Consider the following 135,000-nt stretch of genomic DNA (forward strand, 5'->3'; position numbering starts at 1 on the left):
GTAAATCAGTTTAATTTTGCCAACAAAAAACAAAAGCTCAACAAAAACATATATTGATACGAAAAGTGCATTACTTCGCACGCCAGTGTCGTTTCTTCCTAAGCTCTACCATTGGATATGACGTATCCATGAACCGAACTGTAAATAGTAGAACCTAGGGTCATTTGATTGATTTCATTTAGAAAAAATCATTTCCTTACCATTCATATCTTTTCCCTGTAGTCGTAAACCAAAATATCAACATTTAAAGATAATTTAGGCTTTACCGTACGTCAAAAGAGCAGATAGAAATAACCGACGACTGTATCGGACCTACGAATATACACATAAGTACAGTGTTGTTCGCATCGCATCTAAAAGCCAGCTTACAGTTTGTGTTCAATCATGTATGCAAGAGATTCATAGAACAGCCGTCAATGACAAGATGAAAGCAAGGAGAACGTTCTTTATGGATCGCAATTCGTTTCGGGCGGAGTTATAGCCTGCGCGCGAAAGAATAGAGGGTGTTAACCGCTCACCAGTGGTTTAGTTAATGGTTAGAACGAACGATGAAAGCAACAATAAGAAAAGCCATCGCTGCCGTGTAAAAGAGTATCCGTTGAGGATCGAATGAATGACGAGAAGAATGAGGAGCGTCAATGCCCAAATGTATGCAACGACGAATCAAATATGTGTCAGTAAGATCTCATTATTAATGTTTTTTTCTCTTCTTTTACTTTTAAAACGCCTTCCACAGCGCAAAGGCGTAATAGACTAATTTTACCCGGCACACAATAGATCTTGTGTAACCCAATTAATTTAAGTCTTATGCTTTCTGTGTAGAAAATTATTTTAGGTGCAAAAGGTTTTAGAAAGTTTTAAATGCAACACGTGCATTTCACTACCAGACAGTGAGTTTGAAAGGGAACTGCAGACAATGACAAATCTGTTTTCTGGTGAAAATGCGTTGGTTTGGTGTGCTCATTGGAAGATAGGCGCAAAAGTTGGCTAGAGAAGAACACTTGGAATGTAGTACGTGCAGACGCATCGTTTCGAAACAATAAAAACAAATTCAATTTTGCCAAAAAATATAAGATACCAGCAGCCAGCAGAAAATAACCTTTCAACTAAAGGCGCCTGAACAGTTTGAATCGTTAGAACCCATAGAATTCTAAAGCATTAGCAACAGCTGGCTACGTAAGCAGATGGCTGCGTATGTATTTGAACAATTTTGAGCAATTGTAGCTATGATTAGCTTTAATGGCTAGAAATGTGTGTCGGCTCCCTTACCAAGAGTTTTTCGTTTCCTACAGTGTACTGAATCATTTCGGACTTTTCTTTTTAGTAAATTTTTCGTAACATTACTTATATTGCATCCATTCACCGCGCCAGCCAACCAACGGCCATTCCATCGGCATGTTTCCAACTGGCTCCGCCGAGGTGTAACAAAAAGATGTTACTGAGTAGCTTTAGTTAGAGAAGAGAACAGTGTAAGAACTGAACAGAACTGAAACGAACCACATATGAAGTTGTCCCCTGATGAGGAAATTACGTCTCGATCCAATAACACTATGTGTTCTTCTGTTTAGTTTTTGGTAAGCTTCGCCACGAGTGTTATAAGGCTGAGAATGACAGTGTCGCGTGTTTTAAATCAAACAATAAGAGTTTATTAAAATGACTCTTGATCGCCGGCAGCTCTCTCTCTCTCTCTTTTTCTGGCTCTCGTTGGGGAACTTTTCAATGTCAGCGACACAAGGCGAAGGATTGAGCACCCGCGAAACAGGTGTCCTGAGCGTCTTTTCCGCTCAGATAGGAGCATCCCTTGGCAAAGACAAATACCCCGACACTGCAGGCGAAAAGTTTAAGCACTGATTTAAATGTAAAAGGCAATGTGTGAAAGAAGGAAACTCGCACTCTTGCATGCGATAACTTAGTGGTTAAGGACTGTGTATATTTGATAAGAAAACGGATGTAGTAGGTGTAGTAGTCGCAGGTAGAAGGAGAAATTCTATGAAGGTGGTAACGAGGAGAGAGAGAACGCAAGACACATACACAAATAGAAAAACAAGAAACACATTTCGGTTTTGTTCTTTTATTTTGCTTGATGAAATATTTTCCAAATTAATGTTATGTTCGGTACGCTACAGCTTCGATTCGATCTTCATGTTTTGTGCCAGATTCTTTTTACAATTTTGGATTGTTACTATGTAAGTATATTATCTGTTGGCTCTTCAACCACTATGCTTTATTGTTTATTTTCTTTCTTCACGCTTTTTTCTTCTCATGGCGTCCAATTCTATTCCTTTTTGTCCGCACACGTACACTAAGCATCAAATTTGAAAGAAATGAACAGTGGATGACGCAGGCGCGTGCAGTTAAGGAACCTCGAATGAGATTTGCAGTAAATGGCAGAGAATGAAGTATTAAATGGTCGAAATGATGCTCTTAAGGTCGCGGCAAAGAGATGGATTCATCCGCTATATACCAGCAAACAGACGCTCACACACAATTGTTATTCCATGTTGCTACTAATCCAACCGCAAACGAAGCATCGCGAACACTGCAGATAAAGTCAAGGGTGAGTTCGAGATTGTACAGAGTGTACCCGTGTTTGGCTGTTCAAGCGTGTGTGTTCGAATATTGCACTGGAAATACTCATACGGAAACACTAGACACAAAACAAATCTGTATTTCGTGCATTGTTAGTAACGTTCCTAAGCTCCTTCACTGCAAAAGTAAGATGGTAAAACAACTACACCATTAACACGGAAATCGCTGTAACCATCGATTGATATTGTTATACGCGGGATTATGGGAAAAAGGAAGGAAATCGACAGAAGAATTAGTCCTTGCCACAAACGCACTTAGCTTAAATTGAACTCTTGGTCATTGGCATTAAAGGGATAGTCATTTCTGTGTGCTTATCGATGTCTGTTATTGGCAACCAATGTAAAGCTGGTTAAATTGTACCGCTGCTGGGTTCGGCTCATCGGTGGTTCTAAATTATAGAAATGCGGGTCATTTTCGAACCAACCGTAAGCCACGAATCAAATAGTGATCGGTCGCTTTACTGCAGGAATCTATCCAGCCAGTGGATGTTTCGGTAGGGTAGCAGAACCAATAGCGGATCAAGTGTACTCATAAATGCATACTATACTAACGTTAACGTTGCGTTTTGAGTAAGCAAAATGTGCGTTCTTTGGCAGTTTGTCATCCACGAGTACCAGCGACATGCATTTAGAATTTTTGGCTAATTTGAGGGAAGTAAAGCTACCACAAATCAACCAAAAGACATACACAAACACACAATAATGATCGTTAAATTTGAGGACTGCATTGATTGTTGCAAGTGTTGCTGGAATTATACGACGTGATAGACCACGGCTATTAAAACACTTGCTATAAAGCAGTCTGGGAAAAGGTGTAGTGATAAATCATTGGCAAACATCATATTCTGCTTGTGTGATATTGTAGCAAACCAGTTGACTAGGTGTTTTTGATGGTGAAGGCACATCCTCATTATTGGAACAGCAACAGTGGCAACATCGTATACTCATTGCTACCAGTTGCAACTAAGAATAGTTGTAAGGAACGCATATAACAGATTGAAGCGACGAAATTCTTTAAACTTTGCTTCGCTTCATGAGTAAGCAGATTAGGAGTTCTTCATGCGTTTAGAACAGTCAAACACCATAACTATCTGTTTCCTTGTCTGATTACTTTTGGGAGAAAAAAGGGTCTCACTCGTATCCGATCATCCACATCCGATCACACATGCTCGTGACCAAACGGAACAATCTTCCCACATTTTTACTGCCCATGTACTATCCAATTTACACCAGATTGTACTCTGTATACTATCGAGCGATGGTTCTCACGAGCACTTTACACCGAACTAGAGAGGCTTTACAGCGTAGACCCTCTTGCGTTTGGCCCTACTTCTTAATGTAACTCATCCAAAACGCACACCACAATAGATCACAGTGAGAAAAACTTTCGGTTTCAGCCACAACCAAAGCAGAAAAACGAAATGGCAGATACAACTAGTGATAAGTTGATACCCCTCGGAAGGGGGAATCGCGCCAACGGTTCATAGGTCAGAAACAATGGAACAAATTTTTAGAACATATTAACCATCCATACTGTACGATAAAGCAGCCCGACAACTAAACAGCAATCCATTTTTTACAACAAAAACCTGACAATAGCACGAGTGCGTCGGCTTGATTGAACAAAATGGAAAATTAAATGGATAATTTGACGTCATCGAATACAGTGTGGGATTATCGGTTTGAAAAGAGGCATCTTTTGATTCGATCATTCCATCGAGAAATGCTTAACAAAATAAAAAAATCACTGCGTCATTATCAAGCTGTTCGTTGTGCAAACGTTTGTAAAGTTGTACCATGTAGCTAAGTTTGCGCATCGCAGTTAGTGTGTGGCTCCATAAAAGCGAAGCAGCATCAGTAAAAGAACATTTAATCTAAATGAGATCCAAGAAAAACTGTTTGGAAATTAATGGGTTAAATGGGTCGTTTAAGGTCGTTTGGCTTTCTTTCACAAGATTGCCCTCGTATGTTCAGGGAATATTATGAAACAAAACATAACAATTTGTATATCTTAACGGTTAGCACGGGCGCAAAGAGGCGAAAGAATAAGATCTCTGGTGCGGAGGAAACACATCAACATCCGATAACACTTCAAAGTGTGCAGAATGGAAGGAGTGTGAAGATGAAATTCGTATATTGTTAAACCTTTGACGAAACCAATGTGAAAGAATAGTAAAGGGATCGTATTGTGAAAAATGAAACTGTATGACAAACCTGACCACGATCGACACAAACGGCCAACGAATTTGGGTAATACCATGAACTTGCGAGCAGTAGATGGTGCAGGAGCGGCTAGTCCACTCCAAACCGTGTATATATTTGTATAGTCACACACACACACACACACACACACACACACACACAACGCGCGAATGCGAGTGTGAAGAGGTCATAGGCAAGTGAGAAAATGAAAAAAATGAGAACGGGAAAATTAAAATGATCCGGGAAAAGGGGAACGAAACAAGCAAAAACCCTATTAAAAACACAGAAACACACACCTGCATGCATATGTATAATTGGTATATACACATGAAAATATATGCATAAACATATGAAGTGATTGTACAAAATGTAGAAACACGTGTAGTTTGTCTTTCAATTTAGTAACCGATTTGATGACCCTTATTCTACGCTGGAACAATAATTGGTGGAGAGCAAGGCAGATGTTTGTAAGGTTGCTTTTCTTGGAGTTCTATCCCATGCTCTTAGCAACTGCTTTGGAAGGGTGGTGGGTTGCCATCGTGATTACATTTATTTCTACGGATTATTAAAAAGGAAAATCCTTCCCACACCGGGAATCGAACCCGGGCCTTCTGGGTGAAAGCCAGATATCCTAGCCACTAGACGATATGGGAGGTATGGATATTCTTTTACGGGTTCAAAACATAAAATGCATCTTCCTACTGTTAACGTGTGTCAAAAATGTCAAAGAAACGCAGCTCTTTAGCTACTCAAAGTGTGAATTTAAACTCCGCATGATCACACACACACACAAAACAAGTTCTGTCCATTGACGCCACGGTGCGAAGTTTGTTTTGCATGGAGCATTCCAGATATGACTGGATTTGGAGAACGGAACGCGAACCCCCCACCAAAGCAGTGGATAAACAAGAAACCCACCGCGGTGTCTCTCTGTTGTGGCATACACACACGCACACACTCACACCTATTGTACCGTAAACATACTTCCTCGGAGTAAATTTAGCAAACCGGAAAAAAGGGTCAAAACAAACGTCACCCAGTGTCGGGTTGTTGTGTGCGGCGGGTAGGGTTCGAGGGCACTGATTGAGGGAATTTATTGGAGCGACTTTTTGCAGCCATCCACCATCGCGCGACTTTGTTCCCTTAACTTTGACCCAAATTGATGGGCCTTGGCGCCTTCCCACCTTCCTGATAGAGTGGACCCCGTTTTGCTTGCCGAACACCACGGCACGGATCGTCGTGTGTTCTTTTTCGAAAAGTGTGTGCAAAACAAATGCCAAACTGAAGAGGGGCCCCGAAACGCATACAAAGCACAGGGTTAATACAGGCGGACGGGATAGGGTGTCACGCCACGGATGTTGCGTTAAAGTTGTCAAAGACACTGAGAACTTCTCAGGATGCTGAGTGAAATTGCTTATCTATTATTGCTCCGTTGTGTGGTATGCAAAGTCACAGTTTAACCTTCTTCTCTTCCTTCGCGGCAGTGCGAGAGAAGATTGCTATGGAACTCGTTCACCTCCCGTTTGATCTCGGCAATTCAAAGCAATTATCTCTCGATACATAGCCTTTGGTGTCAATCGAATTGGCAGCTAAACGCACCCCCGCCTCCTCTACCTGAATACTCTATGACAACCCGCGAGCAAACAGAGTAAACCGTCATTAGACCATTAATCCCTCAACACTTTACCGCCTTTAGAGGAAGCCAGCTACCGTCCGGTCATCAGGCTCCAGGACATCGGGCGTGCGATCGTGATGACCTTAGAGCCCACCGGTGGTACGGTGCCCCCAAAAGGCGTGGCGCTTTGCATTGGGAAAATTAATAATTCCTTTCCACCGGACCCGGACCCGAACCGCCACCCGAAGGCGACAATTAAAATGCAAATCGCGCTCAGAACGCAAACGTATGTAGCGCCGCGCTCTCGGAGACAGTGCCAATGAAAGTGGCCGCAAACAGTAATTATCAATTCGTCCCGGGTTTGATGATGATGTTCGCTTGGTGTTGTACGACCAATAACGTAATGCTCCACTCCGATCCGATCCGGCTGTTCTCGAGTTGGTGTTCATGTTTATCGGTTTATGCGACGCATGAAATCCGGTGCGCGTACCATGTGGTGCCGACAATGTTGGGTTATAGGCCGATCTTCTGGCTGATCCCCGCGCGTCGAGCATGCGGCGGCATGCGTTAGTAATTTAAACAAATTGCTCCGTACGATCCCGTTCACTATCACTTTTGCTAGCAGATCGTTTTTATTATAGCTGCGTATACGCAGCTGTGGGGCGGACCTATGTTGATGTGGATGCTAGCAAGAAAAATAGGGATTTAATTGGCATCAATTGCAGAAGCCTCTTTTTTGCCGGGCTGTCATCTACCCCACACCATTTAAATGCCAGAGATCACCTCAAGCAAGAGATCGTCTTGATAAAAGCATAAAGTAACATTCAATTCATTGATTCGACTGAATGGTAAACGGAGCATCGCCGCTGTTAACATTTAGTTGAAATGTAGAACGTTCCACTTCCATCACCATTTCCAGCTGTCCATTGCATTGTCTAGCGCTAGGTGGTGGTGGTGGTGGTGGTGGTGCAAATGTTGCACCATAAAATATTGCCGCTATCGCAGTGCACTGTCGCGATGACAAATGGCTTTGACATTGAACGTTTGCAACTATCCAAACCCAAATTGAATCAATAAAAGTGCGAGCGATATGATCGAATAACTAGCGCAACAAGCGAATGCTAATTTATCGCTTCAATTTAGCACAACCCGTCGGCTCGATAAATCATCCTGACCAACGACGATCACCGGTTCGTCGTGGCTCGTTTGATGTCGAGCGGAGGAATGCCGCGCTCATCTACGGATACTTTCTTGCGAATGAGATGTGCCCCCCAAAAAGTGGTGGCTCTGTCTGTTTCCATCGGTTCCTAGTGCCGCCGGTTGCCAGGTATGTTAAATTATAAAAAACATTCTAGCACCTCGCATGCAGGTTGACGATCGTTTGACGGCTGCCGTGAAAACCGATTCGTGAAACCGTCGGAAAACGCGCTGACCTCCCCTGATCATCATCATCATGAACGCCGTGGTCGTCATCAGCAGCAGCAGTAGTGCGCCTTGATCGATACACGATCTCGCGTCGCGTAGTTCGTGGATTTTTGATTCGCAGCGACGACGACGTTCGGCGATCCGCTCGACATGTGGGCCCGTCATCGTCAGTGCCATCGTGGCTGGGCGCCATTTCGACGGCATCGATGAACGCGTGTGGACGCGAGCGAGCGCGCGTTCCTCGACACTCGGTATCGCGATCGCGCCTCTAACTCGTCGGGCCTTTAACGCGCTGTGTACGCGCAGTGTTCGGTTTCGTGATCGCGTACAAAGTGACAACATACCTCGGATAGTGTGTTCCGTGGGTGTTATCGTTCTCATCGATAGTGATCTGTGTGTGCATTTCTTTCTAAGCTTTGGTCTAAAGCCAAATAAGTCCTTGAGTGAGTGCAGATGACGATGCAACGGCACGGTGCTGGTACTGGGAGGCCCGGCAGTGAGCATAGACAAGCAAAGGTGTGCTCTGCAACGCATGACATGTGACAGCAGCATCACACGCAGCAGCACCAGCACCAATGTGTGCGCGCGCGCGCGAGAGTAAGAGAGAGACCCCAAAAGCAAAAGCCCCACCGAAGGTCAAGTCCCGTTGTTGCGTCGCCTTGCGCGCCACCTTCTTTATGCCGTCCACCATTCGCGTGCGTCTCGCGTGCTGTGTGCTGTGCGTGTGTGCTAAGGTGCGCGATCGTCGCACGCTGTCACCCCGTTTTTGTCTTTGGACGTTTCACGTGCAGCTCCACGTACTGCTACTGGTGCTGCTGCGACTGTTGCTGCGGCTACTGACCGCTCCAGCGCACCGTTCCGTTCGTCCGTTGTCGCTGGTGGTCCGGTCCGGCTGCAGGTGACCGTGAATGTGATCGGATTGCGGTGGGCGCGCGTGTGTATGTGGCGCAAGCAATATAGCAAAAGGGCAACTGTGGGATCGGCGGGCGTGGTTGCTCGACGATTTCGACGACGAAATCCTCCGTTTTTAGGGTCCAGCCGCCTCCCACATACTTCCGGTGCATCCGGTGGTGTGCCCGCCTTTTCTCACTTCAGGTTTCGAGATCTTCGAGGTGGTTTAGCGTCACTGCGCTAGCGATTGGAGTGTAAAATGGAGTGTATTCGCTGGTTTAAAGCGATTCCTGTTTGTGGCAGGCTTTAAGCTCTTCAATTCCGCACCGGCACCGAACCAACATTCACGTTCGTTAACAACGCATTAAACCCGTTCGCTCTCTCAAAGAACTAAAGTCCCAAAAACCCAACCCATCCATCTTCCAATTAAACGCAATGAAACTTGTCACTTTAGCAGGCGACGTCCAATCGGATCGGATTCCGTGACAAGCGAAGGTCTCTGTGGTCTGCATGTGTTTTTGGCTCACAATAATAATATGCAGATTCGCGAATATTATGGCCGATTGGAACACCGTTTTTTTTTTGCTTTTTACTGCCCTCATCGAGCGACTCGTCGTCGTCGTCGTCGTCTGCATCGACCCTTAGATCGCTTTGTACAGACCATGGGCGTGTGTAAAGGAAGGGCAGAGCGCCGTTGGGCATTGTGGCCGGCAGTAATTTTCCCGGTGCTATTTTTAGCGCCAAACGATTTTTCTGCCCAACGAGGTTAAATGGAGAGTAAGCAAAACAAGCAAACGGAAAGGCAAATCCGTCGAAAGGGAGTGGGTCGGGGTACGGCTCTTACGAGGAAAAGGGTAGTGAAGGTCACATGGGCGTGCTCGCTCCCCTTGCCTGGGACTGGTGGTTTCGGTTTCTGGTGAACCCCTGGGATCATGGTTGTTCCGTTTGTTTTATTTTTTTTATCCATTAAGCTTCCATGATGATCAGCATCAAGCCACGGGGATTAGAATATGTTGATCGTCGTCGTCGTCGAGCGGCCATAAACAATGCGCTGCGACGTGATAGTGATGTCTGGCATCAGAGAGAAAAAAAAATGGATCTCAGGCGAGGAGATCACGGCGCGCAAAAAAATAAAATAAATGCCGGCGCGTTCTGGGAACCAAATCTGCAGGAGGACCGCCCGACCGTTTCGGATGCTCGCCTGTCAATCCGTCGTTCGTGGAGGTTAAGGTTAAGCTCGATCAAACACTAAACTGCCCCCCAAAAATTCCGACTGCGCGGTGGGCGCGCGCACCGTCGCACCTCTTTTATGCCCTCGCCCGCCGTCTGTTTTGACAAGCAGTTAGGGAAAGATTGTGACCAACGGACCAACGGTTGGGTCAACTTTCGTGTAAATTTTGATGAAACACATTAACGGGCTGCTGCTGGTCGCAGCCGCAGACGTCATCCGGTTGTCTGCGCGAAAGGTATAATTAGAAATTGACAACCTTTCGGCACTCTCCCGGTGATCGCTCCGGTGCTCGCTTTATTAATGATCCGGACATGGGCGCAGAATGGGCGGAAAAGCGTGCTACCGATGCTGCTGCTTAAGGGATTCGCCAAAAATCACAATCCTCGAGTTCGATTTCGTGAGGAGATTGGAGCGAGAATGCGGGGCCGCATAAACGCCGCGTGAGATCGCGTTCTTGACCGGCGACCAGGCGAGGGGGCGAGTCTTGTAAACACTTTGGCCTTTTGTTTATTTTCTTCAAATTCAGCACGCATCCGCACCCGCACCCCCTCTGGCTGCCACTCGAACCCAAAAATGGTGCCCAGCGCTTGCTGAAAGGTTGGTCCTGATGTTTACCGGTTGAAACCGCAATCCGAAAATTTGGAATAAACGAACGAACCTTCGAATGAGAGATATTCGCCTCCTCCGTGAACTGACCCCCCTGCGCTGTGCTGTGTGTGTGTGTGTGTGTGTGTGTGTATGAACTTGCCCTGAACTTGAAGCGTGTACGGTGAATGAAAGTGAAATTATGGCGTCCAGTCCATTTGCGAACCTGCGGATGCCCACGCTTGCTTCTGCTGCTGGCGTTCAGCCAGATACCCCGGTTGACCCGGGTACGCCCGGCCCGGAGGATACCGGGCTACTACACCCTCCGAACCCACCAAACCCGGCATCGGGACGCCGCAACTCCGAGTTACCAGCAACCGGCAGTAAGCGACAGGCCGCGACCACCCTGAAGCTCTCCATACCGTCGCCCCGGGCCTCGTTCAGTGGACTAACCTCACCGGAACTGGCAACACGCCAGTCACAGCAGGCGGTGACGGCTCCGGTTGGCGGCGGCGGCGGCGGTTGTGGACAACCGCCAATGTTTGGCAACGCCACCAACAGTCCACTGTTGAACGATTTCCATCTTCATCCGCATCATCCGCTTGTTCACCATCACCATCATCACCATCATCTTAATCCTGGCCATCAGCATCACCCCGGGACGTTTCCGGATTTTGAACCGATGGAATCGCCGATGATGCAGCTCACCAGTCCCGGTAAGTTAGTGTTCGCGTGGTGGTTTAATTGCTTCTGATTGATCCGCTTTTATGTGCGCGCCCTCCCACTTGGTGGACCACTTTCATTGTATTGCTTCTCGTTAAGCGCTTTGAAAATCCACCGAAGGAATGTATTCAAGGTGAATAGTTATAAAGTACCATTCTATAACGTTTTATGCCAATCAAAAGGCGGCGAATAGAGAAGAGAATATTAAACACAAAAAGGAATAGATGAGAGGAATGCTGAATTTCGTTCTAAAATTAACAAATATTCATTGGCAATGGATTGAAGCTTTCAAGAAAGATCAATATTCAATTGATCAAAATAAATTAACAAATTGAATGATCAACTTCAATTAGAATCTTATATTATCTTGTATTGACATCTTCTACTTCATCAACTGCGACTTCTAATTTAAATCATGGTTTGTTTTAATTAAGGATCATGTTTCGTTTCCAAAATGGACGAAAAGGAGCATGATCCGTATACAAAAACACATCACCATTAAACATTCAATAATTATCGTTATGGAAGAAAAGTTGTCCTAAATCGAAGGTATATTTGACACTGTTACATTAGTAATGGCTCTGATTTTATGCCTAATTGCTGAGATTTTTCAAACGATTGTTCATTCCAAGCCATTTCAGTTTGGTATACTATTTCTTATAATGTGCTTTAGCGTTTAATGTTGAGTGATTGTGGTATTTAATTCAAAGAGATACCTCGATCGCTTACACAAATAGGTTAAACACAATTTGATAGGTAATCAATATACAGGATCTTGCGCTCCTTAAAAAATCAAATGAATGATCAACAAGTTTTACATTTACAAACTGAAAACAGCTTTTGTCCAAGAAATCATATCGAACATTTGCGCCAGAGATCGTTATTTTATATAAAAGATCGCTCTTTTGTATAATACTTCGTTGATCCTTCTACATCCTAATGCAATGCCGTTACCTTCAGTTAGTTTGCTGCTAAACAAATGCTTCCTCTCCGCAGATCACTCGCCCATCATGGCGCAACTGATGGAAGTTACCAGCCCGGGGACGCCGGCCAGCCAGGGTAGCAACTGTAGCAACGGAAGCAACGCATCCTCCATCTCGCGCATGATGCGCCTTAGCCCCGCACTGTACCATCACGCCGGCAGCATATCACCCTTCCCCTCCGAGGTAGGTGTAGCTTCTATTGATTTAGAACATTTCGGAACCCAGACCCACCCAGCAGTCAACAGCATCGCTACAGCGGCAGCATCCGCAACTCCATCAACAACTCGCAGTCGGTCCAGTCTCGCGACGCGACGCGAGGCGACGTGCCAGAATGTTGACATTAATTTGAATTTAATTACCATTTACATAATTTCTCAATTACCCCCCACCAGAGGGGGTGGACTAATGGGCAAATAATGGTACGGTGTGACCATCGGCCGATTGGCAATCGGCGGGAGGGTGGTTGGACAACCTTCTCCATCGATCTGCGTCCGTCCACACGTCGTCGATGGCGTTGCGATTTGCGGACGATCTTGAAATGATTCCTTCCGTTCGATTCCCCCGGCACCGCACGCACCGTGAGGCCACCGGGAGTCGGGCGACACACAAATACGCCCTGGCCTCCGAGGGACGAACCTCCTCGACCGACCGACCGACGGGCCGGGCGTCAGTTTGTCTCACGATCAATCACGCGGACACGCGGTCACGGTCGCAGGATAATTGTTTGCGGGCAGTCTGCGGGCTGTCCGTTCGTGCCGGCTGTCCGTGCACGCACTACTGCACTACTACTGGAATTAAGACTAATTTCGTTAGAAAATTCCATATCATTTGCTCGCGAACGCACCTTCTCTCTATATCTCTCCTCTGATAACTGGTAGTGGCTGTTTGTGCGGCGATGGCGTTGGCGATGAATGTTTGCTTAATACCGGCAAATGATACTAATAAAGTAGCGAAGGGCCCAGCGAGCACACTAGCTTGGCCTTCAGGGAAATGGCCAAATAAAATGTAATTGGCAGCCCGCTGGCTGTTGAGTGGAGTTGCTTTAGTGCTAGTTGTGTTTGTTTTTTTTTTTTCTATAATGATCGCTCGGGGTTGCAAATCCTTGAGCAGGATAACAACGTAATCATACTAATATTAGGTAAATTTATGGTACTTTGTTGATTGTAAGTACTCGCAACGTTTCATTTCGAGTGGCGTTATGGTAGTGTGTTATTTCAGAAGTTTGTAGAAGTGTTTTGGATTGGTAGCTATTATAAAGTAAAACCAAGGTTTTAATCAGTGTAATTTCGTCCGATGATTGTCAGTAGCAGCAATCGGGAAACGTGTGCTTCTAAGATACCGATTGTCAATGATATTTGACGATCTTTGTTGCCTCTCGATATTCTGTTGGTGTTGAACAGAATATCAAAAGGGAACTGTTGAAAATTAGAAGATAACCAGCTATCAACTCTGCAGTTGATAGATGATCTCGAGCTGGTAAGCTTCTAATGTTAGTTAAAAACATTACAACAAGAATTCATTACATTCTTCATCGTTCTTGTAATAATAATTTTAAATGCACATCATCACAACATGTGCCATTTTTTGCTTGGAATTTTCATGCATTTCACATGAGGTACATGGCAAAAAATGGTCGAAATAAAAGTGAAATGCCGGCTACTACATTTTTGCGGCATTAAAAATCCTTCGCTCAACGTTTTCCTGCTGTCGAACATGCAATAATCGATTGTTTCGATGGCATCTCGCACTCGCAGCAGCAACACTTTCGATTGCAATTCGGAGTGAAGGTGCCACATAAATCACCAGATCGTAAATCGTTAACGAGCTGCACGACGCACATTGCCTTTGTAATGAGGAGCGTTTGTGCCATGTGCCATGGCCACCTGTCTGTCTGCCTGTCTCGCAAGCAAAAGCAACAGCAGCAGCAGAAGAAGAAGCACCCTTCACTATGCACCACCGGCCAGAGATCGGCCAGCAGCATTGCCGATTGCCGCTCCGTCGAGAGTGATAAAAAACCGAACAATCAAGCGGCATCATAAAACATCGGTTTATGCACATGATGCCGTCGCTCCGGGCGCACTGGACTTCATAATTCACTACCCCGATCTTCGCCACGCCATACAACACAATCCACCGATCACGAGCTGCATGTTACCGCGTGAGAGTATGCACTTCATTTCCGTTCAGCGAGTACTCCTCGCGACTCGCTACTCCGCTTTTCGCGCTTCTCGTGTCCACTTCTGTTTGCTGCATCCCAGCAGCAACAGCAGCAGCGACAAGCGCAACGTGATCGACGTGGGACTATTTTTAGTGTCGTCGCTTTTGTTGCTGCTGGTCGCGAAGCGATTATTGCTACTCTGTCGTCCGTAAGCCATTGGCGGGGGGCTGGTTTGGGGGGGCTGGTTGGGAAACTGGATGTCAATACAATGGCTTGAATGGGCTTGAAGTAGGAGTGATTGATGGGACGGACTCCAACGGACTCCAACAGGGCCAAAAAGTGCCTGATGGCTATAAGAACAGTCGTTTGAGTTTTATTCATTTTTATGGTTGTTATTTAAGTAAGTTATTTGCACTTTTGCTCATCCAAAATATGGCCTGTAATGGGAGCTGCAACATCATAAACATCGCTGCCTGCGAACCTGCGAGTACGTAATTGCTCAATTGCGACGACGCGAGGCGCGATCATCGTTGGTTTTTTGCCCACAAACCGATCAACGCACGCACCACGGAAAGGAAATACCGAACCGGATGGCTGGCTGGCTGGCTGGCTGGATGGTGGGCGATGCAGTGCGATGCAACGCTGGCAAAAGGGCGCATAGACAGTCTTTTTGTTTGTGCTGCTTGGTGGCCTGGATTGAGGACAAGCTCGCACCCCGTCGCTCGCCCCGCAGCATGTGAAGCGTAATGTGTCGAGTGTCGTGGTACCGGCGCCATGCTTCAAATGCGTCTGGCAGAATGAGGTTGCTCTGCAGCTCAGCCACACACTCCTGAGGTGGTTGTCGGTTGGTAGTAATTGGCCAAAGTCACAGCCACAGCCGCCTACGCAACCGTAGCGCACTGCGGGGGATCGAATGCAAGCTTCACGAGGTAAAGGGACTGGCGAAGGTGGGTGAATGGAGAGGAATATATTCAAACAGATGCAAGTATGAGTGCGAGTACAACATCTTGCGAGTGATGCGAGGTTCGTTCTCGAGTTTGAATATTTTAAGCCAACTAGATGAACACGTGAGCTGATGGATACAATATTTGTACCTCTTACTGCAACGGAAACGCAGAATCGAATGGTGTCAGAAAGATTTGTTTGAATGATTTTGAGTTACAATAAATAATTGAAGGGATATAAACACTATTGCATATTAAGTTATCGATATTTGTGTCCAAAACCAAACAAGAAAATATTACCACTAGCCATTAGGGAAACGTAAAGTGTTGCTAACAATAAGTGGGATCAAAGAGATTTCAGTGGAAACTGCGTTGCTCCAGAAAGTTTACTTCCCCATCCTTTTTAGTTGACTGATTTTATGGTATGGCTAGAGGATGTTGGGCGCCTGTGTTGGTCGAAATGCAGTTGAAAACCAAAACATCACGTTTTCTAAGTTCGTTCTTTAGTTCACAATATATCGCACGAGTTACGACCTTGCTCATGTTGATATTGCTGAAGCAAAAGCGAGAGAGTTGCGGTAGTTGTTCTCGAACAAGATTCTCAAACTTGGTTGCAGCAATAGCTACAGTTTTCTTACATAACAGTTATTCAGTTATAGTAGTTTTCATGAGTGAAACTAAGCAAAACCTTGAACCTTGAACCATGAACGAACAAAATTTCATATGAGGAAGCAGCAGACGAAACTGATTTTTGTTACACGTTTCATCTAAAGTGCTTTTAATCGTCACAAAGACGCTGGCACTATCTTTGTTCAGGTGAAATCAACGGGGGAATGATCTGTACACACTTTAAGAGTAGTTCAACCTTTCGATTGTAACCCAGAACTGGAAAAATCTCGTTCTTTCCGGAAGAAAATGATGCGTACCTTGGTTATGTCTATAAAGCCTTGGTCCTTAAAAAAAATCCTTGGTTATGTTTGTAAAGCACTTGTTGTTCAGGAAGAATAACATTGCCTTCAGATTTGAACCCAACGGTATTCACTATCAGGATGTCGTCGCTGGCGGTATATAATGTTTTTCAAAATCAATATCATGATGTTTTCAATGCACAAACATGTCCAACGACCCTTTTTAATTGCATGAATTAAATGAAGTGTCACTTACGCGGCGCCAGTCGCAGGATATTCACTACCTCTATACCTTTTATTTACTATAAAAAATCAAATAATTTATATTGTATAAGTAATGGTATTTTTTCAAAGAAACTATTCCTTCAAATCATAAAAATGAAACAATTGATTGACCGATTTAGATCTCGGTTTAGAAACTATGCTCTATTGGAAGCAATTGTTTATGACAAACCCAGATTCTTATGTGCATTCCAGTCAATCGCTCAACAGAGTCTCCTTTAACTCCCACGGTAGCAATCCATCGGTGTCCACTTACGATTGGACAATTAGCTGGCCTCTATATAAGGCCAACCGCGTAGATAAGATACCGCCGTTGTTCCGTGCAACGTCTGACAGCCCGCCCCAAAAAAGTCACGGAGTTAATCACCTCCCAAAAACGAACCCAAACCATTTGCGGTCTCATCCGTCGGTTGTTGCTCGTCGACAGTGCCTCGTCGGCGCTTCGCAGTCCACAAATTAAATCATTTTTTCAACACTTCCATCTATGATGGGCTCGACGGGTGTGTGCGATGCGAAGTCGCAGTCGAATGGCCACATCCTGCACGGTCCTTTTACAGCGTCGCGTAGATTGGGTGTGAAAGTTGCCCAAAACCACACCGGGGATGCGAAAAAAACACGCGAAAGAGAGGATCCCATTATACCTCGAGCTCGCTGCTTAAACGGATGCAACAATAATCGAATCGGCGAGGAACACGGACACGGATCCCCCCCTCCCAGCTGACACTCTCTTTTCGTTCGCTGGCCAATGGCTCGATCGAGCGAACGGACCGTGGTGGCAAAAGGAGATGTTTCCTTTTCCGTTCGCAGCAACGCCATCGCCCAAGTGGCCGTCGTGACGTTCGGGTTTTTTTTTAATTTTTATTTCTGCCCCGTTTTTATGGCCTCCTTCGGCCAGATCTCCGGTCTTCCACCTTCCACTCCGAGCCACTTGCCACCCCGTAAACCACTTTTTTTTTGTTGGTACGATCCTTCCCCTTTCCCCTCTTGGCGGTGATTGTTGTTTACTCTGTGCGCTCCCGGGAGGGATGCGGGATTGCGTGCTCCACGGGGGCAACCCCGGTCTTCATCTTCTTCTCACCGGGGACTACCACTATAAACGGCAGCAGACTAACCAAACTAAACACCGCAACTCCACACAAACAACAGCCCAGCAGCAGCAGCAGCAACGAAGACGTGAATCCAGGATCGACGACGACTACGCCTTCGCCTGCTACTACTGCGTCGTGTCGGTTTTGTGGTCGTCCGCAGTCACGCTTTGAGCGTCCCGGACGGAACAACTACCATCGCCACCGTCGTCGTCGTCGTCGTCGTCTTGGTGGTCGCAGTAGGCCGCCAAGCGAAAGCAAATCGCGATCTGTTTTTATCTCGTTCGATTAGCGCGTGTTCAATTGATCGATTCGTCGTTCTGTGAATGGTTCTGTATTGGCGGTGGCCACTTCCCTGCACCAGATAAGCACAAAACGCAGAGGAAGGTATTCCAAAACCGGGCACCATTGTCGATCAATCATTACTTGGATCGCAAACCGTACAGAAGCTGCGGTGGTTTGGATTTATCCAGAGTGTTCTCGGTTCCAGTTGCAGTGGTGCTTCTGTCGTCCACCCTGACAACACCGATTTGTTGTCAAACGGTTCAATCATTACACAACCTGGTGCGTGTGAGTGTCTGTGTTTTTAGTGTTTGGGTGCGTGAAGTAAAGCAGACGAGTAGCTCTCTCTCTCTCGGGTATACTAGGATCGCAACCGACGCTTCTCAGCCGCGCGTGCTGCGTCCTACCAGAAGGGTTAAAAAGTGGCCAACAACGACAGCGCGCGAGAAAGAGAGAAAGAGCGCGCAAACAAGGCGGCGTGTGTAGCAGCCACTGTGGTGTGCTCAAGGTCCGGTGTTCAAGCAGCACCTTGGTAACCTTGAAATACGCGGGTGCTGCTGGTCGCGATCACTCGATCGTGGCGGTGCGCACGTTGCCCGCGGAGTGCGCGGAAACGCGAGTGCCTCCCGAAGGTGTGCGTGTGTGTCTCAGGTTTTGTAGCTACCTATAGAGAAAGAGAGAGAGAGAGAGAGCGGGTGCCTAGTATACAGAGTGATCGTGGTGCCACGATCACGATTACGATCACTCATACCACACCGGTGTGTGCGGGTGCGCGCGCCCGCGATCGCGCTTTAAAGTATGGAGGGATCCGCGATGGCGGCACGGTTTAAGCTGAGGCGCGCCTCCGACGGAGCGTTTCTCGATGGACCGAAGATGTCGCTGCCCAGAAAGGTATGTAATAGATTCGTCTTTACCGCTGCACAGTGACTTCTGCGGTATATAGCTTTCGTAAGATGAACAATTGGGTGCTTCCGCGGAGTATCATACCACCTCCCACCCATGCGCTCCGTTTCCTATCTTGATCAACATTGCGAAATGTGGTCCCTTATGTTTGTCAACCTTTTCTCATCAATCAAAAAACATTCCACGAGCCACCATTGTTTTTGAATGATGATAAAGAGAGGTAAGAGAGGGGGTGTAATACAGTTTGGCACAACGCGGCTATCGACCTGTGTTGTTGAGCAATTCCATTGATATCGAACGTGTATGACTTGGTTCCTCTCCGACCGTCAGACGAAACGGTCCGATCTCACCTTTATCGGTAAACAGGTGATCAGTATCTTGTGCGCACGTTCCGGAATCGTTACAATCGGTCTTTGCCCAGGATATGGGAAACTTTGGCACGCCGGCGCCGGGAATTACCCTGCTGCGCTCAGACAGCCGGCCGACAATAGTCTCGTACTTGCGAACCCATGTGTGGCGAGTGACTAAGAGATGGATTTAGTATGCAAAACGAACCATCTCTCCTATGAGTGCGGAGAGGGTATAGGACGAGGGGGCCGCGGAACGTGACCATTGTGTCACCCCCTTGGTACACCAGCTAATAATGCTTCAATTTATTTGGCCCCAGGTTGAACAGACGCGGGGGAAAACCCCGAGCTCCGAAGTTGATTCAATTAAGTTAAACATTTAGCTGCAGGTTCGGTCTCTGTCATCGGTATGCTGGTGGTAGAAGATCGCAACAGAACCACGAGGAATGGTACAGGCAGAGGGCACGGCAGAAGCCCCGCAATATCTGGGGTTTTCCATTTAAACGTGAGCACTAACCATTGCAAGTTTTGGTGGCAGCCCGATCCTTGTCAGGTTTCTGTTTCTTGAATCTAATTCTATCTTCTTGCTTCGCTACGTATCTCTCACTATCGTGGGTTGAATGTGGCGATATGATTTGTTATGCAGACACTTGAAAATGCAAATTTCATAATTTATTACAATCCAACAGCCGAAGCAGCAGCAGCAGCATAAAAAGGAAAGCTGTTAACAAAGCACGACATGTTCCGAGACCGTTTCGCCTTCGATTGAGATGTCACCGAGAAACCGTGTTGGAGTTACCTTAAATGGTGAGAGGAGACATTTAAATATTCTCCACCATGTGCCATACTACGATAAGCCAATAAGTCGCAGAGCGGTTCTCTTCACTAACACGATTGTTGAACGCACACTACAATAGCAACGCAATCCCCAACGATAGGCAAACTTTCGTCAACCAACCTTAAACCTGTTTGAAAGCGAACGAAACCAAAGTGACCGAAAATTCGCTTAAGCATGATAAATTAATTGATCTGACCCGCTACCGCTAAACATGGTAGGCTGGTTGGACTGCTCACGGTAGCAACAGACCTTTCCATTTCTCGCCAGTCCAGCAGCAGGTGTAATAGAAAAAGGGGTTACGGCATGGCCGGTCGTGACCAGACACTTGAAAGTGGATCCGTTTGTCCAGCTATTATTAGCCCGGACAACAGACACACAAAACGGCGACACAAATCCCTTTCGAGAGTGCGAACTTAGGAGGTTTCGCTCGAGTGGCCTACGTTCGAGACCCCGAGCATGATTCATGCGCGTCCCCTTCCACCGTCTCAGGCGGTAACCGGGGTAACGTTTTTATCAATGAATTGTCGCTGGCGGCGGCGTGTGGGCTACAAGGTTTGCGACGATAGTTTGCCACCGGAAGCGAGGCTGTAAAGTGCGACCCGTTAAAGCGTGCGGCTTACAGTTTGCGTTGCTCTGAGATAACCCCAGAGCCGGTGACTGAAATGGAAACACACTCCTGTCCTGCGATATTGTTGTTGAACGTAATCTTTCATAACATTACTATTCTGTAACAACACTCCAGACCGATTGCTCATTTTCGCTTCTCCATTATGTCATTGGCACGACATCAACATCGCAAATCGAAAGTACGCATTTTACGCAGCATAAATCGCTCCATTTAGCACACCACACGAGAACCGTTTGAAGTTCGGTTAACTGTTTCGATTGTCCACAAACATTCCCTCGCAAAAAAAAAACCAATGGTCAATCCTCTCTGTCGGTTGTGTTTTGGTTCGACGAAGCGAGTCCGATGCTCCCACGGTGTGACGACTGCCGCGCGTGACTCAGCGCAAGCCGGAGCTGCCGGAATTGGAACACGCCGGGCTGTATCGGTCAACCTTCCTTCGCTCCAGAACGCACGACGGTTTCGCGTGTCATCCTCTCCAGTTGGTCAGGGTGACCTAGAGGGCGTACTCAGCTCCACCGAGCGCCCGTTGAGTAATCGCGTCCCGGGGGCCACACTTGGACCCGCGTGGAAGTCTTAAGCGGAAGGACGCGTTCGGGTGAGGGTTCCGAGAAATCGAAACGCATAGCATTATGCATCGGTCCCAACGCAGCTTTTAGTCACGCGGCTCCAGCGCAGGAGCTTGCTGGACATTAGCGGACACAATGCGATCGAATCGCCCTATCGGTTGTGTGTGTGTGTGTGCGTTTTTTTTTAAACAAAGAAAATGAACACATCTTCATATGGTTATAGTAAGTATGAAAAAAATGTTGGAACGACAATGTTACTTTATTGTTTCCCGTTGATGCTCTATTGATGTTAGATAATAATTCTCGATTGAGTCATCGTATGAAAGAGAAAATATAATAATGAAAAGATGATATCATTTCTAGCTGAAAAGCTAGAAGTTAGGACGAATTAGAAGGTTAAGGCTCCATGTTGCTGTTAAGTCTATGACCACGATCTCACACTTTGCATCGGGTAGAGTCTTCGGAGTGTACACGACGACGATCTATATTAAATAATTTCGAGCGAAACAGATTAGTATCTTCTGCGCTCTACCGTGAACTACCAGGCACAGTCATTCATTATCTTTGATTTAGTGCGTCATCAGCATTATCTAACTATCAGTTTATTTCTCTGGAAGCTCTTATGAAAGATAATAAAATGATTGCTCATCAAAGAATCGCCGTTTTCTATTAAAACAACGAAAGATTTGACCGAACTATTAGATTTAAGGGGGGGCTTTGGTTATTTCGGGTTAAAACAAGGCTCATTTTTGACAATTTTTAGTGAAGAAACTATCCAACTTTATGTTTTCCAAATAATGTCATATTCAACTACAACTGTTCAAGAATATTTGGTTACATTTTGGGGAAAATTTGATAAAAACTACGTTCATGGCATCCAATCTAGAAAGGCAAGTTTGTAAAAATGTACTTTTTGCGATCCCCATCGTAGCCACGTGGCGGGTCATCATAAATACACAAATCAATATTCTTTTGATAGATTATAAGTTTATCCAGGTAGCCCCGTCGAGTTTTTAAAGAATTTCCCATTTTAAGATTTTTGGCAGATTTCAAAAGATGAAAAAGTGAAGCTTTTTTTAGATATTGCCTCAAACAATGAGCTTTACATAATTAAAAAATTATGTCAAAAAAAGTATCAACAACTTTTATAAAAACTCAACGGGGCTACCTGGCAAATAGTGTACAGATTTGGTGTTCAAAATTTCAAATCGATCGGTTCTATTGGGAAACGCGATTCAAAATTGCGAGATGCTTTGAAACATTGTATGAAGCTCTGTTTTTCTAAAATCAATATCTATGTCAGTTTTGCTTCGATTGATCTCAAAATTTAACACAATACTCTTGAAAGGATAAGTGTTATAGAAAAGATAAATCAATATCTATGTCAGTTTTGCTTCGATTGATCTAAAAATTTTACACAATACTCTTGAAAGGAAAGGATACATAAAAAAATGTAAAAAATAAATGCGAATAAATCAAATAAAATACTGAAGCCCCCCCTTAAATCATCCATCATACTTTGCTTTCGACGAGTAGCACTCTTCACTATTTTATTTTTTTAGAGACAATTTACTTTCGGACTGTTGCAGATACATTAAGGATGTATCGTGACTTTCGGATTATAGAAAATTTCTTAACTTGTTGTTTAAATAAGTTCTTGCTTCACCATGAAATGTATCTTGTGTATATTAGCCCAAGAAACGATTAATGATGAGAAAACGACGTGGATTGTGTTAACGAAGAATATTATGAGGCCAAAGACAAATAATTATAATTTTGGGAAGTACCCGGACTATTGTTGGCGTAATGACTCAATTTATTCAAAATAAAACACATGTTGACAGCGGCAATAAACTTCTTGCTGGGTACCAATGAGTAAAGAACTGTTGGTTTTCGCACATTGTTTTGTGGTGCGTTAATCCTAGCAGGATTATATTTAGCTGCTCAGTTTCGTAATGCTGCCTCACACCTCGCGGCGCTAGCAAATGAAATTAATTCTATTACTAAATAGAACAGTAATTCGCCTCGCAGACAACTCGCGAATCACATCCCGATTCCCATCAACTTCCACTTCCACTTCCGCACGATGAACCGTGCATATTTCGTGCAAGGAATGATCATCGTCCCAGTGACTTCTGGGAATCGCCCCATGCGCTGGTGTCCACAGGTGTCTCATTTCCGTGGATTGCGTAGACATGAAGGGTGCTTTCCTGTGGCCCTGGGTGACACATTGCTAAGGCACACACCGTACACCATGCCTTACATCACTGATAACGATCCAGCTACGTAATGGAACGCGTTGCGTCGATAATTGAGCGTCTGGCGCAGCTGATAACACACGCGTGCTGCAGAACCAATGACGTCGTCCCGCGGAGGGGGGATCGTACCCTCTGATGCCTGAAGGTCTGAAGAAGTTTCAATCGAATTTTAATTTACAAATTGCCACTCTAGTTCGCTGGTATTGAGCTGATGATGTTTCAGCTTCCTGCCTCCCCGATATTGTTTCACATTCCAAATATGGTGTTATGTTCACCGGAGCACCCACCTCCTTATCACAGGCGCCCTCTCCCCGGCCACGATGATTTGGTTCCAAGTAGTTTAAACAAGTGTTTTACATCCTCCATTTTTACGATCATTTCCGCCGTGCATTCCACTGTTGCTTCCACATACGCAAAGCATGGTACAGCGTGGCATTTGGTGCCCATTGAATCATCTACCCACACCTCCGTGGGACCCCGCCCCCGACGGGGGGAGCCTTTTATCTTATTTATCCAGCAATAAATGAGAAGCCCAAAGTTCGAAACTGGCAAACTGGCTTGGTTGACTCATCGATTTCGGGACCGCTCGTCAGTAGAAAGTACGGTCAAGTCCAGCGTTTAAAGGAATGCATGAATGAGCACCGCAAAAGCCGGGCTAGCCGGGTGTTCGTTTGCCGGCAACTTCGCCTTCGGGTAACTCTTTCCTCGCTGACTGGCTGGGTGGCTGGCTGGCGGCTCTCGAGAGGCTGTGTGGAACGCACGAGCATGGAACGCTCGCGTCTGACTTGCGCGTGTGCGTCTACAGTACACGCGACAACCAAGCAAAGCAACACCAGACCAGACACAACACCAATACCGATGGGCCCCCCGGCCGACCACCGGGTGACATGATAACCCAACGCAAACGTTCCACCGCAGGTCAGTCACTCATCGCCAGCCAGCCGAAGAGCATCATCTTCTCGCGCGAACCACGGCCACCTTAGACGCCTATAGGAACTGGTTTTTGTGCGTTCTCTCGACTGCCTTTTGGTGACACGCGACATACAGTGAAAGTGCCGATCAAGTGGTCTGCGCCACATCGATTGGCCAACCAAAAGTAAAAAATCGGGGTTTTTCCCGATGCGCCCTGGTGTTCCATATGTTGTGTTGGCAAAATCCCGGCCGGGGTGGATCTCGCTTCTAATGTGAGTTGAGCAGCGGCTCGCGATCGCAATCGCGGTTCTCGAGGGGGCAGGATGCTGTGTGTTGTTTGGATGTTGCGAAGTTTTCACGAAAAGTGCTGTGGGTTCTGTGTGTGAGTGTTTTTTGCAACCGTGACCCGGGAATGTGATCGTCGTTGATCTTCTGCTAGCTAGTGAGAATAGCGTTTGTCTTGCATTAGTTGACGTTATGGTGATGAGTTTGATTTGTAATCGACATCAAACAAACAAAAAACACCGTGAACGTGAACCAGCGACACACGGGAACGAACGGGGAGCGCCACAAGAGGTGTTGCCACATACGGGGAAGGAAAGAAGGGAGGGATGGTGGTGCCAATCGGCGTGGTCTCGTGGTTATCAGCTCGCTAGTGCGTGCATCGCCTCTCCCCACACAGCATCCGCTCCACTGCGGTGTGTCTTGAATGTGTTACACAATGTCTGGTTCCGATGTTTTGTTTTTTTTGTTTTTGGTTTCTATTCGATCACTTGCCATGACGTTTCCCATTTTTGGGGCGCGATGTTCTGTTCCATTTTACTGCGTTGGTTCATTAATAAATACATCTCCTCCCATCCCCCTCTTTGGTGATCTTGTTTATAGTTCGAACGCATTCCAAGCATATTTTTCAAGTGGCACTCTTGGGGCCCACTGACTCGAATTCCATTCTTTCCTTCGAAACTGCCAATAAACGCCAGCAGTCCCACGCCGTGCGGCCGTGTTCAAACGGATGCTTCTTCAAATGGGGTTAGGGGAGGGGGGGGGGGGGTGGTAGCTCCAAGGAAGCAGCTTGTATGTTTTCCACTTGAATTGTGGAGCGTTTGCTCCGCAGCTCGTGTTTATGTTAAACCTCGAACAAGCCCCTGCGCGTTAGGAAGAAAGAGAGAGAGAGAGTAAAAAAATCCACAAAATCCGTGACACATACATTCCAGATCATCTTTAACCAGCACTAGTGCCGAATGGGTTTCATCTTCTGCTTCTTTTTTGTTTGTTATTTATTCTTCCGCTGGTCGCTCGCTACTCAAGTGCAAATAGATCGAATGTAGCGCTGCAACCCGAAACCTGAAGCATCATCTTCTCGGGGCTAGCTTCTTGACCTTGCCCCTCGTTCGATGGGTTTTGGTTTAGAAATCGGCAGGCAGTCAGGCAGGCAGACAGGCCCCCCCTTCCCCGAGGCAAACATTGCTGACGAGAGCACACAAGATCGATGTGGTACGCTATGTTCGTGTTTCGAAAACGCGGCGACGATCCGTGGGATCCTGTTTTATTGTTGCATTGACGCACATTGTCGCTCGGCAGCTCGACACTACCTTGTTGCTTGCGGTTTGATGAGTTTCGATCATTAATGTTAAAACATTGTCCAGTATACGTCTACTATACTGCTGCTACTGTTTAAGCAGTTACATGCTTGCACAATCAACCCGAACTCCATCTGCATGACATTGTAAAACCACTCGATGCGCCCCGCGATCCGATGTATTTACAGTGTCATCCTGGCGTTCGTCTGCAAATCGGCCCCGTGAAAGGAGATTGTTCGCCATCGCGTCCGGGGCATTAGCAAACAAAAGCTTCATTTTAAGCAATCCTGGTTTTCGGCCAAGTGCCGTTAAATGGCAAACCATTTTACGTTATTGCGCCTGCCCATCTCTCTGTCTCTCTGCACTCTGGTGCACTCTAATTGACGTAAACCGTGCCCTATACCATTACGTCGTCGCCGTGTTCGGTCGCCTTACAGACAGTCTGCTGGCAGCGGCCTCTTATCGGGCTACCAACTTCCCGGATGCTAATGTACCTGGACCCATGTGTTTATTGCCGACAGGCACCTCCTGTCTGCGGTAGGGACACTCCCAGGTAGACCTGGTCCATGTGATTGGCTTCCTCTCTAGAAGAACGCAAAAGAATTGTCGCAAAACGAGAAACCAGCATAAAACGAAATGCATTAAAATCGTCCAAACATGGGGTTTTGTCTGGTTTTTATGCTGTAAGAAGGATGCAATAGCCCGAGACCACGACCACGACTGTTACAATATGAATATTTCTCCTGCTTCCTAGATCTTTCGTCCATCAACGGTGAACTGAACTAATAGCCCGACTTATAGAGCGAGCAAGAGACTCACATTAGGCTGTATTGTCTTGAAGTGAATTTTCTCTAGAGTTTTGTGATAAGTGAACAATACTGAAAAATGGGTATTAACCGACAACCAACGACCCCGATCTCGCTGTTGCGATCACAATTTCTGTTTCCTGATCGGAAGGTAAGTACCACGCAGGAAGATTGTGCGTCTATGGGAGGGTGGGGTTCGTTCAGTAAATAGCTTCCTGACGTCTCAAAACTACTGTAGGCGCGCGGTCCACAGCGATCCATCGTAAAACTATTATATTCTCCCTTTCCCTATTCTCTTCGGTGGTTCGAATCTAAAACTTTGTTTCAATTCATTCACCTGCAAGCAGCCCTCTTGGTGTCTATAGAATTGTCGCAATACCCACACCAATATCGACTCTCAGGACCGATGTGTTTCTTCACGAACACCACGAGAAAGGGGGTTCTCGCGCTCTCTCTTTCTCTCTTCATTGTGCATTAAATGATGATCTCTTTGTAGTTGTGGATGAGAAGTGAGATACCTCGCTTCGTTGATGCTATCCATAAATGCTGTTATACTGAGACTGATTCTGCACTCGGAAGAAAAAAAAACGTGAGAAACCCACCAGCAGCGAGCGCACCCATTCTCGCGCGTGTTCCTTTTTCTCGGAACTCGCTACGAGGTTCGCTCTCGGCCGCTAAAAACATCTGCTGGGAAAAGTAACACCGCCGACAACAACCGACGTCGCGGTTCTTATGTGTGTTTGTTTGTGTACCGGTGGCGTTGGGGATGCCTCGCGCCTCCATTCCGCGCCTCCATTCCTTGCTGTTGCTTCCCCAACTCCTGCAAAAGGGCTGGAAGGAGTGGCGACGATGTAAACATAACCTTAACCGGTGGCCGTCGGTCAAATGCCGCAAATCGGATTGTATTCGAGCCACTCGCAAGCGAACAATCGCCAGGCCTTTTGGGAGCTAGGCGTCAGTTACAATGTATTGTGTAATTTAGATATTCATCAACACGTGTTTTGGCATTTAAACAAATGTTTTAATGCTTTCTTGTGGTTATAATATGATTCAGTCGTTAATAGGAGATTTCAATGTAAAACAGAAAAAAACATGTCTTCAAGGGATTCGCTTCTGTTGAATGATATTTTTTTAAACATAAAATAATTAAAAGCAATGAAAAGATGCTCAAACACCCAGAATAAATTAAGAATAACCTCGTACTAATGTTAATCTTCCCCATGTTTTAAATAAAAACAATTATTTTAAACAATAATTCTTTAAACTGTTCTGTTAGCAACGTTACAATTTCATCACAAATCTGTAGCTTTCGATTCTCAAAACTACCGCTCACCGTACATGTTCGTTCCTGTTCATCGTCGGTATGGGGCGCCTCCTTCTCCACATGCCCCCCTGTTGATCATCAATCCGTCCGTCCGTCTGTAACGTCAAACCGATGCGCAAAGAGCGCGGCAGCAGTCTCAATGTGTTTTGATTTGTCTTTGCTTTTGCCCCCGCCACCGTCTGCATCATTCTCCGAAAGTGGGTGTGCGAACGGGTTTTTACACCGCCTATGGAGGGGCCGTGACCGTTCGACCGCCGGAACTCGCCAACACCAACACGACGCACTCTCGCTGTCGCCAATCATGCGGAGCCACAAAGCAACAAGTTCTATACGTACCCGTCGCTGCACAACACCGGGGCATGATCGACGCGTGCGTGTCTTGAAATCGGAATCGGAATCCCGAACCCTGGCCCGGTTTTTGAGCCAACTCTCAATGGTCCGGCTGTTATGCTTTGTTTTAATGAAACGAAATTCCGGCTGTTGTTTACTATACTTAGTACGGTGTGGCTGCGTTTATTGAAATATTAAAATCTCTTACAACAATTAAATGGCTGACAGTAGCCGATACATAATGTGGAAAAGGAAATGCTATGCTTTGCGCAAGCCTCTGAATGCACACAGAGTCACGTAATATGGAGTTGCACAAAACGCGATTCCGTATGGTATTACTGCTTTGCATCACAAACAGCGTTATACCATTACGGCACCTCCCATACTACCCCCATCTTCCTCCCCTTCGCCATTACTGTTTGTTTACCGCATGTTCGTGTTCCTCGCAAAAAAGCGCGTTCTCGTTCACAACCCCACAAAAGCATCTGTATTTGTGCACGGCGAGAACGTGCTGATGCACACACTTACACCACTCCGTAGAATACTAAATCCGCCACACATCTCGTGGCATATTGGCGCGGCTAAGCGTGCACCCCTCGGAACACCACCATCGAGTGGTACTCCGACGACGACGACGACGACGATTGCGTGCGTGTTCATCCCGCATCAACATCATCATCGTCATCATCATCGCGCCATAATCGTGGTAACCGGCGACTCGTGGTCAACCACCACCCAACGCCTCAGCTCAGCTCAGTGTTAATTCAACTGCCACCCGGTCCGGGTTCATCGTAAACCACGGTCTTGGGGTTTTGCAATCCGAGTTGGCGTCTGGCTCATTCTTGCTCGTTGGTGTGTCGTTGTGGCATCGAACGTCACGTTTGCATTATTCCGGAAGCTGCCATTGCATTCCGTGGCGTGTTTTCGTGGCGTGGCCACGGAGTAAGCACAGAATCCCGGCGTTTGGAAGCATCTAGAACCAACCGTGTGCGCGTGTGTTGTGACCGGCGTTCGTTCTATTGTGACGCCGTTCGGAAGAAGTTCGTTTGGTCGTTCCCGGTTGTATGTGTGTTTCTGAGTTTTCCGTTGTATGAGTTTCTTGTTTTTTTTTTTTTGGTGCGTCCCAAATTCATTGTGGCATGTAGACCGCGTGTGTGCGTGCGTACGCATGTGTGTGCGTGTGTGTGTGTGTGGGACAGACAAACAAATGGAAGCCACTTCGTATGCGACATCCCTCCCAGAGACATCCCGATCTATCGTCTCCCCTTTTCGTCTCCCTTGTCAGAAGCAAACAAAACAAGCAAATCGCAGTCTGCCATGCCATGCCATGAGGGTTTTTTTGGGTGTTCCCTGGTTGTTGGTGGCGTGCTGTACCACCGTCTGCTGCCTAGCAACGCCTAGTGGTGTGGTGTGGCCGTTCAAACGAGCGAGCCGCGCGGGGAGAGATGCCGAGCGGCAACGGGGGGAGGGGTTGCTCAGACGTCACACAACCCCTACGGGTTGCTCGTGCTGCAGAGGGGTTGTGCGTGTCTGAATGTCTCGGGGTTTTTTGCTTCTTCTTCTTCATTTCATTTGCGTATTGCCTCTGACGATGACGACCGATGCTCGCTGGTGAAGGTCACGGCAAGCACCATTGTCTCGACGTAAATTTTTGGATTGGTGGATTAAGCAGAAGGCAGGGGCGACTCCCGATGCCGCGCTGCACATTCCAACAAATGTCTAAAACAAAACAACAACAAAAACCGTTGTTTCCATCTTTCGTGGCCTGCTGCTGGTTGACTGTTGTATTGAGGAAAAAAAATGCCGAAATGGCTTGTTCCGATAAGATAAGATGCCGAGGGGGGACGAAGGGAAATGGGGGTTTCGGTGTCACCCAATGATTGGGTCGGTCTTCTTCACGAAAACGAGCTCCGGAGGGGGAAGTACCGAAAAAAAAATGCATTTTAACGCTTCGTAATGGCTGGTAATTGAAAGATGATTACAGTGATAACGCGTGCTCCGAGGGCAGGGGCCTGACGAGCCGGGGGGCTGGTGGGTGATTGAGTGACAGCTTGGAATGCGATCACTGTCACGAGCAACGCAAGCGGAGGAGCGGTTGGGCGATTCGATGATTCCGATGATGGTTGGATTTCTTTTTTTTTTGTTTTTTTGTTAATGTTTTGCCTTCCGCGATCATCGCGACGGGGAAATGGAGTCGCATGGTAGCTCATCGATCGATCGATGATAAGATCGATAAGAACACCACCTTAGAGAGCACCTTGGCTTCTGTTGACCTTATTTTCTTGTATTCCAATAATTGAAGAAAGTAAACCAAACGATTCTGGTGATTAATAGTGTTCAGCATATTGTGCGTTTGTACCAACAACAACATGCTCGATATCTGTCAGTCCACACACTAACGTACAAACAGCACACTCTCATGCGGTCTCAGTCCCCAGCAGTGCATGGTTTTGTTTGAAAGTGATCTAAGTGATAACAATCTGTTCAGAACGATACAACCAACGGCACCACGACCAATCGACCGAAACAATGAACCGGAACTCGCTGGAGAGTGCTCGGAAAAACTTTTTCATATCGGTCTGTGTTTGTTTGTGTGTGTGTTTGTGTTACATTTTTCGATTTACCCTTCTTTACCTTTTTCCCCAGTTGAACTGATCTGTTCTTCACCATCCATCTTCTTTTTACTCGCTCGCTGTGCTTGCGCTCGTGTGCTCTCTCTCTCTCTCTCTCTCTCTCTCTCTCTCTCTCTCTCTCTCTCTCTCTCTCTCTCTCTCTCACTCTCTCTTTGTGTCTGTGCGTCTTTGTGTGTTTCATGAGGCTTCCCTTGCTCCAGCCAAAAAGGGAACCGATACTTCAACCAGATCTAACATTCTTAGCTAACCGCATCTGTGTGCCTGAAATCTTCGTTTTTCTTAGCGTTTTCGCATTCTTCGCCTTCTTTCTTCGCCATCATGTGAGTGCTCGTGTGTGCGTCAATGGTGTTCTTGCCAGCAGCAAACAAAATAGAAAAAACAACTCGTCTAACCATTTTATTTGCACAACATTCTGCCCCAAAAGCTTCTCATCCCTTGTCCTTATTCCCATCCAATCGCTCTCGGAACTCATTAACACGAATGGTAAATGAAAGATAACTCCAGTTAGACGTCCACCATTTCGCACAATTCCGATTCATTCATCAATCCAGTGTTTAAACGGGGTGGTAGAGGGGACGGTGGGTCATCTCCGCTTTGCATGTTTGCTAACCGCATTCCTCGATCTGTCGCGAAAGATAAAAAAAAATGGTTTTGAAATTGTGGTGGAAAAATGAGGAATTTCCCTGGTCTGGCGCTCAGTACAGCGAGTAGCCATGTACCGGGTGTTACTCATCATGATTTTTTTTCTATCAAAGGCAAGCGAATGCAAATATTAGCCCATCCGTTATTGTGGCAATGATAAGAGGTGCTTAGCTAGAAATGAACTGTTATTTTCTTTTTTGCCGTAATCGCAATGCATGACGAATTTGCTTGGTTCTGACGTAAAGAGTGAGGAACGGGAGGTCCAAAAACGTCTTCGAGTGTTGAGCATTGGTTTGAAATACTGCGAATTAGAAAGGGTTTTTGTAGATGGAGTTTGGTAGAAAAAGTGTTGGAAATTAGTACAAAACAATCAAATTTTTTGCTTAATTAGAATCTTCATAAAACCGGTTCGTCGTCTACTGCTAAGTTCCGGTTCTTTCGTCTAATCTTATGTTAAAAGCTCTGTTACAACAGATCAATGTACACTATATCTATCAGCTACCGTGCACGTGTTTTGCGTGCTGGCACTCGCACAACGCAGACGATCAGTCATTGTCGCCATGTTGATCAAGCACTTGATCGAAGCAACACGGTGTGCGTGGAAAAAGGTGTGAAACCACCAGCCGTAATAGGGAAGTTGTAAAGATACGAATTGCTAAACAAATTTACAAAACGGAACTCAACAAAAGAGGGACCGAGTATGGTATGTTTGGCGCCGCGGCATCTCATGTTACTGGTGCTGCCGGAGATAAGAGTTGAGTCCGCACCCTCGCGTCGTATGCCTTTCATGTTAAACTCGCCCGATCATGAGGTAGACGGTAGACAATTGCGCAATATAATGCCATTGCCGGTATTCAGCTTGAAGCCAGGGTTTTGTTGTACAACATTTGCTTGACTAGATCCGTTTGTGCATGTCCGTTAATCGATTCATTAGATGCGTTGCCAGTTGTTCTCATTTACATGACAAAATGTCGCGTCTTGCACACACACACACGCCATTCGCCTCTCCAGTGACGTGAAGTTTCCAGAATACCCAAGTAATCCATTCGTTTAAGGTCACCTTGGTGGCGGTAATGTCGACTCCACACTAACCAACCATTTGGGACGAATCATTTGTCTCTCAGATTTGTTTCTCTCAAATGTCAATGTCAATACAATGTCCATCAACACCCATCATCGAAAGGGGTGCTTGTATGCTGCCGGAAGTGATAATTGGTGCTACATTCCGCTAAATCCACCATTTCGCGTCTCTTAACCACCCATCTTGCCTTTCCATCGTCATGATTTCAAAGTATTCCGCAATTTATCCATCGTCGATCGTCATCGCACTGTCATCGCGTCACGTTTCTAACGTTCTTCGTCTTTCCCTTCTGTTTTCCTCTTGTTCCAGATGTCCGACATCGCCGACACCGGTACGCCCACGCCACCACCAACGAGACACAATCTGTTCGCCTCCAACTCCAATGCGCCACTTTCGGGCTCCACATCCGGATCAAACTCCAACCTATCCAACGGCTCCATGTCTTCAGCAGCACTAGAGGTAAGCAGTGAAAAGCAGGACGCATCATTGGCGCCGGACTACTCATCCCTCACCCCGTCTATGCAGTTCCTCTTTTCGCGTGATTCACCGCGAACCTCGATGATCTTGAACGGCCACCATAAATCCCAACCACCAAATTCGCCTTCTTAATCATCACCGTGTCGCCGAAGCACAGCGGACTAGACGTCGGCTAGCCGTCGTCGACGATGTGGGCACAATTTGCGTATTAATCGATATAAATAACACCGCGAGCACTTCGTAAGCTCCTTGTGCGCTGCCTGCAACCTGATCTAACCTGTACCTTGGTGACACTTCTCGATCACCGATCAGCCTTACCTGAGCAAGAGAGAGAGAAAGAGAGAGGAGTGTGTGTGTGTATGGGTTCTCGATGAAAGTCAGCACAGCTGATTCATCGGGGTTTGCCGTTCGCGTTTCGCGGAATTCCTCCTCGAACGACGAAGCCAAGATGATGGTCGTGAATCGGGACGGTGATAACCGCGGAGTGCGCACGCTGTGTCTGTTTGTTTGTCTGGTTTGTTGTTGTCACGATGGCCCCTCGATAGCCGATGGCCTTATGTAACCTTCTCTCCCCCCGAGGGGCTGGCTCAAGTGCACTTGAGGAGGATTTGCCTTACATTCAATCATTCCCCTGATTGGGTCACTGCAAATGAACCAATAATGACGTTGTTAATCGATTGTCATTCGCACCGCGTTGATTAGAGCTGATCTTTCACCTCCCTGACCAAAGGGAATCCCACGGGAAGGGGTCCGTAAACTGTTGACAGTATCTTGTCAGAGTTTGATGACAGCAAACAGACGCGATCGCTCTTCGCGATCGCGATCTCTTGGTACAAATTGAGTATTTTGTCCATTTCCGCTACCTGTCACTGGCAGGGCACAACCATCTCATGGAGTCGCCTGGTGCGTGACAACAAAAAACGGTCCCTCAAACAGAGACAACAGTCGACGTCTAGATAGAGAGTGAGAAAGCAAAGTAAATAAATAGGTGCAAATTCATTCCTGTCAGTTCGTGTGGTTCAAGAAACATCGGACGGGGAGGGTTTGCCATTATTTGCCCGGGGGGGACGCGACACCGTTGACAGATAGATGGACACACGCTCCGGAAGCAGGCTAATGCCCTTGTCGTCTATTTATGCTACTCCGTCATTCATCTCTCGGTCTTGTTACGAAACAGTCTTTTCGTAGTAATTAGGACAGAAATGTTACCAGCATTACCATCGGGATTCTTGGAAAACCCAAAGATCTCAAAGAGAGTCCAAGGGTGTCGCCAGAGTGTGTTTCCTGCGAACCGCGAGTTCAGTTGTTTCCTGCCATCCGACTGTCTTGGAGGTAAATTGAAGGCAATGAAAATAAATCGTTACAATCCATTGAGCGAGCTCGCATCGCATCGTCGCATGAGGCAACCGTTTTCCTCCGAATATGTTACGGCTTCCGTTGAACCGTTCGGAGGTGCCCAAGATGCTCTTCACTACAAGCTGGCAATCACTACGCTAATAAGCGCTAAGCAGCATCTTGGCGACTGTCTCTGCATCTCTGCCACGACGACGACGACGACAACATCACCAACGAACCGGCACGGAAATGGAATTCCGCGTAAAATCCCATCGCGTAGCGGGTAGCCGGTTTCGAGGAATTGTCGCGTGCAGGTCACGATCTATTTTTCACACCACAGACACACACACACACACTCGCAGTCAGAACAGCTGCTGGCGCCCCTTACCTTCTGCCCGGCCGGATTTCTTTCCATTTTCCCTCCGTTCGGAGCCGCTTCGCCACCGCGTTGAACCTGCTGAACTTGTTTCTTGCAGATTCTAGAGACGAGGCGACACGACGAGATAGAGATGTTTCGGTTTGCAAAAGGTATATGTCTGGGTGGAAAGATGATCGTGTCTCGTGGCATAGGCATATTAGAAGTTGCTGGCGTCACAGCTGTGCTGTCGTCTGGTGGACTGAAATTGGGTTGACAGAAAAGGCCAACGAACGGGTGTGAAATATGCTTCTTTGTTAATTTTGAACACAACATAATTTTGAACCAGACAGTACGAGTGTCCTGGATGATCGATGGCTGATCGTGCAATCACGGTCATAACTCATGCTCCATTCTGTACCAATTCGGTCACGGTTCGAGCACATCCTCGAACGAAATGCCTGATCAACCTACTTTGCTTTGCTGCCGAATGTTGGCTCAAACTCAAGCGACCCGAAGACCGCGATGAGTGGGTTTGAAATGGATGGCTGGTAATATGCAAAACCGAAATCGCTGCCAACAGCGCCCGAACCGGTCAACCGGACCGGATTCACCGTGCTTAGCTCAGTCCACTCAGAACGAACGAACGATCAACAGCGACCGCGACCGCGATCTAGCGCGATAGAACGAACAAGCAAACCGCAAACCCCGTGAAGTAAACGATCGAACGCGAATCCGCAAACCAAACAAAACGTAATCGAACACGAAAGCCGCGCCAAATCGCGTGACACCGATTATACTCCTCCGGCCACAACTTCCCTTCTGGCAAAACGCCAAAAAAGCAACAAGAAGCAAAGCGAACCAACGACGAGTGAACGACAATCTAACTAAAGGTCATTAGGAGAGCGCCTTCTTCTTCTTGCCCAGCTGGTGGTTTAGAACAAACAATTGGCACTAGTGCTCGTGAAGGAAGTACCACAATAGAGCCCACGAATCAACGAGATAACACACCGACCATCAGCATCAGATCTTCTGCCCCCTCTCCTCCTTCTCAGGTGTGACAATCGTGATCGTGTACGGTGCGCTTTTCGCATTGAAAATTACTGAAGCTAGTGAGCTTGTGTGTGTTTGTGAGTGGGAAGAAGAGTCGACCGGTGGACGACGCGACTCGCGGTCGCGGTCTAAAAATAATTTCTCACCATTACGTCTAGACTTACGGTGACTGTACTCCATGTGCGCCAACACAGCTCAAGCCGCACGCGCTTTGAAGTCATTCAAATGTTGGCTTCGCCTCGGTTACGCTCTATTGCACTCGTCAATACTAGACCATGCTCGGCGTGGTGAGAAGGAGCTGTAAAACGGGTGGCTCTAGGGCTTCCCAGAAAGTAGCATTAGCATCATAAGGTTGCAGTTCAATTGCTCTCGTTCGAGTCCAATAAATCTTTACGATCGTTTGCTGGCCAATGATCGTAAAACCGAGTAACGAGATGCAAATTGTAGCATCACCGCTAACCGTGGCTCATGAACAATCACTCACTCGCCCCGGGGAAGAATGTCCATTCTTTGCTGTCCCCCACCTCGAAAAACTCCCCTGCGGTCAATCAACAAATATAAATCTTCGTCGCTTTGTTTTGATTGTTCCCAGTGGCCTTTTTTTGGTGCGATAAGATCACCGAGCCCTGGAGCGAGTAGAGAACGATGTCAATATGGGACCGTTTCCGGCGTGTGTGTCGCTTAGTCAGCGCTCCAATTTAAGGGTGTGCACCATGTTTTATCACGTAATCACAATCGCGCCTCACCGAGGTGAATGTGAACTCATGCATCAATCGGGTGTGTGTCGCGCCTTTTGCTACCTATCAATTAGCGATAATAGCGGGCGGACAGAGGCCAGCTGGGACTTGCTGGGTTCCCATGCAAAATCGTCGCTTGCCTTCTTGGTTGATAATTGTATCTTTCTTCTCCTTCTCCGTCTTCTCCTTCTCGTAGGTCCTGAACAGAAGCGTCGGAAGCAAAAGCTCGAAACTGTCGAGCTCGAGCTCCAGCTCGACCAGCAGCTCCAGCACGACGACGAGTCATGTGGCACAGAGTACCTCCTCCACGCAGCGAATGTCGTCACTAAAGTCATCCTCCAGCAGCACCTCGTCCTCGGCGGCCGCCGTCAAGCAGGGGCTGGGCGAGATGCAAAGCTCGATCGCCGAGATGAAGAACATGATGGGGCACAACAGCTCCAGCTCCAGCACTACCACCACCACCTCCTCGTCCACCCAGCAGAGTTCCTCCTCGTCCATCTCATCGTCCTCCACGAAGACGGCCGCCGCCGCCGCCGCCGCCACCCTTGCCAGCCTTCAATCACGCAAACTCTCCGCGAATACCCTCTCCCCGAGTCCATCGTCGAAGATCAGCGATCTACAGAAGCGGTAAGATGAGGAGCACCGAGCTCGATCGATCGATCGTCGCAACATCGCCTCCTACTAATGCTCTCGTTTCCATTTTGCACAGATTACGCTCCTCGATGGACAGTCTGGATGATCCGCAGGGCCCGACCGATCCGCTCGTCACCTTCCCGGACTCCGAGACGGACGACGATCTGTCGAGCATCGCGTCGGGCCTGAAACCGATGAGCATGGTCGTACCGAACGGGCATGGTTCACTCGTGAACGGTACCAGTTCCGGATCCCTCGGTAACGCCACCGTCGATACGGTCAAGTTCGAGCAGAAAAAGATGACCTCGGAATCGAAGACGAAGCTGGTGAAGGATGGATTCAGCAGCGAACAGGCGACACTGAATTCGGCTGAATCGAAGAAGCTGCACGCCGGTGACCTGCAGTACCAGGAGCAGGCCGCCCTGGCCGCCATGAGCACCCGCACCGAGGTTGATGGTGTGACGGCGGAAGAGAAGGGAGCGATACTGAAGGTAGGCCTGGCATGCAGATGGCGATAAGCGGGATGTGCTCTGTATGCGGTGGAAAAGAGCGCCGGAGGGGGTTTTGACAGTGATTTATTGTTGCATAAATGGCTCCTACGGCTACTGATGATGATGATGATGATGATGATGATGATCTCGGCGCGAAGACGAGAGCGCGTTCTCGTGAACGCTATCGCTATAGACCAGAGCGCCAGTCGAGCTCGGTACAAGCCGAGCGTGATGAATCATAAACGGCGGGACAATTCGATGTTGCGATCTGTTGCTTCTGGGGCTTTCTGTTAGCGCCCGGCGATACGGTGTACAATACGATGAATCATTCGCACCGCCGATGGTCTCGTAGAACGTAATTTGATCGCCACGCTGGTGTTCTAGATCCTTATAGGTGAACCCCAAGTAGTCAGTATGAACACCATAACCTGCGGTGATGCCAGTTGCGTTCGGATAGGTCAATACGGTCGCGTGTCGCACCTTGTTTTGCCGCCGACCGAACCACCTAATGACCTGAACCACCGTCGTAACCTTTACACCACGTCGTCCTGTCAATGTCAAACCACAAAAACCCGGAGCATGCGCACTGTCTGGTCGCGTGTCCCATCGTCCAGTGTCTGGTCAAAGCAGCAGTTCCCGACAGTTCCTTTCGTGTGATGTGACGGAATGTAGCGGGATTTCCGGTTGGAAAAGGGGATGTTTGTTTCGCGGTCGGCCAGCTAATCTAGACTGATTAGGAGGACATCATCAGAATTGTTAGTCGTCGTCGTTGCGCGATCGCCGACCGACCAGTTGACCGTTTGCCTTGCTCTCGGCAGCATCAGGCCGGGGTGCTTGGTTGGTACTAGTGTGTAAGGATGTTGTTCGGCCGTTACGTCATCCGTCGTGTCAGCTTGGCAGTCAAGCAACACTCGGCCCATGGCACCAAGCTAATCACACGCCAGCAGTGCAGTGGCAGTAGTGGTCCGAAAGAACAACTGTGCCAATCACAGCGCCTATCGTCGGCCCGAAATCGCTCGCAAGTGGTACGTAAAACAGGTTGAGTGTAAGGAGTCGAGTGTTTTGTGCGAAGAAAGGGAGGGAGCGTTATTGATTTTTCTGCTATACTACGAAAAGTTGCTGAACCTGCTGGGTACTAGTCGTGCTGCCGTGCTCGCCGCATTCCTTCACGCGTTCACTAGCGCGTTTCGGTTGCAGGTATCCGTGCAGTATTCTTGGCACCAAGAATGGGCACCAGGGCGGGCACACCAGTGAAAGGGATCGAATTCTGTTGTTGACTGACCTGAGAAATCAGTTTATTAATAACAACTGGCTGCCCGCCCCGAGGGTGATCCTTCTATATGAAGGCGCCACGGCCGCAAATCCGGCTCCAGTTTAGTGTAATCAGTCGAACTGGCTGGACCGTGCTGAGCAAAAGTGGTGGGGCCATCCTGATGGTGGCCTGGTGAGCGATAACAGTGCTGCTGCATGCCTTGGCAGTCGTGAAGCCAATTGGCACAATCTGCGCCAGTTTGCGGTTAATAGATTCATTGTAACCTTGTTCTCGGGTGTTGCTACTTTGTGTTTGAGTGTAACTTTGCAGAAAGGTTCAACACATATGGTAGAGATGGCTTGTGGAATCGTGCGGTAGGTAAAAAAAAACGTTTTCCTTTCTCCACGATACGGTTTCAATTGTGAGTTCAAATACTGAGCTTCCAAAACATCAGCGGATTCGCACGCACCACGTTCGTGGATTAATATCTACTACAAGGACTCCGCTACATGCCAATGTGTCCTGTTCGTGTTTTTATTGTGCGCCATCAAGCCATCGCTATATGGCTGGCAATATAATAGTCACTGTTTTTGTTTTACAACTCCCCATATTTCAACGGAGATGGGAGACTAGATAAGGCGTGGTGCTTAGGGCTTACCCTCCGGGGAAATTAGTTTGAAGTTTTTGCAGCACTGGGAGAAACTGCACGCACGACATCAATTAAAGGATTGGGTAAGGACCTGTCCATTAAGCGCCAGAAACTGAGGCCGCGTATGACAAGTGACTGACCATCAGAGAGACAAAGAAGGTTGCCAAACAAGCTAACATAATACAAATGAATGTACGTTAATCGACTTGCTAAATTATGCCAGAGTTAGCAAAATACTAGGAAATTGAAATGAGCGCATTCTTGATAAACTCTGATTTATGATGTTCCGATAGTGAAGCTGTTATCACTCCATCAGTTCAAGAGATTCTGCAACGCAACGAAGGCGCATTACAAGAATACGATCTCCAATACATCACGGCAGATGCCTCACGCTTTCGTGACGCACATCTTTCGCGGCAAAAAAAAATCGCCATCTCGAGTGAAATGTATGTTTTGATCGATTCGATTAGACAGGTCAGGAGGTCTATTTAAGCGGTTTGTTTGGACCAGAAAACGCAGAAAACGGACCAACCGGCAATGGCTTGGTTTACTGTTGCTTCCTGCGAACCGCTGCGAACGTTCGCGTTTTTGTTTGATTTATGTCACCGACGTCAATCGGCGAACGCACATCTCTGCAGTGACCTGCGTTTAGCGCGCTACTAGGGGCCGGGTGTTGGGAGGTGTCATGAGATGTGGCCAAATGGCGTGTGTACACAACTGGCATCAACGCATACTCCCGAGGTGCACAAACACACACTCTATATTTTAGGCCACGTTTTCACGATCCGGAGCCGTTTTGGTGCTCGTGCTTGAAGGGAAAACCCTCCCGTGACTCGTCCACGACGATCACCATGATCGTGAGATCGCCAAATTTTCCGCCGCTTTCAAGTAGCACCAACACACGGAGCAGATCACTCTGCACGATGGCAACGATCGTGTTGCCGCTCGAGCAGCAGCAGCAGCAGCAGCCACTGCGTTCGCAACAGTAGTACGAACGAGCGAGCGAAACGAAACGGTTCTACCGGTCCGAATCCGTTTAACGCGAACGAAACCCACGAAACGCGAAACGAAACGCGGTCGATAGGAAATCGATCGCTTTCCACTTTTTACCGGTTCCGATTACAGAAAGATCGCGGCATGTCCGCCGGTTGGTAAAGTGTCCTGGTTCGGGCTTTAGTGAAAGGTTGCTACACGTGCTAGCTCGTCGCGTTCTGCTTGGTGTGTTTGCCGGGACAATCAGGGACAATCGGTGAATCGGATCGTTTGCGTAACCTTACGCACATAAGCCATACGCGTGACCATCGTGTGCGTGCGTGCGTGCGTGCGAAACGAACGCAATTAAGTAATCGAAAAGGAATCGAAAGGACGAAAAGTGGTGCTGGCTAGTGTGTAAAGGATGAGCAATCAGGCACCGTGGCCCGTCCGGAAGGGTATCTTCCGGTCGACCGGACAGTCGGACTTTGTGCCAACGCGCACGCCAAGTCCGATCGTGGAGTTCCCATTGTCACCGCCACCACTCGCACCAACGGGCCAACCACCGGTGATGTCCGGCAAGTTGGCCAGCGCGACGGTCGGTGGTGGAGGTCCTCATCGGAACGGCATTACCCTGAACGTGGCCAGTCCAGTGCATCCGGGCAGTCCCCGGGTTACGATTGTCGAGAGTCCTCTGAGCAATCCAGGCAGTCCGATGGGTTGTGCCGTGCGGACGACGGTCGAGGTACCGATCGAAGGAGTACCGCAGGTGAGCCGTAAGGGCAGCATGTTAACCTCCGCCAGACAGAGAGGAGGTGGTTCCTCACGGGGCAAGGGGCGAAGGGCAACCATCATAAGACAACAGGTCGCCCCCGACTGGGAGCGGGGCAGGAGGACATGGACGTCCTTGACCGATGGTAAACAATGGGATCCCGAAAATAGAAAAGTCGCGTCCGCGTTCCTCCATCCCATCGCTGTTCCGGCTGTGTGGCCGGCAAAAAATGGCGTCAGAAGGAACGGCCATCCGCAAATAGAACATTAGGCCGCTTATTAAAAACCCAACCGGAGAACCCGAGCGGCTGGCGGTGATGGTAGTGGCGACGGTGCCGCTGTGTGCTGTGTGTGTGTGGAACGGGCGGCCATTTGGCACCTAAAAATAGTGTAACCGGACGGACCGACGGACGGACGGACGATGACCAGCGCGCGATATACACAAACTACAAACTAATAACGTATCCAACGCGTTTTTGCGCGCTTTTACTTGTCTTCAATTTCGGTCATTGCTGGCCGGGAGTAACGTTGCATCTTGCATTCCCTCCCCGTAATCACACACACCTGCACGCACGCATGTGGGGCAAGATTCTTACTGGCACGAGCAATAGGAGATCATCTCATAGAAGAAGTTAATGGTAGCATCACGGAATCAGCTCTCGAGCTCTAATTCCATAAACAAAGATAAAATATGAATACAACAAAGCCACGAGAACAGGGGGCCCCGAGATCGCTATAAATTGGCTGGAATTTTCATTGATCCTCGACGATCCTCGTGATCGTCTCGATTTATGCTTCCTTTTCGCATTACATTTAGGTTAGTTTGTGGCATTGCGTGGTCTAGACCGGGCCTTCATCATTGACATCATGCGAAGGAACGATCGGTTTTCGGGCCGGACGGAGCATCGGCGGATGTTGAACTCGGCTACTGAGGATTGGTTACTATAAACATCTGCTATAAAACTCTCCTCACTCACATGAAGTAGCCACCATGAGTTTGTCTAATTGATCCTCAGTTAGTCAGCGTTTAGGGCAATTGACGGGTTCGATGTATACCGTCCTATTTTAGGCTTCGTTAGCAGCAGTTCGTCCAGTCCGGTCTTATCACTACACACTAGCTGTGAAGTGTCACTTCACACTATCTACTACCAGCTATGTGTGACTGCGTGCTACTTGTTGGGCACGATACTGGATTGATGCTCGGTTAAACGCCGGCCAGCAGTGTTCTCGTTTCGACCGTTCGTCAGTGATTTCACCATTAACGAGGGTTCGCTTACTCACCACGAAATGGAAGTGATAACGCATTAGCCCACTGGTTGGATACCAACTGGTTCGTCTCGTCTCGTCTCGTTTATCGTCTGATAGTCTGGCGACAGTACGGCGTTCGCGCATTTGCCATACGATGATTCGCTTGTTTTCGCGTGTCGATTGGCCCTCCCCCGGGCGCCTCATTAGTGATGGGCTCATCGATGATGAGCTTTCGCTCATTTAACATACTCTAACTGGTAACACTCGACACTTCAGACACGGCTCTGTTGGCCTTCGCCGGCGACTGTCGCTGGTTTACGATCGTCGCTACGTTGTAGACATTGCTTATCTCACGGTCTCACGTTCTCTCTCTATCTCTCTCTCTACTCTCCCTTTGGCGTTACAGGAGGCACGATCTGTGAAGATGGGAGACTTCCAGCAGGCGGAAGCAAACAACATCGCAGCCCACAGTCGCAAAGTACAGAGTGATCACTTCAGGTGCGTAAAAACAACCGACTACTCGTGCTACTCACTAACTGCTACTCACCACCGATGTCCGCTAATCGCTAATCGCTTTCTTCTTATTTTCTAGTGCGGAAAACAAGGCCATCTCGCAGGCACAACAGAAGCAAACCGTCTCATCCAGTGGCATCTTTAACCAGGAGAAACACATCTCCTCGACGACCCAGTCCTCGTTTACCTCGTCGAACACGCGCACAATCAGTTCGTCCTCGCAGATGAGCACCCTATCGTCCTGCATGATGAACGGCGTCAAGCACGGTGGTACGGACGACTTCCCATCCTTCGACGATCTCGAGCGGTTGGGAAGCTGCCCGGAGGAGATCGATGGTACGATCGCACGCTACTCGAACCATCTGGCCAAGTTCGTACAGAACCTACAGAAACCGGAGCAACAGCTCAAAGATGAGGCACCGACAATGCTGAACCACATGAACGAAATCATCCGGCGTGCCTGGGCTGTACCGACGCACGGACACGAGCTCGGTGCAACGCTTTGCGATACGCTGCGCAATACAGGCGGACTGGATATTCTTATGCGGAACTGCATGGACAACGATTCGGATGTACAGTTCTCTTCAGCGCGCCTGCTCGAACAGTGTCTTACGACGGAAAACCGTACCCACGTGGTTAAGAATGGGCTCGATAAGGTGGTGAAGGTGGCGTGCGTCTGTACACGGAACAACGCTACGGATCATTCGCGAGTCGGTACGGGCATCCTGGAGCATCTGTTCAAACACAGCGAGGATACGTGCTCGAACGTGATCGAGCTCGGTGGTCTCGATGCGGTGCTGTTCGAGTGTCGCAAAAACGACGTCGAAACGCTACGCCACTGTGCCGGTGCCCTGGCTAACCTGTCACTGTACGGTGGGGCGGAGAATCAACAGGCGATGATCAACCGTAAGGTACCGTCCTGGTTATTCCCGCTTGCTTTCCACAACGACGAAAACATCAAGTACTACGCCTGCCTTGCCATCGTCGTGCTCGTCGCCAACAAGGAGATCGAAGCAGAGGTCATCAAATCGGGTACGCTCAATCTCGTCGAACCGTTCGTCACCTCGCACAATCCGTCCGACTTTGCAAAGTCCAACCTAGCGCACGCACACGGCCAGAGCAAGCACTGGCTACAGCGATTGGTACCGGTACTGAGTTCGAAACGCGAGGAGGCCCGCAATCTGGCGGCCTTTCACTTCTGCATGGAGGCAGGCATCAAGAAGGAGCAGGGGAATACGAACATCTTCAAGGATATCGGTGCGATCGAACCACTGATACGGGTGGCCAGCTCACCGAATGCGATCGCCTCCAAGTTTGCGGCGCAAGCGTTGCGCTTGATCGGTGAGACGGTCCCACACAAACTGTCCCAGCAGGTGCCACTATGGTCGATCGAGGATGTCCGGGAGTGGGTGAAGCAGATCGGGTTCACCGAGTACGAGCAGCACTTCTACGAGTCGAAAGTGGACGGTGATCTGTTGCTGCAGCTGCAGGAGTCGAACCTGCGGGATGATATCGGCATCAAGAACGGTATCCAGCGGATCCGGTTTGAGAGGGAGCTGCAGAACTTGAAGAAGATGGCCGACTACAGTTCGCGCGATCACGACGGCATCCATAGCTTCCTGAACCGCATCGGACCGGAGTACACGATCTACACTTATGCGCTACTGAACGCAGGCGTCGATCTGGAATCGTTGCGCGATCTGGACGAAGATCAGCTGATCTCACCGTGCGGCATCAAGAACTCCATTCACCGGGCCCGCATACTAAACGTGATCCGGTTGAGCGATTCGATTCCCGCGCTCCGCTCGGAGCAGAGCACGGAGAAGAGTCTCGATGTGTTCGTTAGCTACCGGAGAAGCAACGGTTCTCAGCTCGCTAGTCTGCTAAAGGTGCATCTGGAGCTGCGCGGCTTCTCGGTGTTCATCGACGTCGAGCGGCTGGAGGCCGGCAAGTTCGATAACAACCTGCTGCAGAGCATTCGCCATGCGAAACACTTCCTGCTCGTCCTGACACCGGAGGCGCTCGATCGTTGCTTGGATGATGCTGACGGCAAGGACTGGGTGCACAGAGTAAGTGTGACGCCACTGTGGGAGGCCTAGGACAACGGCTAATTTCGAATCCGGTATTGTCACTTTTAGGAAATCGTAGCGGCCCTCAACTCCGACTGCAACATTATTCCCATCATCGACAACTTTGAGTGGCCAGCACCGGAGCGGCTGCCGGAAGATATGCGAGGAGTCTGCCACTTTAACGGTGTACGATGGATTCACGATTATCAAGACGCCTGTGTGGACAAACTGGAAAGGTACTGCGCTCCGGCACGCAAATGTGCATGAATTGTGTTGTTCTAAATCGATCGTTTGTGTGGTTTTATCGCATCCATCTAACTGTAGCTGTAGCATCGCCAATTCCTTCTTATATCGTGGTGAATCCTCGTCGTTGTCCTATCGTCTTTCTCCATCCGTCTTGTTCCTCGAATGATCCTTTCCCAGCATCACTTTCACTAATGGTAAATGAATTGGTTTTGGGTTTTGATGTAAAGTAAAAGCGACGATTGTAAAAGCCTTTCTTCTATGTTTGAGTTGAGGCAACTTCGTGTATTTCCCCTCAGTGGAGCTAATCATTTCCTCTGTGTCCTTTTGCAACCATACTCGATTCATCCTCGCTAGTGTGTAGCATTTTATGTGTTTAGCTTGTTATGTTATCATATCGCTCGTAGTCTCACAGTATCTTTAGCATTGTTTGGTGCGTGCTCGATGGCCACCGTTTACTAAACCGAGTTTCGCGTTTCTCTTCTCTCCCCCTTTACGCTTCTCAGGTACATTCGAAATACCATGAACAATAACAGTCGCGCGAACTCTGCTCAACGAACGCTCTAAGTTTCACCCTGTGTGTCCTGTGTGTCCGATTGCGTGACAATGTTATAACTCTCGCTGTACCAGCGGAACTGTATTTGGTGTGTGTTTTGGTTTTGCGGTACCGGTATTGGTTGTGCGTGTTCCGTGCGTATGCTGTGCAAAGGCTATATGCTGCTTGTTAAACATGTCTATGATCGCTCGCCCGCTCCCTTTAACGCCAGTCGCCACGCCAGTGCATTATCACGGAGCCAGCTAGCATGGCTCTTACAACCGATCATGTTGTGCAGTGTCGTACTTAGTTTCGATGTTCGGTGCGCGTGCGTGGCGTATTTGTGTCTTGAATCCTTCGAACTTTCGTGATTCCATCCGTCCTTCGAATCCTTCCTAGCGTGGTTACTGGTTTGGTCGAGCCTTGTTGGCAGTACATACTGTTTGCAAACACTGTAGCTCCTCTCTATGGGAGAATGGCATAAGGAAAGCTTAGAGAAACTCCAGCCAGCTCCAGAAAAGCGACCAGCGATGGCGTTCAAGCTGTGGCTGTGCATCTCGCCCCGAGCCAAGGTGGACTATGGTTATTTGTTTTTTGTTAATAACCCTTCTTAATCCATGCCCACGACCATGCTTCTTAAGATTATGTTACCCCATTAAGTACGCTCCATGAGCTATTCACTAACCACCTTAACCCTGATTTTGGTTGATCTGATTCGGAGTTTTTCACTAATAATGATATGTTAGTTTTGCTTTTTCTTAGTTAAATTTCGTCTCGTTTTATGTTTGGTTTCGTTCCGGAATCTTCCTCTCATCCACATCTTGTTTTAGTTTTTCCCTTTCCCTTATCCGTTACTTTTCGTTGTTTGGCGCATCCGCTTTCTAATATTGTTTTTCTGGCATATTTGTAGGTTCATGCGAGCAGAAACGAACGGTCGTGTTGGATTAATGGATTACGGGCGTAACATGACGCTCCGGCAACCTGGAGACGCGACACCCTCATCCATGATCTACAATCGTACGCACAGCAATGACTCGTGCAAGAGCAGCGACAAGGAGAACAGCCGGAATCCCGAATGACTAGATGCCCCTTCAGTTGTCAACCCATCGCCCAGCGGTTCGTTCGGTTCGCTGAACGCCCTGCCCCATCCGCGGTACCACTCGACACTGGCACCCCTGTACCAGAAGTCCTCGAGCCCCAGCCGAGGCCTGTCTACGTCAGTGCCAACGAGTGGTGGTAACGGTCGGGCGTTGACGAGCCGCTTCCCGAAATCGCACCGTACCGCAGCGAGTGTGCTTCCACGATCGATCAACCTACGAACCGCCGGTGAGCTACGTCGAGGCTCGACCGCCGGTTTGAATGTGGTCTCGCAGCGACCTCCGCTGCCACCGAAGATCGAACAGCGAAGCCACAGCTACGATGGATTGCTGGACGATGACGCATCGATGCGCGGTTCAGCAAAGCGGAACCGCAGGCTCGGTGGAAGGACGACAACTGAAGGACAGGATATGGCAGACGGCTCCGGTGGTATCTCATCGGCCGCAGCAGCAGCAGCAGCAGCAGATTCGGGCAACACTGGAACGTCATTAAAGGCGAAACTAGCAACGACGGCGATGATTCGCAAGAGAGATGATGATCACGCAAACCGGAAGAGTTTTAAACAGGATGTACCGGGTCTGGTTGAAGCAGGGACCAGCACGGGAGAGACTATCAAGAGCAAGAATCGACGATCGCGCAGCATGGACGATCTGTTCGATGACGATGGTGTAGCCGGGTTCGATTTCCTCGATAACACGCAAAGCATGGAAACGTTGCTGGCTGCTAATGAGGAAGAACTCACGGCACGGGATAGCGAACCCGAGGCTTCCTGCAGCTCACCGGAACCCCCCAGCTCGCCCATCCGTACGCTCGGTGGCGGAAACATTTGCTTTAACCGACGCTTCGTGCACGATGATGAGCAGCTAGCGACCACAAGTGAAACGGACCAGGGCGAGGAGGAGGAAGAGGAGCTGCCACAGGAACCGCTATGCGAGAAGGAAACCATCACCGTGGACAGTACGCCCCGGTATGAGACGGAAGAGGACGGTGATCAGGTATCAACGAGGTCTTCGCTCACTTCGCACGCCTCGACGGCATCCGGAGCCACCTCGCCGACGGTTGACGGCGATGGAAAGGAAAGCAAAAAGCCCCCGAAACCCTTGATGCAGCGATACGTTAAGAAGGTGAAATCGCTCATGAAAATGTAGGCAGCCGTTCTGCGGCGCCATATCTCGCTCTCGAATATTCTTTATGCCTTTAAGTTTAAGCTATTGCGTCACTGGAAACCATCATCACAACGACAACGCCATTCAAACACCCTCATACACATCATCTTCATTTGTGATACACGCGCTGTTATGGTGGCCCTCGGTGACGCTTTCTACGCCCCGGGTGTGCCCCTATCCTGACCACTACTTTCTCTTCTCACCTACCACCTAAGTGCTATAAGCAGTATCTAATTCTCACTCGTAAGAAGATGTAAGATTTTATTTAAATTACAACGGTTTTATCTTATTGCGCTGCTGTCAGATACGGATTCCTGCCGGAGGGATTTCATAAGAATCACTTAAGTTAAGAAAATGCGTGCACCAAGGGTACACGATCACACAATATTTACTAGCAACTATGGTATTTTCCCCTAAGGTGTTTTCGTATTATACACGTTCTAATATGGATGACCACTAACTGTTACAATACGTCATTGTGATTAGTTTCGCGCTTCGCTGCGAGATGTTGTACGAGTGTAAAATATATTATTTGACTGTAGAACGGATTTGGGTGCACCAGATTTCACTATCTGTGTAGATCATCACAAACAAAGGCTGGCGAAAGGGATTTGCAGCTGAAGGCTTGGTTCTAAAGAAGAAACTTTGTCGATGAAATCGAAAGAAAAAGTATCCATCGAAGGTTGACTGTGTGGAATAGAATGCCTTAGAAAACGTATTGGCTTGCAGCTTAGTTGAGCAATTCGCTAGACCAAGAACAGAAACATCTTTTGTAATTGTTTTGGGCTTTTTTGGCTTCTGCTAGGCTTGTGCTAGGTAAGCACACAATCCACTCTTTTATTCGACCAAGTAAACCTCAAACAGGTGTTCTTAACGACACGCTACGCAATACAAAGTGCTTTAGTGTATGTAAACCATACTGTGCGTTCACGCATAGGAAGTGATGTGGCTGAGATAGTTTTTATTAAACTACAATAAACTAAGAATCACAAAAAGAGCGTTAAGCCGGCGTTGGATGCGTTGATGCGTAGAAAGAAAAACAAATCGATTAACTTCTTTTCATACTCCTGAAAGTATGCAAAATTAGTTGTTTTTGAAGTTATGTGAACTGGCAGGTAATTGATCGATTTTTATTTTTCATCGATTTTTTAAAAATAAACAGTGATGGGCATAAGAGCAGACTATAATGGATTGAGCTCTTCTTTTCGAAACATAAACTAATTGAACACAATTGACGAGACCATTACTTAGACGCTAAGACTTGACACATTTACCATACAAAAACTATTATCGAAAGGACGAACACCAATGTTTATTCTTCAAATGATCCACCACGGAATTCTTGAAATTCAGACCTAAAACTTTTCAAAAGTTAGTTCACCCTTCCGGGGGAAATATAAATCTTGATGATTTAGTTTAACAAAGTCACAAAATGACGTCTTTTATAGTCATAAACGAAAAAGGAAAAGAAAAAAGAACCTAAATGGAACTCATGTCTTGTACTCAAGCTTAAACTGCTCTCTAACGATTCTAGTATCGACCTATTCCTTCCTCTTATTCCTAATACGCTCCTCCGGTAAGCAAATCGACAAATAAATTAAACTAATTTAGCTTCGCGGCCAACCAAATGGCTCCGAAAAACAAAACAAAAAACCCAAAAGTCACTCGAGCCCCAGACGGAGCGACGACGCAGAGCCCACACTAACAAAACCCTCTTTTTCCCTTTTTCATCATCTTTACTCCTTTTACCTCCCTAACATTCCCATGGCCGGAAAACGATTAGCAGAGAACGTAAACGGCCACGCCACGATCCCACCCCCCACGAAGTAGTGGTCTGCGTGGGGTTTCTGGCATTCCTTCACTTGCAAGGATCACGGCGCGACGACGACGACACGAGAAGTGCGCCCGATCTCCGGATGCTGGGTTCATTAACTTTATGACGTTCAAGTTCGTGGTTTCGTATTACAACGGCAATGAAATGCAATGCAATGCTTTGCTGCATTGAGCTTTGTATCGTAAAAAAACTGTCCCTTTTCAACGAAATCCCCTATTCGACCGGACAAACTCCGTGGCATACGGAAACAGTGTGTTTAACAAAGCAGCATAAACCCTGCTCTGCTGGATGCACCATCATCGCGCGCGCATCGTGTGCGATATGGCGCATGGTGCAGTTCGATGCAGATCTTATGCTTATTGTCGTGGATTGTTTACCAAACAACTCATCGAAACGATGGCAAGATAAACAAAGCTCGGGCTTTTTCGGCTGTTCTCAATGAACGCCACGGATCCGAAGTCGTTCGAAAAGTGGTGCATCGGATGTTGCACAAATCGGTGGCCTGGTATGGCCAGGTCAGATGATAAGGCATTGTTTTTCTCCGGCGACGCTCCGGTACGCAGTGGTTCCAATCATCGAAAAGGCAAATGAAAGTGAAACCAACATTGACTGCTCCGGAGCCCTTAACCCAGTCCCTGGGTTCAAGTCGTCCGAAGCACCAGCTAAGAGCACACCACGGTGTGTGCACAATATTGTTCTAGTCAGCGTCATGTTTCCGTGTCGCCCATTGCCATGCCTTCCTTCCTTCTTTCCTTCCGAACTCTTTTTTTTTCTTCACCGTTTTATCAGTTCTTCAAAAACATGTCTTCATCTTGGCAAACAAATAAATACGCAGCGTATTTTCTCAACAAACGTATCCCCGATACACACAAACAGATCGCGCAAGGGACCCCCGAACCCCTACAAAACCCCGACCACAGCTAACCAGTTCGGGAGCAGCGGAAGAAGGGTGCTGGCCAGCGACACAAAACGAAAACACGCGGGCTGCACGCCCGGCAGCGCACACACACACACACGTATGCTCGACGACGCATTCTTACCTTACGCCGGTTACGCCGGGCGGCAGATTTTTCCAACCGCGGCTGCCGTGTGGAACCGTTTTTATGGTTCTTCAACGTCGCGACAGTCCGTACGAACGTGCGGTGCCGAAACATAAAACCATACGCTTGGGTCCAGATTGTACTGTAACCAGCCAGCCACCACAGTCACGACGACGAAGAAGGCGATGCTTGTGTGTTGCGATGCTGGTAAGCATGTTTTACCGAAGTGGAGTGGTTGTAGAAGCATTAGACATAAACGATGCTACATCGAAATGGCTTGGGATAGGTAAGGAATCATAGCAGGCGTTTACTATACGTTTACGGGTCCCGGCGTGCGTCTATTTCACATAAAAAGCATCTTTTGCGTTGGCGGAAGCCTCATCGATGGGCAGCGATGAGATCATTAGCATTTCATATTGCTTTGTGAAAAAAAAACAGAACAATGCATCGATCGTATTAAAGCAATAACGACACCAACTCAAAAAAGACTTCGTCGTCTGGATCACCGATGATGGAGGATGGTTGGTTAGAAAAAGCTTTTGAAATTTTTGGAAAATGAAAAGACGACGACAACGGCGACGACGACGACGACGACGACGATGAAGACGAAGAGTTACCGCGCAAGGAAAACATCTCGACGCGGTCGCGGCTACATCCTGGCTAAATATTATCTTTTCGTTACAAGTGGTCCTCGGTCGTCGGCCCCTCCGCCAAGACCTGAGTTCCTTTGAAGAGAAGGAGGCGAAGAAAAACCGAGCTATTAAGATCGAAGCCGCCGTCGCCGCCACCCCGACTGCTCGTCCACCAAGCGATCGCCAATGGAGGAATTATTGTCACAAAATTGGAAAATGCGCGTTCCCCGTTCGGGGCGTTCGAAATCCAATTTTGCCACCTCCGTTTCCACCAACTGCACTCGACTTGGCACAATACCTACACCACCAGCAGCAGCAGCAGGTGAGTGTGACGAGGGGAGCGAGGGTGTTTATCTACCGGGAAAACCTTAAAAATTGAACGATCATCAACGGAATTCCTTCATCTTTTCGTTTTTTTCTGTTTTGTTGCTTGGGTTGTTTATCGAGCGTTCTGCGTGGGAAGAATGTTATTCTTTCATTGAATGGCCAGCAGCTACCACGAGAAAGAGAGACAGAGAGAGAAAGTCCAGACGGGTGATGGTGCACTTGAGCACTTGTCTTGTCGCGACGCGAAAACCCCCGAAACGGCAGGGAACGGACTCCGGCAAATCCCTAATTGCTTATCATCGTGAACCTTTTCCCGTGGTCCCCGGTTACCCTTTCCGAGCGTGCAAATGGCCATCAGCAGCATCATCGTGTGACATCATTTTCGGTGGAATTTCTATCCCTTTTTCGTGTTTTTTTTTTCACTTACTTTTTTTTGCAGTTGGCTTCCATCCTCGCAGGATCTTCTTCTAAGACGGCCGAGAAGAGTGTGCACCAGTGTGCGGATGATGGAATATTTAAAAGAGATTTTAAAGTTAATTCCTTTTCTGAGCTGAGCTGAAGGTGACGTTAGGAAAAGAAGGGGTCAAAGGTGCTGTCAAATGCAAATGGCATTAACTTTCGCGATCACCAGCGGTCACAGTGGCTGCTGCCCACTGGCTTAACGCGCAGGAAAAGATGCCAAGGAAAACAAAAACCCAAAGCCAAAAAAAGGGCCGAGGAGTCCTTTCGCGTTCGTCCTTTTCTCCTTCACCACCTCCGAGGTCCGAGGGAAAGCTAATCAGCCAACGAGTATGACGTCCGTGGGTCAGAGGCTTCGGGGGGTGATCGATTTGGGTGTGTTGGCGTGGTAAAGGGCCGCACACCACACACACTGCACAGCGTATGTGGATGACATAAGTGTTTACTCAAGAGCCTTCATTTATGAAAAGAAAACATTGCGCACCAACCGTGCGTGGACCTTGGAAGCCGAAGAAGAGAGAGAGAAAAGAAAAAAGGAAGGGAAGAAATAAAGAAAGGAGAAAAGAAAAAGGAAGCAAATGGTGACTTATCAAAACAGTCGATAGGGTGTCCCCCTTTTGTCCACCTCGAGAGGTGCCAAAAATAACACTTTCGCCACCAAACTGTCACCCACCGTTGTGCAGCAGCAACAGCAGGATGTTGATGATCGCATGCAGCTTCAGCTATTCGATGCATCGCCCGGTAATCGGTGAGAGCAGTAAGTGGATGAAAAAATAACATTTTTCGGACCAGCAGGACTCAATCAGCCGTGTGGCATTGTTCTGCAAATTATAATCCCATTTCCCGAAGACTGTCGCTGTCCAGCAGATCAAGTAAAGCCTAGAGATTGACTTGCTGATGATCATGGCAGGATGGAGTTCGGATTACCATTCGAATACCAGGAAAGCCAGTAGAAGACGGCTGTTAATGCATTTTGCAACATTCGAAACAACATCCTGCATCCTGCGACAACGGTGTTTATGCGCTACACTTAGTGCTACACTCTTGCCACGCTGCACTACTACTACTACTACTACTACTACTACGCCACATTAATCGATGATCGCATCGATTGCGCGATCGCCACATTATCGCCACTACCATAAATCACACACCACAGAGCAACGGTTGGAGCTCGATTATTTACGAGCTAATTATGATATTTTCAAAGCGCGCATCCCGGCACACATTTCCTCAATTAAACGGTTTCGATCTGCGCCGGATCGCGACGATGGAAAAGCCATTCGGTGGCCCTCCGGCACCGGCAGCGGCATCGGCGCGAACGCATTTACGACCATCGCGATCGATCGATTGCTGAACTCTGGGACCATTCAACGTTTCCTTAGCGCGGTTTGGGTTTTCCTCCTCGTTTTCCTTCACCAGCAGCGAGTAGATGCTAGTGATGATGATGACGATGATGGCCACGAAAGTGGTCTTTGATGAGTTGATCGGACAGGAACTTCAGCTTCAGCCGGGAGTGAGTGAAGGCGACGCATTTCCCTTTCCTTTATTGCTTGTCGGTGCGATTACGTTTGTTCCCGAACTCAAACATCGGTCGTAAAACGGTGATCATTGCGACATCAGATCAGATGCCTGTTACGATCAATATTTATGATAGCACTGTAACGACTCTTTAGGCAACTATTTAATCTGTTTTATTAGGGATGCTGGAATATATTTAATGAGGTATCAATGTATCAATGTTAAATATGTAGTGTAAATTTGTATATTCCGATATGTTCTTTGTTATCAGTTTAAACTCATTTTCCTTCTTTTATTTTCAGTTATTGGTTAAAAACAATTCGATTAGCATTATTAAACTGTTTTTAGTTTTATTAATATGTTTTATGTTTTATTAATATTGATATTTAAATGGTTTTAACCAAGACAATGATAGCTGATAATTATATTTTCCGGGAATTATACTCGTTATCGTAACATAATAATCAGATTGTAAGCAACTACTCAGTCTATTTTTCTAATCATTCAAAGACTGCCTAGTGCGTGCGATACGTTGTTATTCTGTACGCCATAGAGTGTAATGTGCTCTTTCATTTCCATTAAATGCTATTAAACTTCTGCTCTATTGAGCAATCAAATAAACATGTTTGTTTTATTTTTTACCGTTTATTCAGTCAATACTTTTTATACATTTTATTAGATGACTAAACGCTCTATTCGTTGCAATGTTGTTACATTTTAACCGGTGCTAAACACTGCATTTGTTGCACCCTAGAATTTTCCACGATATCCATTCTTAAATGAATATTAGAATAGAGCGCTTGAATTTGTCTAAATGATTTCAATTAATCCTTCAAGGTTTCTTCAACATTTACACAATCAATAAACAAAAGAAAACAAGAGACAGAGGTTGAAAATGTAAAAGTAACTATTAGTGCATTTCGTCACGAGCGTCTGTTTTCAAACGTTGCAATGGTTTGTGCTTATGTTTAGCGTTTGGTTACGATTTTCTATGTAATTTAGCACTGCTGTGGAGCGACAGTATGGAGCGAATGGTACTGGCCAAGTGCTGCTACAAGTTAAGTCTGAACTGTTTATCAATAATCCTAACCCTAACAGGGAATACAGTTCCTAACTATCATGCTGATTTATCAGTTCGTCAGCATCAAAATCAGTTGTTTGTAATTTTCAACTTCACATTAGAGGGATATTTATCCGACAAGTCCTTACTTTCGTCCTTCTAACAATAGATAGGTCGATGCTCTAAAAGGTTATTTCTTTACTTTACTCCAAGGTTGAAAAGTCAGGATTATCAACATCATTAATTAACCAGATTAAAATGGTTTTATGACATATTGTTTCATATAGATAATAAAGTGGCAGATTAAATGAAAGATACAATCACTAGAGTCTCCACATTCCCCGTAAAGCTTCACAGCAAACCTTGTAGCCGGGAAAATTCACATCCAGTGTGCTCAATCCCTTAGCTTGGTCTCCGGTTTGCCACGATAAGATGAACTGGATCACATACACGACCGATGTTGAATATTCAATATCCGCACCCTCCTCACAGCCTCATGTACTTACACCTCTCATCCACACCAATCGATTCCCCGGACCAAGCAATCGATCGATAACGGAATTCAATTGAACGAAGGCGTCACCGTTCTGTGCCGGAAAAACCTGACACGAAGCCGTCGTTACAAGAAAAACATAAAATGAAGAAACTATTTCCCCCGGCCAATGGCCGACTCGTTAGTCTCGTGAGTCTGCAGCCGACGGCAAACCGTGGACCCTGGACCGCCTGGATGCGAAAACGATTGGCTCAATTAGATAGAACATCAATAAAACGACTTCTTCTCTCCGTGGATCCGACTGTGTGTGTGTGTGTGTGCGTACGTCTGTCCAACAATAACACGCTGCAGCAGCAAACGATTGTCGAGTGATGGTCCCGAGAGACGGAACGAACAACCGCAAACCAGCCACCATTCCGCACTGGTCGCGCCATCATCGGCATCATCATGTTGTTCCAAATAATCCCCGATGCTGCTCGTCGCTCGCTCGTCGGACAGCTTTCCAATCTGGGAATGTCAGAATTGCCCGGGAAATTCGTCATTGTACCCAGCGGAAGCGAGGGGCGCAGCAGAGGGTCGGGGACACTTTTCATTATCAGACCGCTCCGGGTGACACGAGCTTATGGGGCTTTATGGTTTGTCACTGATAAGGAGTCGCCGGAATGCCATGAAAACGAACCATTATGTAGGAGAACGCTCTGTGTTATGTACTTCAATTGTTACATAGCAACGGCAGCGTGTGTGCGTGTCATCCGTCATGTTTCAAACGGAGCAGGACAACCACAGTTTTCGGAAGCTGGCTGGCCGGCTGCGTAAAAGAGAGAGAGAGAGCCAAAGCCACAAGCCACGCCTTCCTTTTCGTGTATGTGTGCGTGCGTGCGTGTGTGTCGAGGTGAGGAAATGATTTTTCCGGTGATTTCCGCGAGGAAATTATGTTTTTGTGAGCTGAGGAATCGATTTTCCGCAGCCCGGGCAGCTCGCTGTCGGTGATTAACGGTTTGCCAAGCGTTTGCGTTCCCGTTTTGTTGCATTGTTTCTACGCGAATGTATCGCCTCTGATAACATGAGACAAGGTACACTTTTTCCTCGTTGTTAAATTACCTACACAGTGAACGAAACGAAAAGCAACCTTTACAACCGACGCAGCGCGGAATTGATTTCCGGGGTTGCCGCGTTGCTTTGTAGCAAGCCGGAATCGATTACCATTTTTATTCGATTCCACGGACCTCGCCTTCCCGAACGGCCTTCGCCTTTCTATTGTTTTTTTCGCTTTCGTTTTTTTTTTGCGGTAAAGAATAACAAAAATCGATCCGCCATGAATGGAGCGCGGGAGAGGGCTGATGGTTGAATTTGCCACCAATATGTATGAGGTCGGTGAGCAGGAATGAGAAACCATTTTCGCTCCGTTTGCAATCGATTGTTTTCTCCATTTACCAGCTCCCTTACGCCGGAGGTAGCAGCACACGTACGGGAGTCACACAACCAGAGGCAACGGAAACTCTGAAGCAGAAGCTTCTCACATCAACCCATTTTCCCTCCGGTGGATGTTTGGATCGATGATCGTTTCGATTAACTCCAACACATCGCAGAGCAAATATTTACCTCCCTTTACATGCAGGAGTCGGGGAGACCGCAATCGATTCGCTCGATGGTCTCGATGCATGTAGTTCGCCATCTTAAAGTTACTATATGGATGCAACCGTTTTGTGTGTGAAGTTTGTTGAATGTTTTGTAACCGCAAATGCGCGAGTTTTTGATGTACAACATAGTGCAACATTATTTCAGGCCATTCCCATCGAATAAGCTTTGCAGGATTTAAATAATTGCAAAGGGAATTTTCACACAACAATATAGACAAAATAATAGCTCTTTTTGATTAACAACAAAATACTAAATATTCTTCGTTTGGCTTCAGGTTGCTGATCAATAAAGTCTATAATGAAAATATTTTCTCATGGTAATGGTCGAAATATGTAATTAGATAGTATTTATTGTTATGTGCATGTGCATATAAAGAATATTAAAAATTATGGTTATCATTGGTGTACGAACTCATATGATGCGAATGACTTTTTTACGATTCAGTAAGAGAACAATGCTAACGCAAATAAAACGGTAGTTTTTGCACATAAGCTCTTCCAATTGTTCAATTTCGCGTAAAACTTAACAACAATACAATATGTTTCAATCCGATACAATATGTTTTGTGAGCAAGCAATTTCTGGCGATAAGTTATCTTAACGGTTTGAAATGGCTCAATAGAACTGGCTGATGGTACAATTTCTGAGAACATTTGAGCTGCAATCATCTAACTACAGCTAACGATCTACTAAGATGTTAGAATTTGTTTGAAAACTGTAATTTTTGTTAAAAGAATATAATTGATAATAAATCTTCCAAGATAATAGAGTATGTAGTCATGATTTTGTACCCTCTTCGGCGTCAATTAGAAGATTCAGTTCGTGGTTCTTTTGCATAGAACGTTTCGAGGAATGCTTCCAGTAACATTTCATTCATTTCTACTTACTAACTCTGTTTTAGTTCTGTATCTAAACACTCGATTAAACACTCGATTAGGATTTTTTTGTTGTAAATAACGAGATATATCGGAGCAGCTAGATTTAAAATATCCCAATAATACATTTGACAAATGGTAAATACCATTTAAAACAACTAATCTTTTTTAATCTCTTCAATTAACTGCCTTTTAAGCATGATGCAAAAAGTGTAAGTCTCTGTTCAGACTGAGTTCAGATTACAAGCACTTTGCACATAATGTTAGTAGCTTGCAAGGAGTGTAATCGTGTAAAAGGGAGTCTTTTAGCTGAACAACGAAGCCAAACCATTCTTCCTTACATTAACTAAATGCAAATGATAACATCACAGTAAGGCATCATCAATAATCTTTTACGTCATACATGTACACATGGAAAGTGGGCAGTTGCCCCATGTCTAGATATTCCCTGAAATTTCCCCCCGCCAGTCGCCTCGTCCCTTGCGTCCAGACCCGTTCATTGGCGGAGAAAAATCCCACCAAAATCCACGAAAGTCATTAATCCGATCCTTTGCCTTTGCCAATGCGTTCCAGGATTATGTGCGTTCGTTCGTTCGTTGGTTCGTTCGTTTCGACCTCTTTTTTCCCGCAGAAAACCTTTCTCGTGCGTCGAGAAGAAACCCATCGAATGTGTATGTGTATGTGCGTGTATGTGTGGGCCAGTCCATCCTGGGGCCCCCGGGTTTAGTGCTTAACGCCGGGAAATTCCCAAACACATCCGGTCAGCCCACGGCCACGGCCACGGCGACGTCGACGACAACCAGAACGAAGCGGCGCTGGTACGTAGATGGTCAAGGTAGATGAAAAAACAATGCAGAGTACCAGCTGTTGCGCCGCTGCTGCTGCTGTGTCCATCAATGGGCCCTTAAGGGGCGCTGGGTAGTGAACTGTCTCAGAACAGAAAGGGATAGACAGGTAGCACAGAGTTTGTGTCCGCGGCCACGGAAGGTAAAACACAAAACTGGAGCATCATCATCAGCATCATCATCAGCATCAACATCAGCGAACATCGCTCGGTCATAAAATCATCAACCGTCTCCCGGGGGCCTCTGGGTGTTGAACCGTACCGGACGGTGCAGGTGTCGACAGGATGCTCGACAGGATGCTCGCCGCCATCCTCCGGTCCGGATGTCGTAAACGGCAACCGACGGTTCGCGAACCGCACCGTTGGACGGCGCGGTGGCGACTCTTGGCGCAACTAACACCGGGAACCGTACGGGCTGGCGTCGCGATTCTAATCCAAATCGGAAGGCGACGAGGCCGTACCTTTCCCTTCCGTTCCGTTCCGTTCCGGGTCGATGGTCGGATTGGGAAAAAGAAAATATTTTGTCTCGCCGTCGGTCCGGAACCTCGGAGTTTTACAACATTTCTGTTTCGGTGCAAAAAATACTGTTCCGGTTCCGAAACAACCGATGTAAACATGCTGACCATCAGCCAGGTTGAAGCTGGATGGCTTCAATTCGCAATACTAGAGGGTATATACCCGTCTCCATGAAGCTACTTCAAGTACAACCCAATAATACATTAAAGAGCATAACTTAATCTCGATAGAGCTTCTGGATTCGAATTCTTTCGTCGATCGAATTCGTTCGTTTCATTTGCTCCAGGCACCACCACCGGTCTATCCACTGGACATTCCCAGTTTCCTGTTTTCCTTACTAATTTGACCCAACGCAGCCCATGCAGCGCCCTTGAGGGTAAGAAATGTCCGCATCTTGCAAAAGGTAGCGAAAGGAGGAAGCAAAAAGCAAAAAGAAAGGAGTAAACGGACACTCGCCCTCTCGATCGTTACGGTACGGAGGTCCCGGGGCCTTGATCCGGGGCCTAATGTGGTCTATACTCGCGATCAGTGCCGTGGCCGTACCCGGGGCGCCCATTACCACACACACACACACACACCAAACGTGGCGTGGCGTTTCTTATGAATGAAATCGCAGGTCGCTGCTTGGCGCTTTTATGAATGAACGCAGCCAAAGCCACCGCTGAAGGTGGACCACATTCGGTACCTGCCACGCCGCTGGTTCGAATGGTCTTACGTCGGACTTTTTGGGTTTTTCTTCCCTCGTTTGACCTCTCGCTCTCTCCCTGTCTTCCGTTGGCTTCCTCGAATCGATCGAGACAGCTGGATATCCTTTGCAATCCTTTTCTTCCTTTACACACCCACGGCAGCAGCAGCAGCAATGCCTGGCGCAGGTTATGGCGATTGGCCGGGCCAGGGATTGGGATTTTCCTTATGCTCCTTTTCCGGGGCAGCATACGTGCGTTGATGGTGGTTTGCGCCATTATCGGCGATTAGCAACAGCAGCAGCAGCAGCAACAGCGAGCAGAGGCCGGCTTCGGGATTCCTGGGGCGCAGCACAAAGGGTAAAGTTTGTTGTTGCGTGCGGCAGGGGGGATCTGCGGATTTGTGGTTGTTGCGGTTTCGTAATGAGGTAGCAGAGCTGGCTGGCTGGCTGGCTGGCTGGCCAAATGGCTTTCCAGTGGCTTGGATGGTGTTCTTCACCGGATGTATGCGTTTGGTTTATAGATTCCCAGCGTCTCGCGTGAATCGATTGTACGAGTCCAATGGAAACTAATCTGCAACAGGAATGGTGGATTGCTTGGAATGCTTACGGGGATACTCCATATTTCTATCACTCAACTAGACTCCTGCAAAATAGACGTAATGCTAAACCTTTTTTCTATTCGTCGAATATGTAGATCGAATGCCGTGTAATTCGAAACAATTAAATATTTAAGTTTTATGTTATTAAGTTATGCACCATTCAACTTCAGCATTCGGTTTAAGCATATAAAGTTATAAATTAGACTCTAGTATTCAATTCGATTTCATAAAGTCTGTTTCATCGCTTTCCATTCATCATTTTCGTTTCATAAGTGGCAGCTTAATGTTGATTCTGATGTTGCTTAATGTTATGATATTGAAAATTATTCATAATGGTTTGTATATTGATGTTAAGTAATGATACTTCTTCTTGCAAGCACATCGGCTAAACAATAAGAATGATATACTTGAAATGATATAATTATGGACTCCAGTAAGTAGTCTTCATTACCAATACCTTGCAGCGAGACTTTTTGATTTATAAAATACTGACACCGAAAAATATCCCATTAAAGATATTTTTTATTCAATTTATGGTAGAATAATTATATCGTTGCAATCCAAATTCGAATTCGATTCCAATTTTATACTAAAAATATAAGCAAATATAAGCTAACAGTCAGAAGAAAATTATATAGAAACTGTATCACTTTAACTCGTCATACTCAATGACGCTACGAACAAATTATAAAACAAATCTGCTTAGATAGATAATGATTGTTTTACAAGAAAAGTTTGGAAAACTGTAGAAAGGAATGAGCAATTTTCTACATTAAATATTATTCACCCAATGATTAGAACTTAAAACATATTGTATCTCAAATTCGAAGCACTAAAAAATTCCTTCTACTCTTATGCAAGATGATTGGCACATGACGAGAAGGGAAAACGTTTCACCTGCCACACACGGACACACACTCGCGAGTTCACTAGCATAAGCCGCAGATTACTACAAGCTGCTGGCTTCTCACGTGGCACACATTTCCACCCGATACAAAGCGCCAAGAATGTTGCAAATAGCGCATCCCGCGAAAGACCAAATGCAGCTGTTCGCGAGCCGTAGAGCCGTAGATCCGTTGTTGATGTTGTGCTACGCGCATCACTCGAGACATTCCAGGGAACATTCAACCATCGTCAGAGAAGAAGGATCATCATCGCGACCACGCGGGTCCCGGGCATCAGGTTTTCGATTCGATACATCATCAGCGAACGGTGACGACGACAGCTGCCAAGCGAGACGATGCATTCACCTGTTAGAAGATTAACACAACATGGCCGTACAGCGGTGGCGTCCGTCCGGAAATCGAAGTTTTCCACGATTCAATCAAAACATCGATCCACCATTTGCTGCCATCTCGTGGCAACGGCGTGGACAGCCGTTGCCGCATGACCTTAGGTGCATCGCGAGAAGCATATACACATACGCACATCAAAGGTGTGCGAAAGAATGGAAACCAGGACCGAGTTCCGATGGGTTTCCCGGGCTAACTTCGGACAACTCCTTTGGCACCGGCACCAAACCGACTCGAAACCGAATCGCCGAAAGCTTTGAGAGTAAATATTTGTCTTTTTCTTAAATCTCATCCGTTATCCGTCATCGGACGGTGTTGTTGAGCAAAAATTAGGCTTCCGCCTTCCGTGCTGGCGTTCGTCTCGGGCGTAGCCACCAATGAAAATGGACGTCTAAAGAACGGGCGAGTGCATCAATCTGCGCTCGGAAGCAATGTTTGCCCGGGAATCAAGCGACGTCGACGGCAAAGGCGTCTAGAAACAGAAGTTAGAGGATACCAGGATTCGGTTCGGACGCAACGGCAGGACAATCATGACGATCCTGTTTGAAGTCCTGCTTGGAAGATTTAACCGGGAAGACGGAGATGATTCTAGAGATCACAACGACGCACATTCGGGGTTATCGGTTCCTCGCTTCCCCGCTAACCAAACATTCTGTGATCGAAAGCTCATCAGCGAGTCCCGGAGGATGTGAAATGGCGAATTCCTCTGAGCGTCAGGTGGTTCTAGCGGAAAGCGCACGAGGAAGCTCTTGTCGGACATCATGTTATGACTTATATCGGTATCCTACAAATGGAACACATTATCTAATTTTCGATATCTTTTACTAGTTTCTGATTTTATTATTGTTCAATTTAATTACGCAAGATCGCCACGTGCCTTTCGATCGAAATTCTGAGAAATTGCCATTAAATCAAGAACCCAGAAGTGAAGTAGTGATCGATTTTAAATGTTTAAACAAATGTTGATCAAAACCTTTTTATTGGTTAAAATCTTTTCAATCGAGCGTCACTAAAATATCTCTCAAAGCGTTCAATTATTTTCATAATGCAAAAGAGAGCAATCAGTTTGAGATGTACACAACATCGTCACGATCAACTTGATGAAACGTTATTTTCGTTTTTCTCAAACAAAAAAGAAACGGTTCATGAATATACAAAAGCAAATACATGACATAAATTTACAAAAGATTTCTTGCGAAACTGGATTCTGATTAATTTATTCGAACTATAGCAGCAACAGCATCAACGTAGTACTTTTTTCCAACAAATTAAATAGTAGTAATGATTTAAGCGTGAAACAGTCACATGCTATGGTGCTATGTAAATATTCATAATTTACTAAAGGTAAAAACTAATTTTCATTAATTTGACCTAAATCCAGAGATTTTATCTAATGCATATGTTCAGTTTATCAGCTCAATGTTTTTGTAGACTTAAACTCAGTCGAAACGCACCAACTTATAGATTTAATATTCATTAGTCAAACCTTCTGCTAGCCTGATTCCGGTTAAAATTAGTTACATTATCCCCTCATCTCTAACCGTACAAAACAACAATTCAGACCCACAATTCCCACACTTGAACAGCACGAAGCATAACGAAGGAAGCTGCCAACCATAATGACGTGGGGACAGTGCCGCGGAACACACAAAAGATTAAAAGCAACTTCCACACAAATCCACAATCCGCGGACCGAACGATCGAAGCGGAAAGATGGGAAAGTAGAAGGATAGCTGTCAGCGCATCTGCAACTAACTAACATCGCATAAATTCCATGTTTTCCACCACCACCAGCAGCAGCAGCATCAGCAGCAAGCAAGCAAGCAAGCAAACCGTGAGCAGCAGCATCATGAGAAGATCATCGCCATTCAATCAGCGAAAGTTAATTAAACGAGAAAATATTTGTCTTGCACCAATTTGGAAAATAAACATTAAAGCAAACACAAATAATAGACACACGCTCACACACACACGCGCTGGTGTGCACGTCGAGAGGGGCGGCAAAGTGGACGAGGAGTGCGGTGGTTGGGTTGTGGACATCCGTATCCGAGGGGGGGGGGGGCAGGGTTCCTGGAGGGTGGGGAAAAAATTAAATAAAATCCACCCAGCTCGTTGACCGACCGCTTCGACGCTGGATCTTCGCGTTTCCCTCCCGCGTTTCAGCTTTTTATTTTTATTTTCCCTCCAACTCCAGGGGTCCTCTCGATCGGCCTGGTGGCATGTCGGAAGTGCCAAGCCGAAAGGCCGAGGAAGCGTGGCCGAGGGGGATGAAAAACATCGGGGAAAAAAGGCCCATCGAGCGATCGATCGCAACCGAACCGAGCACAAAGTAGAAAAGCCAAGCGGAAAAACCAAACCGAAACCTACCGGGTTCAGGTGAACGCTTTCCGGGCTTTTCGCCGTTTTCTTTTTGCTCCGTTTGGAGGTGGCACCCCCCAAAATCGTGGTGGTGGTCATCGATCGCATTGTAGAACGCTTGCTGGCTGGCTGGCTGGCTGGCTGGACATCCACCATCCGAAACCGAGCACCGAGATGATGGCGGCGTCCAATAGTGTGTCACAATATTGTTCTAGTGATTACGCTGCTGGCCGAACAGTCGAACCCTCCGAACGATCGAATCCCCTTAACGACTCGATTGTCCGAATCTCGAATCTCCCACCCGCGGGGGGGAGGGAAATTCAACTGTTCTGCTTCCGGTTTCCAGCCAGCAAACTTCTGGCGTGTGTGCGAGTGTGTGTGTGAGCGAGAGCAACGGCAAAAGGTTTCCACCCGGATGTACGACCGTTCGCTTGGTGTAGAACGAGCACTTCGTCCGCTTTTCCCGCGTGCTGTCTCGCTCTCGCTCTATCCGCTTTTCCACCGGCCGCCGACCAGCATAAATCTCGACCTGCGCTTGCGTCCCGACGGAAGCATGTTCTATATAGCAAACGAAAATATTGAACAGTGTGCGTGCGAGCTGTCAAAGAGATGAATGAAACGCCACAGCCTCCTGCGAGTGCGCTAGACAAGGAGGAGGACTGTCGCAGCATCCCCTATGTACCTCGGCAGCCGACCCAAAGAGAGAGGGAGAGGGATGATGAATCGATGTCGTCGACGACCCGGCCCGGCCGTTAGGGCCGCACTCCGGTGCTGGTACGCACGCGAGGATCAGAAACGTTCCACAGACCGAAGCGTGCTGACCACCGTTTGCTGCTGCTGTTGCTGTTGCTTCTGGTGCTGCGCGAGTGATCATCCTGCTTCTGGAGCCGTCGGTTGGTTTACGGTGTGGAGTGTTTGGTGTTTTGGATGCATAATAAGAGAGCAGCAAACAAAAAAAAAACAAGTGTCCCCGTAGTGTATGACAGTTCGAGACAGTGTCGTCTCTGGTCGGTGAACCGGTGAAGAACAACAACAGCAGCACACAGTGCAAGGTGCTAATCGAGCGAACCTGTCACATCGATCGTTAGTGTGTACTCGTGTGTGTTTGTTTACGGATTGCTGATACCGTGATCACTACAAAAAAAAGAGGGACGCTTCTTCAGTGAGTGATAGTGAGCAACGCAACGACTGCTTTTGGACTGCTCGTACTGAAAAAGTGCTGGAACCGGATAGCCCTTCTTGTTGTGGTGTCGATTCTCGGCAATCTCGGAGTGAGTGTTTACCCGGTGCAAACCCTAGGCCACTAGGCCACCACAACGACAGCAGCAACGACCATGCATACCCTGTTTACGGATCAGCGCCATTACGGGCACGGTACGACGGCCGGATACCCGACGAACGGGCCAACGATGGCGTCCGCACACCACTACACGTACGATCAGTACTCCCGGTACGCGTACGCTGGGTCCGCTTACGCGCTGGCCGCCCCACACCAGAACAAGGAGATGGTGAAACCCCCCTACTCCTACATCGCCCTGATCGCGATGGCCATCCAGAACTCGGCCGATAAGAAGATCACCCTGAACGGTATCTACCAGTACATCATGGACCGGTTCCCGTACTACCGGGACAACAAGCAGGGCTGGCAGAACTCGATCCGTCACAATCTGAGCCTGAACGAGTGTTTCGTGAAGGTGGCGCGGGATGACAAGAAACCGGGCAAGGGTAGCTACTGGACGCTCGATCCCGATTCGTACAACATGTTCGACAACGGGTCGTTTCTGCGGCGCCGGAGACGCTTCAAGAAGAAGGACGCCCTGAAGGAAAAGGAGGAACTGATGAAACGCCAAACGATGCTGCTGGACGAGAAGATGGGTGCGGACATCAAGCCGATCAAAATTATGGCGGGCGTCGGTGGAGCCGTCGGTGCGGCTGGTCTCGCGAGTCATCATCATCCGCATCACCATCACCATCACCATCATCATCTGCCGACGACGCTGGATGGGAAAGTGGGCGCACATCATCACCATCATCATCCGCATCATCCGCATCATCAGACGCTCGGGCATCACCATCACCATCATCATCAGACGTTTAAGCGGGAACCGGGCCTGGAGTTGGCGGCCGCCGCCCAGTGTATGGTGAAGGATGGGTTAACGTCGTCGCTGCTCAACACCTGCCACGATACGTTCGCCTCGCAGATGAACCATCTTTCGTCGGCCGCCAGCGATCACGGGTTTACGGTCGATTCGTTGATGAACGTTTATAACCCGCGGCTTCATCACTCGACCTATCCGTATCACTTTAACACCGATACGGACAACCTGATGCCGTCATCGGCGGTCGCGGCGGCCGTTAGTGCGGGAACGGCTGCGGGCCAGTTGATGACGGCCGGGCGGCATCATCATAGCACTTCCGGTGGCGGTGGCGGTGGCGTCAGTGGTGGCGCGTCAGCGCATCCGCAGCACCAACATCCGCCACCACACGGTGGCTGGTATACGCCCGAGACACCGCCGGAATCGATCGGTAATACGTCCGGCAGTTCGACCACCACACCGACCACACTGCCCTCGGTTACGGTGACACCGACGGGTGGTGGTGGTGGTGGTGGTGTACTCGTTGGAACCGGAGGACTCTCCCTGCACGCTGGCACCCCGGGTTCGGGGCAGGGTGGTGTGTTGGGTGGTGTTGGGAATGGAGGAGGAAGCCTCGTCGGCGGTGGCTTCCGGGATATGGTGTTCGATCACAATCAGGGTTCGGTTTCGGTCAACTGTCAGATGTCGGATCCGGCTGGTAGCCCCGGTGGCCACAGTCTCACCTCCGCCAGCCCACCGGTCAATTCGGCGGCGGCAGCGGCCGCTGCAGCTGCGGCCGCCGCCAGTGGACACCTCGGTGGCCAGCTCTCGAGTCACCTCGGCCATTATCGATCTCACGTCGGTTACTACCAGGATTGTGGCCTCAAGTATGGCGTGTAAGCCCGGGGATTCGGAGACCTGGCAGGCAGGCAGGCAGTAGCAGTAGCAGTGACTGGCGGGAATGCAGTGGCCACCGCCACCGCCACAGCCGCCAATCGACATCGTTCCGTTGCAGTATATCCGCGCAGTCACGCACCGCGACCACGTCCGTTCTTCAGCTTCTAGTCCGTTCCGTTCCGTGCCAAGGTCACCTGGTGGCGGCTGAGGGAGCTTAAGCTCGGCGCATCAAGTGCTGCTCCTCGAGACCCCAACCGACACACGAGAGCCGGTACCGAGATGCACACACAGACAGACAGACAGACACAGAGCGAGAGAAGAGAAGTCAAGTAGCTCTTTGGCGAGTTTCGAAGGTGTCTTTTCGCCGGCAGAAGATCGGTTTGGATCGACAGTCGTGGGGCCGCGGCTGTGTGGCTGCGTCAATCCATGCTGGCGGCATGGCTGCTGACGTCGTGGTCGACGTCGTTGATCTCCTCGGAACAAGCGCGCCTGATGAGGTGAACCAAAAATTAGAGAATCATTTAGGAAGGTCGGCGCCACTTTTGTCCGGTGAGCCGATGGGAACCCCGGGACCTCGGAATCGGACTCGGGAGAGAGAGAGAGAAGCTGATCGCTGGTAGTGGAAAGTGGTGGTGGTGGTGCATCCCGCGCACTCCCTTTGTAAATTAACAAAACCGCGATTTCTCGAGTTAAGCAAAAGCGAGTGTAAGTGTAGGAAAGGTTAGGTTGTAAGTGATATTAAGTTATATACGTTACGCGTCGGGCCACGGGAGTCCAGAGTCGAGCCCGTAGGTCCCCTAGTAGCGAAAAAATGGTGCGCCTGGGCGCGGGTTTGGCGGAAGAAATTATAATAAAATAAGAACTCGTGATGATATGAAGTAATCAAAATTTAACACCATTTTGGATCGTGTTTTATTCGCTGTGGGGAACGGGATTAATAAGACGATCGGGAAATGATCTTGAAAGAAATGGCGGGCATGGGCATCAGCCCTTGGTACACTTTGGATGGAAGGTAACTCATGGTAAGAGGATCACAATTAGTCTATTGACAGCGTTCAATGGATGTTTGATCGATTTTTACTTAATCTATCAGTCACTTAGAAGGATTGTGTTTCTTAGGTAGAGAGCATTGTAATTCTTCAATACTATTTGCAAACAATGTTTCTACCTACACCGAAAAAATTGATTATGATTTCGAAATTTTCATTGCTAAAGTAACGTCCATATAAAAAAGAAACCTAAGACATCTTCCATTTTTTGTTTGTTTGCTACGAATACCATTACTTTTGTTGATGAAGTTAGGTAACTATGTCAGTTATAACTGTTCACTATTGCTAGTGAAATTAAATGTTTAAGTTATAAGCAGCTTATTTTGATCGGTTATTGGATAGTTTGGTTTATGTTTTGAAGCATCAGCGTCAATTTATCTTGGTGCTTGTAAAACAATCCTCGATCAAAACATAATGGAAAAAACATACATCTAATTTTGTTTACATCAAAGAATTACTTGTTAGCAGCAATTGTATCCAGCTTGCTAAACTATCGTTACCCTTGGTGTTATTCAGTTAGACTCTTCTCTTACTACTGACCTTCATTATTGCACGTAACAAATTATAAGCTACTATTATTCTAAAATTAAATTTACTTCTCTCAAAGGGGTACTCAAACTTATCCCTGAGTTTGGTTTCTGTTGGTTTAAGTGCAAACTATTAATAAATTAAAGCATACAATTCATTGCCTCCTATAAATCTGTAAGAAATTGTAAATGTGGTAAATTGCACGTAAAACTATTTTCCCTTTTTTTCTTCTATTGCCCTGTCTATTCTATTACCTGTTTTTACAACAGTTTCTTATAAATGTGCCCTCAATTTTTGTCATTACATTTTTTCCATCTTAATTGCTTTCGTTAAAACAGAACAAATTACATACACTTTTGTTGTTCTTTTTATTTTTCGCAATAGTTGTAATATCATTACTCTCAGAATAGCAGAATCTCTACCATCGGCACTTCACTTTCCATTTCGCTGCGATTACAAAGTGCCCAGCGCCGGATGCCGATACCACCGGTGTTGGCCAACAATTACCGATGCCGCGCTGGAGCATTCGTTGGGAAACACAACAACTCATTGACGAAATATCCGTTCCCCTTTTCGATGTGGCCAGAATAGAAAAAAAGAGAAAGAAAATGAACAAACAGCCCCTATCCTGGACTCCCCGAAACCCGGGTCCCAGCGTTGGCCCTTTTACGGCGGGCACCGGTCCATGGAAAGGTCGCTTTCCATTGCTCCCGTTTCGCTGAACCGGATGTGCTGGACGTACTGATGGCGACTCCTCCGGCACCGACTCCGACTCCTCCGGACGTTTCCTACGCACTAATTGATTAACTATAAATAAGTTAGCGCTCCATTAGCGCGATGGAGTCGCGGTGTCTTCCGTGGTGTTCCCCGGTTCGATTCCGTGGCAGCCATCGTGGCAGCAGCACCACTCGCTATAGTAGTTGACTGCGTGGGGCACTGGCGCGGTCTCATGCGATCCCGGTGTGGATGGTACGCGGGACGGACGCCGGAAATTGTTTTAATATCTTCCCGAAAGAGAGAAGCGGAGTGTGTTACGCGTAACGCACTAATGTACACATGACGTGCTCTAGAGGCGAGGCCAATGCCGATGGGCTCGGCCGATGTCATGACTGCTCGTTCTCAGCTGCATGGTTTGTTCTATAAATGTAAAGATATCTAAAACCGAAAGGAATTCGTTAGATATTATTAAGTTTATTCCATAAATTAATGTCCTTTCTGTATCCTTTAACAGTTTCCCAACATTTCTTTATCGATATTCTGTGCAGTTCAGAGACGGAACTTCAAACATGGAAATGTCGATTAAATGATGGGACAATCTGGGTAAATGACTTGTACAAAAAATTAATTGTAATTTCTCATAACTCCATGCGCATCAGTGAAGCAATCAGTGAAGTTTGTCGATCCAGTAACCCATCCTTCCAAAAAACACGACTCACAATCCGGCGGAAGTTTCCAAAAACGCTCGGCTCGCTCGCTCGCTAATACCTTCCGCCTCCGAAATGTAATCAAAACAAAAAACAAACGATTAAATCGCTCGATAACATCGTTCTGCGCAGCGAGCCCTGGGGTCGGCCCAGTTTTCCAGAGCACCTTCACCGATCCTATCAGCGTGGATCGGAAGCAGATATCCTTCCGGAGAGTTTCGGGGGTGTCGCGTTGGCGTAAGAATCGAAAGATGATGTACTAAAGTAACTATCAGCGCGTAATGGGACATTACATTACAGTGCAGGATGTGTAACCGGACCATCTTTCACGAACAGCACATCAAAGCACTCCGTCTGATCTCTGGCCAGGATGTTGATTCGCTGATAGACGAATGGAATCGAAGTCATCTCGCTTGTCCGGTTCGCTTCCGGTTCAATGATATGACCAAATGATTTGAGAATGATCTCGGTGGTTGTTTAGAAACAAATCCCAAGTTAATGATCGTCGAACCGTTTGAAGTTCTCGTTTTGATGCAGCTCATCTTGGCAAACACACACACACACACACACATCGCAACACCAGATTCCGTCTTTCCTTTACTTACGACGATCATGTGCCGAATGCCAAATGAAAGTGAGAATGGTTTCGAAATGTTGCTTTTCCCTTTTTTAGCCACCAACCGGACCTCATTCTGACGCGGCAAAGACAGAAACAGTAGCAGCAGCAGCAGCATCAGTAGCTATTTGCTTGCATTCGACACCGCATCAAACGGAAAATTACATTTTTAAGTACATTAGTGTTCTGTGCTCCTCTGCTTACCCACGCCTCATCACTTCACCCCGCACACACTGTGACCGGTGCCAGCGGTGCAGGGGGCCCCCGAGTTTTGCCGTCTTTAATTTGCTCTTCTTGGCCCGCGCTCAGAGTGCACCATTGTTGTTTTAAAACATTATTCCATGAGAACATGGCCAGCTGCGGTTTCGGAACCTGTGGGGCTGGCGAGAGTAACTGGAAGCTCGCTTCGGTGCCTGGCCTGGCATCGTCGAGCTGTTTTCTTCTCCTTCGACGCCACCATCGTCGTTGACAGTGGCGGTGGAAAGGTAGCAGCATACAGCAACCGAACAGAGTACCGCAGCAAAGTACTTGTAGTCTAATTATCATCAGCACCGTCATCGGGGGGGGGGAGGGGTCGTCCATTGGTGCCGCTGGCGACGGTGTGGTGTGGAGACCCAGAAGTTCACTACGCCACAGCCAACACGCCGAGGCCTCGGAGCGTACACTTTGTGTGATGTGCTTTCCACCGAGTTTGCTACAGTTTGTTTCCACCGGAGTCCTTTGCCACTTTTGCCGTGCGGTTGGGCGGTTCCTAGACAAGCTCAGCAAGACTCCAGGCCTGTGGCAATCGGTGTGGAGCAGAGCACCGAGAACATCCCTCCCAGGTATTGCCAGGCGTTTTAATTAATGTCCCAAATGAGTGGAAATTCGGAAGAAAACTTTGTCCCCCCCACTTCCATGGCGAGCGTGCCATCCAGTGTGCTCGTGCACAGAACGACGTTGAAGTAGAGTTTTTGGCATTTTATGCTGGATGCCCAGAAGCGCTACGAGCGCACTCGAGAGGAATCTAGGAATAAAATTGTGTGAACTTTATGAAGCGCTAACTGAAAGGTTAAACCCGGGGGTTTTTGGAATTTGTAAAACAACAGCCCACTCACGGAAAAGCCGGAACGACTTAACCTTGCGTCAGTTGCAACCACGACCACGATTGACGCCATGATGACGGAACGAGATGACGAAGGGAGCTAAATTTGCCACCGACTTAGCAGCAGATTATTGGAAAACCAAACCATACAGCAGGGAAGCAAGAAAAGCGACGATTAATTCGCACAAAGCACAACAACCACAAACCACCGGGTGCTAGCGTCTTGCATAAATCATACAAGAAAATCGACACAAGAAAATGTCAGCCATTCCAGCAAACCCGGGCCCGGTGGGAGAGAATCAATGAGCACCAGCTGCACCAGCTTGCACGTAGTGATGTAAGACACTTCCTAAGACGCTTCAGCGTGCAAGCGTGACTTTGCCACCAAGTGGCACGTACTACGAAGTACAGTGATTCGATGCCACTCCTCGCGCGTAAGGTAATAAAGCCTAGAATAAAGCATCAATACCGCGTTTTTGGCCCGCGTTGTTTACTTACGAACTCATAAATGTGTGCAACCCTCCGGTTCGAATCCTCCGGATGGCAGGATTTCCAACCCCGGGCGATTGAGGTTATGATTGGTGGGTTCGGTCGGTCTATTAACGTGCCCAGCGACGCCATTTTATTCGACGGACGCCTTCCGTTCCTATTTCGACAAACTGGTAGGAATTAAGGGGGGTGACGATGATGATGATGACGGCGACGTTTGCGCATTGTAGGGAGGGCTTCCTAGCGAAGGACATCCTGATCGAATTTTATTTGACATCGCAGTCGGCTCGAGAAAAAAAGCATTGATTTTAAGCCATTAGAGCCAAGAGTTTTCTTTCTCATAATCAAATACATCGATTCTGGAAACTATTCAACATTAATAGACAGTCCAAAACGTGGCCACAACCTCCCATTTCGTTTCAATGTTCCGATTTTCTTTTAAATTCGTTGGAACCAAAGCATGCTTCGATGAGTTACTTAATGCTAATGCGTATACATCGTTCAGAAGGAACCGATCCTAGTTGGCCAACCAAATAGCTGGACTATTCAAGGCCCTAGTAATGTGAAAATGGCAAAGCTTCGGTACTGGCTTCGGACAGTGCCTCGAGCTTCCTTCATTTCATCCACTTCAACGCGTACATTTCTCACGGAAAAAAAAATCCCTGGAGCAACCTTCCACGAAACGTTGGTCATTTCAGGGAAATCCTCATTTTCCCCCGCCCAAAAAACAGTTTTTCTCTTCTCATTCTGGTCCTAGAGCATATTTTCCTCCTGCTGCATAAATTCCAAAATCCCATTTCCACCCCCACGGGACCGACGGTCCATCATTTTTCCTGGCACAATATCCGTGGTCCCAGGATTCCCAGGTTTCCGGGCCGTGCGGCAGCCGAAGGAAATCCAAACGTGAGGCCAACTTTCAGCACTCATCGAGGGGGGTGGGAGGAAAAACTCATCCCGAGTTTTTCTCCCGAAATTTTATAGCAACTTTCGAGAGGTTGGTTTTTTTCTTGTTTTGGAAAATCAGTCCGTGAAACTCTCGGTAAGCATCCCTCAGGAGGGATGCAGCCAGCAGCAGGATCAGTTGGACACTCCCTCCTCTGTGTGTGTGTGTGTGTGTGGACTCGAAAGCCACATTTTCCGCAACGAAACTCCTGCTGTGCTCCTGCCGTTGAACTGTCATGATGTTAGCAAAAAAAAGCGAACCGAGTTTAACAACAGACACACACAAAAAACCCACCCTTGATGACTAGGGGAGAGCGTGGCAGGAAACAAACTGGAAATGGAAAACTTCTGGGGCTAGCAAAATGGTTGCCCGGTCTCGGCTCTCGGCTCTCCGGCTAGGCGTACTCGGTTGGCGTTGTTTATGTTCTCAAACGGCACACGGCACCGTATTGCCCGTCGTTCGGGTGCCCCCGGGAGGGTTCCGCTTGGCGCGAATGTTTCGGAAAACGCTTTCGCCATTTTTCCAGCGGCCCAGGGAGGACCCCTTTCCGCCACCTTTTCCCCGCATAGATTGGCACCCTTCTACTTGCGGATCAGCAAAACGGATGGTGAGAGTCCTTCAGGCTACAGAGTGGTACCGAAGCGACACGCTCCGATTGCCCTGCGGTACCGCATGATGATGATGATGCTGATGATGGTTGTGGCCGCGTTGTGGTGCGGTGCATGATGGCCTCGTTACCGCGCCAATGCGCTACGCGAGTACCTCTCCTCGGTGTACCACTTCAAACCCGCTGCAAAACGGGGAATTGAAGGGGAAGACCGAAGAAAGTTAATCTATGTACAAGCCCCGGCCGTTCCCCGGTGCCATGGCCACGACCACGACCACGGCCACGAGTCGATAGAAAGCTAACTGTTGAAGCTGTTTGCCAAACAGAAACAATGCGGTACTGGCTGCTCCCGGTGCTGCTGTTTGAATTGACCCTTTTTTATCTCTTTTTCAACACAAACACACACACACAGAGACAGACAGACAGAGTTCCTGGCTGCTGTGAAGGAGTAATTGCTGTGCAAATGTTGGAAGAGTGGTTTAAAGGAGTGAGTTGGAGTTGGAGGGTTTTCGGGGAGTGGAATTCCGGTGTTTGGACATTCTATCCAGTGCCCGGTAGTCGGTTGGTAGAAGTGAGTTTTCACTACCCCGTGCATCCGACATTCGGTAACAGGTTGTCCTCGCGTTTTATAACCCTGTTCCAGTTCTTAGAATTCCCTGGAAAATGCTTCAGAATTCTTCAGAAACCTTTCCAACCCCCTTTTTCTTCATCACCAATTTGAAGCACATAAAATGGAATAGAAAATCCATAAACAATAGTATGGTACGGTTAAGTATTTCCCTGTACTCCTCCGGCATCCGGCGCAATCCGTCGAAATCCGTCGATCCGTCGATCCATCGATCGAGACAAATGCCAAGTGGCCGCAGCGGTGGAAAAAGGTGAAAAGTGCAGCCAATGGTTCATTCGCTTTTGTTTATTATTCAACTGCAGTGCATCCAGTGCACCCAAACCACCACCATCCCGGTGCTGCTGCTGTAAACAGGAAATTTTGTATTCCCGCTGCGACGCGGAGATTGATGGAGCCGAGGAGTGAAATCCCGGGTGCGACGGTGGGATCGGTGGGAAATTATGCGCATCATTGGTCTTTCTGCGGATCCCGTGACGGTTCCCGGTGGAATCCCCTTGACCATTTTGGCAAAACGGCAACCACGCCACGCACTGCAACCGCAGAGAGAGAGAGAGAGAGAGAGAGAGAGAGAGTGGTAAGAGCTACGAACGAATGCATCTCATTCCATGCAGGCGAAGCGCCGGAACTGACTTCTTCTCACGCGAAATGGCACGGCCAAGGGCTGAGAGGCTGCTGCGAGGTGGTTGCGCCACTCAACCGGGATCGACCGGGACCGCAGCATCGGCCAAACTACTCAAGATGTTTACAGCACCCGAGCCCCATTGGCCGATCCGTTGCATCGACCTCGGCCCTCGGGGGTGCGGTGCGGTACAGTGTGTGTGTGTGTGCGATTTACGATTTACGGAATCGCCCCAGATGGAATCGATCTGGACCTCTGGACCAGCCCAGACCGTTTCGTTTACAATCTCATTTGTCTTGTTTAGATTTGCAATTTCGCAGATGCACCGTCAGCGTTCTTGCCACCTTTTTTCGCCACCCTTTGTGCGTGTGTGTGTGAACAGTGTGAACGGTTGAATCCTGCATTTGGCTTCAATCTTGGTTGGATTTGTTGCGCTGCTGCAGATCGGTGCAGCGACCGGAGCGGCGGTTCCGGCACTTGGCGTACGCGCACACACACACGCGCTTGTGACGGTGGAAATCCGCACCGCAAGACCAAATGCATGCGTGCACTTAATTTATGACCCCGCACCACAGAGCTCTTGACGCTATTGAGACGTTTGTGGTGATGGGGATGGGGTGCATCGATCGGTGCTGCTGCATCCGATCATCCAGAGACGCAGAGACGGTTCAGAGCAACGAGCAAACCGTAACGGTTTGGTATAGATCCTTCACCACGAGGACATTAAATTTTATAGTTTCTTCATCGCGGGTGGGGCACCAGAAATGAACCAGAAGAGTACTGTCATCATCATCACCATCATCATCGCGCGATCGCGTGTGATGTGCGAAAGTGGGCGAATCATTTTCCCTTAAACCCCCTTTCACAAGTCTCTTCCTGCACATCAGAGGAACATTAGATGGGGGATGGGTGGCAAGAGGAAAACTGTCTATTTTCCAGGTAATGGAGTTAATTACCGTAAAGTTTTAAAGACCGAACCCCATCAAGAAGTAGCGACTGTTCTGCTACAAAGTGTTTTGAAGTTGTAAAGTCAAAGTTTGATCTTCTTCTCGGGGAAAGGGGTTTGTAACAATGTAGTATGTACCAGGAAGTGTGTTGTTTGATCGTTCGCTAACAAAGTGTTGATATAATTTCTCTGGTTTTGCTGAACGTCACTAAGAGAAAAGCAGCAGTTTTGGTTGATGATTTAATTCGTATCGTTTTGCATAACAAGATAGTCTCTTTATTCCAATTTTTAACACATTAACTCGTAACGTATATTTTAAATTTATTTTGTTCTTTGCTTCGTTGTGTTCTCGTTTCATGAAATTTCATGTTAATGGTAGTCAGATCCCTTCTTTTAACCCCGAAGTAGCCGTTGTCAGCAATACCCTCCAGAAATTATGATTTTCTGATGATTTCAATTTAAAAACCGTTCCGGTTCATTTTGACTGTGTCACTAACAGACCTCATTATTTCTTAATACTCACTGCTAAGCTTTAAAACTTTTTTACTTTCCTTTACTCATCCTTACCAGCTTACATGAATCCTTACAGAATGGTTGCAAGGAGAACAAGATAAATAAAACATGATTCAAAATATTATTTAACCCCAAATAAATTGATATCAAATGTTTTTTCGTTTTTTTAGATGGATTACATTTATAGGAGTTAGATTACACGAATGTAGAGCTTCTTTTAATGTACAGTTAAGAAAATATCCTTAAAACAGTTGAAAATTCGATAAGAAGACACTTGAACATTGTGGTAAATATAATGAAATTGACTGAAATTTATCGTGCTGGTTCCTACAAAAGATTGAAGTTACATTTTAGCACCATTTTAGAAAACTCTGGCTGGACAGTTGATGTAATACTAGCTATCATTCTTATCATGATCAATTTGCCCCATAAAACCGACTGCGAAACACTGCCACACAGCTGCTATCAATCCCGCCTCCCGGTACCCATTTCGCTCACGCACTCCACCAACCGACCGATCGGATAGGAGGGCTGGTAGGCCCACGGCTCCATGGTTTCGAAGTATGTTTGCTATTGAATGCAATAAAACTGCTCCAAAATCTCGAGAGGTGAGTAAACAAACAAAGGCCACGATGTGGCGACAGGAGGCGGGCGCCTCCTTTCGAGGGCGTTTGCTGTACCAGTGTGCGTACCGAGCCCCTATCATTGCACTTTATTGTTTCAAACCGGTCAATACTCCCCGCCCCGCCGGGTGGCCAAAAGTCTGGCCCGTCCAAGTCGTCCAAGGACCACACGCACGCTCGTGTGACGCGCTCGCTGCTACGTCGGTAAGGACTTCGCACAGCACAGCGATCATCCGCCATTTCGATTGCCTTGTACCCTTTTGCTAATATCATTTGCTCTTCGATCGATCGATTCAATCGGAAAATAAAACACAGAAAAAGGCAGGTTAGCTATTGCTTCACTAGCACGCAGCATGTACAGCAGCAGCATCAGCACCAGCACCAGCAGCAGAACCGTTGGCTAATGTTTATGTTTTCCCTGATGATGACTATCCTCCGATCCTCCGATCCGCTGATCCGCCGATGGATGATTTTTATGGGCAGCAATAAAAGTCGCTGAAAGAGTTGTGCCGACAGTCACCAGCCAGCCCTGGGCCTGGTCGGCCACGGTCGCGGTCACGTCCATTTGATCTTTGCCGATTTTCCACCCAAAGCTCGCTGTCGCTCGCTGTTTTCGGCATTTTATTTTCCCCCTTTTTATATCAACATTTTGATAAACGACAACGCGCACCGCACGGCACGGGAGTAATCTGGAGTTCCTCCCCGGGGGTTCGAGATGGCTTCGAATCGGCAGTGTCCTGCTCCGGAACCGATCGGAATCCGGAATCGATGGTGAACGATGACGGTTGGAAAAATCGGAAATCAATCATGTCTTTCCATTTTCGGGTGTTCCAGGGGCGAGAAAAAATTTGAGAAATTTATTTTCGTCTCAGCTCCATGGCCACCTCCATGGTAGGCCTTGGAACAAATGGTTTATGTAGCGGATAAAACTTTCACTTAACCTACGTGGCCCGTGTAATTGAAACTGATAGTAAGCCCGCGACGACGTTTGCGGGCCACGGTATGCATCGTGTCCAACAGAAGACCATAGGGGAGTCCCATTTACTGTGTACCGCTCGATCCGCTAGACCCTCGTATTCATCGTAGACTGGCTGGCAGCAGCAGCAGCATCACGTCGGAAGTAATCATCCTTCCACCGCCCCGCCGGGAGCGAGAGTGCATTCGATCGACAACCACCGACTGAGAAATGCATTTTAGACACTACTCAACACACACACAAACACACACAAGGCTACAGATGTCGTGTATATGCGCGCTTCTCCGGCACCAATCACTGCGGTAGGTTGTCAAACCGCCTGTCAAGCATCGAGTCCCAAATCGAGATCCCGTAGACCCAGGGCATTCCTCGATCATGCTCGACATGTTTGGAGGACAGGAGCAACCCCGGGGTAACGACGCGAAGCCTCAACGCCACGCCAAGCATATGTGGCCAGTGCACGGTTGCAGCAGCTAATACGCTGGTGTCTTGCTGCTGGCTGGAGAGGTTTTTCCGAGAACGTTCATCCCTCTCGAGCCATTCCATCGACGAACGATCGGGAAAAAGGGTGATCGAAGCGTTCGATGGTGTGTGTGTGTGTGTGCGTTGTGCTGGTTCTATTTTCAGTTTGACACTCGGGCTGTCCGTTTGTCCGGAGACAGAGAACAAGACAACAACAAGGAAAAAGTCGATCCCGGGGTATGAAAATTAGTCAACATTGTGTGACCAGAAGTTTCGTTTAGAAAAAAAAACGAGGAACCTGTCCCCCTTGGCACATATGTTGACGGGCATGGGATAGACCGATCGTCGTCGTCAGCAGCAGCAGCTCATCACCAGCGACTGAGACTCTTGAGGCCATTGAGTTGCTGATGGTGCCAGATTATATTGTTTGACAGCCCGGAAACCCGGTCCCGAAATGCACATATCAGTCACGATCACTCGCCCGCAGGAGGAGCCCGCGAGAAGCGTCGTGTTTTATGGTTCGCTCATTGGCCGCTCTCGACTTTCGAGATTGCGGTCGAGGGAATGGTGACGACCGTGGCGTGTTTGACGATCGTTTGTAACATCTTGTTTTGGAGTTTTCGGGATGTAATTTACTGTCTGTTGATTGTTTATCTACCAATGTGTCCACCGAGCGCATCGCTTCACACCGTGTCACTGGGAGTTTAAAAGGTGGAGTGGTATTTGGGTGGACGAGGACTAATATGGCTATTAGCTGGATGTCATCGGAGGGCAAATAAAATTATTGGCTTTATGCGACGGCCTTCCATCTCCGAAGCATCATATTCAAATAGCCCAACGCATTTTCACATTCCCTTGGCCAATAAAGTGATTGAAGAATGACGGATGGTTAATTGAAGATTCTTTCGGGGGCGAATCGGAAAAGTAAGAACAATCTAAATCAGATTAAAAATGTACCTAATACTTAGTACTGCCATGGATGCAAGAATCACATAAACATGCACATTATGCAACATGCATTTTACAAACAAATAACCAACAATTCTAATTGTTGATTTAAAATTAATGTGATTTGCAATGTGTTGGTGCCAGTTACGACATCACAATAAAATACAATAACATGTGATAAAGAAAACCTGTCGAAACTCCATAACTGTCATAGTTATTAGAACTCATATAAGAATCAATTGTCCATCAGATTCGTTTGAAAAGATACTAAATCAATTCATGGCTTGGTGGCTACCAAGTGACTTCCTTGATACCAAATAATCTTCGTTTGTAGAAAATGTTGCATTGATAAATATTACAATGAATGTTGAAAAATGGTCATACAACTCGTCAAATCTTATCTAAAGCGTAATAAGCTTAAACAAAATCTCTCCAAATTTATCGTCCAACCGACGGTACAGTCTAAAGGGTGTCACACACTCACAATGGGTAATAATATGATAAATGTCTTTCTAAATACATATTTTCGTCTTATAGATAAGTATTTTCTATCCCAATAAAAGGTAAATCCTGAGATTTTTTTAGAGTCAGAAAAATACTGTCAACTGTTACTTTATCGGGAAACCTAAAACGTTAGTAATAACTGAATTCATTTTTAAATAATATACTTCTAGCCCATAGCAGCGGCATCCTCCCAGGTGCGACCGGATTACCTGATTCAGGGAACATCCCTCCAGCGAAGCGCTTCCTTACATCTGTCTCCCAACGGCAAACAGGCTCCCAAAAAAACATCTAATCCACTTGATTGGCCCCTGAAGTCTTAGACCAGAGTCTCCGTCTTCTTCTTCTTTTTTCGCTTCCCCTTTTGCTGTCTTCTTTCACACTCCACCGGTCCGGAGCACCTAGAGACCTCTCTAGCATCAAGTAATTATGGTTCTAGTGTTTTCTTTTCAATCAACATCGAGCAGTTGCCAATCATCCATTCCCCGGTACCCGATACCCGGCACACACCAACACGCAAAAGACGAATGATGGAGTGCTGTCCCCTTAGTACCACACCATCAAAGAAGTGCTGGAGTGCCCTGGCCACTGGGGGAACACTGGGGACCCCCGGACACTAGCCGAAGCCACGTCAATGAAGAGCACGAAGCGGAATGGCCTGTTCATTCCGTTCAGCATTTCCAGTGAGCATTTGTCAAGTGGTCCACAAGTGTACGGAGGTGCCATAAGTAAACCGACGATGAGCCAGAGAGGAGGGAAGGCTGTTGACAAAAACACTTTTTCCTCAAAAACCCTCTCCCTCCTTTCCGTTGCTCGCAGCTTGGACGCCGAATGGGCGGATGATCAGCTGACATCCATTGGACACCCGGTAATAGTTGACACCCCACACCGCTTCATGATAACGTCACGATACAATCAAAAATACCCGACCCGGCGTAGGTGTTTGGCTCCTTTAAATGGCGAAGCACCGAACGCGACGCGTGCCCAGAACCCACGCCACGTTTTGGGCCAGCGTTCTTGCGACGTTGTTCCGAACATCTGGCCCACCATCTTTGCGAAAAATGTTCCGTTCCGACGACCAACAAAAGGGCCGTTGGACGAGCCCGGGGACAACAACAAAAAATGCCGCCCAGGAACATTCACGTCCCCAGAGAGTGTTGTGGCCTCGGTGTGGCACGGGACAGCCGGAAGGCATGGGTCCGAGGGGAGGGTTGTGCCCGTCGAGGAAGGGGCCAAGAGGCATGGCCGTATAACACACAGCCTGTAAAAACAGTTTCTGCTACTTAAAAGTTTCTGTTATTTTAGATGAAATTTTGTGTGGCTTTTGTTATTCCAAGGAACTTAGTTCCGATGGATGGAAAACCGACGGAACGAACCCGGCCTGCGCTGTCTGTCACAGCGCACCACCAGCAGCGGCAGCAGCAGCAGCAGCAGCAGCAGCAGCAGCTCGCAAGAAGCCAGCGTGGTAACGGCAGCCCTCGAGCAGCAGCACCACCACCAACAGCCAAATGTGGAACACTTTTCAACTCTTGCGGCAGCAATTTCCTGGGTCATCATCCTGGGTCGACGACGACGACGACGACGACGATCGACGGTAATGCCGCCGCTCGGTTCGCCTGTTCGCCCTGTTCGTCTGGGCTTTTCCCTGGCACCGCACACAGGAAGGGTGATTTTCGGGATTGGATTTCGTAGCCCAGGCCTAGGTTTGCACGGCAACGAGCCTTGACAGGCCCTGGAGAGACGATGGTTGGTACTCATTCGTGTGCTTGAACCAAAAATGGGAAAACTGGAGTAAAGTTCCCGTCCCGAGTTTGTGTGGTTTGCTATGCTCCAGCATAATGTGGCGGTGTTGGGAATGGGATGCTATTTTAAAGAACGATGCATTATTTGAACTACATTCTACTTACACCGTGATCGTTAAACACTCAATTATAAGTATGTAAATGAGTGCTTTGCCGATCTTTATACTATCATAGCAATTTATGGTAAATGTTTTGAAACTTATAACATTAACTATCTATTTAACTCAGCATATATTTCATCTCAAACATAATTCCAGTCGATTTCTCGTTGTTCATATTTCAAGATGATAAGAATTTTGTGCTAGTTTTTCTTTTAACAAAACTGGCTCAGCTGCCACTAAACGCAATATACAAATAGACATATCAATTAACTATTTAATGAAGACCTTCAATAAAGATTGTATGTCTAATTACATTCCTTGATTGGATAAAAATCCCTTTTTGAAGCTAATACTATTACCTAATGCTCTCGAATACCGTTTTGGAATAAAATATAAACACATCGGGAATTTAGGAGGACTTTTCAGTACATAAAATTTTTATTTAGATGCCAAAGTCTTGTGTGTAGTGTAGATGAACAATGCAATACTTAATTTCTATTGTAGCTTCAGGCTCACCGAACAGCACTTGCTAGCACCAACCTAACAGCATAAATCCTATTCTCTTCTTTTGCAAAACATGGCGAGCAATCGAGCATTCGATAAAGTGGAAATGAATTCCATGTCGGCAAAAGGTTCCTACCAAAAAAAAAAGCTTCCATAGTAAAACTTCTGACATCCACAATAACAACACTCGTGCGTCATCCTTCTGAAGACAAAGTACAAAACAAAAGTACAACGAAAAAGGAGATTTATCAGATCGCGCGTGAAATTGAAAGAGATGTTTACGGTACAATGGCAGCCGCCAATATAACAATCCAACACTCGCATCACCTGCAGTACACCACTCGCCACAACGGACAGTTGGTGTAGTGTGGTTCTCCTTTCAAAAAGGAACACCGCCACCCGGCCATTGAATGTTATCGAATGAAAGGATGCCTGCGTTGAGATCGATTTGTTGTCGAAAGTAATTAAAATTCGTCAATTCCACGTGCTCACTGAGTAAACATGGCGCACACCGGACCGATGGAACACTGACGTCGTGTTCCACGTTCCTGAAGGGCCACCGAACAGAACAGACGGAATTGCCGACACCGACGACGTATGTGGCTTCGTTGTGGGTGTCCGCTGCATCCGAAGCGAAAGCATTCATCGGATTGTCACTGGACCCAGACTGGATCGAAAGGCCCAAAAAAGCCGCCCGGCCACCGGAGGCCTTTTCGTTGGCATCGGAAAAAGGAAATTGCAACATTTAATCGATAATCCTTCCACCTCCGTCGGCGATATATCGAGATCGAGCCGCTGGCTCTCCGTCCTGGACTTCGCTTGGCCCCGAGGAAGGGGGCTTCAGTGCGCCTAATCTGACAGGACAATGAAATCGTTCGCTAGCGCTGCGAGCAGATAGAAGAGGGAGCCGTAGAAGTGTTTCCAACTGCCACGGGATGCCCGGTTGCCCTGTGGCGTAATGGCCGGGCACTGTTCCTACTCCGCCGAAGGTGCCGGCCTGCTGCAAAAACAGATCCGTAGCTTTGCACGCTTCGGTCTCCGGCTTCGGCTTTCGACGGCCCCGGCTAATCCCGTTCCTCGCGCTCATCCATGAAGACCATCGAGCCCGCCCGGAATACGGGAGGTCTTTCTCTCGCAGGCAACGGATTCATATTGCCTCCCGATGCTTACATCGGGCTTCGAATGAATTCCTGAGAAGAGATCCTGGCCTGGGTCGGTCGGTGGTTCTTGGCCGCATCTTCAAGATTAACTGTCTCTGGCTGTGCGGATAGATGCGGCCTCGGAATCGATCGTGGGCCCACCTAGACCGTTCCCAATTCCCACAACATCCTCCTCGCAGCCGCCGAAGTGGTTTTGCGAAGGAGGATGTGTGAATCGTTGTGCAATCCAATCCATTTCGCCGCTTTTGCCCGGGCGCTTTTGTTCCGGGGAAGAAAGAAGCTTAAGATTAGTTTCACTTAGCTCGCATTCAATGGAGTGATAAATTGGCCGAAACTGGATTGTATTGCAGCATATCTAGCATATAACCGAGGAACCGATCTCGGATCCAATCCCGGGAAAGTTATGCAAAACAACGAGAACCGCACGGAATCGCACTTTGATCGCAAAACATGGCTAGCTAAGATTGTTGGGAAAAAAAGAAAAGACAACCTGGTGGCAGAAATCACCGGAAAAATTGGGGTCCAGTAGAGCCTTAAGAATCGCAGCCGATTCTTAGCTCACATCCCACACGCTTCCACTTCGCGGTGGCTCGATTATCGATCGATTCCCATGCCGGAAGATACATCATGCATCGATGGTACCGGCGCCGTATCTTCTACTACTCCGTATTCCTTTCCCTCTCACAGACACACACACACACACATTCTCCAACGAAGCAAATCAACTCCGGTACGTAAACAATTCTGCGTGAAACAATCGTAAATGGTGCATGGGCAAGGAACGAGAGGAATGTGATTTCATGCGCTTCGAACCTTCATTTCCATTTTCCACGAATCATAAACAGGGAGCTGGAAGCTCGATTCGAATTTATGCGAAACCAAATGACACATGTTCGTTCATATGCTGCTTCTTGAAGCGGACCCCCGAAAACTCATCCCATCGGTGATTTGTGCTGCCTTTTGGATCCATTTTCCGCAATCGAATCCCAAGACACACACACAGACACACACATGCAAAAGGATGGATTGAATCAATAAACCCCGGGAACCATCACCGGAACCGGTATGCCGAATGTGTATGCCGCGCACCGTCGGATTGAATGGTGGCCAACTCTGGGTGCTGGGTTTTCGGTTTTCTTTCGAAGCATCGACACCACCACCACCACACACCATATTCCTATAAAGTGGTTTCCACTGGTTTTCCGTTCGCCACACGCATATCAGGCCAGCTCGGGCACACAACCGCGGCAAACACACACACACGAGAATCACACACGCGAGAGACACACACATATCGAGGGAAAGGCGATGTGGAGCGATGGAATTTGACGTCTCGACGATGTTTAAACAGACAATATTTACAATCTTAATCGAAAGCCAACACCGGCTGGACCGGGGGAGGGGGGAGTGGCTAGGGTGGCGGCAAGCGGCGTGTGCCGGTTCCGCCGGTAATCATTGCGCCTTTTGTTTGCTGAGAACACAAGCAACATTATGTCTCAATGGCGATTTGCGAGTTCTCCTTCCCCCTCGGTGGGGACCCAACGAGACAGGGGGAAAGGAGCAGAGAGCAGAGAGAGACAGAGAGAGAGTGCGTCGGGCAGCATCGAGAAGCGAGCGAAAGGATCGCCAGAGTTGGTGGCCAGCTTCCGAGGAAAAGCGGAAGCGAAAGAAGCGCCAGATCGTCTCCTTCTTCTACTTCTACTCCGTCAATCGTCTTATCTCTGCTCGGCTCCGGGATGTGTTTGGCTTGCCTCACACGTCGTCGTCGTCGTCTCGCCACGGATCCCGGTCCCACCGGGGGGTCCCACATCACGGTACTCGGCCGCGTTAATAGGCTATTTACTCACCAAACACATTGCCAATTTAACCCGATATTATAATCATAAAAATATTATTTTTAATTAGCATACCGAGCCGAGGGGCCCCCTTTCTCCACCGTGGCCATCGCTGGTGCGCGATGTCGATCCTTCTGTCGGCAACCGGTGCAGTGGTCAGGTGTGATGCCACCAAGGCCCCTCTGGTGCTGGTGCGCTTTTCACGGATAATTTAGCAAAGATAATTTTGTGATTAAATGATCCAACTGCAGCTGCAACACATCGTGGCATCAAAATGGCCATCGCCGTGTGCAGGACAGGACGAAAACAACCGTTCACAAGCGTCAGTTCGAATACGCTTTTCGGAATGCCGGGTTCCTTATTGACAATCGACTACTCTCTCCGAGTAGATAGAAACACTTCTCATAAAAACCTCGCGTGCTAGTCCGAAAAAGGACACCGACCGAAGCTGACGCGTTTGCTAATTGCTTCGAGAAGGAACAGGGAGCGGCTCGGCCCCGGCGACGTGTCCCGAAGTGTCAATCAAAATAGCGGGAATGTTTCTATTGTTTATCTTGCGCCCTGGCCACTGTCAACCCATTTTTCGCTTCCACCGCGGCACTGACTTGTGTGAATCAAAATGGCGACTCGTCACTCGGCGGTGCCGACGGCCGGTGACGGCAAATCGTCGGGAAAAAGGTTTTTCCATCCGGTGGCGATAGCGGATAGCGCAGCGGAAAGGGACCGAACGTATAAAGAGAAGGGCACTCCTCCCGAGAGGTAGTTTGTCGAGCCAAGAACGAAGCATTTTAACAACTTAACGAACGAACGGAGGGGAGAACGAAGGTCCATCCGGTGCGGTGCGTGCGTACGCGATGATGATGATGATGATGATGACGATGATGATGGGTTCCGAGTGACTGACAGGCGGCCATTTTGGTGTGTCCGGGGTGTGTGCGATGCAGCGGAACAAAGCCACCACGATATTTAATGACGAATGCCTCCCTTGCTGCTGCTTCTGCTACTTAGTCGGCATAACACAAAAGCCCCAGCGCGCACACACACACAGAGCATGCCAGGAGGATCAGGCGCAGGATATGATAACTCATAACGCATTAACGGAGTGGCCTGAAACCGCGTAGCGCCATCACAAACGAGAATAACCGAAAGAATAACAATCATTACTTGCAGCCCTCAGCGCCCTTACACGCCCAACCCAAAAGCGGCGTCAGCAGCAGGGGTTGCTCGAGCTAATCATGAGCGAACGATTAGAGGTACCGACGACGACAGCGACGTGTCACTGCCGTCGGACTGCCAGGCCAGGAAACTCCGCGTGGAAAACGGAAGAAGCAGCACTTTTGCTCACGGAACATAAAATCACGAGGAGCAGCACCGCTGGTTGTGGTACGCGTTTGATGATCCGCGACGACGGTGGAGCATGGGATGCGGAAGGGAAGGCCTTGGCGCTGATCATCATGATCGCGAAGGAGCGAACAACGCATCACCCGGGCATGTGCGTGCGTGCGTGTGACAAATGGATAGTTTTTTTTCTTCTTCGATGTTTTGACAGTGTCACGAGTGTTGTATCCTAAACATATGCTCGAGGTTGGTTGGCCGCCGTGTCGCGAGCTAAAATCAGTGCTCATCACGCCGCCCCCCGTCCTGATGGGCGACGAGATTTTCACTTTTCCGTTTCTGTGCCGAGCCGATGTGTGGGAAGGAATTTGGGGTTCTTGGTTGGAGTACAGGTGATAGTAATTAAAGATGAAAAGGTAACCTTACTTGCTTTGCAAGTTTCGTGAATTACACGTTCTTTATTGATCTGTGGATTTTTTGTTGGAAAATAATACTAACAAAAACTATAAGATTACCAATGAATTGAAATTTCTGTTGTTAGGATATGAACACATCCTTTCGAAAACATTAATCATAACATTATTTTAATTGAATGAGCATAATTATGATTGAAAAATAACTTCTTGCCAAAAAATTTGTATCACTAACAAAAATATGTTTTTGTCTGCTTTAAAATTAATAGTTGGAATATGGATTGGAAATTTAAATTATGGATTGGATGCCATCATAAAATGAATATGTATTTTCGAAAATTCTATAAAAGTGTATAGCAAAGAAATTCGTTTTGTATTAGCGGTTGTGTTAATGTGCTTGATTTTTCCTATTCATCGATGAAAGTTACCTTAGAACACAACTGGGCGCCTGATAAATTCAGATTTTGCTTTTCAATCTATTCACACGAGATAGCGTTACTGTAATTACTGATTATAAAGATAAATATCTTGTGGTCGCAAGTTTATAATAAGATAATTAAGATTTAGTTGAACAACGATCGAGTAGCTTACTAAAAGGCACTAAACTATGACCAAAACAGCAAAAACTTTGTGTCCGCAAAGGTTTTAGACAGCTTAAAGTATTTTCTTATCGTCTTGTGTGTGATTTTTACTGGAAACTTCAATTTAATTGGAATGAAATCAGAAAAAAACACTTGAAAACACCAAAGGAACAGACACTAACAATGGCCCCGTTATTTTTCGCAAAACAATTATCATAGCAGTTCAAAACCCCCCCTTACCAAAGCTTGTGCTTGTTAAAAAAAACGACGATTGTTAAATCAGATACACACCACTTATTACCAAAAAACGAATAACATTCCAATTATCTTCTGCTCTGCTTTCGGAATCCTTCCTCTTACTAAAAAGACCAATCAAAAGCGGTGTTTAAACAACTGTGACGAATAGTTTCATCACTGTCAGCGCCAGCTAATTAACAACCTATTGGGCCCTTGGCTAAAGGCCAAAAAGGATCCTTGCGCTTCCACCGTCCAGACACCATCCCTGATGTTTGCTGATGATCATCTTCACGCCCGGATTCCTTTATTGAGAAGACAATCAATCAGCTGCACACGGCACACAACAACGGTTAAACCGTGATTGAAACATGCCATCCACCCCTTCCACCCTTACCTGTCCCCTGTGACAAGGCGCTCTCGGCATACAAAAAAAAAACGAATGAAAGCGTGACACAGCCTCACACACGTCCCCTGACCCTCCCGTGGCATAAAACATGGGCCACAGACCACCGCTCGCTCGTGAATCAATTACGCGCTGCAATGCGCCGAAATCCGTGCATTGTTGCTCATTTGATCCGGATCCCCTGGACCGTGCCGATCCGATACGATCCGATCCCGGGGCCAGCATACATGCGGTTGCAACAAATCTGAACAAACAAAGGATTATGCGGCTCGGGGATAGGGATGGGTTGCGTGTACGTTCGTGAGGATGTGTGTGTGTGTGTGTTTCGGTGTGGCAGACAGATACCGAACAACCGGTGGAATCAGGGATCAACGGAGCATGGATATCTCCGTAGAGCAGCCACGAAGCAGATGAGCTGCAAAATCTTAACCTTTTCTCGGTTCGCCTGAGGAACGGAAAGGTATTCGAAAGTTTAAAAAAATCCCAAAAACTAAAGCAGAATTCCTTTATAACAAAGTGCAACCTAGGGCCGTGATTCTGTTGCTTCTTGCTTGCCAATCTATCCAAGAGATTGTCCTCGAAGGTGTCTTTATCTGTCAATGCGCAGCATTTTCGCTGCCAGCAGCAATTGTCATCGCAAAACATTTCTATCAACCAATTGAGACACGTGACTGTAATGCTGTTGCAAGCTGTTGCTATTAACTCATTCCGAGCAGCACACTCCTTACGCTGGCTTATGTTGTCGCGTAAAATCATACGCGATTGTAAGTTGCCAGCGAAACAGCTTGACATTGCCTTACCGACGGTTAAGTTGCAGCTCGAGCACCGAGCATACGTTTCCGGAACCGTAACCACTCTTCACTGGCCACTGGCACGATGGCACTCTAAGCGCCACGCCACGCTCACACTTCATTCATATTCAAATTGAAAATCGCGCGCGAATGCCGCGGCCACCACCAAATTAAAATCCGCCACATTTAATTTATGCTGAGTCGCTTATCAGGTCGCCACCACAAAATCCTGATAGGTCCTTGACTGGGTGGTGTCCTCTTCCTCTTTTTCTTTTTTAATTCATTCTCCAGCGCGCGCGCGCGCTCGCTCTCTCTCTTTTTCTCCCTCTCTCTCATTTTGGTGTCGGAAAATGGAATGTATGCCGCGCGGTGGTGTGCGCCCGGATACACACACTTTGATTGGTACTGGGAAGCGTGGACCCGTGGGGCGTGTGGCCGCGGGAACAGGGAAAACCTAAGCCACCGCCACCGCTGGCCCGCGTTCGACGGATTCGCGGTTGATATTCAAATTCCGATTCCGAAAGTAATTATAAATGGGAATTGAAAGTCGCCGGAGTCGAGCCGCGCGACTGGTGCGCGAGGTCGCATCGTTCGATTGTCACTCGGTTCGCCACACACACACACACACAAGCGCGCGCGCGTCACCAAGCTATGCTCATTGCTGAAGCAACCGGATGTTCCGGAATCGAATTCATTCCCAAGCAGTGTTGGCGGTGCGGTTGTCGGTTACCGGGCGGGATTGGATGGAAAACCCCGTGATGGGAAAACCCTCCCCCCCCTCCTCCACCTCCTTCCGTTCGTCTGAAGCGAGTAGCAAATTGTGGTTTTCCAGATAAGTGGATTTCAAACCCGAAAAGCCGGCCGGCCGCCGATTCCGTTCCGGGCTCATTTGCATAAACACATTGTTCGAAGAGTGGCCTCAGAATGGCTCTTGAAAGTTGCTGTTGGTGGTGCTGGTGCCGGGGGAGGGGGGACTTATCATCGGAAACATATTTTGTGCCCGCCACCCTTCCAGCTCCCCTGCGTTGGTGGCAATTGATTCGATTTAAATTACTTTAAAATTGAAGCAGCACTTCAAGATTGGTCATTTTGAGAAACGAATATCGAGCACCGTGCCTGACGAGGTCTTTAACTCTCCGTTCGAAACGGTCTCCGGAACTCCATTATCCCAAGCACACCTTCGAGTCTTGGAGAATCCTGCCTAATTACTCCTATGCTCATGGTTCCGATAAATTTATGCATTTCCAATCAAGCGCCTCCATTCAATTCGTGCCAGCTCAACTGTAGCATGAAATTATGTACATATTGGCCAGGGAAAAGGGCTACCAGGCGCTACCAGGCGCTCCACCAAAAACACCGAACGTCCTCAAGATTCTACAACCGCGACGAGGACACAGTACAAAGCGGCTGACAAAGAGGTCATCAATCATCCTTCTGCAGCCAGAAAGGATCATCTTGGTAAGGGGTGGACGTGGTAAGGTGAACCGAGCGGATAGGAGTGCTACCTCCTCAGTTGATGTTCGGTTGGGAATTTTATTAAATTCAAGCCAACTAGCCAACCAGCACCGTGGCTGGCTTAAGAAAACAACATCCAAAATAGAATCGTTAACCCCTTTTTCGCGTAAACCGGGCGCTGGAGCGACACAGAGGAAGAAAGAGAGAGTGCACGACGACGACGTCGCCGCCTCTAGTAAGTCGGTCGGCCGCCGTCGATGACATCGGGATTCATTCTTCTCGCCTCCATAAACAATCGCAGCAGGCCGCGGCAGGCCGTAGTAGCAGCAGTTCGGGAAAATGCGTCGACAGGGGCCCGTGCCAGGGGCCCGTGAGGCCAGACACTCGGCTGCTGCCAGCGCACCTTTTTGGCGTTCGTCTGGGAAAATGAGGGAAAACCGCACCGTGACCAGGGCGCACCGTGGCCGCCTTTTGTTTACGTTGCTAAAGACGCATCTTAATAACTGCGTCGCTACGCGCCATCGTCGTCGTCGTCGTCGTCGTCGTTGCGGTTATGAGAGGGGTGAGAGCGATTTTGTTATAATTTATTCAATTGATAAATCCTACAACAACATGCCGCTGCTGCTGCTGCTGCTGCTGCTTCTGCTCGTGCTAAGGGTTGTGATCATGAGTGGAAGAATAGGGAAAAAACGAAAGCAACGGCGTATCCACCTAAGAGGTGATCCTCTAGATGGCGATCGTAGCGACGTACACATTGTAACATGTTTAATATTTTCTAATTTTTCAAATTAATTGCAACAACCTTCAGCAACATGCGCTGTTAATTTGCTGTAGTGTCTAAAAAACATATTTGTGATTCGATGTATTGTTGGTTTGAGACAAGAATATTGATATCATACTGAGTTATCCAACATTGTAATGTTTCGCTTACTACCATCTTTCCCAACACTCCTTTCGCTTGTTATCTCAAGCGGTGACTCTCCGTGTCTCCGTGCCGTCGTGGTCTAGAGAAGGGGCGAACAGAAACATAATCAGACACATACGTTATCCCGAGCATTAAAACCCCGAGCTGATGACGATCAGATGGTTTCCACGTCGCGGCCGCGGTCGCCGACTGTGAGGCCCTCGTTTTCCCCTTGCTACTGGCGTCAATGTCCCCCGCCAAGTCAGCAGTCCGCCGACTCGACTCGACTCTCGATCCTCGACCCAATACACCACCACTGTGTGCAAGCAAGCACAAACAAGTCGTTACTAAATTAAATATTCATAATTCACACCACCGCCCGACTAAGGGCGGTTGGGTGTAAGACCCTTAGCTGAAGCAGCTGCCTGAAGCGGTCTTATCGTGCTCCACATGCCCAGCTGCAGCTGGCGGCTAGAGTGGCCACCGCGGGAATCCGATGCAATATCGATTCCATCTCGCGTTGCATCGAGAATCAAACCTTCTCGAAGGAGGAGGTTAAGATCAGGGAGGGGACGTGGGCATTGTTTGCATGCTGGCTCGTCCCTTTCATTGGACTGCAACTGGCCAGCCATTCAGTTTCTCTTTTCATTCCCTCGGTTGCGATCGATTTTCCTTCCGTGAAAAGTGTATCCATCTGAAGGAAGCAGCATCTCCACCGATTGAAGCAGATATCAAAGCAGCGGCACATCAAGTATGGCTCATCAGACTCATCACCCCGTCCCTCGCTTTCGTGGCGGGCGTAATGAGGTGGAAAATCCTCTTGGAAACAGTTTTCCACACGCGAAACAACATCAAACACTCGTCCTGCCCGCGCGTGGAATCGCTAATGTAACACATCATCAACATCATCATCGCGATCATTGATCGCGTGCTGATGAGGCCCTCTGGCCCTGCCGCTGGCCCTGCCGCTGGCCCTGCCGCTGGCCCGCTGCAGCCAGCCTATTAACGATCCGAAGCAAACGATGCAACGAAGACGCGGATGTGGTCTGCTGCCGATCAAAAACATCACTTCTCAATGATCGAGTCGCCTCAACGCGCCTCGACTCGACTCCGCCCGGGACTTTTCCGGGCAATTATGAGCGCTTTGGCCTTTCTATTTGCTCTCCAAACACTCTCATCCCCGTCCCGTTCCACTGAAAAACGATACATTTTTGCAGCGAGCTCCGCCTGGCCTCACGCCATTTTGAAGGAAAACCCCGGGGTCGGTCACCGCGATCACCGGGACCGTGCTCGAACAACAACAGTGCTTGCTTGTTTGCAAATACCGCGCGCATTCCCGGAGCGCAGCTTCTCTCGGGCCCGGGGACCACACTCGGCGCTGGAGCAGAACGCGTTGTTGTTGTGGTTGCTCACTTACAATGTCAACAGTAAATATTTGAAGTGAAAATATAAAATAATGAGCATCAATATTTATCGCCACCACCACCACCAGCCGGCCATTGATGCCCCAAAAGTGGCGTTCGCGCTCGCACACACTAGCGATCATCTCGCGATCGCGTCTGTTTCTCGACCGGCGCCACCACCACAACCAGATCGGATCGGATGTTACCGGCTGACCGAAAATTCAATATTTCCCTTCTTCTTCTTCTTCTTCTTCTTCTTCTTCTTCCCCGGGTGTCCAGTCCACGGGGACAAGGAGTGCATGTGTAGACATAGCGCAACCTCCTCGGCGACGACCGACGACCGGTAACTGTCGCCATAGTGAGGCACCACTAATCGAACAACCGCCCCGAGCGTCGACTGTCGGCAGCGGCATCTCTGCGGCCATTGCAAAACGAGATCGGGAAGAAAAATGACTTTTTAACAAGCGCCATCCCGAGGGTGGGGGGTTTCATGTTTCTCACCTCACATCGACAGATAGAGAAACAATAACAGCGGCCGGTGGCCGTATAGTGGTCGAGTAATGGCTACTTCTTTCCTTTCCTTTCGTCGTGGGGCCCCAAAAACACCGAAAAACCACGCAACGCAACGGTTCGTTGTTGTGATAAAAAACAACGGCGGCGAATGGTGTGAGAAGGGGGAGAAAAAAGGGGTAAATAGACAAACACAATAGTTGTTGCCTCGGTGTTGTGTTTGAAAACAGTTTAACCAGGCGGCCGCTGCTGGCGCTGTTTTGTTGAGGCCGCAACGTGGAGAAGGACATTCCGCCCGTTATATGGCCCCGCGAAAGACTCGGAGTCTTGGCCGCGTGGATTTTTGGGGCCACGGAAAGTAATTACCCGCCTTGGAAGGAGCCGCGGTTCCTATTCGATCGATGATCGGGCCATATTTTGCGCAGAGAAAACACACCTCATTCACATTGCCTTAAGGGGAATCCCGCACCGATTAGCACCTTTGTTTGGGAAAGCGGCGAACGAAAAACAATGCACAACACCTGCACCTGTGAGCGGTGAAAGCGGCGGAAAAGAAAGCGTTTACATTAGCAACGGGGCGAGTGTTGTTGATAAGGTAATGAATCCATAGTCACTCCACCGTGAGTTATTCCCCATTAAAACCCTTCAGCAGAACCATCTGTTTGATCGCAGACTCCGTGCTCCGCAAACTGCAACCACACTGCAGACCGTTTGATTGACTCAGAAGCACAGACAGAAGGGGTGCAGGAATGGAGGGAGCGGGGGCTATTAGCATTAATCCACACCCACACAACACACCGTTAAGCGGCGGGGTCTTAAGCGGTGTGACAACTTCAAGAAGAATTATTTGTCTCCGGGACACGGTCCGGAACACGACGACCAAAACGACCGCCAGAAGAAGACAAAGAGTACAAGACTACCTTCCAGGCCAGGCCAAGCCTTGCCTGCCAGCCTGCCTGCCTGCCTACGTCACTCGAGCTCAAGAGTCTCACCGATCATCGCGATCGGAATGTGTGTTCTCCCTAACCGAGCGCAAAACCGTTCCATTCCCATTCCAACAAACCGTTTGTCAACCCAAGGGTTGACAAATGAGCTGTCCTGCACCACTTCCCCCTCCACCCCTTTACAGAAGCCTCTCCTGTCAACAGCACAAGCGTGCCCCCAACTGGGATGCACTCATCAGGACAATCCATAATACGCAGCGCTGGTGGCGCTGGAATGGAATGGAAAAAGGGGAAGGGAGAGGGTGTGCGCGAGGCGGATTTAATGAGCTGTCAGAGAACGTGAACCTCGACACACCCGCTGCAGCAGTAGCAGCAGCAACACCAGAGCGAAACGACGATCATCTCGTGACCGCTTTACAGCAATTGACACACCACGGAAGAAGCGCCGCCAGGCGGTTGACCAAGCAGAGCGCGAGGAATGCGCTACTGGAGCTGATGATGATGCTGCTACTGCTGCTGCTGCTGGATAAAAGATGTTCCCGGGGGGGCGGCGCGCAGTAGACGCGGCAGAGGAATGTTCCGGTTCGTCGCGTCGCCACGGAATCAAAGGTGTTTCAGCAGCTCGTTCATCTCGATACTCGTTCCGCAACGGTATTAAGACACAACGGAGGATTCAACATCAAACGCGACACCAGCAGGGCAGCGTCACTTCACGCGGATGTCCCTTTTAATCCTTTCCCGACACCCGGCGGCTCGGCTCGGCTTCTACGCGCGTCCTGACACATCGCAGGTGGCTGGGCGCGCGTCCGGCCAAAGAATGACAAAGTGGCAGCTCCCGGTCCCTATAGTAGGCACCGTGGTGACGGGGTGACGTTTAATGCGTTCAATCCCGGGCCTTTGGCTCCTCCTCCGGGGTCTTTTATTCCATTTGCCGTTGATTATGCAGCATATAAATAGCTAATTTCTCGCTTGCCTTAACGGCCCCCGGGAAGGAGGAGGAGGAGCGGGTGGGGGCCCGGCCCGAGGGCATTCGTCGTCATTCGTACACCGTGGCACCGTGGCACAGTGTGGCCTCTCTCCCCACCGATCTACCCAGCGATGGAGAGATGAACGATGTGCCATTTCGATTGCAACCGCAACAACACTTGGCGCAGTGCCGCGGGCGTTAATCTATCAATAATCCATCCGAACCGGAGCAGGAACCAGGGCTTCCTCGGAGGGCTCGCAGTGTGACCGTCTCCACCTCGGCCTGTTGATGGACGGTACGACACTGTCGTCGTCGTCGTCGTCGTCGTCGACGTCGCCGGTGAGTTGGGAAATTTATTCCTAAACTCACGTCGCCCCAGGGGAAGAAGACCAACATGTGTGTGCGCGCGCGCTAGCGCGGTGTGTGAGGTGTGAAAAGTGTGGCCCCGGTTCATCGCTCCCAACCGGAATCGGGAATCGTGTCGGTTCCGCCCGGTCCGGTGATGCACGGCCGGAAGTGAGGGAAAACAATCCAGCATCCAGCAGTGCATCGTGAGGTTATGCCGCAATGGAAGCGTCTTGCATCGTGCCGCTGCGTCTGTTATCGGTAAAAACCGCTGTTCGCTGTTGGTCTAGCCATGGTCTACTTGCAGACAACAGACAACATCCCTTCGTCGTCGTCGTCGTAGTCGCCGTCACCTTTACCGTCTCGACATCTGGCTACTACGACGAAGCTAAACGGCGACGATAATGTGAGGTCTCGACGGTCGTGCAAAACGTGACGGAGCGAGGTGCGGGCATCTGTTTGCAAGATGCACAGACGCAGCGGCGAAAAGGTGTTCCATCGGCGGTCCATCGGAAAAAAAGGGTTAACGCTGCAACTCCGGCAGACGCGGCAACACGTGCGGTGCTCGTGTGCGACCAAATACCGGCAGCTCCAGACAACCTGTTCCACGCTTCAACGCGAACGCACCGACCATCATCTTCGACAACTCCATCACATCACAACATCAACTCGTTCGGTCGCTCGCTCGCTCCGTCTGGTTCCGGCGTGCGAGTTGATGAATGAAACATTCAAAGCATTTTAAATATAGCCCAGACTTCTTCATACAGCCGTCCCGGAACGGCCCGAAACAGACCAGCGCAGCGTCGGACGGATAGTTCTCCTGCCTCTCTCGGGGGTATTGGTTCGCCGTGCGATTCGTGGAAGTTTTGCCCTTTGAAGTGGGACCCCACGTCCGTCGGCTACCGAGTGGGGGGAGGGGGTGGGGGGGCTGGGTGGCCATAAACATGACGGATGAAAATGTAACAAAAATGTTAAAAGCGATGAGAAGAGAACTGGACGACGTAGTACGGCTCCACGCGGATTGCTAAACACACGCGGAACACCATACGATGGCGACCATGTGCCCGGAAGAGTCCCGTCCTGGAGTCGTCTGGAGTAGCGTGAGGAGCGTTAAGGAGGAGCGGTGAGTAATGAACAGAACTACACTACACCCTTCTGGGGGAAAAGAGTCACCTAGCAAGAATAACAATAATTGCCCCTCGGCGGTATCGCCCTACCCGCGGGTCCAAACATCGCCTTGGACCAGAAACACTCATCAGTTGACCGAAGACCGTGCGATATGATAAACATGCTTTCCGCGAACGGCCAGGAAGTCGATTCATTTGATGAATGGGGAACGGGAACAGCACGAACAGGAGCTACTTCAAACACTGATGCGCCACCAGCTATAGGTGCTAGCTGCGTTTCCATCCAGTTTTTATGGAAGCTTGAGTAGCCTATCCGGTACCATCAGATAATGAGGAGGGGATGGAAGCGGCCAGAAAGAAAGTCTAAATTGTAAACCAAGACACCCCCGGACCCGCACTTGACAGAAATTCCAAGGAAGCAAACAAACCCCCTCGGAGAATATTTGAGACAGTATCCATTCATTGAAGAAATTCGGGGATGTTCCATGGTGTTCGGTGAATGAATCACCTGAATCACGCTTAGGGCAGGAATGCATCGTAAACAATGGCCCGAAGGCCAGAAGGGTTTTTCCGGCAAGGGAACACACACCCCGTCTTCACAAATGATGCCTTGATCGCTACGCCACGGATACAAGCTGCATCCAAGTATCCGTACCGGCACTTGATCGGCGTGAGTTGCCTGACAGACGGTAACCTAGCGACCAACTAGGGGCCAACTATAGACGCAGCGTGATGTGGACCGCACACTTGAAGTACTTCTGAAGTCCTTCTGACCCGAACGCGATCATGCCCTCTCCCGTAGCTCGGTTATCGCTTGAAGAAAGATTTGATTTGATTTGAAAGACGTCCCTAACCCATCAGAAGGGAATCTGGGTTCGAAATACTCGAACGCAAATTGAAGCAAATTGAATCGGTTACCAGGGGCAGCAACCAGCAGTAGGCACAGACAGCACAGACACCAGACCCCAGGAGTCTCTCTCAATTGCACCGGCACAATCGATCAAATCATCGCTCCTCAACTTCACGCGGCTGTCTTCTCCTAATGACTGCGCGAGCTGACGAATGTCACGGATGTGACGACGACGATGACGACGACGAAGACTCGCATCCAGCACATCATCATGATCGCCGGGTGATGATGATGATGAAGGCGATGATCGCTTCACTCGAATCACCCTGACAGACGGATTGCCCTCTTCAGCGCACGGCTCCTTCAACCCCGAGGCACCGAGCGTACCCGGGGTGTTAGAAATGAGATACCCACTTGAGCGAGGGTAGCGTTGGCCACAGTTGGTCGCAGGTTAAAAGGTGATCGCGTTCGCAAAGTGACACGCATCATCACTACCACCACCACCACCACCACCACCCATCATCATCGTCGTCGTCGTTGGTGCCGCGCAAGAACGCAAACATAACCGGCACACACACACACACACACACACACGCACACACGGACCTCTACCTTCGAGACAGTGAATCGACAGTATTTTCAACGAGTTTTTATCCCATTTCCAATCCAGTTGTGAACTCACGGGAATGGCGCGGAAGAGCCGTCGTTGCACTGACAACAAGTGGCCTCGGAGGGAAGTGAAATTCTTCTCCCCACCCCTTTCGATCCGAAGGAGGACCCCAAGCAGGGCCCCAGGAATAAATTAACAATAAATATCAAATTTAAGAGCACTTCAGAAGCCCGCTTGGTGACCATAAGGTGCCCCCCCCCCCCCCCCCCCCCCCCCCCCCCCCCCAAAGGAAGTGTTGCGAGGTCGTTGAAGGAGCAGGAGATGGTCGATTCCGTTCTCGAACCGTCATCGAGGATCGAGGTCGAGATTACGCAAAACCCTTTTCGTAAAAGGGAGCCTTCTCGTGCGGTTCGAGAGGATCAACGCCCAGAGGATGCACGGCGGATGCACCTTCGGATGCAACTCATCCTTTACAGGCCGGCGACCGCCGGAGATGGTGGTCGGGACTGGATCGATGAGTGGATTTTTTGGGGTTCGCTAGAAAGACAAACACGGACTGCCTCGTGAAACTGGTGATGATGCTGCGCAACGTGAAATGGTCAGCGCGGAATGAAACTGCCCGGACCTAAATCTGGACCAGGCTCAACGACTTTACCACCACGACAGAGTATTGATGGGAATCCGAAAACAGTGTACACTGATCGGTGAAATCTTTTTATTGGCACTATCGAGAGGTCTGACAGGATGAGGGTATTGAGTGTGGCTATCGGTCAGGAACACCAACGACGTTTTTGGTGCTGCTGCTACCGCTCCTGGCAGCCAGACAGTGTTGATAGGTTGGAACAGGATCGCTCCTAGAGTGTCTGATGGTACTTGAGCATGGTAGACCAAGCACTACGAGTGTCTTGGTGGTGGTCTCGAGATCGAAATGGTATAAGGATGCATACAAACAGAACGATCGATCTTTTTTCGATCGACTCAAATCCATAGTACAAAATACTTGCAAATACTAGAGGTTGGTTAAGAAAATGGTGTTTCCGTGTTTTAGAGAAGTTTAAACAAAATTTAATGATTGTTTTGTTGAATTTAACGATCATTAATGGCCTGCTGAGTATCATTAATTTTTACGATTTACTTAAATTAAATGTGTCAATTGCCTTTTTTCATTTTGTCAATAACGTTCGGATTGAAATCATTAGATTTGGAAGAAATTGGATATTAATATGGAGAAACATAGTCAGGGATATAAGAAAGTACTGTAGTGCAGAACAGCAAAATACAAAATATGGCCACCCGACTGAATCAATGGTGCATTGCAGTTTACTGTTTACTATATTGTTTGCATAGACATTTGACAACGATGTTCTAGGATAAAGGTGTTTTGCTTGATATTATCTTTTCGTATTTTTGGCAGCAAAATCAAAACAACTCCTCAGTTTTTATTATTGAGGAGTCGTTTTTATTTTGCTGCCAAAAAGTTTGAAAATACGAGCATACTCCCTCCATAACATGCTTCCATTTTAAAGAATTCACTTTACTCCACTCAATAAAGAAAATCTTAATATCAGACCTAGAAGTCACATTCCATTGTATGCGCACCAATAACATAACAAAGATGCCTGCAACTACTAACGAAACTACTCCATTGAATCATTTGTGTTCTTAATCTCATTACTCAGTAACAAAGATCATTCTCGGTAATGATTACCAACCTAACACACCTGTAACCGACCCTTAACCAGACTCTATCCAATTAATGCCCACGACAACCGTATCGAAAGAGTTACTCGGCTCGAATCGACATTATGCTTCCGTAAGGTGCCACAACACGCCACACTTCTCCAAACTCCCTCCCCCTTACTGGCCAATCCGATTCCAATCAATCAACCTGTCAACCGACGACGACGACGATTATCCACAAAACGGCCTGCTTAGCACTCTCCCCTTAACCCCGGCCACAACAACCCAAAAAAAACGAGACGCTCGAAAAGCGTCCCGAAAATGAATTCCCAGATGACAAACAGAATTTGCGCTTTTTACGTTCTGTGGCCCGGAGGAAGGTAAACTCCCGCCGGTATTGAAACCCATCTTTTCTTGCGGTAACCTGTTAGCACCACGTTGGCCGATGATGGCCGATGGGTTCAATTGTTGAACCGCTGAGCTGGATAAATCCGTTCTTTCTCACGTTTCACTCGGGCGAGTTTTTTTGGGTGGGGCAATGTGTTTAATCCTTGAAGCACCAAGTGTCTGCGTCTGCATATTGCATCAAAACATTAAAATACGTGATCTTGCACTCGTATGCTGCATGAATCGGCAGAAGACATCGTCCGGCGACACAGTGTGCATGTTGGAGGGATTTATGAAATGAATGCTTATGTTTGGTTTCATTCTCTGAACGCCCAAACACACCTTCCGATGCATTGGAGGAGTATTCGTGTGCCTCAACTTGACTTTACGTAACTCCACGCGAGTCAACAGACTCCCGTAAAGTCTCACTTCAAATCCGTTCAAAAGTTTTTCCATTAATTGAATTAGAATTAAACATTCAAATTGTTTTGCTTCCCAAGCGAGGAAGCGATAAGCCGCGGGCCGAAGGGCAACGGGCGCACTAATCCTTCGCCGCATGCCGGCACCCACTTCAGCATCCAGCATTCAGCGTCCATCAACACCTCGTTGCGGCTCAACAAACGGCCAACTAATTATCCGCTAACGGGGCGGTTACACGCGTTATCGATTATCGCCCTCCGTTCCGCACCGAGAGCGACCATCAGTCGATCGGAACGGACCGAAACCGGAAGGAACGGTAAGCGCTAACTGACACCTCGCTTCCGGAAGCTTCTCGTTCGCTGGTCGGCTTTGCCAGTTGACCGCTGGAAGACCGTTTGGTTCCGCAAACTGTTCCGCATCGGTTGCGCGCTTCCTAATCCGGAACACGTGTTTCGGCGGCCGTTCCGTTGCTCCGGTCCGGATCCATTTTCCTCGGGTGCCTCGGGCCCAAACCCAGGGAGGAACGCAGGGAACGGTCGCTTGTTTGCATACAAATGCGCTGCGATCCCCGGCTACAAGTGAACCTCAATTGCCATGTGCTGTTAGTGGTGGTGAAGGCCAGCAAAGGATCTCTCGCTCGCAGCCAACTCGAGCATATAAGAGCTCCTTTGAGACAAGGGGACGGTTGTCTGTTTGTCTTTCTGGTTGCCTCCTACAGCGCGCCGAAATAGGACACTTTGGTTTCGGGCTCCCTCAGTGGACGGATGGCTGTGTGTTAATGTGTTATGACCCAACATGCGAAGGATCGCGTTCGAGGATGCATAAATCAGGCGCGCGATAATGTAGAGGAATGTTCGGTTCGGGGCTCTTACTCTTCGATTGCCAAAACAGTTCAAGCATGCTGCCCGTTGCCATTTGAATAACGACACATAAATTCTAATTTGATGACCACCGAATCCCTTGATGTTAGTACTGTCTGCGTGTATGTCAACATTTGTACTCGTACTTTCGAAACGTAATGCGTAATGTGCAAATGCATTTGACAAATGAGATATTTTTTTCAAATTTTCATCAAAGACTAGGGAAATCAAATGGAAAACTGAATGAACAGTTGATAGAATAGCTGGATAATCTGTAAGTGACTGTGCACGAAACGGAGTAAAAAGTATGCTAATTGAATTTCCCATATCGATGACTGACGATGACCTCAACGCTGCACATAAGTTGAAAAAAAGTTCTTTCAAAGTATGAATACACCGTTCATATTCACATTTCTACTTTAATTGCATTAGCATATGAACATATTGATAATTCCTTCCCGCTCTAAAACTTCCCGCTCTAAAAACAATTGCATTTTATAAGCACACGTCGATGGTCTGCTGTTTAAAACACAATCACCAATGTCTCGATTAATGCATTAATGCATAATTTTCAGCAGATATGATTTAAAAACTATGCAGGCTATTTAAAAATTCCAAAAAAGTTCATGAAGATAAAACATAGAACATTCTCCAAGAGATTTGAACTAAAGAGCGCTCGCACAGATATGATATTTGGCTCATAAACATCATTTAATGAGATATTTTTTTTTAATGTAGTATGAAAATGTTGAGAATTGAATTTGAATTGAGATAAGTTGGAGGCACAGCATCAACAAATATGCTCAGTAAAAGTTCCTAAAGATCCAGACTCATTAGGACGATCACATTGTTGACTGATTATGTTCGCTTCTGACTTGTGCATCGTGCAACCGATGACACAGCACCATCAGTGACGCATCTGTAGTTGATCTAGGTTAAGGTTATCGTGCCCGTGTCCAGTCCATCTTCTAACATGATCATGCAGCATCAAGAAGATCCAGAAGAAGCTGCATTCAATTGCATCTGCATTTAAAAAAATCCCACATCACAGCCCGTCGCAGCTATCCCATCGTGGGGCCATTCCCCTATTAGCGGCACTTTCATCAACCGCGCCATAAACCGTACACCGTACACCACGCCCCAAGCCTTTGCCATCGCCATTGAGACATCAAACGGATTGAGAGACTGCGGCCGAAGCGTCGCTAGTGGCGCCTTTGACCTCCAACCTCTCAAGCCCCGAAAACTCCAAAAAGCCCCCCCCCCCCCCTGGGGGGGTGCAATCCATGGCATGAAAGCCCTTCCTACGATCGCACGCACGTGCAGCAGTCGGTGGCGCGAAACACTCCCCGCAACGTCATCGTCATCCAGTCCGGGGCCCTTCACGCGGCCACCCTTTGCGCGAACTAGGACACTGTTTACGTATTCCGACACAGTCCCTGGGCTAGTGTTTACAGAATGATTATACAATGCGCTCGCCGGGTAAACAGAATCTTCTCATCCAAACCCCCAGATTCTCACCGATGCATCGATCCAAGAAGCATCATCATTGAGAGCCGATTTCTTGTGCATAGGCGAGGGAAGGGGGACTTTGCACAAAAACGGCACTTGCTTAGAATAACTATAAGCCGCGGGTCCGCCTCGGGGCGGCTCCAGTGGGCCACAGTATAGCCAGTGCAAATTGCACTGCAATCCGACTGCAGCGGTTCAGCTGCATTTTGGCGCATTTTTCATCACCTCACTACTACATACACCACGTCACGTCACCGCCTCGGATGCAGTTCACGGATCATTTAGTGCATTTTGTGTGCCTTCTGGGCGAGTGCGCCATCAAACGGGGTGCGCCTCGCGTACGGAAACATCAAAGGACTGCTCGGCTCCATTGCGCGCCGGATGCGCTTAGGACGGGAACCGGAGTCGAGAGGAGGCGATCGCGAGTTCGCTCGCTCGCTGCTGCTGCTGCTGCTGCTGCTGTGTGATGTGATCGGTCAGGGATCCGTTTGAAGCCAGCTTTGATGAAGTTGGCCTCCATGCGCCGGTCGGTGGACTCCACCAGATGACTCACCTGGTCACACGGTGTCTACGTAGAACTCGAAGCAGCTCTCATCATCGGCTCAAATGGGGCTCGTCTTTGGAGAGGGGCTCGCTGTGCTGCTTCTATTCAGCGATCGCTCGAAGCCGCTCGAATGAAATCATGGAATCTCATCTCTTCGCTCATTTACTCACTCGACGCAGCTACGATGAGACGGATGATCACGACGACGACGACGACGACGATCATCGCAAAGCCAGATCGAGGTACTTGAAGGAACGAACGCCGGAACGAACGAACCGAAAGTAGCCCTCGCCGTGTGGCGGCCACGACCGTTGTGTGAACAATCAAAAATCAACGTCTCGATGGGCGCGAGGTTCCTCATTCTTGGGCACACGCTATTGGGGAAATAGTTTCCCACACTTCTTAGCGCGCGAGTGCCGATGCGTCGTTTGGAGGCTCGCTTTTGATCGCAAGCAATTCCCACAGACACTTTGCATACCAATCGGCAGAGCCACTGGTGGGCCAGGCAAGGCCGCGGATCGGAATGGATCCCAACGCGGTAAGCAGTCAAAATATTTTGCTTCATTTTCCCATTTGTGCAGCGACTGTGCTACTCCCGGTTTACTCCCCGGGAATCCAAATGGGGGGTTTGTTGTGCTTCGTAAGTTGGTTAACAATGGCCACAAGCGGGTGTACCGTTGGCTGCCTTCGATTGCACCAAGGATTGCGGGGAAATCGGGTTAGGAGGTCCTTCTATAGTGCAAGCGGTTGTGGTAGATTGAGATTTGATGTCGAATTTACTAGAAAACAATGTTGGAGCACGAAGTGGACTTACTGATACCCTGACTGACCAGAACTTCTCGAACTCGATGACAGAAGGATACAAACTGGACATGCCTTCGCGGGAGAGTAGCGCTTTCTTGGTTCTTATTGGTTCTTATTTGTTTTAATTGTTCTCTTATTTGTTTTAATTGTTCTAATAGCACCAATGCTGGGCATGAAGAAGTGAAGTTATGATTATCAAAGTTTGAATTAATAATCAAAAATAGAAATTCTGTCAATATAAATTCGAAGTTTCCCGATTTTGAATCCTGAAAACCGACCAAACGTTTAAATAGCAAACTTTGCCACTTTACTTTGCTTTCTTCCTTCCATTCAGTCAATGATACATCAAGATAATTGAAGAGCTAGATGCGTGATACATGCTCACATAAATACATTAAGGCTCACACTCGCTCGACAATCATTAGGAATTTATTGACCATACTGCTCTATAACATTACAAACAAGCTGTTTCCATGCACAATTTAAAAATTGTTAAAATAAAATAAAATAAACTTAAGTACAAAAGTATGTGAAATAAATCGTACTAGTTCACATATCTAACGATCTTTTTCATACAAACGTAAACAATTAATGAGGGGCGACGTCCTAAAGGGTAAGAATGTTTCGACTTAAAATTATTATCTACCGTATAAAAATTAAAGTAATTTAACTTAAGTTAAATGTAATCATATTTATTCAATACAATCAATTTAGCTTTCAGTTTGTGATCCTTACAAACACCAATGTACACATCGAATTTATTGATTGATTTTTCACTCGCAGGATAAACACAACAGATTCAATATCGTTTCATAATTAAAGATGGTTCTAATACAACAAGCTTTAATTTAATTTAAGATAGAATCTTCTTTCCAAAATCCACCATTAACGATATCGCTACAGCTACCAACGATGGCGTACAAAGTCAAAACAAGGACACAACGATCCGGCCCCCGCGAAGGAAAATACGGGAACGGAAGTCATCGGCAATCGCCGACTTGCGCGGAACCACGCTGCCGTCACGCAGTCTGGCCGACAGGGCAGGATCCTTAACGATCGATCGGATGAGCACGAACCCGGAAAATGACTCTCTAATTTATGTTACCGATCGTCGTCGATTCGTTGGTTCGTCCTGCCGCCGTGTTAGGAAACCTAACACGCCCCGGAACGATCGGGACGCATCGCTAGACGGTCTGTCGCCATTATTACGTCGTCGATCCCATGGCCAGTCCCTGTCATCATCATCATCATCGTCACCAGCGACGAACAAGCTGTTGTTGTTCAATATTTGCGTTTACCGCCCCGACCCGATTGGGTCCGTCTCGGGACGGAAATGTGATCCTCGCCAGTCAGACAGTGAGCGCAACAGCTTCAGCAGCACTCGTGCATATCCCAGCTGCCCGCTTTGCTTCGCCGGCCAGGATCACTCACTAGGAATGCCGGGAGTGGATTCCTGGCCGCTTTTTTTCGTTCTTCAACTTCGAAGGCAGAGAGAGAGCGAGAGAGAGAGAGAGAGAGAGAGAGAGAGAGTGGTTCGTTTGCTTAGGATGAGGAGGGTGTCGTGATCGTGCTTGGGGTGCTCCCACGGCGATCGACAATCGTAAAAAGTCAATATTGTGCCGGTGTGGGATCGCTCCTTGGATGCTCTCTATCTCTCTCTTGGAGGACTCGAGGACACTTCAAAAAAGGTTCTTCCACCTTCCGGGGGTCGACGGTAAAGTGACGGCACCCAAATGTTTCTCGGTGTTTAGGGGAGACATTCCTTGAGGGAGAACGTTTTATTGACATTCTCCGAGAGAGCTGCTGATGATTCTGATGATCCGTGCGAGCGATTCGTTTGGAATGTGTTCAGTTTAACGCATTTTATGCTGCTGGTCCCCTCGCTTCTGTTCTGTTTCGATCTACGATATGTTGACACACATCCTGACATACAAACCTGCGCGTACAAATTACTGTTTTCACTTTAAATAATATTTGGTAGGGATGCTTCCCGTAGCTGATAGTCAAACACAAATATGTGCTCGGGATGTGTTGGCAGGAGAAGTAAAAGAAATTCTTGCCCAATTTAATCCAACAAGGATCCGCCCTCTTTGTCTCAATCAGGATCATACTGAATGAGTAGTTTCTAATACTCACACGCTACAACACAGATGGACCTCTCTTCACATTAACAAGCAACGCACAACGGCCAATGTTTCAAACACGAAACGGTTTGTTTTGTTTTCCTTTCACTTCTTAATGATTATCGCGTTTTATCATCACGGACCAACGAAACCAACACACATCACACCGATGAACCGATGTATCGATCGCCTGCACCGCCTGCAATTCGATAAGGTTCGGGTTTTCCTGGGGAGAAAAAACGATTAAATGGAAAATCATGCACCTGTTGTCGTTGCTGGGTTGGTAGGTGAAAGGGCGGGGACGTGGTAAGCGGTTGGCATCCCTGGTGGAGTAACGGTGGATAAATATTTGGATTAAAAACTCGATACTCGATGAGGGAACAATAATTACATTTTACTCACCGCGATCGTTATGTGGTGGTATGTGGTGTTGGGGTTGGCTCTGAGGGGTTGAGGGGCGCTGATTGAACGACGGTGGCTGGTGACAGCTCCTTCCAGGGAATGTCCAGAAGAAAAACAGCAAGACAATGACAGACCATCGGAGCGCCATTTTCCCGAGCTAAGCTCATGATTCGAGGACTTTCAGCTCATCGCTTTCTAGCAGGGAGAGAGAGAGAGGTTCTCCAGAGGCACCCCACTGCCAGCAGCCCTGTTTGCACCTGTTTTTCATGTAAATAAAGTGTAATTAATTGCTTCCTCACCACCAACACCACCCGCTACCTCCGTACCGGCTGTGAGTTGAGCAGCGATGCTGGAGAAATGGGGCCTTGGGATATTTATTGCTCCACCAGGCAATGGGCCACAACCGGTGGCCACAAATCACAAACTCGATTTCCCTTTCCCCTCCCCCCTTCCCTTAGCTCGATCGATCATGCGCGTGATCATCGGTGCAAGACTCATTAGGTGACCTCGCTTAATACTCCTGGGAAAGTCCAGTGCAAGGAACGGGACCAGATGGGTTGTTGCGAATGGACAGCAACCACCGGAAAGTCAATCCGTTAATCCATTGCCTGCCTTCTTTGTAGGCTCTCTCTCTCTCTGCCTCCCTTTCTCTTTCTTTCTCTATCTACCTCTCTCGCTGACTTCTTGGCAGGATCATCATCAGCATAAGCCTCTCATTGTTTTTACCTACCTACCGCCCGGTTACGACCGTAGGCACGTTCGGTATTGATTTTCGAATGACGGATTACATACAGCGCTGGAATGGGAATACTGGGAAAGGCCCACCCATTCCTCCTGGGTCTGATCGGGCTGGGCGACCTGGATCGTCTTGGGACCAATCAGGAACTCCCTGATCGGGTTTTAACTACTCGGTCGGGCACCGAGCCTGGCCCCTGGCCTAATCCTCGTGTTTCGCCAACAACGATGAGTCGACGGCCCCCTCGATTAGTGGTCATCGGTTCGTTCCGGACCAACCCTTTTGAAGGTCGCACGTCCGTGCGAAGATAACGTTCCCCTAATTATCCCTGTACGACCGGAGTCACGAACGAGCGTTTGAGCGATGATCTGGAATGTGAATTTTCTTATCAATTCGTCGCTTGGAATCGCTTTATCTGTTTTAATAAAGCAGTTATTGTAAAACACAATAAGACTACACTGAATTTCTGGAAACATGATATAGAGAAAGGAAAAGAAAATAATGTTTCTTGATTCTATTTAAAACTGGGCCAATTCGTAACAAATTAGATTGCTTCTTCTTTTTATCAATTAGTAAAATTAATTAATAGCATAAACCCCGTTTAATGGTAAAACCCCCGAAAACCTACCTTACGCGCTGCTTCTAAATAAGAGAGTAAAAATCATTATTTTCATCTATTGCTAGGCTTGGAATCGAAATGATTACTGTCTCTATGATGGCGAACCAGGGCTGCCAGGATCTGCAGTTATGCTATAAGATGGTTACAAGGAATTTCTACGACCTGGTTCTACTCAGTTTATCCAGAGATATCGAGTCTTTGTCGAGATTGTTTTAGTAAAAAAGATTCGTTGCTAGTTTATATAGTTGGGTGTAGAAAATTGTGGCTGGCACACATATTAGCTTTTCTATCCAAGATCTTCTCAAAAAATTTAACATATCGTGCGGTTATTGGCACCACAAAGTTTGAAAAAAATTCCTGCGAAATCCTGCGTTTACAGAAACGGCCATTTTAAATATGAACCCAAGCTTCTCGTATTCGCCGCAGTGGCGCGCGTTAAATTTACATAACTTCAGGGGAAAACGGGAGCTGCTCGACTTGTGAACAATTCGAGCACTTTGCCGTGGAAAACGGTGTGGTCAAAAATAATATTCAGGGGCCTATTCCAATCAGGCGTTACTTGACGCCTCAGTCCTACGATTTTTTTAAAAAGTCGAGTTAAGGGCCAAAACGGTCGAGTTAAGGGCCAAAAAGTCGAGTGAGGTACCAAAAAAGTCGAGTTAAGGGGCAAAAAAGTCGAGTTAAAGGGGCTGTGAGTCGAGCCCAAAACTCCCACACCTCGCTGCGGCAGCTTCCTTACCGCTACACTTCTTAGCCCCTAGAAGCTTTAAAAAAAGCCGGTGCGTGTGCTCAAACCAGAGGGCTGATGTGAAGACCCGGAGCACCGTTCGGGCGGAAGCAGAAAACGACTTCACGACTGAAACGACTGAAACTTGGAACTTCTTCGCCGTTACGACGGCACTAGACGAGTTTATTGGGTGTTTCCACAAAGAAGAACAACTTACAGACGCAACCTACGAACTATCACGGACGCCGCCTAGCTTAAGAAACTAGTACTCGTCTTAGTCGTGTTACTTAACACGTGTTAATTTGCGTTGCGTTCTCTTACCTACTACCTTTCAGCTGAACCTTTCAGCCAAAACCTCAACACTTCGAACAGAACAGAGGCTTTCCAACTAACTAACTAACCTACTAACCGCTCTCACAAGTCACCACCAACACCTTTGCAGGAAAATCCAAAGTAGGCGCCTGCCAGTGGATTTTGATAACGTTCAGCCTTCCGCAGGTCATTTGGCAGGAGGTAGCGAGGCGCGAATTTTGGTCACTCTGGTTCCTCTAGCAAAGTTGTGGCGGCTCAATGCAATGCGGTCAATAGCCTAGCTGTTCATTTTCCTAACTTCGTCCTTGCTTTTAGGCAGTTTTCGTAAACCTTACGTTACGATAGTTTCCTTTAAACTACCTCACTAACTAACTACCTAGCTACCTCACTAGAAACTAACTACACTACACTACTAACTACTTAAACGTCGATAACTCGGCCGATTTTCTTCGTCACCTAGTACGCCGTTCCTCCCTATCTACACCCACTCGAATAGCGCCGGCCGCTCTTGCTGTTAATTGCTTACTGCCGTTCCCAGACGAAAGGAACTCAACCAGCTCTGGTAGTTTCGGTGGTACGCCCGGTGAGGCTTGTGCCGGCGGCTGACTTTGAGAAAACGTCCCAGTACTGAAGGTGAAGGCGCCCAGCTGAAGGTATTTCGGTGAACAGCAAGGCCACACGGGCAAGAAAACCAGCTCTTGTTCGAAAAAGTTCCGTATATTGGTCTCATGAAGATAATAAACCACCAATGTTGTATCTATAAAAGGCACCGCGATTGAACAAGTACCATTTTTTATTTATCTCGATCTATCCAAAAGTTCACAAATAAAAAGTTAAAACACGTCTCTCAACAAAGGACTACGATTGCGCCTTACTCTAACCACATTTCCCAGTTCAGTGCAAACCCCTGCGTCGACGGCCAGCCGCCATTCAATCCGCATGCCAGAGACGAAATGGCAGCCATTAATGTCTTCCATGCTGCTGCTCTCCCACCTGACCCAGCGGCAACCGAACCGGCCCCTTAATTGCCGCCCCTGCTATATGTTTCACCTTCGCAAGATGGCCGCCCATTCGAACGCACCACGCATCAGTACGGTGCCGCCAGGTTCAGGTGATTGCCGCCGTACAGGTGATGATGGTGTGCATGCGTGTGAGGATGAGCATGATGATGATGCTGTTGCTGCTGCGACTGTTGTTGTTGTTGCTGCTGTTGCTGCTGGAGGTGTGGATGGTGATGATGGTGTTGGTGCAATTGGCCTATCACCGGCGCAGCACTAACAGAGTGCCCCACAAGTCCATAGCTGCTACCCGTCGTTTTACACTCCATCGTGGAGCCGCCGTCGGTGGAACTGTTGTCCGTGGCAACCAGTACGCTACCCGCCGGTGTCGGTGTACCGGATCCATCACCGGAGGAGCCTGCGTGCGAGATGACGAGCGTTGCGAGGGAAGGAGATCCAACCGGCGGAACGACGGCGCTGGAAGACGGTGTGCTCGCACCGGTCGATGAGCTCGCAACGGATGGTACCATTTGTCCGAGTGAGGAGACCATCTTCAGTCCTGCAGAAGAATCATTAAACCAGCGATTACTATCGAGTTACACGCGCTCGGATCCTCGCCTCGGAACCACAAAATGCCACAATCTGAGCTGCCACAAACAGCGCAACAGCAACAAGTTGCAAACGTTTCGTTTCCGTTCTTCGATAAAAATCCCTTCCCGTACATCTCTCTCTCTCTCTCTTAACAATGTGGGGCGAGTCGATCGTCAACGACACCCGCGGGACTGTCTCGCACACACAGACACACACAGACACACACGCTTCACACATCACCACATCATTCACCATGCTTTATGAGGTTTTACGCTCTCCTAAACCCCAAATCCTCCATGCTTTTTCAACTCTTCGAGGGCGAAGCAAGTGTCAATTACCACGGAGGCCCGTTTTTTTTTGGGGAGGGGAGTGCTACAAGTATGTCGACAAACGCGCTAATGGTCTCGTGCTCTCGTACGATCAGTGTTTTCCCCCCACGACCGACCGAAAACTCCGAGCAATCATAATCGCCGCTTAAAACCGACACTTTCAACAGTCCAACGGGCGACCCCCTCTCGCTTCACCTCGTGGCCCTTTTCGAATCATCGAAAGGCGATCCCCACACGTGACACGATCGCGTTCCTCTTTTGCTCCAGCAGCTTCGTGCTCAGTGGCTCAAGTGGTTTGTCTTAGACGACGACAGCGACGACGACGACGACAACGACAAGCAGTCTTTCTGCTTTCTGCACAGAAATGGTTTAGTGTCCCCTGTCGTCGTTGTCGTTGTCGTCGTCATCATCATCGAGTGGTTTTTTTGGCGTCGTCAGAAGATTGACACAAGCCTGAGCGAGAGAATATCGAGATTTGTCCACCACACCACGAAGCGACCTTGGACCGAAACGCAACCAATCACTCTCGAAACATTTAGTTTTTAGGTTTTTGTCGTTTTTCTTCTTTTAAGAACGTTTTTTATTAGACTTATTTCTCTCTCTCTCTCTCTCTTGTGATTCTCGATCGATCGATCAAAGATATCCGTAAAACATTAAACTCCCCGAACACTCACCAGTATCGAGACCGTAATGTGGCGATGAGCCCGTACTGGCGAACGTGTATCCCCCGTAGTCCAGCGTAGTACCGGCCCCGCTACCTGTCACTGATGCTGGTTGATGATTGCCGCCTGCGCCTGGTGAACCGACCGGTGTAACACCGCCGCCGCCGGTGACGAGTGACGATGAGGACGAGGACGAAGGTGGTGTTTCGTGAAGGGACGTGTGTGTGATCTTCGAGTAGTGCCCCAAACCGGACGGATCACCGACGGGATAATGCCAGGAAGAACCGACGGCGGCCGGTGCACTTTGTTCGCCGTACAACGCGGATCCAAGATTGCCGCCGGCACCGCCGGCAACAGCAGCACCGGAAGCTGTAGTACCGGCCCCGCCACCAGCTCCACCACTTCCCGCTGCCATAATGGCAGCCGCTGGCGGAATGTTACCGTACTCGGTGGCGTAACCGGCGGCGTACGGCTGCGTGAGATAGCTCCCGGGAAGCTCGGTCAGCTCGTAACCGGCGTTCCCGGTCGGATAGAACGCGCTACCGGGCGGTCCGTAACCCTTGAGCTGCTGCTTACGGCGGAAACCGCGGGGGCGCCGCCTCAGGCTGCCCTCGTCCTCGAACATGTACTCGGCCGACGCATCGATCGTCCAGTAGTGGCCCTTGCCCGGTTTGCCGCACTCCTTCGGCAGCTTCTTGAAACACTCGTTCAGGCTCAGATTGTGGCGGACCGAGTTCTTCCATCCGTTGTACTCGCCATTAAAAAACTCGTATCTGTGTGTGTGTGTGCGAGAACGAGAACAAAGAACAGACAAAGAAAAGGCATTTAGACGAGACGATCCGGTGTCCGGTGACAGATGATGAAGCATCCATTTCGGAATGTCATTCAAAAGAAGGGTTTTGCGGAGATGCTCCGATCGGACCTCCAGACACTCCAGACATTTCGCTCGATGAACACTCGAACACTTACTTCGACTGGAGATACTTGTAGATTTCGCTGAGTGTGCGGCGCCGGTGCGGTGAATCCTTGATCGCCATCACGATCATGTTGATGTAGCTGAGCTGCGGTTTCTCCTGCCGGCGGCCACCGTGCGCTTTCTTCTGCCCCTCCGGTGTCGTACTGCTGAGCTGCTGTTCACCACCACCACCACCCCCTCCGCTGCCACTAGAGCTTACCGTCTTTCTTGCGGAACCACCACCGGAAGAGGAAGACGATGTAGCGGTGACGGTACCGGCGCCACTCACTGGCGGGGTCGTGCTCGAACCAGGCGATCCCAGCGGACTGCCCGGTGACATTGAGGACGATTTGGGCAGTGCCGAGTGCCCCCCGGTGCCACCGGAACTACCGACACTCGGTTCACAGTGCAACACAGTTGTCTCACCGTTGTCCAACGATCCCGTGCTGTCATGCGGTTCCACCTGCAGCTGATGATGATGCTGCATCGCATGATGCTGCTGCTGCTGCTGCTGCTGCTGCTGCTGTGGCTGCACCAGATGCGAATGGTGATTTGGGAGTGCAGTCGTCCCCGCTACGAACGGATTCGTGACGATCGATGTCGTGGAGGACGAGATTGGTGAAACGGTTCCGGCGCTGCTCCCGTTGCTACGGCTGCGTTGCTGCAGCAGGGAAGCACCAAGATCCGGGCACGATACCGCCACACCGTAACCCATCATTGAATCGCTGCTCGAGAGCTTCAACCCGTTGATGGTACTCTCGAGCAGATAGGTGCCGGTGGCCGATGGTGGCAGCCGCGGGTTGGTCGTTCCACCGTGGTCGGCCAACACTCCGCCATCACTCAACGGATCATCGTTTACCGGGGCGATGAGGTGGTAGGACGAACGGTGATTGATGTAGTACGAGGAGATCTTCTCAAACTGATGGTGATGCGGATGGTGGTGGTGGGGGTGGTGGGGGTGGTGGTGATGGGGGTGGTGGTGGTGGTGGTGGTGGTGGTACATCGACGGTATCTTACCACCCTCCGAGTCCGATTTCAACTCCACCGGCCCTCCACCGGTGGTCTGGTATTGCGCGATCGACGGTGAATGACGTCCGTCGTCCATCTCGTCCTTGACGTCCAGCCCGTGCTGGCCGGCTGGATGGTGATGAAGCTGCTGCTGCTGATGATGATGCTCCTGCTGATGAATGTGATGATGATGCTGAATGTGCTGCTGCTGTTGCTGCTGATGGTGCTGCTGGAGGTGATGGTTCTGTTGTTGTTGCTGCTGCTGCTGCTGCTGCTGATGTTGTTGTTGCTGTTGCTGCTGCTGCTGATGATGATGTCCGTGCTGCGATGGATGTCCGATTGCGTGCGATCCGTGGTGAGGATGATAATGATGATAGTGATGATTCATCATCGATCGATCATCCTGCAGGCCTTGGAGGGCCGGATTCTCGATAATGTGCGGAGTGGCCATCACTATGTTGGACGATAGCGTACGGTAATGGTATCCAGGACTGCCGTTAGCAGCAGTAGCAGCACTTCCCATTAACCCTTGCTCCTCTTGCACATCCACGATCGAACTCGCGGTATCCATGTGCTCTTCCGTTTTAATCATTGTTATACACAGCACACACACACGCGCACACGGATCGACTCAGTAAACTCACTCACTTCTGCTTTCACAAAGACCGTGACGGTTGATCACTCTATTTCGCGCACAAAATGAAGATCACTTTCGCGATCCTCGACGCTGATATAAATATTTATCATAAACTCTGCTTCGATCGGCTTATTTGCACTCTCCTCACACTCGATGCGCCCGGTTCACGAGCGACTGCAAAACTGCACACGCATTCACTAGAACCGTGATCCTGCACTGAGGATCCTGCACATCACCCACCATCAAGTACACCGAAACTTGGCTTCTGTTCCTACTGCTGCTGCTGCTGCTGCTGACGATGACGATGACGATGGAACGACGACTTCAGCGCCCGGAAAGCGTGTCTCGCGTGTCTGCACTTGACGAAGCGTAATGATCGACTAATTTGAGAAATCCTTTTCCTAAAAAACAAAATACCTCCCGAAATGTAAACAACGGCCGACGGTCGGTCGATCTTTCGGTCCGGACCGGGACCGGGCCCGGGCCCGGACCCCGTTGGATAGACGGCCGTGGTTTTTCCCTTTCTTTCCATTTCCCCGTCCCTCCCCGTTCTGGGTTTGCCGAACGCACAAGACGATGGAGGATCGGGGGCGTAGGGCGCCCCGTGGCCGCAAATCCCGGGCCTTGATACAAAGAAAGAGAGAGAGAATCGTGAAGCGACCGAGTGAGCGCACGAACGCGAGCAACACACACGTACCATCCCAGGCCATCCGCGCATCGTTCGCTTCTTCGTCCGTTTCTTGCTCCAGAATCACTCCAGTAGTATCTCTACGCGCCCCGTTCCCCGTACACCAAGGGAAGCTGGTGCTTTGTTCTGCGTTAACCTCGAGATGCTGCTGCTGGTCGGTCGGAGGTGCGAAGTGATGTTGAAATATATTTAAAAGTTTCTGTTTTTTTTTAAATTGCTTTTATAGTAGTTATGCATATGGGATAACATGTAAAACATCTTCAACATATTAAATATTACTAACATAGCTCATGTCAGACTAATGTTATTTACATATGCTAATTTAAAGAAGTTTATTTAGCGTAAGATTAGAGATGCTTATCGATATTGTTACGAGCAGCAGTTTAATATCCGCCTTAAGGGTTAAGGCATTGCTCTCGCGCCATTCATAATCGCATACTGCGATCGCGATCTCCACACACACGCGCGTGCGAGGTTTATTTTCTCCGATGCCTAATGTTGCTTGGCGAAGCACAATTTGGGTCGCCTCCAACCCGTTCGTTGACGATCTCTACCGATTCGAGTTAAGTTCGATGACGATCAAATATATTGATCGTAAGCTTAGGGTGCGAAAACATTAGCCTCAATTTTAACCTGATTCATTCAAAATGCTCTCATTTGTCAAGTGTTTTTTGGGGGTTCATGAGCACGAATGAAACAAAACAGGGAATGCTTTAATGACGCTTTCAAGGGTTTTGTTGTTTGGTTCTACTTTGCGTTGAGGCGTTGAGGCGTTCCCATTTGAGGCGTTGAGGCTCATATTTTAATTACCCATATTTCAACGACATCGACGGCCGCTGACGGCTTCATTACGTCGAAAGACCCGTGGATGCTTCGTTCTGCTGACTTTGGAATATTCGATCGATTTGGGATCAAGAGCACTCGAAGCAAAGGCTTACTAGATTCATAATAATTCAGAGCTGTTGTTAAATAGTTCATATAAAAAAAATGATTCAAATCAGCATTTTTTGGCATTTTGTACAATGCCATTTTCAAACCGACTGCCGGCGTCGGGCCGCTCCTCAACAACTCAGGATGGTCATCCCACAAAGACAAGATACGCGCACGCGTTGAAGATGAGATGAGAGGCGACTGAGAAGAAGACGCTGAACTGCGCCGAATCGAATGATGGAAAAGGCGGAGCTTAAATGCCGCAACTGAACCGTTTATGATCGAGGGAAAAGATCCCTTGGGTAGCAGCGCGGTGCTGCACGAAAGAAGAGGGGAACCGCGATCGCTGTCTTACTCAGCGCTGGTGAAAGATCGCAGCAACCTAAAGCAACGACGGAAGTATACTTAAGTATACTTAGTAAAGCGACTACGAGAAGTTAAAAGAAGTATGCTTAATATCCCATTCCTTGAACGGTTTTGTTTTAATTATATTTTTATATTTTTTATAAAACTGTAGGACAGTTGAAAGACTTTAAACGAAACGCCGTAACAGCCGCTTGTGAATACGTACGCGTGTGCGTCTTCTCTTCCATGGTGATAGCTGGGGATCCCGCAAGACGATCGACCAATGGCTGACGCTCACGTTCATCCCTCGCCCAAGGCGCTGTTTTTCTTTTGCGTTTCTTCTCCCACGGATCGCCTTCCGTTCCGGTCCATTCTGCCCCATCTACAGCTTCACCAACAGTTTTGGCTGCGCCAACACTCGTCCCGGACAGGCCAAAATGAAGATCGTTACCGTGGGATTGTGCTCATGGGGCCGGCCGGCCGGTGATTATGGGCCGGCTCGCGAGAACGGACGCCATTCGGCATTCCGTCGATCGACATTTCCTCACACAAAAGAAAAAGGATCAATTTGTTGCCTGTTTAGCTCTGTGGCTGGGCCGCTTTCTTGGTGCGAGCGTTTCCTCGTTTTATAGACGATTTGATTAATGCCCCTGCATCGCGTTTCGTAGGACACGGAAGGAAGAAGTCAATGTGGTCCTAAATGCTCTAAAAGTATGATGCTGACTTACACCATGATGCCTCTCGTTGTTTTTCGGCGTTTTCGTGGAACGCGACGTTGAATACGATTGTTTATAAAATCATAAATCGTTCGGTCCGGACATTTGAGGCGGCTGCAGTGTCAGCAGTGTTTAAGGTTGCGACCAACAGCTTCATAGGGCTGGGCTCCATCGCGTTCCAATGCCTACTATAATGGACTTCTTCTACATCAAGTATTGCTTAGCATGAGGATTTTGTATTGTTCCAATCTTAACAAAGTGTGCATTCAAGAACTTACCGGACTTTTATAGCTTCAATTGTTAATGCCCTGATCCGATATGATTTAAAACTCAATTTAGTGCTCTAGATGAAAGCTTAACACAGCCGTATTGTGAATACTTCACTGTAAAATGTTCCGTTTTGATAGATTTACCAGGATATATTACTTCTACTACGTTTATTGACCTTCCCTCTCTCTCTTCCTTCCATCGTTGATGACGAGGAACCAATGACGAAAGATGGCCGCGTGAAGGTCACCGACTCCAACAAACCTTTAAAAAAAAATGCATCGGCATGATTAAACAACATAAATAAAACAATTGCTCTCCCAAACCAAAATGATACACTCCACCAGCCCGAGACCGGATCGTGTGTGTTCCATGAATGAAGTGTGCCCATACGGAAATCGGTCTTCCAGACCCCGCGAGCAAATATAGAGAACAAGAGCAAGAAAAAACTATACAAACCACACTGGCATTGAGTACTGCTCTAGTAAACAAACTAAAAGATGGCAAACAAACTCCAAAATCAACCACTCCTCACCACCTGGACCACTGGAGACGATCATCAGATCGTCCACAGAATGCGTACCGGGAACGATAGTCCTGGTCCGAGACCGAGCGGAGCGGATACCACGTGACTATCCACGTTCGCTATCGTTTACAGGAAGCAAAAACACAAATATCCGAACAGCACAACACTACCTCGGCGGCCAGTTCGCGGGAGTCTGCTCTGGGGTCTGTCTGGGTCGGTCTGCCCAGGGGCTACGTAGTCCAAGAAGGTCAGAAATCTGCACCGTAGGCGCCAGCCCGGCTGGTCCGATCGCTCTGGCCCAAACCCCAAATAATCAACACAAACTTCTCAGATCTCGGTCATCATCACCGGCGTTGATGACCGGCGTCCGAGCTGGCGTTGACCTAGTCCAACCTCTTCTCCTCCCCCCCTGTCCCAGTAGTAGCTTCCAGTCCTGTGAATACCGAATCCCGAAATCGAAAGCTGAAAGACCGGGACGCCAAAAGATAATCACATCGTCCATCGGCCGGGTACACACACACACACACCCGCGGGAACCAACTTCATTCACTAAAATATGTTGTATATCTTCATTGGTTGTAAATGTTTATGATAGCGAAAGCACTAGCTCCGAGACCGAGACCAATCCCTTCCCCCACCCGGCGACCGTCTTCGCCGTCGTCGTCGTCGTAGCGGTTGTTGTGTCCGTGCTCCAGGCTGACCAAGGAGGGATCACTACGCGCGTTCCTGCAAACCGCGGCACCCCTTCTGTAATCCCAAGTCCAGGGCCCCGGGAGCCAGTTTGATAAACAGTCTCGTGTTTTATAATTTATAACAAAATACAAATTGTTTATATAAAATCGTTATACAATCGGGGGCGAGTGCTCAAGTGACCGCGCCCCCCGGTTTCCCGCGTTCGTTCGCGTTTACGGTTTGTAATCGTGCCCCCGGGGGCGGCGAAGAAAGCGGCGGAAAAGGAGGGCGAGGATTGTTGGTGGGGATCAATGGTGGAGTGCATTTTTTGCCGTTATTGTTTGTTTGACCACCACCTCCACCACCACGTCACGCACGTTAAAGGAGGAAGTTGGCCTTAAGTGGCCACCAAACAGCCGCCCCGAGAAGAGACCCCTCCGTTTTTTTCCCCCGCGCCATCCCTCACCCCACTAGAGCCTTCCCACAAAACCCACAGATTTCCGCGGGAACGCCGGAGTGCGGCCAGGGATTTGTTTGTCTGCGTCGTAGGCCAGGGCCACGGCGGCGGCCAGGGGGGTTGTAAACAGGCGCCAAATACAATGCTAAAACTTGTTTGTAAACACAAGCACTACTACTCGCGTATTTGTAAAATTCCAAAACATATATCCCCGCGCGTTGCCCGCCGATCCAGGGCGTTTGTGGGGGGGGGGGGGGGGGTAGTTACGTTTGTGGAGGATCCGTTTGTGTTTATCATAGGAATGCGGTCAGATCGGATCAGATGGTTTTTTGGAGAAAGTCCACGAAGTGGGAAGGATCAACCACCGGCTGATCCCAGAGAGAGCGAGAGAGAGAGGTCAGATCGCGACCCTGCCCTTGGGCAACTACTAGTGACCGGCAACTGCGCGACGAGGAAATTCAGTAAAAAGTGAGCTAATGATGGTTCTGATGCAATTCCTGGAGATATTCTAACTGCATCCTTGAGAAAGGCTCAAAATACTCTAATTATTTCATCAAAATATTGCACATTAACTTGCAAAAAACAGATTGTTTATTGAAAGAATAAATCATTTTCTCACGATGCTAAAGCATTTATCAAACAATACCTTATGTACTTGCATCACAAATGATCATTTGATCGTGTTTCGCTTTAATGACACTAAATTCTTCATTCACATATCGTACAAACACATTAGAGCTACAGCTATAGCTTGTAATCCTTCAGCGAGGATGCACCAAAGATGCGTCACAGATCGAACCATAAAACATCCTCCGACGATCATTCCCACGAAAAACACATTTCATGTTTCCCATAAATAGATCGAACGGCCAATCAATCGAGCTAAACGAACCCCAAATTGAAGGCCATCTCATCATCCTGCCGTCATCGTCACGGTTCTCCGGTCCGGATACTTGGCACGACATCAAACCACGGCATCGCAAGCAAAATCAAGAAAAAAAACTTTTCTCCGCATTTTCCCGATCAATTTTCGGGGCGGTTTCACTTCGCTTTAATCGCCTTTCACCCTTTTGCTACTGGATGGTGATCGTTCTATTCAGCAAATGGTTCTCCCAACACACACACCAAGAACGGGGAACGTGGCCAACGAGCGAACGTCAAATTGGGAAAATAAATCATCATCCCGAGGATCGAGAGGCGGGTTCTAACGGATGCCGGAAACGTAGCGCTTTGATCTTGCTTTTCCCGTGAACCACGAAGCGTCGTGAGTGGCCTTTCAAGACAGTCACGAGCTGGGAGCCGATGATGGAGGGATGGTGGTGGAAGCCGCTGCTGCTGCCGGAATTAGGCAGAAATGTGGTTTTTGGAAACGGTCATAGAACTCCTGGGCCGCCCGGCAGCAGCATATGAGATGCTCGCGGCAGGATAGCAGCAGCAGCAGCAGCTCGACTCCGATTATTAGCACCTCATGATGACGCGGGCCACTTGGAAGCTGGTGCGGGAAGCTGAAAACCAGAGCATCGATTCTGGGATCACTTTCCACCTCCGGAAAAGCGACTCCGGATCCCTCGGATCGGATCGAACCGGAGCCAAGGAAACCATGTGATGTGATGTGCTGTGCCGTTCCCGGGCGTTTTCCCGGGAGTTTCTCGCTCGCTCGCTCGCTCGCCGGGAGGGTAATTAGAATATCATCGGAAGTGTGCGGATGTGTTGAATGATTATCGGTGCCGGCCGCCCCACCACCCGCGAGTGCCGATCATGGTGCCAGCAGCCAACCACCAATGATGTGGTTTGTTTCAGCTGGCAACCGGCCACCCTCGTTTCCCCGTTGGGCGAAGTCTCGCCTGCCATGAACTGCCACGGAATGCCTGTTCCCCGGTGGTGCACGGTACACACACACACACAGGGTTGCGAGCGCAAAATCCGTGGATGAAAGTTTCTATTTTCGTAGCCGGATCGAAGATTTTGGTCCGGAGATCATACTCCGGAACCGGGCGTGCTCGTGGCCGAGGTCGTTGTGGCCGATGGGTCCCACCCATTCACCCTATCAAAATGGTCCTATCTTGGGGCTGTGATGCTGCATGCCCTGCATGCATCCGTTGCACAGCCTTTACAATGCAATGCTTCCCCCCTGTTTCCATTCCGGAATCCGGTCCGGAGCATCGCGAAGGCGCGATTTATAAATTAATTAGTGTAAAAAACATTAAAATGTCATAATTCCACCGGCAGCGGCATTGTTTACATCAGTACTAATTATAAGCATTATTTACAACGCACGCCGTACGCCCGAACGTAAACAAAATGGGATCCCGCTGGATGTCCCGCGGCAACCCATCCCACCCACCCCGGTCCCCGGGGGCCGTAAACGAAAGATCATTCTCAACTCCCGGTTCCTTTGGTTTGGCTCTGCCCCCGGGGGCGGCTAGCTAGTGACGGGCAGGAGATGGTGGTAGTGGTGCCCGGAATGCGATAGACACAGCCGTTAATGCAGCGCGTTGTTCCAACCGACGCGACGCGGATACTGAATGGTGGTAGTTTGCGGTGCGACAGGGCAGAGCCAGAGATGTGCGGCAACGGATGGCTACTCCCAATGGTCAGAGACTGGTGTCAAGGTGCAATACTGTCGGCGGCCGCTCGAAATCGAAGCTGAAGCAGTATGGCCGCCGCCACCGCACCTAGAGCACCGAATCTGGCACCTTGCTCAGCTGTGGAGTTGTGGTATTTTCGCGAGCTAAAAATACCGTTCAACTTCGGCTTCCATTCTTCAGCCAATCTGTGGCCTCTTACCGGTTTTCGGAAACCGAAACCGCAACTATTTGACTACCTTTGGAAGCGAGTGTGAATTGGGAGATATTTGCTTTGGATTTTGGAAGAATTGTACTTTGACTACAACGTTTTAAACTGTTTAATACTGGTTTGCTAATGTTCTGTTCCAGTTCAACTGTATTAGTTGCTCAATTGTGGTTTACTGCTAGACAGGTAATTGTAAATCTGACGACATACTTACCAAACCATTTGTAAAGGGTAATGTTTTAGACACATGAGAACTTGAAACGTTCATTTTATAATTTTCTGTAGTATATAAGACAGCATTTTTTCAGTTAAATTGATTTTCAATATTCTGTCAGCGTTGTTACCAATTTATAACATTCTTTTCTGATCATTCTGGTAATTTACTGATTCTGGTAATTTTCATTCCTTACTATTTTCTTACTTCGTGGCTCAAATAGTTTTCTTTTACGAATAAAATGTTCCCAAACACTGAAAATCGAGTCGTTGCAGATACCATTAAGATTCTTATACATTCAAGAGGTAATCGAAGGGATGAGCTGTAGAACTAGCCCGTTATTTCAGTTTAATTTCCTTCATAAATTGATCATATCAGACGATTAACATTGAGTTGAAGTTGATTTCAGTTGTTCTTTTGTAACATTTGGTGAAGCTGTTTTTGGATGATCATTTCAAGCCAGTTTAAAAACGTTCAAGTAAGATTTCCACCGAAGAAGACCTTTATAGAACTTGGTATATCTCGCCAGCTGCCAACACCTTTATAACTTGGAACTTGCCGGCAACCTTGGACTACCACCATTTATCATGAGGTGCCAAGAGGTGTTCGAAGGAAAGAAGGCCCCGGGAAAATTCCCATAAATCCCGTCCCCAGGTCGTGACTTGCCGCGCCTTTCTCTTCGATATAATTAGCCCTCAAGGATGCGTTCGGTGTATTGTCTTGGATTGTGTCGTCCTCCTTATGCCACTGCCGCAATGCCGAGACGATTCGAAGTGAATCTGGCTGGCTAGCTGGTTGGCTGGTTGGCTGCCTGGCTGACTTGCTGGTGAAATATATATCGCACCACCCAGAGCGGACCGAGGGGCCGTCTGCTCAGTCTCACCGGCAGCGATCGATTATCGGGTGTAGAGCAGGTTCACGAGTTGGTCCCGACTGGTCACCCAGCAAGACGCACACCTCCTGCACGGCACGGACACGGATAGTGGTCCAGCAGCGTGCCAACCACAGGAAGGCCAGGCCAGAAACCAGAAGGCCAGACACCGTCTACCGGACTACGTCAGCGGCGGCTTCCTCGCTGCTTCCTGTAGTGTTCGCTCCGTCGGTCCGTCGGTCATGATTCTATTTTTTGATCCGTAATCCATCCATCGCCATGCCGCACCGAAACGATTGGGTGGCCAATCAATTCGATCGATCGACGCGGAACGATCGGAACGACCGGAATGGAAATGGTTCCTTTTTTTTTGCTCCCAATGTCCACGCTCCAATTCTCCGTCTCCGGCAGTCTGCCAATCTGTCATGATGACACCGCAGCGCCCCCCTCGATGTGTTTAGATCGCAAGGCCATTGCCGTCGATTCGCGGTGCGGAACATTAAAGGAAATCATAAAGGCGAATGGCTGGACCGCGGGTCAACGGGTCGCAGATCTGACGCTCGACGCTGTCTCTGGGTGGTCCGTTGGCCCCGCGAAACGTTACAAAACACATTTTCCAGCGCGTCACTGTCACACTGTCCCGGGACAGTGGACGGGCGGGGAGAGAGAGGGTGGCAAATGCCGTCACATGTTTCGATCGAAAAGTCCGGATCGTTTCGCCGTCACCGTCGCCTTCGCCGCTTCTCTGCCGCTGGTCTTCTCGGGCTTTTAGCTGTCAAAAGGACGGACGCTCTAGTGGTGGCGGCACGACATTAAAGGAACGCAACCAGGCAGCCGTCAATATAGTCCCGGCACATGTGCTCCTCTCCGGTGGGACAGGTTTCCGCCGATTCCGCCACCAGCACCACGGGGACGAGGTAATTGAGCTGCGCCGACGTCGTCGGGGATTCAAAATTTCACTCACATCCCTGTCACCCTCCCGCACCCTCTTCTTCACCCTCTCTGCCACGATCGTTCGTGTGCTGTTAAGGATGTGAAGGTTTTTTTTGGTGGGATATGGCAGCAGCACCCATCAGTAGCCGAAGATACCTCGCAACCAAGACCGATCACACCGTCCTTGCCGGTAGTCGATCGCTCAATTTTCCTTTTGAAAACCGCCTTAGAAGCGGAGCAGCTGAGCGGCCTCGCGGCCTAATCCATTTCTGCCGGCGACTACTAGGACGACGACGATCGATCGATCGCTCGGTGATCGCTTTTGGGTGTTATTTATTTGTTCACGGCTCACGCACGCCAAAGAGGCGCCACGTGACGTCGGGTTTTCTTGACTTGTTCGTTCATCTCTGTTTTTGTTTTTTTTTCGATCCCCTTCCCTTTCTCCTGGGTAGTCGTGGCGCTCGCACCAAAAATCGGGATCGTTCCGGTGAGGATCGCTTTTTCCGATTTATATATATATTTTTTAAATCCGTAATCGATTTGCCTGCGAACGTGGTGCACGTGGTCTCTACGCTTCGGACCGGGCGGTTGCCACATCAATCACGAGGTTACTGGCCGATTCCGTGCGCCAGGGGTGTTACCGCTGGCAGGGGAAAATGGTTCCCGCACCAACGAGATGAGCATTTGTTGGCCGCGCCTTAGCGACGCCAGCTGATGAAGAACTGAATCGCTCAATCGCTTCACGGACCGGTTCCTAAAACGGTTTTCCGCTCATCTAGAGAACAGCCTGGATGTGTGCAAATCGCGAAGCATTCAGTGTATCAGGTGCTCCGGTGCGGCTCGGTCCGGTGCAGATTCCAACCCTCCAATGAAGTAAGATTTTTTCTATTCTCCTCTTGACCACACATGTCCTTCGATACCGTGGCCCTAAAACCGTACACCGTTCAGGCTCATTCGGGGCGCCATCGCAAGTGACTCGCTTGGTGGCCCTTTTGAGGTCCCGTCGGTGAACCGTGGCGTCAATTTGTCACATAAAACTTCTGCATCCTTGCTCATACGCTCATGCCAGGCGGCCGACGGTCCTTAAGTGGTTTTCGGGTGCGGGTTTCTCTTATCCTGCAAGACAAAGATTTAGATAAAGAAAAGAAGAGATAGAGAGAGAAGAGGAGATCGAGTGAAGTAGCGTTGGTTGGTGGCCCGCTGTCTTCGGGGCATGTAATCGATCTTGTATGTTTGTTTTCGCTCTGCCATCGGTTAGAAGCGGTTTTTGTCGATGGGATTTGGAGACTGCAGGCGGCGGGCGCTACTGGCTATTGCGAGGCTGGAAACACATTATGAGTTGTACTGTTTGGTGGCATTTGGTGCACAAGAATCGCGACAACAGCGCGCCCAACTGGCCACTTACTGTCGCCAGCCGGTCGGTCGGATTGGCCCGGTCGATCTTAGCGCGGGTGGTCAGCTCACAAACGGCGGTCGCCAACACCAGGCACCGGAATACCAGTTTGGTGTTGAAATAGAAACGGTGGACGAGGATGGATGCACTGCAATGGAGTTGCATGATCTTGCGCTGGAGGAGTGTACGTCTTAAGAGTGAAAACGATGATCGTTATTATACGATTGTAACAATAAATTCATGTTTTCCAAACACCCCTAAAAGTTTTTCATTTCCTGATAAACGGCCAAAAGAGATTACTTGTTACGATGAATTAGTTTAGTGAAAATTCTCTTAAAATTTCATGTTGATTTCTGCCGATAAGAAATTATCATACCATAGATTAATGATTTTTTACATAATTCTTCACCATTAAACAGTGTCGATAAACCTAGAACTTGCTCACATCAGTCTCTAACAGGATGAAACTGATCGCTTCGATGCTGAGAACCGAAATTTGCATATGCGATCTTATGTGTTTCATGCTTCTATCACACAAAATAAGAATGAGAAAATCTTAAGTGTCGGATTACAAATAAAAAACTGAAAAAGGTGATTTTTAACTCTAGTCATTCATCATCCAGCTGATGAATCATGTTAAATGCATTGCCTTCCATTATGCGCCTTCATCATTTCCATTTGTTATAGCCCAATGTTCACAACTGCTGAGTGATATTGAACCGTATTTACGTATTTATTTTATTTTCGCTATTAATTTTGCATCTTTTCTTCTAAATGCCTAATAATAGACCCATGTAAAAGGTGGTTTAATGTGCATTACGGAACTGCAACACTACAAAAAAAACCTACTGCACTAGCGTTTTACACAGGGATGCCTTCCTAATTGATCGATATTTTGACCTTTTAGGCACCACATCGACACCCACGGAGGGCATCAAATTGCAAAGAACCGAAGCACTGAAGGATGGAGCACATGTTGGCATGGGCCGCGGCCCATTGCCCATTAGAAGGATCGATTGCAGGCGGCACCGGGTTTTTTGTGAAACATGAACGCGGATCAATAAATGTAGCTTCGGGAAAAAATGTAAAATCTCCGGCCCAAAAAAGGGAAACACGGCATCATTGTTGGTCAGGACATGCACATTGCCGGCATTGCACCGCTCCATCCGTATCATGCCATCGAACGGGGTCGAGTGCAGCGGCCTTCGGGCCATGATCATGAGCAGTGTGCCTGGTTCTGGCTGGTTTTTGGGGGCAGCAGCATACGCCCGGCCATTCACTTGGCCATAAAACATGATCAAGCAAGCAGTTCAGGGGCTTCCTGTTGCCGCCAAAAAAGTAAAAACCTCAAAAACCGAATGCGCCGTAACATGTGTTTTGCTTCATGTTCCGTTCAGTCATCGCGCATCGCGTCGTGCTGCCGTTGGGCGGACGAGACGTACATTGTTTACAAGGAAAAAGGGTATTCTTGTGCCACCGGGATGATAGCGGGGAAGGTAGCTTCACGGGACTGAGGGGTCACAATGCACGCAACCATGCCAAGTGGCCGCAGGAGAAGCACTGCCTGGCACTTGAGGGGCCAGCCAGGATTTGGCAGATTTTGCGCTGGAAGGATCGCATGTCTTCAAGTGAGATCCTTCACACTCACGGCGACGGCGAGGTGTGCGATAAGAGAGATTAGGGGAGGAGGTGGCGAAACCAAACCAAGTCTGAAGTGTGCTCAGACAGGTCGCTCGGGGCCGACGATGTCTTGACACTCGGCTAAGGCTTTCTGCTGCTACCGCGGTTCAGACAGACAGAACAGACAGAACAGACAGACAGTCAGAAATGCATCGGCGGGATATGAATTATTGAACTGCTTCTGGGCACTGCGGCTGTGAGAATGGTGTAAATATTTACATTAACCTAGAACCTCTGGTTCAGGAACGAGTCATAACCTCTTCGGTCGTCGTTGCCGTGCCCCTGGAGGGTCCCCGGGGTGAACATGACGAACATGAACGGTTTGTGGGTTTGGCCGGTGGAAATTGTAGATACTGCTAACCCGACAACCCGCCAGCCTAGCAGCGGGTTCAACGAGTGCACATCGAGGCGATTGCTGTGTGTGCCCTGGTTGGGCTCATTAGTGCACGCTTTAGCGCATCATCTCGTCGTGTCTCACTTTCAAGCACTGTTTTCCTTCCTAGTCGATGCCCGGGCGTGATCGTGATGATGTGAGGATTGATTTATAAAAAACAGCTTCTTCGGGCTACAGTCTCAGCGTCTCGGTATGGGATCGATCGATCCGAGAAGCATTCTGCGAGCGAGCATTTTTCATCAAGGCACCGCATACCATTGCGAGAACGGCCGTTCCCATGGCGATCGCCTTGAAGCCTTAAAGCTGAGCTTCTTCCAGAGCTGAAAGTCATTTTTGTCAGCAACATACCGAGACATACATAGTAACTCTATATTCTGATAAACATTGGGCTGCCATGAACTTCGACGGAGGTCCGACTGAGACTTGAGTTTATCACTCGGATTTTTATGAGCCACAATAAAAAACAGCACTACAGCCAGCCTGTGTGGCCATTAATGTTACCAAAATATGGAGTGTGAAACCGTTTTTTTTTTTTTGCAGCCATTTATGTTTGTGCTGATCTTCCTCCGATCCATTTGGTGCATCCATCTGCGCCGGGACAACGTCTTGGCCTTACACGGATGATCAGTCTCCGCGACCCGCGAATGGGGCGAACCTGCAAAACGCAAACCAACATATGCTGCAGTCGATGTGCAGCCGATGGTTTTTTGATTATTTTCCTTGCCTGGCCCACCACCGATGGTCCCATCTTGTGGAGTGTTTATTGTTACGGATTGTACAATCCACTTCGCCTTCGGAGGGGCACTCGTTCCGACTAGTGCTTTTGACCATTTTCACCATTCTCCGGTCGTCTTGGGGGAGGGAAATGTTTTTCCCTCGATCGAGAGACATTTTTCGGCCCGTTCGCTGCTTTACAACGATGCTGAAACAATAAATAATTGAGCTTCTTTCGTGCGCACCGTCCACCGCGGCCCGTCCGTCCGCCCGCTCGCCCACCAGGATATGATCGCGATGGCTGCAAGCTGGCTGCTGCATCAGCAATATGGGAGCATATTAAAACCAACCGAAAGGCACTGCTGCAACATAACAAAGTGCTCATGGAGACCAACGATCTCTCGATGGTATGAGGCTGGCAGGGGATGCAGTACGGACGAACAATACTGGCTGAAGTCATTTTATTGCCGTCGAAAGATTTGGTCCTACAGAATTGACCCGTTCGCGCGGAGGGAACATAAATAAATGTATCTTCATTTCCGGAATGTACCGCTGGATGGTACATCCAACCATGCCATGCCCGCGAGCTGAACCTTCATTAACATAGGCCCGTAGGGTTGCGCGACTAGTTTTTTCTTTTAGTATTTTTCTCATTTGGCTTTGTTCTACTTGCACTCTTAAGCAAATGATCAGTAGGAATGAATAAATAAAGCAATACGTGCCGAAGCTATTTGTGTGATCAACTACATGATGGACACCATAGCTCTTCGGTACCATTATTCTGAGGTAATGCCGACAAATAATAAAAACTACAATCGATCACGTGTCCGCTTTTTCAATTTTCATCCGTCCGTTGCGATTTGATGTGGCACCCTGTTCCATGAACGCTGGCTTAGAGCCCCGGATCCAGGAGTCGAAAGTTCCGCGGAACTTCGACTCCCAAACCCACAGTGTTGTAAACGACGAAGCCTTTTGTTTTGGTCACCATTTTTGAGGTTAAAAACTCCAGTTCGGAAATCGCTGTAAGAAATGGGAAATTTTTAAGTTTTTTGAACAATTTTGGACTATTTCATGAGTGATAAGAGAAAATTAAAGAGTGTTGCAATTCCCTCCCCTCGTTCTCGTTCGAAAAAGTAAGCCCGAAAATAGCAAGAGACTTGTAGAACGGCATCCTTGCGTAGTGCGAAAAGATTCACAAAAAGACGAGACTGAAACAACAAAAAAGGATTCTAAAACATTTTACAACTCCTCGGGAACCAACTCGCAAATAACCCTGGAGAGTACAGAAATCGAGGGGAGTCTCGAAAGGAAACCATCGGAAACAGCTCGGGCGTTTATGGTTCGTGATTCTGCTAGGAATTTTGTGTGTGATGGGAAAGGGAAAAATTAGAACAACCACAATTTAGTTGGTTTTTCGTTATTCGTTTCTTAATTCTAACCGGAATGTGAGTGCAAAAAGAGTGGAAAGCTGATGCGTGAAAAGAATAACAAAATATGTATGCCAACAGCCGAACAGTTAATTAGTGAAACCCCAGCATAAATGACATAAAAATTACATAAAGTCTGCGCTGTCTGCGGCCCCACCACCCACTCTCGGCACCAGCTCGGCATGCCCACAGGCACGGTGTCGTGTGTCGTCACGGGTAGAAAATAGGACGAAACGCCTTCAATTCGTCCCACACCATATAAGTCTCTTCTTCGTCTCGTGGTGTACCCGGAAGGCTGATAATCTTGCTGTGCGCACACGAAAGGGAACGGCGTGATAGCGTCAGAGAAGACGACGTACGATAGAGGTATCGAACGCGGGATGAGGAAGGGTTCCGGGCAGATTCCGAAGCGTACGAGTCACACGCACGTCCGGCCGTAAGACGAAGAGAACGGCAAAAAAGGCAGGATAAAACCAAAGAGAACCTACCGAAAAACGCGACCGATCGAAGAATCATTCGGTGAAGGGAGCGACGGGTACAGCATCTTCGCACACCCTCGGGCACTCGGAATAAACATTAATGTGCACAAAGAACGGCCGGAGCTGCATAAGAACGACGAGAACGCAGCGATTGGCGAGACGGCTGTCGCCCTTGTATGCACTTTAGCAGCAGATGTGCAACGAAACCTCGATTGAACCCCCCGCAATACGCGGCTACCCAGTGCAAAAGTGAAGGAATTCGAGACGGTCCTCTCAAAATCTTATCACGGACGGACTCTGAAAGACCAATGATCTTAGTAGACGACCTACAAAACTTCTTTGTTACAGATACCGGTTGCCGAAGTGCATTTCATCTTAATTAGAACCGTATTCACCTGAGTGCATGGTGCGCCGTGAGTGAGTTGAAAAAGAAATTAAAACGTGCCCCACGCCGGGTAGTATGGACTGTCGGATTTTTCGACAACCACCGCCCCCACCGATGGTTGCGAACGTGTGAAAAGCAGCGTTAGTTTTATTTCATTTAGTTATTATTTAATTTTTAAGTTTTGAGTTTAAACCACGTCTACCGCTTATGTACCTTGCGCTGTGTTCCTGGAGACCGTGGCACTAGCCTTCTAGCGAGAGAATAGTTAGTTCGCCCAGCTCTAGGGTCTTTTAGAATATTTTAATTACTTTTTTTTCCTATTTTCCCGAAATTTCCCACTGCCCACGGGGGTGCTGGTTGTGTTCGCTTATGTTCGCTGTTGTTCTTGTGTGCGCGCTGTGCTTGTGAAATCTTGCGCTCCACCGTGACTGGTCCGTTGCGGGCGATTTACATTTTATCGTACCGCTGTGTGCCGCTGCCCATCAATCGCCCCCAACGCTCCGCCGTTTCGTTCTCTTGTGGCCGACGGAAACGACCGACTTCGCCTTCACACAATCAGTACAGTGCCGCCGGAGGAAACCCCCGTGTACGGTGCGGCGCAGCCTACTTGGCGACCCCAAAAGATCGACGCATGTTGGCCGCAATGTCTTCCAAAAAGTAAGTACCAGAGCAAGCGCGTAGTCATTTTGGGGGGCGAAGCGTAGAAGCTTCTTGTATGGGCGGACAGTACCATCGGTACAGACCCCCTGCTTCCTCTAGGTGTCATTGTTGTCGTCAAGGGCCTTTAACCTTTTCGACCGGTCGGCCTAATGATGTGTTGTATGCACATTGCGTCGTACACTTGGGTTCTTGGCGGTATACAACACGATGAGGGGATAAGAGGAACAAGGTAGTAAGCATGTTTGGCTGCAAAGCTTTCCGTCAACAGCATGTTCTGAGTGGCCAGTGAAGTGAAGTGTTCTTTCCCGGACGGCCGCTAGCCAGAGTCCCCCTTTCCTATCAACTGTTTGCATGCGTAGGGCGATAGACGGTTTTCGGTGGGGGCCTTGGGGCCTTTTGACACGTAGCTACCATCACGTATCATCATCCTTGACTACTGTTTGTTTTCAACAAAATTCTTACGTTCCTGAGAGTGTGAGGTTTTGATTACAGAACAGAAATACTTTCTTTCTTGCTTCGTTAAACCAGAACATCCTGATAACTAGGTACAACCAGAAAGTGGATTACTTTATGGCATAAACTGCTGTATGCTTGTCAGATGTGTTACAGGCCCTTCACTTATGTTCAAGTCGTCCCACTAACCTGTCTCAAATACAGGTCGTACAATCGATAACTCCAGTGCGATTCGTTCCACAGGACCGCATTGTTTTGAAGCTCCAGGCTAATGATAATTCTTCTTGGGATGGCGTCGTGATTATACCCGATTGTATGGGCATAAGTATCGAATTTAGCTCAATTTTGTTTTGGTATTTTCTATTTCAGACGACAATATTTTTTTGTTGAATCAGTGATTTTAGCTAATATGTGATCAATTCATATAACGCTAATTTATAATAGCTATTCATAGTTCGATGTTAATTTTATTAGCACTAGAGCAATCATGCATTTAGGGCGAGAGAATCAAATCCTCCTTTTTCGGTGTCATACCAACGAAGAGCGTGTACCTTATCGCGGTTGGACAAAGTTTATGGCGATAATTAATACGTTCCTAGGCCAATTACCATCAGTAATGTGTGACATTCGTCACAAGTAGGTTAAACTACAGAATGAACTAGTGCCATGCTTGTGCAAGTGGCACCGATTGGTTCAATAACTTATTACAGCCCATCACGTTCCACGGCAGCTATATTCCATTTCCCTCCAGCGGCAACCGTGTAGCGGCATCCTTCCTAACCACTAGCAAACCTAGTTTTTCGCGTGAAGTCAATGGGAAACACGCAACCTTTAGTGCAAACGATTAACCATCCCGATCCATTGCGACCGGTTAGTATGGCACATCATCAAACGGACAAAGGCCCCTTTTGCCCCACCAAAAACAGTCACATCATGTGAATGATGTGCGAGAATTGAAGGCATTTCTCCATGTGTGTGGTATAAAAATAGCAATAATCGATGGCTTGGCGAAGGATAGTGTTTATTGTAGTCCTGCTGGAGGAAATGAGCAACTAAACGTCTGTTGAAATCCGTTCCGGAGCCTGAACATGATGTTCTTTTTGATCGTTATCACCGGCAGGAGTTCCGCTTGACGCAGATAGGCTCGTATAGATATGACGTCAAGTGACAATATGTGAACACTATGCCCACCCTCAAAGGCCTCTTGAATCAGCGCTTAAGTGCGTTCTTCTGGAAATGAATTGCCCTTCGGGAAGCCAAACCTTTGGTGAGGCTGATAGCATAGTTTGCAGATAAACGGAACAAAAGCGAAACATAAGCGAATGACGAGTGAAAGGATATGATAAAACAGAATGCAACTTCTAAAGCGCCTCGGTTCTTACCGTTTTCCTTATCTTCTCGTTTCAGTGAGCTGAAGAAGCTGTCGGAGGAAAGCTTAACCCGGCAGCCGGACGAGGTATTCGATATTCTCTGCAAGCTCGGCGAGGGTAGCTATGGCTCGGTATATATGGCCCTGCACAAGGAGAGCGAACAGGTGCTGGCGATCAAGCAGGTTCCGGTCGATACGGATTTGCAGGAAATTATCAAGGAGATATCGATCATGCAGCAGTGCGACTCACCGTACGTGGTCAAGTACTATGGCAGTTACTTCAAAAACACTGACCTCTGGATCGTGATGGAGTACTGTGGGGCGGGCAGTGTGTCCGACATCATGCGGTTACGCAAGAAAACACTATCCGAGGACGAGATCGCTACTATTCTGATCGATACGCTGAAAGGGCTCGAATACCTTCATCTGCGGCGCAAGATACATCGTGATATCAAGGCGGGTAACATACTGCTCAACTCGGAGGGTCACGCCAAGCTGGCCGACTTTGGTGTGGCGGGTCAGCTGACGGATACGATGGCGAAGCGAAACACCGTCATCGGTACACCGTTCTGGATGGCACCGGAGGTGATCGAGGAAATCGGGTACGACTGTGTGGCCGACATATGGTCGCTTGGCATTACGGCACTAGAGATGGCCGAGGGTAAACCACCGTACGGTGACATTCACCCCATGCGTGCCATCTTTATGATACCGACGAAACCGCCACCTTCGTTCCGCGATCCAGACATCTGGTCACCGGAGTTTATCGACTTCGTTAGCCTGTGTTTGGTGAAGAATCCCGAGGAGCGAGCAACGGCGACCGATCTGTTGACACATGAATTCATCCGTAAGTATCATCCGTGCGTCGTAGAGGTCGAATCGAGCGAAAACCGATCATCTGATCTCCGTCCTCTCTATCTCCTCTAGGAAATGCCAAACCGTGCAGTATACTCAGTCAAATGATTGCGGAAGCGAAGGAGTTACGTGAGAACCAGAGCCTCCGCCATGCGGCCGCCATTAACCAGGCAAACAAACAGTTGCAAAGCAATAACAATGGAAACGGTCACGAGGGTGGTGGCGATTCGGATGATGAGGAGCAGCTAAACTCGCGGACGATGAAGGAGTTCCCAGCGGATTGCGGTACGCTGGTACCGGGTCGCGGTGATGAAGGGGATGGCACAATGATTGCTCACACTGACTGTGGTACACTGGTGCCGGATAATGGTACCATGGTCGAGCTACAGTCCAACCTAGGCACAATGGTGATCAACTCGGATTCCGAGGAATCCACAATGAAAAGTAAGGAATCGGTCCGTCCGGTAGCTTTCCTTAAAACGTAATGAAACCCTTCTCCAATCGTAGGACACGACACGAATCCAGACAAACCGAAGTACCGTCCTCTTTTTCTGGATCACTTCGATAAGAAGGAAGCTGAAGCGGCCAGCTTTGGCAATAGCAAAATGGCCGAAGTCAACAGCCACCATCATCAGCAACAACTGCAGGTGCCTGCGTCAGCAATGAGCTCGTTCGACGATGGATCTCCCGGCGATCTCGATGGAGATCATTCGCCATCGACACCGTTGGTGTCGCCACAGCCCCAGGCC

The 135,000-nt window shown here is 48.3% G+C and overlaps 6 protein-coding genes and 1 non-coding gene across 33 annotated transcripts in view; 5 read left to right on the forward strand and 2 right to left on the reverse strand.

Moving 5' to 3' along the window:
* LOC125955816 (serine/threonine-protein kinase NLK) overlaps positions 1–2,055 on the forward strand; it is a 67,336-nt gene extending 65,281 nt beyond the window's left edge. For 3 of the 4 annotated variants that reach the window (XR_007469112.1, XR_007469113.1, XM_049687041.1), the window contains one exon: positions 1–2,055. This exon is cut by the window's left edge and continues 782 nt beyond it. The gene's annotated coding sequence lies outside the window, so the exon portion shown is untranslated. The other variant, XR_007469111.1, reaches the window with a different exon arrangement.
* Positions 2,056–5,371: 3,316 nt separating this feature from the next.
* On the reverse strand, positions 5,372–5,443 carry Trnae-uuc (transfer RNA glutamic acid (anticodon UUC)). Its single transcript has one exon. It is a non-coding gene; the product is annotated as a tRNA-Glu (tRNA).
* Positions 5,444–10,688: 5,245 nt separating this feature from the next.
* LOC125955784 (NAD(+) hydrolase sarm1) lies at positions 10,689–47,165 on the forward strand. 18 transcript variants are annotated; one of them, XR_007469109.1, is made up of 10 exons: positions 10,689–11,253; positions 12,257–12,426; positions 33,060–33,209; positions 36,904–37,334; positions 37,417–37,831; positions 43,130–43,221; positions 43,316–45,305; positions 45,375–45,541; positions 46,055–46,655; positions 46,994–47,132. XR_007469109.1 is itself a non-coding variant. In XM_049686953.1 (9 exons), the coding sequence occupies exons 1-9, from the start codon at positions 10,740–10,742 to the stop codon at positions 47,160–47,162; spliced, it is 4,098 nt and encodes a 1,365-aa protein (XP_049542910.1). In that variant the 5' UTR covers positions 10,691–10,739; the 3' UTR covers positions 47,163–47,165. The 18 variants fall into 18 exon arrangements, 17 of the variants coding, with proteins under 17 accessions (XP_049542910.1, XP_049542919.1, XP_049542920.1 ...); XM_049686953.1 differs by lacking the exon at positions 46,055–46,655 and having other exon boundaries at positions 10,691–11,253; positions 46,994–47,165; XM_049686963.1 differs by lacking the exons at positions 10,689–11,253; positions 12,257–12,426; positions 46,055–46,655 and adding exons at positions 24,387–24,626; positions 26,689–26,891 and having other exon boundaries at positions 46,994–47,165.
* LOC125955577 (uncharacterized) lies at positions 47,163–48,895 on the forward strand (the record flags this gene model as incomplete). The annotated part of the gene is made up of 1 exon (XM_049686714.1): positions 47,163–48,895. A coding segment is annotated over one exon (1,167 nt), but the record flags the coding sequence as incomplete, so codon positions are not given.
* A 16,961-nt stretch (positions 48,896–65,856) lies between these two features.
* On the forward strand, positions 65,857–67,548 carry LOC125955810 (fork head domain-containing protein crocodile). Its single transcript, XM_049687026.1, has one exon. It carries the CDS (start codon positions 65,857–65,859, stop codon positions 67,495–67,497), a length of 1,641 nt encoding a protein of 546 aa, XP_049542983.1. The 3' UTR covers positions 67,498–67,548.
* A 24,107-nt stretch (positions 67,549–91,655) lies between these two features.
* LOC125955578 (forkhead box protein biniou) lies at positions 91,656–114,985 on the reverse strand. The gene is made up of 5 exons (XM_049686715.1): positions 114,738–114,985; positions 113,400–114,509; positions 112,443–113,203; positions 111,130–111,407; positions 91,656–91,718 (listed from the first exon to the last, which is right to left on the reverse strand). Exons 1-5 carry the CDS (start codon positions 114,983–114,985, stop codon positions 91,656–91,658), a joined length of 2,460 nt encoding a protein of 819 aa, XP_049542672.1.
* A 14,625-nt stretch (positions 114,986–129,610) lies between these two features.
* LOC125955804 (serine/threonine-protein kinase 3) overlaps positions 129,611–135,000 on the forward strand; it is a 7,325-nt gene continuing 1,935 nt past the window's right edge. Inside the window, exons 1-5 of one of the 7 annotated variants that reach the window (XM_049687010.1) lie at positions 129,611–129,645; positions 131,474–131,571; positions 133,435–134,243; positions 134,324–134,695; positions 134,759–135,000. The exon at positions 134,759–135,000 is cut by the window's right edge and continues 267 nt beyond it. In XM_049687010.1, the coding sequence (XP_049542967.1) occupies positions 131,546–131,571; positions 133,435–134,243; positions 134,324–134,695; positions 134,759–135,000 (1,449 nt within the window). In that variant the 5' untranslated portion in view covers positions 129,611–129,645; positions 131,474–131,545. Of the gene's footprint in view, positions 131,179–131,473; positions 131,572–133,434; positions 134,244–134,323; positions 134,696–134,758 lie in introns of all 7 variants that reach the window. The other 6 variants (XM_049687008.1, XM_049687011.1, XM_049687006.1 and 3 more) reach the window with 6 other exon arrangements.

Source organism: Anopheles darlingi, chromosome 3 (assembly GCF_943734745.1).
Source record: "Anopheles darlingi chromosome 3, idAnoDarlMG_H_01, whole genome shotgun sequence".
NCBI classification, from domain to species: domain Eukaryota; kingdom Metazoa; phylum Arthropoda; class Insecta; order Diptera; family Culicidae; genus Anopheles; species Anopheles darlingi.

Coding starts and splice junctions, on each gene's coding strand:
- LOC125955784 (XM_049686953.1), top strand. CDS start 10,740: ATGGCGTCCAGTCCATTTGCGAACCTGCGGATGCCCACGCTTGCTTCT. Junction 12,427..33,059: donor TATCACCCTTCCCCTCCGAG/GTAGGTGTAGCT, acceptor CTCTTGTTCCAG/ATGTCCGACATCGCCGACAC. Junction 45,542..46,993: donor TGTGTGGACAAACTGGAAAG/GTACTGCGCTCC, acceptor GCATATTTGTAG/GTTCATGCGAGCAGAAACGA.
- LOC125955810 (XM_049687026.1), top strand. CDS start 65,857: ATGCATACCCTGTTTACGGATCAGCGCCATTACGGGCACGGTACGACG.
- LOC125955578 (XM_049686715.1), bottom strand. CDS start 114,985: ATGATTAAAACGGAAGAGCACATGGATACCGCGAGTTCGATCGTGGAT. Junction 114,510..114,737: donor CATCCTCACCACGGATCGCA/CGCAATCGGACA, acceptor CGGCCAGCACGG/GCTGGACGTCAAGGACGAGA. Junction 113,204..113,399: donor TACAAGTATCTCCAGTCGAA/GTAAGTGTTCGA, acceptor ACACACACACAG/ATACGAGTTTTTTAATGGCG.